The sequence below is a fragment of the Gadus morhua genome, chromosome 12 (assembly GCF_902167405.1).
Source record: "Gadus morhua chromosome 12, gadMor3.0, whole genome shotgun sequence".
Classification (NCBI taxonomy): domain Eukaryota; kingdom Metazoa; phylum Chordata; class Actinopteri; order Gadiformes; family Gadidae; genus Gadus; species Gadus morhua.
In genome coordinates, this window is record NC_044059.1 from 6,537,810 (window position 1) to 6,681,988 (window position 144,179).

The 144,179-nt window shown below is 43.2% G+C and overlaps 9 protein-coding genes and 1 long non-coding RNA gene across 15 annotated transcripts in view; 4 read left to right on the top strand and 6 right to left on the bottom strand.

Annotated features, from left to right (window-relative positions):
- The window catches only part of p3h2 (prolyl 3-hydroxylase 2), a 50,018-nt gene extending 19,951 nt beyond the window's left edge, over positions 1-30,067 (bottom strand). Inside the window, exon 1 of the mRNA XM_030372412.1 lies at positions 29,401-30,067. Within this exon, the coding sequence (XP_030228272.1) occupies positions 29,401-29,817 (417 nt within the window). The 5' untranslated portion in view covers positions 29,818-30,067. The remainder of the gene's footprint in view (positions 1-29,400) is intronic.
- A 2,618-nt stretch (positions 30,068-32,685) lies between these two features.
- Positions 32,686-35,839, bottom strand: LOC115556299 (E3 SUMO-protein ligase KIAA1586-like). 2 transcript variants are annotated; one of them, XM_030373486.1, is made up of 3 exons: positions 35,244-35,839; positions 34,965-35,060; positions 32,686-34,882 (listed from the first exon to the last, which is right to left on the bottom strand). In XM_030373486.1, the coding sequence occupies exons 1-3, from the start codon at positions 35,476-35,478 to the stop codon at positions 32,988-32,990; spliced, it is 2,226 nt and encodes a 741-aa protein (XP_030229346.1). In that variant the 5' UTR covers positions 35,479-35,839; the 3' UTR covers positions 32,686-32,987. The 2 variants fall into 2 exon arrangements, with proteins under 2 accessions (XP_030229346.1, XP_030229347.1); XM_030373487.1 differs by having other exon boundaries at positions 34,965-35,839.
- Positions 35,840-36,728: 889 nt separating this feature from the next.
- On the bottom strand, positions 36,729-39,086 carry LOC115556359 (claudin-1). 2 transcript variants are annotated; one of them, XM_030373565.1, is made up of 4 exons: positions 38,624-39,086; positions 38,196-38,354; positions 37,589-37,667; positions 36,729-37,435 (listed from the first exon to the last, which is right to left on the bottom strand). In XM_030373565.1, exons 1-4 carry the CDS (start codon positions 38,829-38,831, stop codon positions 37,273-37,275), a joined length of 609 nt encoding a protein of 202 aa, XP_030229425.1. In that variant the 5' UTR covers positions 38,832-39,086; the 3' UTR covers positions 36,729-37,272. The 2 variants fall into 2 exon arrangements, with proteins under 2 accessions (XP_030229425.1, XP_030229424.1); XM_030373564.1 differs by having other exon boundaries at positions 36,729-37,432; positions 38,196-38,360.
- A 3,931-nt stretch (positions 39,087-43,017) lies between these two features.
- LOC115555586 (uncharacterized) lies at positions 43,018-44,495 on the top strand. Its single transcript, XR_003978887.1, has 2 exons — positions 43,018-43,395; positions 43,703-44,495. It is a non-coding gene; the product is annotated as an uncharacterized LOC115555586 (long non-coding RNA).
- A 1,430-nt stretch (positions 44,496-45,925) lies between these two features.
- Positions 45,926-63,212, bottom strand: ccdc50a (coiled-coil domain containing 50a). Of its 3 annotated transcripts, none has more exons than XM_030372526.1 (12): positions 62,850-63,212; positions 60,803-60,865; positions 58,133-58,262; positions 56,236-56,326; positions 54,776-54,878; positions 50,979-51,830; positions 50,314-50,465; positions 49,830-49,874; positions 49,441-49,572; positions 49,150-49,271; positions 48,776-48,891; positions 45,926-48,062 (listed from the first exon to the last, which is right to left on the bottom strand). In XM_030372526.1, the coding sequence occupies exons 1-12, from the start codon at positions 62,896-62,898 to the stop codon at positions 48,010-48,012; spliced, it is 1,908 nt and encodes a 635-aa protein (XP_030228386.1). In that variant the 5' UTR covers positions 62,899-63,212; the 3' UTR covers positions 45,926-48,009. The 3 variants fall into 3 exon arrangements, with proteins under 3 accessions (XP_030228386.1, XP_030228387.1, XP_030228388.1); XM_030372527.1 differs by having other exon boundaries at positions 45,926-48,357; XM_030372528.1 differs by having other exon boundaries at positions 47,862-48,062; positions 51,039-51,830.
- A 4,198-nt stretch (positions 63,213-67,410) lies between these two features.
- Positions 67,411-77,290, top strand: LOC115555839 (uncharacterized). The gene is made up of 5 exons (XM_030372882.1): positions 67,411-67,653; positions 67,989-69,933; positions 72,975-72,991; positions 73,487-73,500; positions 74,392-77,290. The coding sequence occupies exons 2-5, from the start codon at positions 67,994-67,996 to the stop codon at positions 76,108-76,110; spliced, it is 3,690 nt and encodes a 1,229-aa protein (XP_030228742.1). The 5' UTR covers positions 67,411-67,653; positions 67,989-67,993; the 3' UTR covers positions 76,111-77,290.
- A 2,886-nt stretch (positions 77,291-80,176) lies between these two features.
- LOC115556078 (E3 ubiquitin-protein ligase TRIM39) lies at positions 80,177-102,831 on the bottom strand. Of its 2 annotated transcripts, none has more exons than XM_030373200.1 (2): positions 101,451-102,831; positions 80,177-80,998 (listed from the first exon to the last, which is right to left on the bottom strand). In XM_030373200.1, exons 1-2 carry the CDS (start codon positions 102,613-102,615, stop codon positions 80,523-80,525), a joined length of 1,641 nt encoding a protein of 546 aa, XP_030229060.1. In that variant the 5' UTR covers positions 102,616-102,831; the 3' UTR covers positions 80,177-80,522. The 2 variants fall into 2 exon arrangements, with proteins under 2 accessions (XP_030229060.1, XP_030229061.1); XM_030373201.1 differs by lacking the exon at positions 101,451-102,831 and adding an exon at positions 82,228-82,432 and having other exon boundaries at positions 80,177-82,135.
- LOC115556079 (E3 ubiquitin-protein ligase TRIM41) lies at positions 96,683-98,863 on the bottom strand. Its single transcript, XM_030373202.1, has 2 exons — positions 98,736-98,863; positions 96,683-98,636 (listed from the first exon to the last, which is right to left on the bottom strand). The coding sequence occupies exon 2, from the start codon at positions 98,632-98,634 to the stop codon at positions 97,006-97,008; it is 1,629 nt and encodes a 542-aa protein (XP_030229062.1). The 5' UTR covers positions 98,635-98,636; positions 98,736-98,863; the 3' UTR covers positions 96,683-97,005.
- Positions 102,832-106,710: 3,879 nt separating the features above from the next.
- Positions 106,711-117,416, top strand: LOC115555840 (slit homolog 1 protein-like). The gene is given in 8 exon segments (XM_030372883.1): positions 106,711-106,846; positions 107,122-107,227; positions 110,657-110,994; positions 110,996-111,259; positions 111,261-112,178; positions 113,581-113,740; positions 114,113-115,878; positions 116,020-117,416. Coding segments are annotated over 7 exon segments (4,353 nt in total). The 5' UTR covers positions 106,711-106,846; positions 107,122-107,124; the 3' UTR covers positions 116,824-117,416.
- Positions 117,417-142,215: 24,799 nt separating this feature from the next.
- The window catches only part of pex5la (peroxisomal biogenesis factor 5-like a), a 65,082-nt gene continuing 63,118 nt past the window's right edge, over positions 142,216-144,179 (top strand). The window contains exon 1 of the mRNA XM_030373484.1: positions 142,216-142,672. Coding sequence (XP_030229344.1) covers positions 142,652-142,672 — 21 coding nt within the window. The 5' untranslated portion in view covers positions 142,216-142,651. The remainder of the gene's footprint in view (positions 142,673-144,179) is intronic.

Genomic DNA, 144,179 nt, shown 5'->3' on the forward strand with positions numbered 1-144,179 from the left:
CTCTCCAGGGAGGAAGGCCTATTGACCTATCACTGGATTTCCAGAGCAGGGGGAGGAGGCTGTGAGAGAAGCTTGTTTCCTACCCCTCGGGGGAGGGTCTTGAGGAGAAAGTGTGGGGTCATCCCCTACAAGCCTTCCCAGCACAAACACAGCTGCAGCTGGCCAGCGTCACATCTATTGTCCCGTCACTGGATGGAGCTCTGATCCACATATGATTAAGGGGGAAGAGGAAGTATTGTGGTTTTCACCATTTGGAAATATTAACATAAAGGCCAAAGCATGAGGTTGTGTAAAGACAGACTAATAATGCTTATGATTTCTTTTTGAGGTGAGCAAAAGGTATATTAACGCACATACAAGAAAAACACATTCACATTCCGTGTACTTTGTTTTGTTAAAACAATAGGATTTTATTCCTTGTTTCTGTGGCACTATGAGGCAAAATAAGCTCTCTTTGCTGTGGGTATTCACAGTAACACAGGTGTCCCATGGGTATTGAGCAGAATATAGATTGTCATCCAACATATAAAGATATACACTCTCGAGAAATTGTCAAACCCAAGGCAGAGCGGAAAAAGCCAGGACCCTTAGATTGGCTTGGTGAATGGTTTTTACTGGACTGACAACAGGTTTACGTTGAACAGTTGCTGGCTTCACAAAGTAATACATCATCTATGGAGATCGTATTATTCCAGCACTTGGCATTCGAGTAAAAAAAAATCGTCTGAAAACCTCTGCCAAGTCCAAACACACCCACTTAAACATTAAAAACATATGCTCTTAAACCTGACAAGGGGAAAGTCAGGGCACCCCCTTGGGCAACAGAGAGAGAAATCCATCATTTTTTTAAGATAGTTCCTGGGCTACGCGTCATGGCGTAATGGAAACAAAGCACCATGCACTATTAAATCACACGTTCTTCAATGACCACCGTCTCTGGATGATGCAGAGAGAGTTTTTCAACTTATTGAAAAACGGACTCACACTCTGATAGTGAGACCTCTCTTCTCATCCATCGTGGGACACTTTCTGGCATCCCGATTTCCTCTTTGTCTAAAGGCCAGTATTTGTATTGTTCCCATGGAGTCAGTGTGACAAAACGTATGCTCTGGTGTAGCGTGGTCCCTGATGCAGCTGTCAAAAAAACGACCCCCGCTATTCTTTTTGCCAGAAAACAGATTATACCAATTCCCCAAAAAGTGGTTGAGTAAAAGCTTTAGAGACATGTTTGCAAACAAATCGTCAGTACTCGCTTGGAGAAGCACTGCACCAGGGCGCTGCTGCTAAAAGCCACTCATTGAGCGCATTTAGTAGCCTCATGTAAAACCTGAGGACCGGGTACATTTTTCCTCTGCCGTGAGAGTCTTTGAAAGGAGCACCTGTAGAGATGAATGACTCCCACTCTCTTAAGACCTACCCATGTAAAAGCTGGATGGACACCTCTGCCATTCAATGTTCTTGATGTGGGCTACAAGCCTTGCCAAACATAATGAACGCCTCTCGCTCTCACACAAGGCTCAAAGCCTCTCTCTCTCTCTCTCTCTATCTCTCTCTCTCTCTCTCTCTCTCTCTCTCTCAGCAGGATAGATGTTTTAAACCTCACCTCATCACTTACAAAAATATCTCAACATAAACAGCATATTGTACGGCTCTCGGTCCTTCTGATTGGATCGTTCCGTGTCAGCTCCCGGCGTAAGACGTTCCTATAGGCTGATGTCAAGTGCTGCCGTACATTGGATGCATGCAGACGCGGTGGTATGGTGTGACTCATGGCACGTGATCCTACACCCTAAATAGTGCCGTGGACAGATGAATAGACGCCCTTTCTTTGGTTTTGCCACAAACCCCTAGCGTCATCAAATAATAATTACAGAGGAGCTAGCAGCATTCCATGGGGAGCGGTCGAACCTGCGAACCGCAGCTTCTAAATACAGACTATTTGAGCCACGTTTTCTGACACTTTGCAGGGGATGGAAACCGTTGGTGATCTAGATCACCATCATGCATCAGTGATCACGCTACACAGTAGTCCAGTAGCATGGATTTTCAAACACACTGGGGCTGTAGGCCTAATAGCCTGTCAAGTTGATGGAGCATTTGAAAGGTTATCCTAGAAGACCCTATGGCAGCACGACTAGCTAATCGCAGTTACATGTTCTTGGCTGCTTCTGACTGTTCTCTTTCATGGCCATTTGGGTGGCCTTTTTCATTCACAAACAACAGCAACTCAATGCCTCCAATGCATTCTGGTAACAACATTGTTCATCGCGGATGGCAGATTTGATGGGAGCCCACGCACACCGCACACACATGCGCGCACGCACACACACACACACACACACCCATACACGATAAAGGACATACTATCTCTGTTGGTTAGGACACACTTGGAAGGAGTAATACTGTAATCAACCTTTCTATCAGGGGGCATCCTGCTTGCTCAGACATAACATGATGTAGAGGTCTAGGTCCATATCCGGCTCCGCAAAGGACAACTTTTTCTTATTCATATGGTCTACTATGGAAAAAGCAAATCTTCACCTCAGCTGAACTGGAAGGTTGATTGGCTTAGTGAAGGTATTACTCTCTCAAACAAAAAGGCCACTCGTCCTCACTATCAATTCAATTTGTTAAAGACAATGTTTATTTTCTCTTAAAAACCATTAAAGTACCATGACAGCCTTGTTCAGTCTACACTCAGACCGTGTTATTTGCTTATATTCAGAAAGCCATCCTCGTGACCTTGGCACATGAGCGTTCCAGCCACCTGTTTAGATGGAACCAAGTCTGTTTCTACTTATTCTGCATGCGGGTTAATGAAACAAATATTTACCATTCGGTAAACACAAAAGTTTGTTTTCGAAGTGCGAAGATGGAGAGATCTCTGTAGCCGATCCAAAATGGTGTGAACTGTTTAGCCACGATACAAGCCATTTTGATATGGCAGCAAATCGTGCCTGTTAAGAAGGGGGAACACTAAGCAACACATCGCCACTGCCCTAGACTGAACATAATGTAGCAGAGAATGGAAGTGCAGAAGTAGCAACAACAAGGGTTGGAGGTACAGCAACAGAATCCCAGGTTCTGTAGCTGGGTCTCTGGGAACAGTTTTGTTCCTAGCATTAGGCCTACATTATATTACACACACATAAACACACACACACACACACACACACGTGCAGAGTATTAAATGTTCCATGATTTATTAAAAAATCAACAAATGAATCACGCATCATTTCTATCATTCGGGATGTCCTTGGCAGCCTTCAAATTGCTCTAGATCATTATTGGCCTGCACTTTGACAGAGAAGCGTTGTTTAACATAGCAGGAACAAAAGCCACACCATTTCCCAATGTTGGAATGGCGTCAATAACAAGAAAATGGTTTTGCCTGGCACTCAGTGGATCATACACCCTCTAGTCTAGAGTTATGTGTTCAAGCTGATGTCTTCACTGCCACTCTAGGGGTTTGAGGTGGTGAAATGAATAGCCCTCTGTTCCTTAAATTGTAGGAAACAACATTTATTTTAATAGTGCGTGACCTTCCGTACATAGTACACACAAAAACACAAAATCTCTTTAACATATTTTCGCACATCTTGAAAACACATCTATCCGTTCATTGGTGAAACAATCCTCAACTTTAACGACAACATATCACAACTGTGAATGACGGAAGTCTTTCCTCATCTCATAGAGATAACACAATGGCCTGAAGTTCCCTGCTCTATATTCAGGTTATCTTCCGCTATTGCCTGGTTATGGCAGCCTTCTCATGCCACATCTCACTCAGGCCGGCAGAACCAGCCATGACCTGCACTTCCTCAAGCACGTTAAATCCACCGAGCGCGAGAGGCAAGTAAAACACCACCAGTCAAGCCCTTTGAGGAGCGATGTGTGAGTGATGCAATGGGTTGGCGCGATTAGGATACTCTCTCATTGTGCCTGTCTAACCCCCCCCCCCCCCCTCTCCACCCCCTCCGAGCCCCGAGCCTTTCCATCACACCTCTCCCTTCCCCTCTCTCATCTGCCCGTTCCCGCTGACAGCTCCGCACACTGGGCTCTTTCTGCGTGTCCTCGCCCCACCCTGGGCCAGTAGCACATGTTCCCCGGATAAGGTCATGTCTGAGGAATGCCGGAAAAAGAGCTCGCCACTGTCGCTGGGTTTAAAAGCCCCTCTTTCACTTGGACAGGCTGCGTGGGGAGGAGGCCAGGAGGAAGGGCCTGGGGGGCAGACAGGCTGCGAACGCCAAGCCTTCACCTCCTCCTTCTCCTTTTTCACAGCCCGTCGCCCTTCATCTCCACTACAGAGCGGCCGGACACGCCGCACGCGGAAAAGGAAAACAGAGGCTGAAGAATCTGGCCACTGTGATGAGTGGCGTCGGCAGCAGAGCAGAGTGGCCTTCCGTCAGTCTAGTGTGTGTGTGTGTGTGTGTGTGTGTGTGTGTGTGTGTGTGTGTGTGTGTGTGTGTGTGTGTGTGTGTGTGTGTGTGTGTGCGCCCTGGCTGTGTGGTCTGAGTGAAGGGGAGACTACTGGCTTTGATTATTGGAATGAATGCCTCAGTACGTACGGTTTCATAGTGGCCTGAACTCACCGACCAAAAATGGGGAACAGACTGTGAAACTCATTACTTGTCTAAACACAATTTATGACTATCGGAGGCTTATCTGGATCCGGCGTAATCCGGTCCAATGAATGAACGAATCGGACGTTCGGAGGGATATGTGCGACTGGTTCCAACTGGTTGCTGCTCTGGGGCTGACATCACCAGACAGCAGAAGAAGGGAGTCGCTCCTTCTTCACCGAGCATCACTGAGAGAAGCGAAGACTTGTGGGTGCTTATGATGATGGTTTTCTTCTTCTCATGTATCGGCTACCGTATGATTACCCTGACGACCAGCTCTCTGCTGAGACGCCTGTCCCGCTCGGCTTTGCCTCACCGGGAGCACGCCCGTTACCACGGCGACCTCAGAACACAAGGTGTGTGTGTGTGTGTGTGTGGGTGTGGGTGTGGGTGTGTTTGTTCATCTGGGGCAGCAGCAGCGCACACATGTATGGGAGCAGGTCAGGGCTCTTCCTCCCTCCCTCCTTACCTCCCTCCCTCCTTCCCTCGATCCCTGATATAAATATAGAAGTGACACACCCGCCTCTCTCTTCTGAATACGGGCCATGATGAGCAACATGTCACTCACTTTATCCTCCAACGCTATTTCTTTCCACTCACACACAAAGGGTCTTTTTGTAAACATAAATCCCCCAACAATATGAAACGGATGTGAACAAAACTTGATGCATGCCCTGGCTGCCAAGGCTGCCCAAGTAGTCCTGACGAATTTATTTTGGGTGGGTTAAAATAATCAATCATCATGAGCTCAACGAACAAGGATTGCTGGCTCTTTCCAATTGAATGAAGGCGGAAGGAAATGCTCCCACCTGACATCCCTTCAAACCCCCTCCCCCGCCATAAACAAGAGGATACCCGCGTGCAAACCCGATTACAAGAGATGACGCATTCGGTGGGAAACTTTGAACGGACTTGGAGCACGGGGGTCAGGGATCGCCCCCTCTCTCCCTCTCCCTTGGTCCTCTGGTTCTGGGGGTTTTCCCACAGAACAGCGAGGGCCTTTGGGTGGGTGTGGGAGTGATGGAGGTGGACGGAGGACGCAAGACAGACGTGAAACACAATGACATAAACTCTGACACACAACCACACACACACACTCAGAAGGATAAAGACACACACACCGACACAATCTCTGACACAACCTCACTCACTCCCAGTAGGATAAAGACACACACATGGAAATGGACGAACACAAATCTTCCAAACACACCCGAGTAGGAAACTGGGAGCGAACTACCAGACGCCTGGGACCATAATCGATCTAACGTTTCGCTTCGTTTTTTTGCGTGTGTGCACATGTATGCCGGATGGAGAGAGTGGGGAGACTTTGTGTAGGTTTAGGTGTTAGTTCCCAAAGAACAACATTGTCCTTGAGGATAGAACTAAGATTAGAGGCTCTCAGCATGTGTGCGTGTGTGTATGAAGGTATGTGTGTGTAGATGTGTGTGTGTGTGTCTAACAGAGAAACACTGTGTTATAGATGCCCTTTCCAGACAATACCAGCATTCATCCGTCCACCCAGTTTTCAAACACTCCCTGCTTCTGATTCCCCCCAAGAAATAGCAAAAAGGTAAAGGGTGCGTCTCAACATATCAATCTGGAATTTTGAATGTTGAGAGGCTTTCAGAAAGGCCATGGATTTTCTCTATAGCGATAGCGTTCAGTGGAGTGGCTTAGCTGAACAGGATCAATCTAGGACAAACACACACATATACACACCCACACACACACGCACGCACGCACACGCGCACGCGCACGCGCACACACACACGCGATAACAGAAGATAAGTCTTTTGCTGGGTTCTCTGAAGGGGCTGTCAAGGGGGTCGGGTAGAATATTCTGTACTAATGCTAGTGCTAATGCTGGAGTGAGAGAGAGACACACACACACACACACACACACACACACACACACACACACACACACACACACACACACACACACACACACACACACACACACACAGACCGAGGGAGACGGAGAGACACACAGAGACATAGAGACACACAGACAGATGGAGAGAGAGTGTAAGCATGTGTTTCTGGGGGGGTTGTTTTTGCTGGAGGTCCTGGAGTGGTTGGACTGAGCAGCAGACAGTAGCCTGGCAGACAGGGCTGCTGGCAGGAGAGCTGCTCCCCCCACTTTCCAAACAGAGAGTCTGGGGGAACTTAAAGAGACATCTCCCTCTCCCCTATCTCCCCCCCCCCCCCCCCCCGTCGCCCCCCTCTCTTGTTTTTCTGTCCATCCTGGGACGATCTGTCCCTGGCCTTCTGCTTTCAGTCTGTTTTCACTCTAATCCATCCTTCCTTCCTTGTCTACTTAGCCCCCTCTAGTCCACGCCTCCTCCAACTCAGGATCTCTGGGGCTCTCCGAGAGAGAGGATGCAACCAGATCCCTGGGTCACTCCCAGCGGGGGAGGGGTCATTGGCAGGAGATGCCTTCTCTTCCTGGTAACCTGATATAACCTCCTCTTTGTCGATTTTATATTTTTTTGAATGATTATTAATGATTATTATTATTGGTGATTTAGTAGAGCCATTATCCAATCCAAATGCCACTTCATCCGCCAAGATGTATGCATCTTGCTCATGGACACAGCAGGCTTTCCTCATGGGAATCTAACCCAGAAAAAAGTTGTTGGGTTTGATTCCCATGAGGAAAGCCTGTGGTAGGTATCCACTGCTACTACGACACCATGATCTCTCTGATTGACCAAAATGTGGGTTTCTCCCTCCCACTTCTGTTCTACGTGGACGGTGTCAAAAGCAGGCAGGCTGAGTTGTTTGTGAGTGCCCTCAGTTCCCCACTGGCTGCCAAGTGCATGAAGAAACACAAGCAGAGTTGCAGAATGTAAACCACATCATTGACCCCAGATAAAGAAATATGTGACGGCGAATGGGGGGGTGCGGGGGGGGGTTGGAGCAGATATAAGCACGATAAAACATTTGAGGTGGGAGAAATGTACAACGCGTGGTCACCAGCTGGAACCACTTCTGTGATTATAAACACACATAAGCGGAGAATAATATTTGAATCATGTAATGTTTTATCTGACTCCACTGCTCCAAAAAGCACACGCCTGCACACACCCACACACCCACACACACACACACACACACACACACACACACACACACACACACACACACACACACACACACACACACACACAAACAGATCAAGTTGTATCACTCACCACTAATAGTTTTTCATACCTTTTTCATACACACATTAGGCAAATCAAAGAATAGAAGTGTACTGCTTCAAGGTAAAGGTCAGGGGTCAATGTTCAAGCAGCTGGTTATAAACAGACTCGTGAGCCCCCCCGCCAAGGGTACCATTCCTGCAGCCCCATGGCCCACCATCCAGTGAGGGGCTGTCACTCGGCTACATTTCCTCTGGCTGCTCACACACACGCGTCATGCGAGCGGGTGTGTGGACACAACTGGGAGAAGACTCAGAGAGCTGTCTTGCTCTCCCACATTCTGCATTGACTGGGGCTGGATGCATTTGTTGTAAAACGTAAGAGACCACAAGTTTGTGTGTGTGTGTGTGTGTGTGTGTGTGTGTGTGTGTGTGTGTGTGTGTGTGTGTGTGTGTGTGTGTGTGTGTGTGTGTGTGTGTGTGTGTGTGTGTGTGTGTGTGTGTGTATAGATGTGTACGTGTGTGTGTGTGTGTGTGTGTGTGTGTGTGTACGTGTGTGTGTGTGTGTGTGTGTGTGGATGGAATTGTATGTGTGCGTGTACGGACTTATCGTGCGTGCGTGCTGAATTACTAATATCGATCACCAACTAAAGCATGGAGGGAAGAAAGCGTAAGGGATCTTTCCTTCACACGGGCCTCTAGAGGTGATTTAACCCCCTCCCTGAAGCCCTGCCCCCCGCAGGGTTGCTGTCACATAGCACAGAACTAGCATACCTGACACACAGCGTGCTAAATGGAATTTAGGCCAAATCACACACACACACAGGACGCGGGACAGACGGGACACACACAGACACAAACCCTGACACGCGCACTGACACACACCCACACACACTCTCCCAGAAGGATGAAGACACACACACACTGACACAAACTCGGACACACACACACACACACACTGGCACACAACCACACACACTCCCAGAAGGATAAAGACACACACATGGAAATGGACAAACACACACCTTCCAAAGCCCCCCCCCCCCCCGAGTAGGAAAAATGAGAGCGAACTACCAGACAGACGCCTGAGACCATAATCGATCTAACGTTACGCTTTGGTTTTTGCGTGTGTGCGCGTGTATATCCGCATACGTGCACTTGGTATCGCTTAGTAATTTTTCTTAAAGGAACTTTAAGCATTTGTATTTATTTGGGTGTTGTCCGGTTGCTCTGGCTTGTTTTGTTCTGATGTCAACCCCTGTTTGGATATTCCCCAGCAGGGTCAGCAGATGTTCCCTGCCAGAAGGAGAAGCCAAAACATAGGCATTGTTGTGTGAGTTCTGGGGGAGCGAAGGAGCTCCACGAGGCGCTTCTAAGGGGAATCCAAAAAGAGTAGAATCAATGGAAACCTTCTAAGGAGGGTGTTTCTAGGACCGTGCACTATGGGGCGGGTTCTAAGAAGTAGTTTTGAAGAGAAAAGTTTCAAGTGATACGCTGGGAGAAGTAGTTTCAAATGATTAGCTGCCAAGGAGAGGGTTCCAAGTATATTCTATGTACTAGGTTCAAAGTAGCAGTAGAAAGGATCACATTTGAAGGGGTTTGGCCTGGGGTACTTTCTAAGGAACAAACTAATTTTCCCTTAATCCCATGCCTACTTTCGGCTGTCAAGCTTTCCTTTCTACTCAACCAGTTAACACTTGCTAAGGTCAGGCACTTCTTAATGATCCGTTCTTTCGATGCCATTGGCTGGTTGGAGAGAGAGCTAAGGGTCAAGGGTCACAGGGGTCCTGTTGTATCTTCCTGGTGCCTATGGGGGTGAGCCGACCCTTGACTGGCTCAGTGGAGACCAGCATTCCTGACATTCCTCAGCAGTGACAGAAGGGCCAGAAAGGGTTAGGAGGGAGAGAGGGAGCGAGAGCACAGGTAGAGACACACTCTTTCTATTCCAGGAACTCCAAAGAGGTTAGGATTCATGTCCTTCAAGGTCACGGAAGTAACAAATGAGAAATTGCTTCTTCATTTCAGCAACAACACCATCAACAACACCAATCAATACGAGAACCTTAACTGGAAAGAGATGACTGAAATCAGAAAGTAGATTCTGAACAACAGTTTCGTTTTTTTTTACCTCAACTGAATAGATCAGCTGTTGGACACTGCTCAGCTGTGGTCTTCAATCCGTTTTGTCTTCTACCAACAGGTCTACCTTTGCTCTTCCGGGTGGTTTACTTTTAACAACGCTAGGTTTTTACAATCCAGCTGAGGCGCTAGTAATGTAGCGACAGATGCTATAACGGGCTTCCTCAGGGCCAGGTTAGCGGTCAGCAAAGAGATACGTACGGCAGCTTTTTTTGTTGAATAAATGCAAGTGCCAGCGTAGAGACCCGTGGCGTAGCTAGGGCGGTGGTTAAGTGCAGAATAAACATCATTTGTGTGAGGGGTAGGTGGTAAGAGGGAGAAAGGGCCTGGATGGCAGCGCTCTGTAATCAACCTCGGCCTGTGGTTATGTCGGACACGGGTGGAACAATCAAGAGAGGGCTGCACTGTATCATTTAAGTACCCTGGCTCGTGCGTCTTTTGTTGCTACAGCTTTGTAGGCTTGTCGCCCAAATGCGGAGAGATGAAAAAACGCATTTTGTGGGTGAGAGCTTTGAAGGTTTCCAATGCAAACCATGATAAAATGCTGACTCATTATGTGAATAATAACTGTTAAAATAAATCCATGTTGATTTCTATACTCAAGACTGAAAAATAAATGGATATGCTATGCAGTTTCATCCTAAAAACAGCCAATGTTGGAGGTGACCAGACTGTTGAACCTTGTCTCAGAAGGTTTCCATGTATAAACCTGGAAATAAATGAATATGCTATGGATAAGGATTTCCATTCTTAGAAATACCATGTGGCTCAACTAAGGGGACGCCATTAACATCGGCAGTATAAGGGGTTTGATTCCCATTGGGACCTCCCATGATATGAATGGTTATGAAGCACTTTGGATAACCACAACCAAATGGCATAAATACAAACGTACATTTTCGCTCTCTGTTCATTGTTGTACATACATAGTTCCTTCAGAGAGCCAACCACCCATCCTCTGTGGGGCGGTATAGGGGTCAAGGGAAGTGTGGATCAATCAAGCTCTTATGTAGCTATGCAAACCCCAGCATAGGGCCAGCATTAACGGGTAGACCTCCATCGCATGTGGGTAAGGGAGAGCACAGGCTTCCTGTTCCCCAGGGCTGGTACCACAACCTCAGAGGAGCTTAGCTCGTGCAAGCCACTATAAGGACCAAAGTAGCCAGCGTGTTTCAATCTCAAGTTTCGAAGGTATTTCAGAAAGACTTGTGAGATCAAGGCTAAAGGGGGTGAAAGCGCGAGCCAGATGTTGGTGATCTGTTTACATTTTCCATTTCCTGTTGTAGCAAATCCTTGGTGGCCACACACCGAGGCCTGCTCACGATGGTGTGCTGTAAATATAAGCTGGGGAGTGAGACAAGGCTCAATTGCACTTGAAGTCTGAAAAAGGAGTGCAACACTGAACATGGCCTTGAAAAGAGTTGAATAATGTGTACAAAGAGTGGGGTGACCCAGGTCTTCAGTGGTTAGAGTGATAATTGGTTCCAACCAAGATTGGAGGCAAAATAAACAGATTGTTTCAAATGATTTGTGGCAATATTGCTTTTTTATGTCCTTTATTCGTTATGTGCCTGATTTAAGAGGACCTTATTTTACACCGCTATGGAACTCTGTCAACAAGGGGTTGAAGAAACCTTGTTCTCACTTGAAATGTAGTTCGGGCACTAAAAGTTCCAGGTAATATTGGTGGAAATAAGGGTTTGGAGGCCTGGAACAACAGCAGGTCGGTAATGAAGACATTTAATCCGAAAACTAATGAGTGGAGTGCCTGTTTTGCTGCCTGACTGACTTGCTGCCTGACTGAGGGGCTTGATGGCTTGCTGACTTGGCTCCATCTGGACTTGAGTGGCCTCTGGTTGACACCTGAGGTCAACGCTGGCCTTGACAATGAATGACTTTCTGGGACAAATGCCTCCATAAAAGCCGACTGCACACATGTTTAGGCGATAGAAAATCCCACCTGGAACCAACTCGGCTCTGGAAGGCCTTAGACAGGTCTGACAAATCGTAATGGAAACTCCTGTTTAATTTTATAAAAATTAATTTGAAGTACCTTTCCTAGTTAATTTACAAGCCAATGGAAGTTCAGTGTAAACTTAAGAAGGGAGATTTAAAAAGGTCAGAAAAAAGGTGTGCGTTTGTAATGAATGGACACCAAGGGAGGACGATGTTGCAAGCGACAGGTAATCTGTCTTACTGTACCCTCTCTGTATCTGTATCACCTGCAAGTGCTCACATGTTTAGGCCTCGGCCAGGTAGCTTCGGGCTAAAGGCCGATTTAGGGTCGTTTTAGACGCAGAGACGTAAGCACGTAATTTACACAAGGGACTTGTTTTAGACAAGTTTTGATTTACGGTTCCTTAAGGATTGCGCGTGTTGCAAGGGGATTCTCCGCCAGAACAGTAGGGGGAGCAACGAACGAATCTGTGGGCGTGGAAGTGGAAATCGCTGTAGAATGTGAGACTCCTGAAAGGATGTGGTTAGCTGGCCAATCACAGTCTTTGCGAGCTGCGTAGGGCCGTAGTGTTTTAGTCGCATAGTCAGGAATTTTGGCCGACGCACTTAAGCACGTAAGGGGGGATATTTTACCGCGCAAGGGGGGGTTATGTATCTTACGTGCTTACGCGTTACGTCTAAAACAGAGCATATATCGGCCTTAAGGGTGTGTCCATATTATGACCATTCAAAGTTCCTATTTGTGTTTCAGAAATCTTGAGTTTCAGAGGTGAGAGCCTCCCTAAAGAAAGCATAAAGTACAGATCCAGAAGGATCGTCACAGAGTCAGATACAGCTCAACAGTTGGTGTAGAAGTCTCCACTCTGACTGACTGAGATGCAGTTTCATCCCCTGCCAGTGTCAGTTCAAAAACAGCCAGTTTTGGATGTCACCGGACTGTTAAACCTTATCAGAAGGTTTCCTTGTATGTCTTAACAGAAACAAGCTAAGATGGATGTGAGAGCGTCTAGACGCTGGCCTATCAGAAGCAGGGTTCTACCAGGAAGTGGCTTGGCATTCCAGGGAAAACGGAAGGCCTGGATTGACACATCTGTTTAATATAAAATTACAGCTTTTTGTTTATTTAAGAAAAAAAAACTCAAGTGAAAGTCAAAGCTCTATTTAGGCATTTGTTTAGTTTATTCCCGAAACAGACCTCTACTTGAAAATATATCCTAAAACATAATTTATATCGAAAGAATACAGACAAATCTGTTAGAACTTCATAATTCACCATTCATCATTGAGAACTAAATATGTAAACAGTTCCCTTAAAGAAGATGTGTAGGTCTCCAATTTTTTCAACATAGTGCAGAACAGCTAAATAGTCAAAGTCAAGTCCTGCTTTGCGCAGGACTTGCAAGCCCCATTTAAAGCACTATGCAAACATTGTCTTTTTCTCCTGACAAGGACTTTAAAAGGAGCCCTCCTGGGAGTAGCTTTGTGCTAATAAATCAGGACGGGATCTGCTTCCAGCATTTGCAGCTTACATTGAAGCAGTAATGAATCTGCTACAGTGATCTTAACCCCCTTTCCAAGTAACCGCTTTGATTTCGATTTTTCATGTGCCTCAGGCATATGCATTTTTTTTTTTAAATTGGCTTGGCTTTTTTAAATTCTACCATAAAATTCAGATATGTCAAGTTTCTCCAACAAATTCTTATACAATGCATGTCATCGTCTAACGTTGAGACCCGTGCCATAGTTGTTTGGGTTGTTCTGGCCATGCATTCTAACCAAAACTGTCTGGAACATGTTGACCACACCAGCCAGCAGGAGACACCTAGGTGTCAGTGTCCTGCCTCACCTGGCCGTCCAGACCCCTGGGTTAAAACCCTTTCGACTCGGTGCTACTTCCTATTTGGCGGTGTGAGAATGCAACCTAAGAGAGGCCGTTCATTGTGAGAGACAGAGAGTGGGAAGGAGTGCGAGAGAGAAAGAGAGAGACATTGCGACGACCACGAACAACACGAACATCTTAGTCATGAGTCTGCAGTTTCAGACACACCTGCGTCTGGGTCAATAAAGACACTCTGGAGACTGGCGGGGGAAACAACTTCATCTCCTCTGGAAACACTCGACCCACAGTAAAAAGTTAGTCAAGTCTCGCTCTGTCGCTATAAATAGACATAGCAGCCTTGTGTGTGTGTGTGTGTGTGTGTGTGTGTGTGTGTGTGTGTGTGTGTGTGTGTGTGTGTGTGTGTGTGTGTGTGTGTGTGAGTTTGTCATTCGTTTACCGATCTGCTATGATTCAATTATATCTTTAAAATACATATATTAGTCCTGAAATATTTACATTTGGTCAATTCGAAATAAACTATGAAAATGTTACCTTATTTTATGTGTTTATGTCAACATATATGTAACAGGGGACTGTAGCGCACCTTTCAAAGGGTATGCCTTGAGGCAACTATAGGGATAATAAGATAATAAGGTTCATACAGAACCAATCAGTTCTGACGGAGACAACTAAATTAGAAGGCAGAATAAAACCTAAACTACAGGCAGGTCAGAGTTCATCCAACCCAGCAGCTTGATAAAAGGGCCCTTGAGGCGCTGGTGACTTCACTTTCCATTTATTTTTATTACCTTCTACTCAAAAGTTCACACACACGTAAATTACGCTTTTATGCATTCCGTGACATGAGGCAGTCCTCGCAGAGTGTGGCTAACTGTCATCAGCAGATTTAATTAACTAGGCCCGAAGGTGGCGGTGAGGTGTGAACTGGGATTTACACTGCATTTCAGTGACTCTCTTCAGTGTGTGTGTGTGGGTTTGTGTGTGTGTGTGTGTGTGTGTGTGTGTGTGTGTGTGTGTGTGTGTGTGTGTGTGTGTGTGTGTGTGTGTGTGTGTGTGTGTGTGTGTGTGTGTGTGTGTGTGTGTGTGTGTGTGTGTGTGTGTGTGCGTGCGTGCGTGCGTGCGTGCGTGCGTGTGTGTGTGTGTGTGTGTGTGCTGATAAATGACCATGAGGTCACTCGGCAAGCGTTTGAGTCTAAACTAATCCCTGGAAACCACTTCTTCTGCAGACCACAGAGGAGACCAAGATGTTAACAATGAAGTAGTGCAAAAACTATTTAGACATATTCAAATGGGAAGCTTAGGAAAATGCCAAGATACTCTAAGAAGTGACATGATTGTTGGACATGTTTATTTATTAGGGATTATTTATTTATTTTGAACTGGTAAAGGAAAAAGTGGGTGCTATTGTTTCCATGAGTTTTCTTTTCACTCCGCTGCAGAGGCTAGGGGCAAATTACATCATGAGATTTCATAAAATCCATAAATCATCCGGCTAAACAACAACACTCGTGCGTGGAGGAATTCTCTGCCATCTCTCACTGTCTTTGGATACAGTAGAACTAAAAAACGCTATAGAGAGTTGAGTGAAAAATTGTATTTCTTCCCTGGGCCTTGGTGTTAGATTTGGTCGGCTCTCACACTCCAAGAGAATTACACCACATGATTTGTGAGCTATCACTTAAATAAACAGTCACTCCCAATGAAAAAATATACTTCCTTAACTACAAAGTAATTGTCTTTTTCTTTTTCTTTTTGAATTATACGTTGGGATACTTTCGGGATTGTCCACAGCCAATTTAATTAAAGTCCTATGCCCCATGGGCTTGTCCCTTCCAAGTGCTCCATGAATTCATGCTCACTAAAACGAAGCTACGTAAGAGTAGCCATGTCACTGGCTAGTGATGGTGTTTCCCCCCCCCCCCTCCAATCCCTTGACCAATGAGTATTTAAAAACGTAGTCGTTGGACAGTTGAAAACTCCCAGCAGGAAATGCTTAATTCATTCAATCCCCTAAAAAGGCTTCCCCCCTGTCTGCTTTTCCTAGACCTGAGTCATAGGACAGCCAGCTGCTACAGTTGGGTGGAATGACTAAATAGTGTTTGGCCCGCCTGGTAGTTACGTTTCCCTTTCCTACACGCCTAGCGTCTGTGAAGGATGTTAAAAGTATAAGGTTGGCATAGTGTTATGTGTCTTTCTTATTCTTTCTCATTATGGTTCACAGAGGCAGGCTTTTGCTCGGGTCCACAGCACGCATCCATCCCCGCGAGTAATTATGTCATTACATGAGTTACAAGGAGTCGAGAGGTCTCAAGCAACAGGATGGCTCTGTGGTTTTGCATTTTGCTTTGGGACAACAATGGGAAATAATGTAAAGTATGTTCAGGCATCTGTCCGCCATGAACTGCTACACTTAAAAACAGATGCTCAATGCTAGACTTAAAGAAGCTGTAACTGCCAGATTTGGGTATTACACCACATCAAAAAAAGAAAAAAATGTATACAATGTGATTGAGATGCTGTTGTGCAAGGAACTTTTTATTGCGGCGATAAAAGTGGCCTCATTAATCAGACATAAGTAAAACAGAATCAAAGAGAAATGGTCCAGACAGAAGAGCTATACTGTGCCTTTAAAACACAGTTCAAAAAGCTAAATGTACACCCACCTCCCAATAAGGGAGAAAACACCTAGCGATCTCTCAAGGGTGAGCAACAAGCCATCATGCTTCCAATTTCCAGTTTTGTGGAAATCTTTTCTATGTCAAGCATCACCGTTTAGACCAGCTGTCTCCAAATCTCTGGAGGGTTCCCTGCAGTGCGATCGCGATCAGCTCGCTGTATCAAACGAGAGCGTTCTCCCTGGTAGAGGAAGGGCGGTAACCAGCATATGATGTCAAGAAGGGAAGAATGAAAAGAAAAAAACAGAAACGCCTCTTGTGACTCCCCAAAATGGACCTCACCTCCAGCCGGATCATAGGGACACCTGTGGAGGAAGGTATCCATGTTTCTTCCGAAGCCTGAGTCATCCGTCTTCCTGCATCTGCTCACCAGAGACAGTCATGTGACACGGTACGACCACGCAGCATCAGACCACCGAATACCGCTTCCATTCCCTTGGTTAAAGCGTTGGTGAAGCCACGCTCAACACATTTTGGATGACAGACCTTTGTTTTGTTTTTGTTCCACGGTCTAGTCGGTCACTGCCATTGTTGCCAGAAGATTGAATAATTACAGCAACAAAACGTGTTTCACATTCCCTGGAAAGTTTGTTGGAAAACTGTTTTAGGGATTTGGGGGTTGGTGTGACCCACTGAGGGGGGACATAAGCTTGAAGCATTAAAGTCTCAGTACTAGACATTGTGTTTGTTTGTAGATGAAAATAACACGCAACCAGGGAACATACTTCCTTGGGAAGGAGGGGTAATTCCTAACCAGCCTCTTTAATAACAGGTCTGTGGAGTGACAGTCAGATCTTCAGCTTTCACAAGCTAATCCACGTGGCCTGTTACGCCATTTCTACCAAGCCTCCCTGGAAGGCCACAGGGGCAGTCAAGAACAAATGTTTCTTTGAATTTGGGGTTTCCAAATGAGAGTTGATGAGCACAGAGTTGAGCTCACTGTGGGGGGGGGGGGTTCCTAGGATATCCTCAAAATTCCTTCAAACCTCCCCTAATTCTAACCCAAATCTCAAACAGTTGACAGAACGAGCGAATTCGCCGCCCTAAGCAGATTACGCAGCACAGCGGTAATTGTGCCGCCATCGAATTCAACTGAAGCGCAACTTCTCAGGTTATAGCAGTGTTTTCGGACCTTCATATCTACCCCCCCAGCTCCCAGCGTCCCTCTATAAGCCACCCCCCTCCTTCCCTTCTCACGGAAAGCAGTGTTGTTTTTCCAGAAGAAAATCCACCTAGCTTCCACCGAGTGCTGGTATACCTTGGGGCCCAGCGGAGCGGGTGAACCAAAGGTAAGGGCCATTAGGGTACGGGAGGACATTCCCGGAGAGGGGGCTGGGGGAGGGGGCATGATTGAAAACACATAGGCCAGAGGGCTTTCTCCCCACACCTTAGTCAATATCACAGGAAGGTTGTGGACATTGGGCGGTGTGAGGGGTTGGTGCTCATTTACCCAGCCTACAGCAAAACAGCTATTGCAGCAAGAACTGTCTTAGGAGAACTGTGAACAGTACTGAACAGATCGAGAGGGAAAGATATGACTTCAAATTGGAGGGTTAGATTGAAATTCATTTTTTGGGGTATTTAGTGCACCTGAAAGGGTACGGTGCATAAAAAATATGTCAACAGACAACATACAAGTTCAAGATAACAAACAAGTGCATTTTAAGAACATGTAGAGTGTCAAAGCCTGGTCGAATCTAAGTCATGAAGGTAATAGAAGTCTTTGACATTTATTTTATTTTGGCCGACGAAACACTGTTTAAAAAGTGTATGCATGTTATCGTTATTTCATGCCATGTTGATCCGTGTCTTCAAATGTTATCATTTAACCTAAATCCTCTGATTTCAGACCCTGCATCCATCCACAGAATCCCCTGAGGCCTCCTGAAGTCGGCCAGGGCCTGCTGCCGCTGATCCTGGACCTGAAGCCGTCCGCGCCGGCCCTCCCCATTAGGAAGGGCCTCAGGTATGCATGCCGCACCACATTCAGCCTGACGTAAGCTCTGCGCTGTAAACCTTCACCGCACGGGTGAAATAAAAACCACATCCAGGCTATGCTGTCCAAGCCATGACAGAGCTCATGGAAAACACGGAACAAGGAGAGCGATTGTATGTGCGGAGACATGAGAACACACTTCGCCGGAGACCACATATCACCCCTGTGCGGGAAAAACAAGAAGAAAGTGGTGGTTATTGTTGGCTGGGATGAGGCGGTGCTGCTGCCGTTGCTGCTGCTGCTGCTGTTGGGTAGCGGACCACACACACCACACACGGGCTGCGGGGCGACCAGCGTGGAACACAGAGGGTTCAAGGTGGACCACATTTGTACGTTCCTATTGAAAACTGCTTACGTTGGCGTATTTGGAACATATCCTTTGCAACATATTCCTCTAATAATATATATTATTTGAGGAATCATGGAAAGACATAGGGTATCAGAATGATAAAGTTCAGTGGGGAAATATGTCCGATAGAGCATGTGTAAAAAAACGTCCCAACTACAGAGGACACCGGCCTCATAAACCGAACCAACCCCAGTAAATCATACCATGTTGATGTTGTGAAGTAGTCTCTTGGCAAGGAACAGGTCATAATCGCACACCTTGTGTTCCCCACAATTGCGCTGATGTCATTAAAAACCATCTTGAGGCGATGTGTTGCAATGCAGAGGCCAACCCAGTGCATTGTTAAAATGAGCCATGAACCTAATTAACTAGACGGATCTCTCCCTATTTATTTCATTTCCTGCCAAATGGCAAACATCTCGCCTCCCAGAGCACATGTCTTGCACATATGAAATAACTCCAGAGCCTATAATTAACTTAAACCACTTTAACTAACATGCATTGGTTTACTTAGAGCCGTAAAACCGACCGAGTTTAACTAGACTTCACTAGAGTTGTGGGGGTTTGCCAGTAAACCTGCATCAAAGAAAACATTGAACCCCAGCGGATATCTAAGATGTCATAACTGTAAAGGACAGTAGCCCCCCTTTGTAAAACTTACACCAATCAACGGAGCCATCGGATGCTCAACAATGTTTAAACTGCGCTCGAAGACATTCTCTCCACCTGAATTTCTTCATTGTGAAACTGCCTGGCCAGTCAAGTGCCATGTTAAGCAATACCAGGGTTTGCAGTATAAGTCAGATCAACGTTGAAGACATCCCATTTAAAAGGTCAGCAGAAGCTCTCCAGAGAAATCAACAACCCAAAGCCCAGGCATTAGGTGCAAATAATTGAGGAATCGGTTATAAAAGCTTTGGTAGTTCATACCCAGGTTCTCTCTATATACAACAAGACATTAAGGAGATAAAACTCGACAGGAGCCATCACAATACTGTGGGCATTTCCCATTCATTGAGCAATCGTAGCCATGGGCTACGTCAGAGTCTCGTATTCCCGAACACAACTGGAGCCAGCAAGTCTACATTCCTTAGGATGGACCATAGGGTGGGGGGGTGGGGGGCTGGGGGGGTCTCCTCCGACTGAAAACATAGCACGGTCATCCCAGTGTTGAATGGAAACCGAACCCGATCGTAAACTCTTATCTTGAAACAGGATGTCAAGTGAAGATGACCAGAACCAACCATCCAGCCTCCCATTCAGCCAGCCACCCATCCATCTAACGTAGTTGGTTTCAAAAACTGTCAGCAGAGTTGCTCAGACATTTTTACACCAGATTTCCTTTTTGTTTGAATTGGCACCCATGTGTTTTATGTGGGAATTTCAAAAATTATAATTTTTTTGTTCTCCATTCAAAAACATAATGTTGAATGTTAAAGTGTTGTTAGGCACGCTTTGTTTGAAAACTGAATGGTCTTGAATGTTTGCATGAAGCAGAATAAAATAAAATAAAAACTTTACTTTGGTATGGCTTGTTGTATTTTCTTCCTGTTTAAATACATTCTAAAAATAACTAAATATATGCCATACTTTTTATTCCAAAGCAATACTATGATGGCAAACACTGGCACCTCCTCCCACTGGGCCAAGTGGGAAGAGGCCATTGTCTGTACGAATAAATAGTTGCAGAGTTGATAACAAAATCTGCAAGACATTATAGGAAATATGGCCTTGATTTATGTCTAAAATGGTTTTATATGCATACTATCTATGATTTGGTAAATGTTCCCCAAATGAACATCAACAATGCTTTGAAATATCGACCATTATTGCCTTTGGGAATGCTCCCAGATTTTCTCATCATATAATCCATCCCAGAACAACAGGATTTGAGAAACTCCAATGGTTCGACAAGGGGTAAAAAACACAAAGTGTTTCATGAACAGCAAAAAACAACATGATTTATCCTCTCTACACAGCCCTAAAATGTGTTATGATAGAGAATTGAGAAAGCACTCATGCCTAAACCGTTAGTCGCTTATGAGGCACTTCAGGAATAGTAGAGTTAAAAGGATGTTCTATTTTATTTTATTTTTAACCAGTCAAAGCTTACTGATAAACGGACATTTAACAAGCCAGGTGCACCTTTTCACTATTCAGTAAGCAAGCCAGCCCAAAACGTGCACCTTAAATCAACCTTATTGTTTTATATAACTTCCAGCATTCCAGGCTATGAGATAAGCTGGAAGTGGATTCTCATCATCACCACCACCGGCACTGCCATTATAAAAACAAACTTATAATACAACTGTTAAGATATAAAAGTAGAAAAACGTCAAACAGATATTTTCAACTACGATTGAAAACAGGTGCACCTAAGGTACTTTCAGGCGGAGAACTGCTGAAGGGAGAATAACGTTTTCAAGCACAGGTCCTCAGATTATCCTGCTGTTGTTGGCTGAGTTTAACAGTCTGATTATTTATTAAGTGGAGCCAGAATGCTTGAAGTCCCTTGTCCATCATCGCCCCACTAGAGCCAAACAGCTGTCACTTACTCCCAGAACGGGCCACATTCATTCATTATCATAAGCAAAAGAAACTTACTGAAAAAGCCAAAAGAGAAGGAAAACATTGTAACTTAAAAAAAAAAGTTAAATGCTTTGCTTCCGTTATATAATTGCATTTCCAAATAAAATTGCAAAGGGATGTTATAGGGTCCTTTAGGATTTTAGCTAGTAATTCATAATAAAATGATCCATCTGGGTCATCAATGTGATATAATGTTGGAAAGTTTAGCTCCCCTGCTTAGATTTGATGAGGCAGTAAATAACATGTAAGAAAAGTGTGGCAAGATCACAGGTATCCAAAAATGGTATAGTCAAAACCCCATAGTCAAAACAAAGTGCACAGACACGCCTGACTTTCACTTTCAGCAGAAAACAAAAACCGCTGGTTAACACAGTAATTAGCTATGACTGGCAGGGGTTGGGCTCCCAATCTGAACCAGATGTTGAAGTGGTGAGGTCATAGTTGCCTGAAGGTCAGGTCACGGTCGCGAGGAGGACCGCGTTCTCCTCGTGACTCCGGATATTACGGCACCAGGATCACAGCATGGGTGAATCACTGCCTCTTCCCAGGTACTTCACAGGGTTGCAGACCCCCCAGAGTTGACGTCACTGATACATAAATCAAAAAGCACTGGGTTTTGGGAGGGGGAGAGGGGGGGAGGGACTTGGAAACCCGGGCAAAACACATTCCTGAGATGAACACAGCTCTTTGGCAATGATACGACAAACACACCAGTGGGGAGAGAGCGAGAGAGAGACACTGTGTTGGAAGGGTTCCCTCTCTACAGTGCCAGGCGTCCAACCTAATGAGGCGATCTTGGGCGGAGATCAGGCTGGGTTCACTGAACCTTAATGTTGTCTTTCCACAGGATATAAACATGTAGAGAAGAATCATATCTATCAGCATTAGACAGGCAATTAAGAGGTTTTTCGGTTTATGTGCTTTAACTGGTTTTTTATTTATTTATTTATATATTTGGAATTCCATACTTCTCTCAAGGCAATGTGAACATTTAAAACATACGCCCATAAAGATCGATGCAAACAAAAATTGTCGACAGCAACCGAGCCTGGGTAAACAATTAACACTTCTGATTTAATTTCACAGAAAATAACAGGGTGCCAAGCAGCTAGGAGATCTCCCGTTACATAGAAACAAAGTTTCTAGGTTATATACTTGAATATTCATTAAGGGCAAAGATTGATCTTTACAATGATTTATACTTTTCTTTAACAATTTGACTCTCATGCCACACTAGCTATGCAGCTTTTCATTGAAGTCCAATCATTTGTTCAAAGTTCCACAGACCATAATGATTTATAGGGCGGATGCCTGGGTTTATATTATATAGACACACTCCCTGAAATTATTATTAACTATTGTTGAACAAAAACCATAGCTATGCAGTGAACACAAAGAAATGGCTTCAGTGAATACATTACATTGTGCACGTTGAACATATGGACACACTTGCTTGATAGGTGCCACTTCCAGCATTAAGTGCCTTGGATCTGTGTATGGCCCTGAATGACTCTCTTCTCACATCGAACATCAAAGAGCCAGTAACTCAGGACCACCACAACACTTCAATCCACTTAAATTAACAGATTTTAATCTTGTATTGAATCTTTGTTCAACCAAATGGAGGGAGCTAGGATTGTGTACAGCTTCAAGCTGTAAACAGGATCAATGGGGGTCACATTGAATATATTCTCATTGGACATAGACGAACAATGAGATCCATTCCCCCTCAACTTCCCCTCAGCATTCATCTATGTCAATAAACAAAACAACACATTTTGGAACAAAATGTATGAATCAGGTTCAGAGCACTCACACCTAGGCCTACACATTGTAAACCAGGTTGGTTTTTCAGCAAACCTGAAGTCTCATTGAACATGCAAGAACCACTGACTCAGCTCCACCTTAAGACCTTCATTTATAAACTGTATTTCAAATAACATAAATCGAATCGTAAAAACAAAACTGAGCAATCAAGCTAAGGGCGTTCACACCTCCATACTGTAAACAAGATCCGTACGGGTTCACATTGGGTCTACGCACAGAGTCTTTACATAACACTGCTCTCTTTCATCACTGCACCATCTAACCTGAGCTGAGATTAGGCTCTGGGCAGGGACCCAGATCTGTGTTGTTGATTGAATCTAAGTGGTAATGGGAGACATGTGGACCACGCTGCCTGACCTCTGCTACAACTACTCTTCTCCTGTTGGACTGCATCCACGACGCTATTATCATGACGCTCCATCCATCCAGCCCAACAGGAAGCGTTACCCTATTGCCAAAAATACTTTTGGTACATTTTACACTGGGTACTGTGATGTGTTTGGGGGTCCTGTTTGGTCGATTTTGATCTGTGGATGTGGTTATTTTTATAGATATAACAGGGCTGGGAATACAAAAATGCTTTGCTGATGTTTATTGTAATATGCTACAAGACCCCCCCACTGGCCAGTACATTTCAAAGTAAGCGTAAAAAAAAAAGAGGCTTTTTCGAAAACAGATGGCTGGCTTCCTGTGAAACAAACCATTGTTTCTCTATAGTTTATTCTCCAAAAAATCTCTCCATTTCCTGAAATTATTCGAAGAGATCTGAGGAACAACTATGTGCAGAACTACACATTTATTTTATTTGTCATAATAAAACCTCATTATTAGAAACGTAGCATGGGATGCAGTATTTTATTGAACATTCCGTATAAAATAATGGTTACCTCAAACTTTTCTTTTGATCTCTACAGGTGCTGACTTAAACAGCACATCATCTAAGCACCACTCTCAAGAAACTTGATCCCTAAAGTAGACAAAATTCTCATGTTAAAATAATCTCAAACACACTTTTTAAATTCTGAATTACGGATAAAGGAAAAACTTAAAAAAGGTACACATATAGAATGTAGTACTGCCGTTCACCAACATCAGCTGCGCACAAGGAATGGCAGACAGACTGAGTAAACACATAGTTTGAGTCATTAATGACGTTGAACAGATGCCTGGCCATCTTGCAAATTTGGCAACAGTTGGTTCCTCACTCAGACACCCGGGAGAATGCCATATTTTTGGCCAGAACATTGGCCCCGAACACTGACAAAAAGAAAGCACACGCATAGCACTGAATCTGAAGCAGCAATAACAGCTTCCCACTCATATGACAAAACATCTCCCCCTTCTTCCCCTCTCTCATTCTCCCCCTTCTTTCTCCCTCCCTCCCACCTCGCGGGCTTGGAGGAACCAGAAAGCCACTCCAATATCGTCCTTCTTGTTAGCAGGAATATTGCAGTCATCATTGTATAAAGAAATACGAAAGCCCTCAACTAATCCGTCACACTTAATCAGTGAGAGATTGTAATCAGAAGATATGGGACCACATTCTTGCCAGCTGTCCTGTTCTGAAGTTAGCCAATGTGTCGGAGACGGCCAGCTCATTTTAAAAAGCCTGACAAGGGCCAAGCGGATCCCTCATGCACAACGAGCTCGGTCATAGCTCAGCACACAAAAACAACTCCCCCTTCGGGTTAATAAAGGAAAGAACATTTAGGCCAAATCCCATTTCTACCCCTTACCCCTTACCCTTACCCCTTCAAAACAAGGGGGAGGGGTAAGGGGTAGAAATGGGATTGGGCCTAAGGGTGGGATGAGCCACATTCCTAGGATGCAGTTATTGGCTCGAATGCAGTCACAGGGAAGGAAGTAGGGAGAAGAGAAGTGCAACAATGTCCAGATGTCCACTCGCCACACACCGTGCCCTGCCAAGCTGCCGGGCCGGCAGGTGGCTGTACTGTACTGCAGGTGCACTGGGAAATCAATCAATCAACAGTTTGTCTTTTTTTTTTTGTCTCTGGCTGCGGTTATTTAGCCAGTGTAATAAGGCCCCTCGATGAGGTCAAAAACCTCCTGAAATGTCTTCCTTGTTAAACAAAGACGAGAGCCAACATTTTTTTCCAGTGCATAAGCAATGAGAGCATCTCCCTTTTGTTTAAATAACGCAATGACAGAAATCAGTCGGCCCCTGTCTGAACTCATCCTTCATAAAACGTGGAGATGACATCACCAGCATCTGTTGGTCCCATCGATCTCACACACATACCCAGTCACAAAAGGACATACACAGACACACAATAAAAACACAAGCCTATGCTACAGCAGTTGCAGCAAAAAAGAACAATCATCATAAAAATGTTGATTGAAATTTTTACTATTATACTAAAAGTTTCTTCCGTCCAACATTCCTATTTCAGTCAAAGTTAGAGAGGATCCCTAAAAGCAGAAACAGATATTGTCTTTCCTCTCCTCTGTCTGCACGATGATGTGATGGAATCAGATTGAATCAGCGTGACTGCAGGCTGAGGAGGGACACATTGAGTCACAGCAGCAGACCGGGTATACTAGAAAGCTATGCAATTACGGCACACACAAACACACACACACGCGCACACACACACACACACACGCACACACACACGCAAAAACACACACACACACGCACACACATGCACACTTACCCATCCACTCCAAACGATTTGTCTTGTGATGAAAACGCTTGAGCTATTTGATTTAAGAAAGAAGAATTTGTACCAGTTTATTTTTATTGATGAGCGGGAGTTTTACACAACTCTTCAACCAAACAAGCGCCATCTGCTAGAGATCAGGAGGATGAGATTTACCCAGAGAACCTAGCCGGTATGAGTGTCATTGAAAGCTCCAATAAACAACATCCACATTAGTCCATATTTTTTAAAGTTTTTGCTAACTAAAGGCCAAAATTGGGCTACTTGTGGTTGAATAACTTCAATACCACGATAAAGACCCCATTTTCTTATTGTAGGTATTTTTCAGATATATTGTTTGTAGCACAAACAAAGGTTTTTCACAAACCTTTGCTTGTGCTAACTTCTGGTATAAGGCTATAATACCTAGTTATCACCCATGCCTGAACTGTCGTTAAAATGCCAAGTATTTTGACTTATAACATTGCTCTAATGTCTACTATACTGCCGTCCTCCACGCTTGTTTACATCGATTGCTTAGCACTGTCGTAACAAAGCTCTACCCCAGCCAACTCAACAAACCCTCCCCCTTTTTGAACAACTATGCCCTGCACTCAACGCATCACGCAGACGTTCGAAAAAACAAACTTATAATTGGACAGGGCCTTTAAACCAAAACCCCTGTATCACAGTTCCAAAGCTTGCTCCTGGGCAAATGTCAGACGTTTGTGATCTGGTCCAACCGGTGTCCACATGGCGTGGGTCTTCTTCACTCATGCCTGTACAATCCCCCCTCAGAGCGCAAGAGGGGTGAGGCCTGCCAGGCCAGGTAGGGATGTAGCCAGGGGAGATGGCTATGGAAGGACATGAGGGAGCTCTGTGGGCCTTGGGGCATGTCCCGGCCAGGGGTCTTTGATGCCTCTGTGGTCAAGGCCAGCGGAGCCAGAACTCTGAGCCAATGGACAGAGTGCACAGGGGGAGGCTAGTGCTGGGCTTATTGAAAGAGAGCCCTAAAGGACGTAGTGATAGGCTAATGAGCGCATTAGAGGGCTGGATAGCTCTAGGGCAGATAGGGCAGATAGCTCTGGGCAGATAGCTCTAGAAGGCTAACACTGGGCAAATGGACAGAGAGCACTAGAGGGCTGGGCTAATAGACAGTGAGCACTAGAAGGCTAGCGGTGGGGACAAGTAGTTAAGGGCTAGTGGTGGGGCCAGCACTAGTGGGCTAGCGGTCAGGCCAGGCCTCCACACTAGAGGGCTAGCGGTCGGGCCTGGCCCCAGCACTAGAGGGCTAGCTGCTGGGCCAGGCCCCAGCCCTAGAGGGCTAGCGGTCGGGCCTGGCCCCAGCCCTAGAGGGCTAGCGGTCGGGCCAGGCCCCAGCCCTAGAGGGCTAGCGGTCGGGCCTGGCCCCAGCACTAGGGGGCTAGCGGTGGGGCCAGGCCTCCGCACTAGAGGGCTAGCTGTCAGGCCAGGCCCCAGCACTAGAGGGCTAGCGGTGGGGCCAGGCCTCCGCACTAGGGGGCTAGCGGTGGGGCCAGGCCCCAGCACTAGGGGGCTAGCGGTCGGGCCAGGCCCCAGCACTAGGGGGCTAGCCAGGCCCAACGTCTACAAGACCCTCCCTTTAATAGCTGCACAAGGTGGCGTGTCTCTCTTTTTTTAGTAAAGCAAACAGGCCACAACAGGAAAGCTAAATATTGAGAAAGGCTAAATGTTTTGGGAAATTAAGGGGACATACGCACTGCAGCTTGAGTGAGGGGTGTGTGTGTGTGTGTGTGTGTGTGTGCGTGCGTGCGTGCGTGCGTGCGTGCGTGCGTGCGTGCGTGCGTGCGTGCTGCCAGAACCAACAGGAGCATTATGCCAGGGGCTTTCAAGAAGAGGGTGTGTGAGGGTGGAATGTTAAGGTTTGGGAGGAATCATACGAACCAAATCAAAACCCCACATCACCAAAACACACGTGTATGTGCCTGAATACAAAACACACAAACTAAAATATAATACGTTAAAAAAAATAATATACATAATTCTTTACCTTTTTTAACCTCTCAACGTGTATGTCAGTCACGATGATGGCAGCTTGCCAAGGAAACATCTGGCACGAGACAAGCGGAGCCGCTTGCCTTCTCGTACGAGTGTAAAAACAGCACGTGCTAGTCTACCTCCAAGCACATGGTCTTTAAATCAGGGCATTTTTTTTAATCGCCATGGCAACGTATCCACTCAAGTCTAGACAGCGCCGTGCCTTGGTGACGGCATCAATCCGCAAACCTTTGATTATTCCTGCTGACTCATAAAACTGAATCAGCCGCTTCTCGCCGACTGACAAAAGGAGAACGACACGGCCCACTAACTGCAAGAAGGAACCCCTACATCTGAGCAGTGGAAGCCATGTGTCAGCGCCCCAGCATTTGCAGTCAGTCCATATTAGGAGGGCCTGGAAGTGGCCTGCCTTACAGATTTGTATGAGGAAACCGGAAACACAGATGCCCCCAGCTAGGCAGGACCGTCCGGTGGTCTGAATCCCAGCCCGAAACGTTGTGTGGGTTGAATCCTTAATGTCTGCAGTCGACGTGTAACCTTGCTTGAGTAAAATGCCTAACCCCATCCTTCTTCAAAATAATTTCCCTGCAAGTAGTGAAAATATAGATCTTTCTATAATAATGTAATAATCTATAATAGTAACAGAGAGTGTGACGAAAAGGGAAATGACTCAACAACACTACAGCTGGTGAACAACTTGTGAACAGATTAAAATCTCAATCCCCTTCGAAAGATTTACCAGTAGTTGTTAGCCCTTTTTGTTTTGTATCCACCATGGTTCCACAGGTCAAACCTAAAGAGCCGCAGGAGGTTAGAAGCCGAAAGACGTAGATTGAGATGAGAGTTTATACCAGAATGGTGGTGAAACATAACCTAACATTGTCAATCTGGATAGGGCAGAATGGAGAGAGGGATGCGTGGGACAAGTGTCCCCTGGGGGTTCTTGTTGAGGGAGTGTTTAGTATGTGGAGAGCCATTTGTTCCCTCCTCCTCAAGCCTATTATCTGCTGCCTTGCTCCCACACCCAGGCCTCCAGCTACATCCTAACAGAGAGAGGATCGAAGGACGATCCCCACAGGATCCATCTGGATCCATAGTTCACGATGAAAGCCATATTGAATGGTGTCACCTTTGAGCAATGTACTGTAGTTCAATGTAGTCTGTAAACAACGGAAAATAAGCGTATATCGCCTGAATGGCTTATTTGTTCGAGCAGATGGCTGCCTTTACCTGGTATGCTTGTATTGTTGTTACAAGTGTGGAATACGACATGGATGAATGGGAGAATTTCTATAGCGAAACATTAATTTATTTAACAATTAATTTGATCAAACACAATTAAATATCCGTTAGGCATATGTGTGTCAATGGGATATTAGCCAATCGGTTTAATTAGGCTAACAGTGAATGCTGTTCACCATTACATCACCAGCCAGTCTCCTCGGAAAGTTATTCCAAAAAGAGCATCACATTTCAAACACCGCAAAAGTGATGGCGATGGTAGACATGCAAACTTTCCTATTTTTAAACGTGCATACTGTAGCCTATGTATACATACATACCTTCTGATAAGCGAGTTGAAGATAGTTGTAAGGGATGCGCCTGTTGAAATCCTGAATGACATCTTCGCTTACTTTATGCATAGATTGGGTTCCAATCTTCTCTTCGATACACGTGTTGATACACGCGGACCTGTGAAGGACGACTTCAAAGAATTGCAACTCCCGGAATGGAGCATCGAATGGATGCTGGTCCTGGCACCTTAGCCGACATCGTACTTGAGCGCTAGTAACTTCTGCGTAACTGCTGAGCGCTCCTTCCATGTACCGCACCGCGTTCGTATAATCACCTTCTGTAAATGACCGGACGGCATTTTCATATAATAGATCGTAAGGCTTTAGAATAGCAGCTGAAGAAGTCAATAAAAGTGCTAAGAGGGCCAGTGACAAGGCACGGCCAAATGAGAAGTTTACATCCATGGTCCGCGGCGGAGGAGCCCTGTTGTGACACAACGACCTGTCCCGGCGATGTGGATGGGATGCACAGGAGCGACTCGGAAACGCCGCAGAGTTTGACCGTCAGTCACAACTCAGATAGTGAGATCCTGTACAGTCCATTGGAGATGTTACGATGGGTCATCTGGGATGTTTTCAGGACGGCATCGGACGCAGGGCGGAAATTGTATTTCTTTGACTGAGGGACACGCATTTTGTAAGGACTCTTTCTGGCTCCGCTAACTCCTCCCCTTGGAAGAATGGACCAATAAAACAAATAGAGCTTTCTGCTCCAGAACCGCTCTGGACCGGACGAGCTGGAGGTGAATGTAAAGCTCAATGGGTCAGCTTCGTTTGACTGAACTTGGCGGCAAACTTAAATAGGCATACAATTAAACTACCTAATAACACAGTAAGGTACATTACACCTAATTGAATGTGTCATTCGGCTTTATTACCTTGTTTCATAAACTGGTAGGTCAAGTGTTATGCGTGACAATTAAGGGTAAAGATCCACTTTGCAGCTGGATTCTTTATTCTACATAGCCAAATTAAACAGTGCAGGTTTTTGTGAAAAACAAAACAAAATAGAAAAAAGGGGAGGGGGGGTGATCTCCTTTTGGGACACCTTATGAAAAGATATGTAGGCCTATGTCAGTGTTATTTCTAGAATGACTGGTATTTTTCCTGATAGTGCATGTGAAACGGTGGCTGTGGCTCAGAAGTCAACGCAAGACAATGACACCCCCTTGAGGTAAGTTTGTGCAATTAGCGGGTTCTGAACTAAAGATAAGGGGTGATATTATGCCACCAGGTGTAAATGTGGTTAGCCATAGAACGACTGCATATCACACTTAAGGGCTGATTATCGTCCCACATTTACGCACAACGCAAGGACCACGCAGACGCATCGACGCAGTCCTGAACTTGTTTTGTATTAGTATTTGGGTGGTTAACCTTTTAGGGTGGTCGGAATCCAGTCAAATATGCCTAAGAAAAAGAACGGAAATAAAAAATAAGGGAACGGGGGGGGGGTTCTAGGGCCTAATTGACCTATTTACAATATACTATTACTATTGCGCCTGATTGTCAAAATATTATTTAAGAGATTAAATGAAAAGACATCTTAAATAGTTGTGGACTCTTATTTTAAACGTTCTTTAGCAGGCCAGGGCCATGAGAGGGCGCTACCGCCATGGCAATGGTGTACGTTGGGGACGTTCAACTATAGGAATTGAGCACTCAAGTTGGTCGAGTCCATAGATGTACGTACTACGTGGACGGGTTGAGCTGTGTAACAGATGGGAAGAGCGATCATTTGGCGCTATCCATTTGTATGGTACGCCCGCCCGCTATGGCAGTGTCCCAGACGGAAGTGATGTTTCGTATGAAGTTAACTGTAAAGGAGTCTGGATCTAGACGTAGGCTACTGCCGAGGTCACACGACGTCATGCTGTTACCAAAATACCGACGTCCGTCAGCTAGGCTACAGTATAATGGTTAGGCGATATCAACTCCCATTCATTTGGACTAGTTCCTTCTTCCTTTTTATTTACAGATATTTGAATTTAATTTGAGAAGCATTATTTGTTGTTAGCTACATTGTTGTCTAAAAGTTTTACATTACAAACGTACATTTAGGAACTGTTGCTCAACATTGTATCCCTCTTGTCGGGTCAGGAAAGCGGTTGCACAGGATTGTGGGATCTCTTGAGCGACGAAGGAAAACTGCCTATAGTCGGAGGCACCTCAGAAGGCAGCATTTTTGTAAAACTTCAATTCAGATCCTCTATGCTTCACTGCCTCTAAATAGCTATAACTGAATTTGAGTAATTTCTCTCCATTAACAAAAGACAAACTATTTGTTAGCTTCTACCACCTCACTGACACCTGGTTTGTCTTTATAAAACGAGGTAGAGATATAACAGAAAATGCTATTAATTCATAAATGTTGTTATCAAAACCTGTTCTTCATCCTTTAAGGGCAGCACTGGTTAAGATCAGGGTGGAGAGAGACATGGTGACCTTAGATTGATGGATTGACTGGTTTAAGAGTGGCTCAATGTGTGACTAAATTGTGGCAGTTTTACCATACCATAGATCTCTGTTTCGTGGCATCGGTGACGGATGGGTGTGAGAAACAATGTCAGTTTGAAAGGTCTATTGGTATAGGATAATTGACTCTTTTATTATTTGAACTTCAAGATAATAACTAGGCTTGAAATTGCTCCAGCTACAGATTAAACTACACTGACAGGAAGTTGATTTAAACAAACCATTAGTCTACAACAGCATAATGTGACTTAGAGAAACAAATTTATATCCGGTTGTTTCTCTTGGGGAGAACTGGGTGGGGGACAGGAGTTCCTAACAAACACAAGTGAAATACATTACCGCCAGGCACGTATAGCCTGTATGCAGTGGTGTAGTGGTCCCTGGAGAAGTGGGTATACTCTAAATGTTTGCCCTTTTTTTTAACGCAGCCCAGAAAAACACCCTTTTTTAGACTCTACTACTCTTTTTAGTTTACTTACATTGGCACATAATTTCTGCTGCTTGATCTCAGGGAGGAAGGATTATGAAATGACTAAACAAATACAGGCCCACAGACTAGTGAGAGTCAACTATTCCTTATTCCTGGAATGACACTTATTCTCTCACATGGCAAATCAGTAATTTCTTTTGTAAACGGTGTCTTTGAACAGCTGATTCGCAACACATAGCATGGGCCAGAGTGTGCCACTATATTATGAAATTAACATGACTTGATCAGGAGCAGTTTGTAGGTATTACTGGTCACACAGGCAGCCAGCATGAATGTAAAATATAGATGAGGCAAACATGGTGTTTCAGTAATTTTTTGAACATTTATTTAAATAACATACTACTTTTGACAATGCATCCTTATTCATATTTCACCTTAGATTAAACATTAGATTATTTCTCTTCCACAACAATCATCTCGTTAGATATGTACAATATCAATATATACATAAATATCATATGATGATTGAACATCATCTTTCAAATTATTCAACAAAACAATATGTAACAAAACAACAATATTTAGTTTACAAAGAAAAAATATAAATGCATTTACAACACATCAATAGTGATATGCTCTCTGAGCCCAGTACTGGGTTTCTAACCATGATCTACAGTATATTCCAGACAGACCTGCTTTCTGCAGGAGTTTTCACACTGCACTGTCTAGAACGCACAGAAGAGGCAGCACGATGGCTCTTCAACCAGGTCCTTGTATACTTTCTAGGATCAAACTTGGAAGTAGGCGGGCCGTTGATATTAATCATCATCAAGTTTGATATGTTTGAGATCAGTAGGACAGCCCTTTTGTCTGAGCTTATATTGTTCATAAGGCTAAAGTTCCTCTCACACTCTGCTGTACTGACAGGGAATGTTTTCATACAGTTCATGAGTGGTTTTAGATCCTTGGGCTCACTAGTGGGCTGTTCCAGTAGGTCCCGCATCCCATTCAGTGCTTGGTCTGTGCACAGGTTAAATCGCTTGCACAGTCGCTTAATTTGTTCTTCACCATGGCGGATGCTGGGCTTTGATGGCCATTTACTCTGATCAAGGATGCTGAGGTCCTTGATGGTCTCATCCTCAAAAGACAAGCGTTTCTCCAGATTGTTCACAAGGCTTTGTAAGAACTGGCCTGGATTGATAGACCTCAGCTTTGCCATTGTTTTCAGTGTTGTAGACCGATACTCCCCAGTCTTTTTTGCTTCTAAAGCCTCACTATATTTCTCACCTGGACTCTCTTTGAATGACTGGATCACTCTGATTGAGCGTTTCAGCAGATGCTCAGCTCTGAGCAGAGTTATCGAACGAGACTGAAGCTCCTGTGACAGGAGACTTAGTTCATGGAGTGTGTCATACATGAGCCCAAGGTCACAAATAAATTCTGGACTTTGAACACGGTCTAGTAAACCTCTGTACATTTGCCTGTCTTTGGTGGACCTTGTCTCATCACAGCAAGCATTTTTAAAGTGCTGCACAAGAGCTCCCAGGGATGTCCAAACAGCACGAACAGTCCGAAAGCTACTGGCCACCCAGCGTACATCCAAGATTCTGCCAATGCGAAGAAGTTGTGAGCCTACTTCAGCTGCTGCATTTTTGAGTTCACGCTCATTTTTGTTTGACATACTATACACAGAATATAGCTTCTGGATAAAAGTTTTGAAATGATTGACAGAGTTTACCTCATCAACTGCATCAGACACAGCGAGTTCAAGTCTATGGTTCATGCAGTGCCATACAAAAAGCTTCGGGAATCTCGAGGTCAGCCTGGTTGCTACTCCTGACTTCTTTCCTAACATGACACTGGCTCCATCAGATACAAATGTTACCCAGTTTTCATGTAGCCACTCTTCTGTAAAGCCAGCATTAGTTAAACAGGTGAGTAACGCCTGTTCTATGCCATCTGCTCTCTGATTTTCCAGTTCAACAAGTTCAATGAATATGAACTCAGGGCTTTCTTCTTGAATTGATGCTTTAATTGAAACTGTCATGACAGCTTTGTGACTTAAAGAAGATGCCTCGTCAATTAGGACAGCCAACTTACTGGATGATGCTATAATGTTACTGACAATTTTGCTCTGCATCTCACTGGCAACATGTTGTATTATTTGTGTTGCACTGTAACGTGAATGAAGTATTGTGCCCATTTTTAGACCATTCAGTTCCTGCAGCTCGATGAGGCTCTCATGGTCAGAAAAGGGTCGGTTTTTTTTGGCAATATGGTAGGCTGTTCGAAACACGGCTTCAGTTTCCTTCATGTAGGACTCAGTCATAACCTCCATTGCATTCTCAATGGCAGCTTTGTCCTGTTGCTCTGCCACGTTCACTGCCTGAGTGTGGGCCTTGGACAAAGCATGTTTCCTCACCTTATTTCTCAAGACAGACAGACTTGTTGTTCTACTTCCCTGGCCAGACACTTGAATTTCAAAGTTCATCCATTCTCTTGAGAGTGATACACCTTGCTCCTTGTTGATCCCAATGGAGTTCACACTGCTACAGACCAGACATCCTGTGAAGCATAAACACACACAATATTTCTCTGTGTCCACTATTTCAGAAGTTACCCAAACGAGCAATCTACCTAAACTTACCCATTTTTTTGTTTTTGGATCCCAACCAGGGGTTCTTGCATTTAAAATCTTCTTTTTGTTTGGCAGTCCACAAGTCTGGCCAGTCATTATTAATGTCTACAGAAAAACAACAAAAATTATTGAATTACAGGTAATAAAATAACTAAAGTGATTGAATAACGGGCTACAAGGGAAACAATGACCAAAACCCATTTGAAAGTGTAAAGTTGCATAATCCCTTTCGTTTTATTTATTACCCCCCCCCCCCCCCCCAACAAAAAAAGGCCCACGCCCACCTACCGTAGTTGACGTCTTCATCCGAAGTTGTACCGGCATCTTTGGCTGTGGGCGGAGAGGCAGCATCTCCTTCACTGACAGCCTCCTCTCCGACGGGGGCGGGGGGCAGAGCGGGCGTCGACGGTAACTGTACCGGTGTACGATCGCTAACATTAACTGTTGAGCTGCTGGCTAATATTGATTCGCGAGGACGTTTGAAATTGTCAAATGAAATTTTTGTTTGGATAGCTCGCTTCATTTTACCGGATTATTATAGAAAACCATTTAAAGTAAACTTGTAAAAGTATACTAGCTATGTAAATTTGTCTTTTGCGATATTTACTATATTACTACGGCATGACCCGCCTTTCTCTCCCTCCGATTGGCTCATTCGTCGTCATGCCTACAGTTAAACAAACTAATCAGTACAGCGAGCCGATAAGTGGCAGAGTAGCGCGTGGGTCATGGCTTCACCGGGGAAAAGTGGGCGATTTCGCTTTCAGATACTACTGAATGGTGCGCATCTGGGGGGGTTTAGAAGTGGGTATACGCAATGCTGACTGAAAAATAAGTGGGTATACGCCGTATACCCGCGTATACCCTGGACTACACCACTGCCTGTATGGCTTCACTGGAGTGGTTTTGAAAACAAGGCGTTTGGTTGCTTAGAGTTTGGCATAATGCAGGTCAGTCTTTTGAATACACACACCACCTGCATACTGCAACAGTTTGGCAGAGGTGAAGAAAAGTGAAACAATGAAATATAATTATCTAAGCAGGCACACCGGTGGTTGACAAGAAAAAAAAATGGATGCCTTCTACCACTTTACCTTTCATTTGAATCCAACTCCAAACCCTTTCCCCTTCCTGGACGTATATGCACGGGAAGGGCTTTATAGGCCCTGTGGGAGGTGGCTGCGTGGCCTCACCATCCGCTTGGGGAAAAAAACTATAATTTCCCAGAAGTCTCTGTCCAAGCTACCTCTTGTTTAGCGAGGATGATGTCATTTCCTACTGATTGCGTTAGCAGGGGAGAAATGTCAAGGTCATCAATTTTGACAGCCAAGAAGAAAACGAGACAAAACAGCAACTAAAGAAACAACAAAACCAACCATAAGAATGAGGATGACGGTGGAGAAAACTTTTGTTTTTTATGAAAACCTTAAACACATTTGGCATTCTCTGCCCAGCAAGCCCTCTCCAAGTCAAATAGGAAGTGTAATAAAATGCTCTTATCTTATTGAAACAGCTTTACACTAAACCCAGGGTGGACTCGGTAACCACAACATAGATACAAACGTCTCTGAGTAATTAGTTCTCCTATGGAATACTGTGATTAAATAACAAGATCTATAAACATTTGAACTGCCGCATTTACTCAGCTTGTTGAAAAAGGAAGGAAAGCTTGCTCATTCTCAGGAAAATCCTCATTAAACCCTGATTTTTATCTGCCAGATTTGCTCTGCTCGCTAATTTAGCATCAACAAAGATAGACATAGACACGTAGGCCAAAGTAGACCAAATGTTGAGTTTATTCTTTAAAAAAGTTCAAAATATACTATTATTCTATACAAATCTGGAAAAATACATTGTTTAAAAAAATACAAACCAAAATAACTCATGTATGGCAGATAAACGGACCTTTCTCTGATAAAATAAACTTAAAAAAAACAACATATAACCACTACAACATATCTTAGTGCATTTTGTACTTTATCCTTCATTTTTTCTTTGCCATAATTATATAATTTGTACTTTGTACTTATAATTTGGCAAATAATGTACATCTGCCTAATCAGCACCTATTGCACTCATAGCCATTCCTAGACAGATGGATCCTTCATATGTTCCTTCTTAAAGTTTCTACCCTTTCTACTATAGGGTCAGTGGGTGCTGAGTCTGTAATAGTATTTAAGGACTACCACTCAACCACCCTGACAGTTTACACTTCATTGTCCAAAACAGAAAGAAAAACTGACCTTTCAAACAATTAAATACAACAAAGCTTGCTACAATCCTTAAGGTTGGCCCTAGCCGAGTATGACCTTTAACATTAAACATATTCAGCACCGCCTGCCGCTGATTGGCGTATCATAGCCGGGGACAAGGACGACCTCGTCCCAAAGCACCTCCGACAGTTGAGGAACGCCCCCCCCACCAGGCTGAGGATGGACCCCACCCAGCTGACAAAAGCTGCATTGCCAAACTCATATCTGTGACGGGGCAGAGAAGGATCACACACTCCGGTTAGGCAGAAGGCCACAGAGACAGATGCACCGCCGACAGACATGAAGGTGCCACTATGAGATGCATGCGTTTTTTTGAATGCGTGGGCATGTGCATGTGTATGCGTGTGTTTTGGTCATCACCTGTCTAGGTGATGGGCATTTTTGTAGGCCTCAATGAGTAATCCAACATACCAGGAGGTCACAACCAGAGCCAATAAACCTTAATTTGGAAAAGGAGGGAAAAAACCTGACATGTTATATATCTACCAATATACTTGATACATACTAGTTCATTGAAATATCTAAATTTGGAAAAAAGTCTGTCTAGTAGTGACTGAAATGTGTACCAACTGAATGGCCAATGGACTCATGTACTGTATATGTTTTACATTGTCCATCTCCGTACATAAACCCACCAACTACAAAAAACAAACAACTACAACTTAATATGTCATACTGTGTGGTAAGACTGGACTCAAAAGTATAAGATTATCACAAGCTTGTTCTTAGTTTTTTGGAAGCTGTTGTGAGATTGTCTTCGAGGGAGAAGAACTGCTGTGTTGCTCAGGACTTGTCGACACTATATAGAGCACTGGTGTTATTGAATGGTGGTTTGGCCCTTGCCACAGGTTTAAACAAAGGAGCTATAGCCAATTAATGTCTAAAAATGTTCCATAAAAAGTATATCGTTTCAATTGATCATTTAAATTCTGAAAGCTTAAAAAAATCCATCATGACTTCAACCTACCAGAGATCATGAACATGACTCCTCCAGACAATGCCATGAAGCGTTTGGTCTCTTCCCTGTCCTCCATAAAGCGAGTACACTTCATTCCCCAAATGGACACCAAAACTGCCAGACTTGAGAGACAGATGCTGCTTATCAACACTGCCCTGGTGACCTGGATACCCCCTGTAGACACAAACGATCCCGTTACTTGATCATTTCCTACTGCGATAACTGCTTCTCACTCATGTAGCAACGAGTCTTCCAATAAGTCCAGTTGGATTTCTTGCGCCTTTTTAAAGCTTTTTTTGTGTAGACTGTTAAAAATTTGCATTTTACACCACTGTTGCTATATAGCCTATGTTAAACAATATAGCTACAATGCACAATGCACGTAACTGTGTTTCAATTTAATCTCCGAATGAGGAAATTGAATGAAAAAACCTTACATGGCAGTTCTAAAAAGGAATCGCGGGCCTTGCAGCTCATCCGTGAGCTGGACGCCCTGCACGTCTCCCACAGCCCCCCGTAGATCTCCGCCTGTTCCTCGCTGCTCTCGAATGTGGTCCACTCTACCATGCAAGTGGCGGTGACGATGGCTGCCAGACCCACCACTGCGAGCAAGAACCCAAAAAGTTGTATTCCCGAGCTTGCCATTACCCACCAGCAGCAGCAGCAATGAAAGACTACCAGAAGATTCGAAAAATGAATGAAAAGTAAATAACGTTAAAGCAAGAGAAAAAAAATGAATGAAAAAATAAATAACGCGATGAAAAATAATTAAAATAATTAAAATAAATGTAGTCCCGTATGTTTTTTGTTGTATAGTTGTTTAAGTCAGTAATAACTATCTGAAACTCGACCATAAATTCACTCAAGCCTTTGCTCCGTTACAGACTTCTAGAGTGCGCTCCGAGCAGCCCTCCTATTTAATGTCGGAGGTTGACTCATGGGTGGTCTTGGTTGGTCTCTCCACCTGTTATCGGATATGATATGGTATAAATTAGGTAGGAAGTGGGCACCTACGTATTATTAATCCATCGTACTTCAGCAATTCATTAGATGCCTTTGGAAATAAATATGGGCAATTTTTAGGCCTAGTTACTATTTATAATATTTTAGATATAAGAAAAACAAAGGTTAAAAAACATAGAATACAGAAAGAATTTGCTATATGATGTTTATTCTTATGTAGCTTTTTTAACCTAATCTTGACAATTAACAACCTCGTTCATGTTTATTTATTTATATTATTCATTGTTAATTTTTTCCGCGCAATTAGAGCAGGTTATTTCGCCATTTTTGGTCATAGGGATGCCAATTTGTAAACATGCAGCGTTTGTCTTTTAGATTGCATCAGTTTTCCACAATCTTAGCGAATAAACCTGAGGACAAAAATGTTGCTTCCACTTAAAGTACCAGCGGCTCCAATCTCTGTCCATTAGTCATTTTCCACTTTAGTCCCAACTCAGGCTGTATCTTAGTCATGCCAACATGTTTTTCAAATAAAAAAGAAACAGAAATATGACCTAGGAAGTTTGTATTAACCTATGGAAGGAAACTTCAATTTGCGTGAAAAACAGGCATACATATGTAAAACATATTGTTTTCTGACTAATTTCTGACCACGCCCTGATATCCCCACAAGGGAAGCATAATATGAACACTTAAGCAATGACTGGACATCCAAATTGAGGCAGTCCACTCCCAAATACACACTGACTGATTCATATCTTGGTAGAATGGCCCTTGTAATTACAGCAATTACAAGAGTAGTTTGAGTATCGCCAGTATAAGGATGCTACTGCTGCAATTGTGTGTGTTTATTTTAATCTAGTCTAAAGCATATAGGCCTTATTATATCAGTGTATTATTATTATTATTATTATTATTATTATTAGTAGTAGTAGTGCTAGTGCTAGTAGTAGCAGTAGTCTTAGGCAATAGTATTAGTAGAAGTAGTAGCCTAGGTATTAATAAATGGTTAACTTAGTATGCACATATTATGCTTTGCCGAAAAGCTGACCACATACTCTATGTTTCTGTAGTAATATAAATAAATGTATTTAATGACGCAGATACAGTTAGCATTAAATACAAATGCATGTTCTTATTACAATTTAAGACATCCATCCTTCCAATCAGCTTATTCCTTGTCAGATGCACTTCCACATGCACACTCGCACACACACACACACGCACACACGCACGCACGCACGCACGCACGCACGCACGCACGCACGCACACACACACACACACACACACACACACACACACACACACACACACACACACACTCACAATCACACTCACAAACTGCATAGCATACAGAGCACGCTGGACCGATTCAGTAGCCTACAGAAGATTTTAGGACTAAAGACTGCAGTGCAATTAATTATATTGGTTGTGAAAACAGAGCAACTGTATTTTATTCATACTGTAATTTGAAACTGAACAAAAAAAAGATGTTGGATGATATTCCAAAGAATTCCCCTTTTTCAAATGGTTTTGCTTTCCCTTCAGCCTGCCTCTGACCCTTTGTTTTATTCTGTGGGCAGCAGTCCAACTTACTGTCTTCCATATAAAAAAGTAATGTTTTCAGCCACAAAAGGAGGAAGTGAATATCAAGGAGACCTTATGCATCTGCTGCGCAAATGGAGGTACCGTCAGGAATTCAATCTCAAAGGAAACAACTTAAGGTGAAATTGACCGCTATCTTATACAATGAGCACAGCTGTGCTATCGTCACACACGATGGATAGCTCTTATGCATGAGGAGCATCATGGGAACGTTCACGGATATCCTGAGAAGCTCTACCGGGGGCTCATTTTTGTTTAAATATTTAACAGTTACCATTTTAGAGGAATCAAAGTTTCAATGACACAAGATAATAAAATAAATTATTAAAATATTAATTTATTGTTGATGTTGTCCAGACTCAACTTTAAATCCAATTAAGTTTGAAGAAGTATTTTTGGGCCATGGGATATTCCATGAAAAGTGTGTGTTTGTTTTTGTATGTGTGTGCGGAGGAGGGAGGGGGCACGGGGGACAGGGGGGATGGGGGCACGGTTGTTCCAGCAGCACACCGTCCACACTTTCGGTTCTTTGGAGAAAGTGGGCCTCTTTTTGCCACTTTTAGCAACACAGACAGACAGACACACATGTATACACACTCAATCGGTCACACACACACACACACACGCACACGCACACGCACACACACATACACACACACATACACACACACAATAGAAGCAACACAATGGATGGCATCAGCAAATCCCTAATGCTGAAGTCAGTGCTGGGCAGGTTTCATCAAGGGATCCTGTATTATTTCTGTATGTTATTCCCACCGAAATGCTGTGAAATGGGGTGAGGATAAAATCAAGCAAAGCAGTGATAAACTTTACACTCCTCAGAAGTTGCCAGTGTATATTTCTTGAAGGTGCAGGAACACAAGTACTATAGAAACCTCCTATGGAGAAGTGAGCGTTTGTTTGGTATTGTACTTTTTAGTAGGGCTACTAACTTATTGCTTTTCAGGCATCTCGTAGCAGCAATGAAGACGCTCAGTTATCCCATAGCATCACAACAGAAACTAATTTACAGTGAGTGATGGACTCTCTTTGCTGTTGGAAATAAATACAAGGAGCAAAATACTGCTACCAGTAGGCCTACCTGTGTGATAAAATAACATGTAGGCTACACATATAGCAAACAGACGGTGATTGTCTAATTTAATATTTCGTAAATTGGCTAAATTTATATTCATTTCAATCACAGCCTGCATTCAACCACAGGGTAGTGCTTCTTTGATTGATTAATGACGGAATAAACGAAATATGTAGGCCTACGAGTTGGCTATTGATAAATGATAGGAACGGCATGAGACCCCAATCGGTGTGAACTAGTAATTACAGAGAATGTGACGAAAAAAGGAAACGACTCAACAACACTACATCTGGTTAACAACTTGTGAACAGATTCAAATCTCAATCCCCTGGAAAGATTTACGCGTAGGCCTCTACGTCTTAACGCTGGCGCTTGGCCACCATTGACGTGGGTGGCCACGGTTGCAACTATGCCTATAATACACAATCGAAATTAAAGTAGGATTATGTGCGTAGTCCGTCTCTGATTGGTCGATGCTGCGTGTTTAGACACAACACCCAGGGATCGCCCTGGCATGAGTTACAGTTTGGAGGCTTTAATGCTGCACCGAACCAGTCCGATGTCATTCCTGCATCAGGCAGAGCACACAACGCCCCGCGGCACAACGGCCTGCTGCCTATTTTTACACCAAGCGATGGGAAATGCTTGATGTTAATCAACAGCATTTCCAGCCATTATAATGTTTTACTCGCTTGCTTTTTTATGCATAAATAAGGAGCATCTGTGAGGTCTGACGGAGGGAGTAAGCTGTGTAGCCAGGTTATGTTTGACAGCTTCTGGACGTAGGCCTATGTCGAGCTTTTATGCTACGCCACACCACACAAAGAATAGACAATTACCGTTTCCAAAATTCCTTTAGTAACTCCTACTTCAACTGTTAAACTACGTAGACCTACAAATATTATCAAGGCAAATCTGACCCCAATTACTATGACTTTATCTCTAGTCTTTTTAAACGTGTAAAAATGTGCAGGTCTACACCTGTGCAGCGTACACAGGCCTATACCATCTATTGAACTCCAACACTTGGGTAGGGTAATTAGCACTTGCTTCAAATGCGCTCCCGTTGTGACTACCGGTTTTTCCTGAAGATGTGCCCCGGGCGCATCAGAGCGAAAGAGTCCAAATGCAACAGGTTGGAAGAGCATTTGTGTGCTGCTGGGAGTCGTGTAGGGAGCGCTTCTCGGGTGATATGCTTCAGTGGGCGAGCTTTCCGTTTGATCAACTGTTACTGTATGATCTAAACCAGGATCGAGGGTGATCTGCTTTTTAAGAATCCATTTTTCTCTTCAATCTCTTGACACCTTTTTCATGTTATAATGTAGTGTAAGAGAGGGAGGGAGAGGGGAAACAAAGAGAGCTCTCCTGATGGGCGTGTGTCTCCTCCGTGTCTCAACACGGTGTGTTACGAGTAAAGAAACCACCACACTCACCTTTATCGACTAGATTACAGACGGAACTCTATTATGTCCTAATCTGTAAGTGACTCGCAATCAATGAAATCCATTCAAAGCCGAAGCATTTGACCGCGTTTACAGCACCAGGTGAGTTAAAAAAAAAAGGGACACTACTTTTCCTTTTTAGAGCTTTTAATGTTAACTATAGGCTATTCTGCATTAACCTGTGCATGAACAAATGCTGAACGAACATCAATCCAAATCCTTGGATTGAAACATAGTCAATTAAAGTTGTGTATCTCTATTGCTTCACCTGCTTGCACCTGTTCATCTGACCTATTTCCATCTGCTCCTTCACGTGTGATTGAAGGACATGAAGAAATAATGTACAATTTCAAATCTTTTTGAATCCTTGTTTCTGTTTAACACTGGCCATTTCTCTACATCTCAATAGGATCTGGACCTTTCTGCTACTCCTCCACCACCATTATCACAGTGGACCTGACTTCCTTTCTGACTTTATTGTTGCCCATACAGCTGGAAACTTTGCCTGCAAATTTAAGAGTTCATGAATTTCAGTCATTGTTTCTGGTAGTGTGTGCAACAACTCAAGCTCCCAAAGAGTTGCACCCGATGGGTGTCCACTCAACTCAACTCAAAACCATGGAAGTTTACCCCCTGGTGTTATTAAGCGTGAACCGAGTTAGGCCTATGAGATGGCTCATTCGACTTGGTACTAATGATGAAACCCATAGCTACACTTAACAAATATCATATGGTAGATCTTCACTTTGTATGTTACGCTATAATGCAAAACCAGTCCCACACCCACTATAGATGGTGATTGTCATGACATGTTGTTGGCGAGTCCATTGTGTCTGAAGAGGATCCTTCTCCACTGGATCTTCCCACTGACACAGTGAATATTGTTGTTACTTTTGCCTGTGTACTTGTCACAAGAGCGGCGGAAGGTATAACAAGTGGCGGTGATGGTGGTGGTGGTGATATTGTCGCATGCAGGGTACTGCCAGTACTATGTCAGGTATGCTGGTTAACCAGTTCAACGCTCTCCTTCTGCTTCTACTGGGAAGAAGGCTAGTATTGGGGTGTGACCTTAAGTCCATCATAGCAATGGGTTATTAAATATGTATAAACAAACAGTGCATTGAATGGCATGGGATTTATCTGCAATTGGATTCTTTCGAGATAATCTGAACATGCATTAAAGCATTGTCATATTGATTGTATACCTGGTTGTTATACATGTGTTAGTGCTCATGTTGGTTTTTTGAAAAGGGGACCGTTTCATTGATGGGCTTCAGTGCAAGGTCATTTTATATTGGGTTGATATAAGTTAGAGTGGGAAAGGTAGTATAATAGATCACAAAAGGGCAGAGATATGTCTGAAAACAGGCTGAGGCCAGCTTCCAATTCAAAACGGGGTAACAGTATCCCTAATCTTAATCAATATTGATAGCATGACACATATCACTCGTCAACAAGATCCAAAACCGTATTTTCGTTTGAATTTCCTTCAACATCTATATAAGTCAGAGCAAGGGTTCCACTCTTGTATTGTACTGTTTCAGTCAGCAGATGAACAGGGAACTTAGAAAAGCATGCTTGACCTTGTTTGACCACAAGTCCTCCTCCGGACCGGCGGGTTGGGCTGAGCGGGGAAAGGGACGAGGGGATAGGGCGCAGGGATCAGTGGAAGGATAGATACTGGCCAAAAGCTTGAAAATGGTGGCATTGATGTAGTCGTTACAACACCGGTAGGCTATATGCAAACAGCTAGAGGCCTGCTTAAACAGGTTTTGCTTAGTATTTTGTACAGTCATTGCCGGGATGTTCAACGGTGAGAGGTGGGAATATGGTTGAGCATTAATTACCAAGACACCGCCTTGCTTCTATGATTAAAAATATCAAGCTCCTGAGATACAGTGAGCCGTAACCTAACTTTATGGTAAGGACACTTAATGTGAATTGTATGTCAAATTAAGTTGATAAATTAACTTCTTTTTTTTTAAATGCACATTGACTCAAAAAAGATTTGATCTTTGATCTGAAGAGTTCCATTAATCATTGAGTTCAGCTTCCTAAATGCTGCAAGCAAATTAACTAAATTAAGGTAAGATCCATATAAAAACATAGTGTTGACAACAGAGGAATGTAGAGGGTATTAATAGCCGTATAAAACGATGATAGTTGCAGTCATTCCTGACTCTGACCAACTGGCCAACTTGCAGAATGCAAATAAAAGCCACATTAGTGTGGATTCCCTGTGAATGGGACTATTCCACATTAAGGCATACAGTAAGGTGTAAGTCTACCATTGAAAAGGAAGAGAAGGCTAGCTCACTGCCGGCCAGTTAATGGCCCTGGGGGCAAAGTGTAAACTAGTTCAACAAGTAGGCCTACACTTGGTATCGTCATGATGATTATTTGGCAATGTGCCGACAGGAGTGGTAACTAGTGGAGGATATTTACTGCGATAAACAAACAGTTCTCATTTTTTCTGTTTAGCTTGTTTGTTAATGTTTACAAATAGTAATCGTTTTGAGGCGCTCTCAAAATAAACTGTACCACTGCTCTGAATTTAGTTTCATTACTAAACCAAAGACACCACCTGTCGTTATTACTTTATTAATGCCTAAAAGCCATGTGGGACGAAAGCTTAAATTTAAAAACAGGATTTATTCAATCAACCCCCCCAAAAAAATCCAGTTACAGTAAGTGCTTACACAACGAAGTTGAATTATCATAGGTAGATTGCATACATGCCCTAGATGAAAACAAAGAAAATTAGAACCTGATACTGACATTTTGGTTTGGATTGCAATCAAAGCCAAAATTGTGATCAATGCAATTATCGCCATCGTACAATCATTTCAACTTATAGAAAGCTTTTGAAATTTCGCTTCTACCAACGCGTCCACATGATGTCGCCATTTCAAAAAACTGGAGCGTCGCTTTGACCTGTTTTTCAGCCTAATTTCTGCAGCCAATCAAGTGCTCAGAATTCTACTTCGTGTTCAAAAGAAAACACAAAAAATATAATGGCACAGCTTCCCTTCTTGTCAGCATATATAACTTTATAGATTAATTAAAAAAGAACCAATGCAATCTACTTGCAATAAAAAACAAAAAACAATGCGATCTAGTAATTTCTTCGTCTTCAAAAACGCAAATATACACTAAGATCAAAACAATAAAAATATAAATCAATCTCTGAGCCAAAAAGATCACAGAATTAGTCCCTTGACAGCTGGTCCAAATTGTTTGATTTAGCTCATACAAGTGTTGCCCGTCTTTATTCAATATGAACATAATAAAAAAATAACTGGCTGTGGCACCCTGATAATACATAGCAAAATAATCCCCTTTATATCCGATCATCCTCCTCTCTCGGTGTGTGTGTGTGTGTGTGTGTGTGTGTGTGTGTGTGTGTGTGTGTGTGTGTGTGTGTGTGTGTGTGTGTGTGTGTGTGTGTGTGTGTGTGTGTGTGTGTGTGTGTGTGTGTGTGTGTGCGTGTGTGCGTGCGTGTGTGCGTGTGTGCGCGCGCGCGCGCTCTTCTCTGGAAATGTTTGCTCTTACTGGGGACAGGAAGTCTTGCTAGTGTTTGAGCAGAGGAGACCATAAAAGGGCTGGAAGTCAGACAGAGGGGAAGGGCATTGGCCGGAGAACACAAGGGAGACCGAGTCATTTCAGATCAGCAAAATAAGAGAAAATACCATAATAAAACAATTAAAAAACAAAAAACAAGTACTAATGTCAAGATGAAAAGGATTGGGGATAGAATCCTGACGCCTCGGCAATTGGGAGGAGAATAACAAAAAGGCATGAGTGAAACGTTATGTACACTTAAATAAACAACAAAACAACAAATGATTCAGTTTCACAAAGTGAGCAGAACTGGGACTCTACATGTTTGACACAGACACATTATGTACATGCACTTCATTATGCTGTTCCCCGCAGGCTGCAAAGAGGACAGACGACTGGCTTTCATTTGGACAACACTCGCTCAATAACAAATACTGGATTAAAAAAGGGGCAGAAGGTAATATATAATATATCGTATACTGTATTGTTAAATTAGTTAGCGCTTATTCCCAAATTCACACGAGTGCCACCTGCAGACAGCAGTGGGGGAGCCAGCTCAGAGAGAAACGCATGTGCACACAGTACACCGCACCGATCAGTAACCGCACAGTAAGCATGCACTTGGAAACACAGAGCCACACGCAAGAGCGCCCTCGGCGCGCTCTCCACCAGTAGTACCCGTTCCCTTCATCAAAGGGCAAGAGAGTTAGAAAACAGTGACAGTGAGACCACTCACGGCCGACACCGCACGCGCTACAAGTCTGCAGAACCCCACCAGACAGACTCCTTGTGTCTGGACCCAGCATTTCGATACGGTTGTTTTGTACTTTGTCGTTCCACACCTATGAAGATAAAGAGAATTGAGAACACTTCCGTTCAAAAAAAATAAAATAACACGAGTCGTGTGCAGCATGAGACTACGTCGAACAGCCCGGACTCCCGGCATGATGATATAAAAGGACAAGAGTTGCGAAGTCCAGCATTGAGAAGCGGTAGCCATCTTGGTTTTAAGACACTAGCAGCCGTGATGGAGCATGGAGCATGGAGCCACATCCCACGGGGCTATCCGGCGGAGGCGAATGAAGCCCTTGTGATGCAGACGTTTGACAAAGAGGACGGAACAGCAATGGACGACGGTCCCTCAGCGGAGAATCATCAGAGTTCAGGTCCCAGGGCCCGCTCCTTTGGCCTAGCTCGGTGCTCGGCAACTTAAAAAGGAATTACAGTACAATTTTATAAATTTTAAAGCCAAAAAAAGGAAAAAATACCAGCGGCCCTCTCAAGACACTTGGTTTCTCTCAACTTTAGGGAGGTTCAAAAATATATATTTCATTTTGGCAACTCAGTGATTGTCCCAAACCTCTCAGTCGATCACAGCACAGATCCTTGAGTACAAACATATTAAATAATAATACAAACAAGGGTATGAGGAGAATGGTATGAAATCAAAATAAGGACAGCTGGCCAGTACAGGGAGCTTGAGTCACTGTCTGTAATAGCCACCTGGAGGAGGGAGACAAGGACATCGATCAGCAAAAAAAAAAAAATCACACAGACAACTAAATCTATCCAGCCAACCATACACTCCAACCCACATCTATGTCCAACCTGTGGAGGTCCGTCCAACATAGGACCCGGCGGTCCTAAGCATTGTTAACATTATAGCACAAAACATATTCATCTCCATTTCTCTTTATAACCCTATTACCCTTTTCATTCTTCAAACATACCATTGATCAAATTAGACAAGACAAGATACGTCTTCATTGTACATATACATACCTACTATACTATTTTGGTATTCATGAGATAAAAAAAAGATGGAAAGCCACTGAAACCGTAATATCGACACAGTAAGCAAGTGAGTGCAGTTTCACATAGCGCCTTTCTAGAACCAAAGTGCTTGGCGGTGAGAACTTGCCTTTGTAGGCCGCCTCTGGCCTGGTGTTGCCCCGGGGGGGGAAGGGGTTGTCGGAGTAGCCGTAGGGGGGGCCGGGGTTCACGTTCTCGTAGTTTGGGGTGCGGGGTTGAGGGGGTCTGAACGGACCAGAGAGAGAGAGCAAGAGAGGCAGAATGGGAGATTAACAGAGGAAAAGGGAAGCGACGATGGTATCATGTCCATGGATATCATTAGGTCCTGTATTTCGGTGGGACAGAGCACTACTAAAGGCTTTTAGTAGTTCCACGTTGATGCAACGCAAGGGGGTTTACGGATCCATTACGAAGCGACACAGCAGAAAAGGCTGTGATTGAACCATAACTGAGCCTTTAGTGCCGAGACAACGACGCGGGTACCTGGTGGGCTTGTTGTGGTTCCTCTGCCTGTGGTGCTCCAACTCTTCCCGTGTTCTGGGCCCTCCGTGGTCGTCGCGGGGCCGGCCCGCGTCCCGCGGACGGACCACGTCCTCGGCGTGAGGCTGTGGGGAAACCGCAGCGGAAACTTGAGTGGGAACGGCGGCTCTCATGTCCAGAGACACCGAGCCCCGATCGCGAAAACCCCCCCCCCCCCCCCCCCCCGAAAATGGAAAATCACAAGACAAAGCCAAAACAAAGACACTGAGGAGCTGGAGGAGGGGGGTGTCTCACCCTGAGGCCTGCCTCCTGTCTCTTCTTGTCCTGCGCCATCCTGTCCATCATCATCCTCTCCTTCTCCTTCTCCCGCTCCTTAATTTTCTTGTACTCCTTCTTCTCCTGCTCCGCCAGAAGCCGAGCGATTTCCTGCCGCAGCAAATCCAAACGAGTTAAAAACAAAACAAACATATGATGAAACTCTCACACACAGTTTTGATGTTTCGGTGGACATGCGTCTTCACCAATGGGGGGGGCATCCAAATGCTCAACAGAAGCAACAGAAAATGTTGTGGAAATGAGTCAGATTGTAATTGGCTGAGGACAGGATATGAAAGACGTAGGGCGTGGGTAGGGGAAAGCATTGTGAGCCAAGAGTGAGAGTTTCCAGAAAACTGTCCACGCACCTCATCCTGAGCGACTTGGGCAGCGTGCTTGTCTTTATTGCTCGCCTGAAGAGAGAAAAAAAAAGAAAAAAAAAAAAGATTGAAAAACAAAGTCAGACTTTCCATCCAGAAGTAAAACAAGCGTATTCTGGCAGGGGCGGTCTGAGATCGAACGCTTTCGAACAGACTTCCTCCACTGCTCTTTAGACTAAAGGAAACAGCTCAGCCGCGCTGCAATGCTCCTCAATCCACGAGGGAATACAGGCATCAGAACTACAGCGGATGTTGAAAACGACAATTATTACAATAACTACGACAAAGTGGGGTGGCTACATGTTTACAAAACTATTTTTGCTTCACTGGAACCGAATAGAAACAAACAAACTAGCCGACGTTACCGCCTATGCTTTGTATGCGTATAACGTACGTGCTGGTCAACCCCTGTCTTCCTTCTGAATGATTGTCCTAAAAGAGGTTAGGATAGGATAGGACCCCCAGTCCTCACCAAGATCTCCTCCTCCTGCAGCCTCCGCGCCACCTCCATGTCGATGACCTCCTGGTCGCGGAGGTCCAGGCGCGTCAGGCCCTGGGTGGCGTCGCTCAGGCCGTACTCTTGGCCCGCGATGACGGTGCCGCCGGCGCGATGCACGATGCGACCTGCAGGGGGCAGCAGAACACACAGGTTACGACCCGGGGGAGTGCTGGTTCATCTGCCCTAAACAAAACAGAATCAATCATCAGGATTTTATCATAGATTTGTTTTTTTCTCTCATTGGTGGCTAGGATGGCCTTGATTGATGGCTGCATTTGATTAATTATCGGACATGATTTGTGCAGTCATTTTGCTTATTTGTTGCAAGTAGTCCAGCGATTGAGACCGATCAATTAAACCCGCAGTAAAATCACACCAGACCCACCGCAACGACAACATAATTCAAGCAACTGGAAAGAATTAAATGATGACGATCACAATGAATAATCCAAACAATACAACAACAATTAAATTGAGAACACAAAAGAGACAAAGCCAATCGAGTAGCAGAGCAAGAGGGAGACAAATGCATCTTGATTAGTTGTTGTGAAGGTAGGCAGGAATCGAACCCTCCACCGGAAGCTCCATAGCCCAGCAAGAGAAGAACACACCACACACCACACACACCACACACACACCGGCGACCGCACCCCCTGCCGCGTCCAGAGGAGCCGGTTGGGGGGAGCTCCGGGCTGTACCTGGTTCTCCGGGAGGGTGCGTGTGACAGCGTTCCCTGCCGGGACCCTCCCTGCTCCGAGGCCCGTCGCCGCTCCAGTGCTCCTCGAACACCGCGTCAGGGTCCGAGGGCACGCGCTGCCGGCCCCCGGCTCCCCTGCCCCTCCGATCCCCCCCCCCATCGTCACCACCACCAACCACCCCCTCCACCTCTTCATCGCCCCATGACGTCCTGTCCTTCCTCGGGATCCCCTCCTCCTCTAGAACCCGCTCCCGGCTCGGTGTTCTGGCCCGCCGTCTGTCCGTGTCTCTCTGTCTGTCCGGCTCCCTGTGGTGGTCCCCGGCCGGCCCCCGGGCCCTGGGTCGCTCGGGGCCCCGCCGGGGGTCTCTCTCCCTGTCCCTGTCCCTCACTCTCTCCCTCTCCCTGTTCCGCTGTCTCTCGTGGTCCCTCTCCCGGTCCCGGTCCCAGTCCCGGTCCAGGTCAATGGGGGGGGGCCTGGGCGGCCTCTCCTTCCTCCGCACCACCCTCTCCGCCTCCTCCCCCCTCGGGCCGCGGGCCCGGCCTGCCTCGGGCCCCGGGTGGTCCCCTGGTGGCCTATCCCCGTGGCGGCCTCTAGGGGGCAGCGAGTGCTCGGGGTGGGCGTCGCCCTCCGCCGCCAGGTAGTGCTTGGGGTTTTGGGAGCGGCTGTAGGGGGACGCGGGGTCCTCGCGGAAACGCTCTTCCCGGGGGCGACCCGAGGCGGGGGGCTCGTCGAAGCGGCCCGGGGAGCCACTGTGCGACCTGGGGGCGGGATGGCCCTTTTTGTCTGGGCGCCCTTCGTGCCGGTGAGCAAGGCACAGACCGTGGAGAGAGGGCGATGTTAAGGGATTGAGGATGATGATGATGATGATGATGATGAAGAGGATAGATGGGATGATGACCCATGATGCATTGGTGGATGAGAGCGGGGAGAGACGGGAACAACACACAGGAGACATAGATGAGCCAGGCCCGCCGACGGGTTAGTATTAGGAATGGGTTAGTCACAGCACCTGGATGAGGGGTTGCACTACACCAAGCAGCTGATGGAGAGAGCATCAGCTGAGTTTGCCTCAGACCAGTGATGTGATGAACACCCTGTTAATAGATGGGGGGTAAAGTAAACAGTACTTGTTTGTGGTAATGGGAGAGAGCACTGAGTTGTTGATGTGACTAGCTACAGATAAGAGAGCCAGGGCAGGGACAGTGATGAGAAGAATGAGCTTTCTACATATAAATTGTGAAACCTTTGCGGGTAATAATAATTTGCATGGAAATGCATTTAAAAATCAATATTAAATGACAAAAAAACAAGGTCAAACAAGATGGACAGTCTGATTCAAGATGATCCAGTGCTGCTCTTGGTTCTTTGCGTGTCAACAACAGAGGCGAGAACAGCCTGCAGGGAGTGAAACAGTCACTCAGAACACTCCACAGTCGCGTCAACCGAAAGGAATGCCAGTTATCCACAGGCACAAAGTGTCCAAACCTAGAGCCCGTAACAATGCTGAACCAGACGCAACCCTGTCGTCATTTATACTTTTGAAAACGGCAGGTAGGTAAACAATGGGGCGGGTGAAACCCTTTCCCATTGGCCGACTAGCCAACAGGTAGCAACCTGAGCCCGACAGCCCCGTAAACCCCTCCCACTCGGACTTTGGTAACAAGAGGTCCGGTTTTCAACACACGGAAACAAGCGGCCTCCATCCGTCCCCAACGTCTTCTGTTTTTAAACACCCTGTTTACGCTCGCTCTGGCGCTCTGTTTGTCTCCAGTGAGCGCCGGCTGCGGCACCATGCTGCTCTGTATGCCATTGATCTGTTGGATTGAGACAAACACGTCGTCCAGCTAGCCCGCCATTTCCTAGCCAAACAAAAGGCCCGGAGGTAATGCTGGGCGAGATAAAAGCGGGGGATAGGGGAGGGGGGGGGTTAAATGCGCAGGACCCGTTTAGAGCATAAATAGGACATGAAAGGACAGTTAAACATGCAGCCCCCTTTGCGATTACCCCTGTCCATTTATAGACACACAAGGGGGGGTTGGGATTGCATTGACGTGAAATTGTTACCAGAGAGCCAAAAGAGCCCCATTCTATACATTTGCTTACTCTCAGTCTGACAAGCAGACGTGACCAAAAAGAAAAATATATATCTAAAGATCGAAAAAAGCTTCCAAAGATATTTGCATTTCTAGTTAATGCAGTAAATGTAAAGGACAAAATAACAAATATTCAAACATGAATGTTGTAATCTCCCGTTTCATTTCAGCACTACCAACGACACAGAGGTCGGAACGCTCAACCTGAAAACCTGCCGGGGACACCCTGGCATTCGTTGGCCTCATGGAGCCCTCGACTGCCTCCCACTGTGTACACATCGCCATGTCCGACTGCAACTACTGTAAACATTCCCCGACAAACGGACAGAAGGGGGATGGGTAAAAGAGAGGGACTGATATTTGACTCTGTGGGAAAGTGATGTGATCGCTAGATAGTTGTTCAACAACAAACAGGAAGTGTGAACCTAGGCAGAGGAAAAAGTTGCACCCGGACAATAGCATCTAGGATTCCTACCACTTGTGAATCATCTGGGCAGGATAGGACAGATATCTAACTTGAAGCGCCGTTATACCCAAAACCTAGCTTACGGATGGAGTTCCAAACCAAGCGTTTCGTGTGTGTGTGTGTGTGTGTGTGTGTGTGTGTGTGTGTGTGTGTGTGTGTGTGTGTGTGTGTGTGTGTGTGTGTGTGTGTGTGTGTGTGTGTGTGTGTGTGTGTGTGTGTGTGTGTGTGTGTGTGTGTGTGTGTGTGTGTGTGTGTGTGTGTTCCCCTCTACAGTGCTCATGTTGTGGACAAGGCACCACGGTTTCTACAGTACAGAAATACCAAACGTGTTTCCTCTGCCTCTCATTTGAAGAAGTGAAAGTCGGGACTGTAGACAAGCTGGTATGCCTACAGGACCAGACCCGACCCTTCATGTGATCTAAAGTCGGTTCGGCAGCTGCTGCCAGGTGGACAGGAAAGGACACGACGTTCTCGAGACACGCGAGGCTAACACACAATCAAACACACAATCACACACTTCCTCTGAGCTCTTTGGTTGTTGACAAGCGGCCGACTACACAAGCAGCCGTATGCCTGGTTAGGTCGGGCCAACACGAGACCCACAGCAAACCGAGAACGTTTGTTGCAGGAGCCGACTCCAGCGGTCCTCGTTCAAGCGGACACCAAAAGGAAGCGCTACAGTTGCTGGTTTCCATGACAGCCGGTGGTTCATGTGCATTGCATGACTCAGGCGACAGAGTCTTGCAGGGACTCTTGGCTCAAGCATCTACCGGCATGCCAGCATAACATGTGCCGTCATATTTAATAGTAAGGCTCAAGATACACCCCATCATGTCATCCCCAGGTGACTGAATGTCACCTGGGGACACTGAGATATCAGCTGGATATATTTCCGGAGCCTAAGAATAGCTGTGTTACAAAGTGTTCTTTTGTCCAGCCGCCTTAGAAGGCCAAGGGATGTAGATCAAGATGAGACACGACTGCTCTCGGTAAACCGCGTGCTCAGGACAGCACTCTTAAATCTTAGCTTCAGGTTGGCAACGCGTCACAGGCGCTGCGAAACGCTAAAACTCACGCCCTTAAAACCATCACTTGTCACCCTGGTAGAGAATAGAATCCGCTTTCCAGAGGCTCCACACAACACACACACACTTCTCAATCATGGCCGCGCCTCCCACCTCCTTCATCCTCGAAGTACTCCTCCTCAAAGTTAGCCTCCAGCTTCTTCTGTCTCTTCCTCTCCTCCTTCATCTCCTTCTCCTGCATTTTACGCGCGATGGCCTGGAAATACACAAACAGACCAAACATTTCAAGACTGGAAAATCCAGAATGCTACAACAAAGCAGTTTCTCTCGTGAATGTTCTCCTTTTGCACGTGAAGTGTGTGTGTGTGTTTGTATGGAGGTAGATTTGTGTCTTTATTATGCAATCAAAAATAATAGGTTTGAGAACAAAACTTTCCACACTGCAATCAAAAAATAGATTTGAGAGCAAAACTATCGACACTGCAATCAAAAAATGTTTTATTGCAAGATAAATGAATGTGATAAAAAAAATATTAATGGGAATCCAAAAGTTTTGTTTGCAAACCCAAAAGTTTTGTTTGCGAATCCAAAAGTTTTGTTTGCGAATCCAAAAGTTTTGTTTGCGAATCCAAAAGCTTTGTTTGCGAATCCTAAAGTTTAGCTTGCGAATCCAAAAGCTTTGCTTGCTGTTGAGCTGAATCTCGTGGGCGGGACCTACACCGAAAGATGTAAGACACGTCTCTATTGGCCAGTCTCGATCGGAGTGACAGCTTGGCAACATCCGAAAAGCCGCTGCCCCCCGACCGCCTCCAGAAGCAGATTGTCGGCCTGACGGACAGGGTGTTCGTTTGTGCCTCTCAATCCGCGGCGGCGGTCAACAACATCGCCCTGCTCTCCTCTGCCATGGTCTCCTTGTCGGCTTACAGGGAGGCCTACGGGATATTCAGGGCGCGCAAGCGCGCGCACGGGACAAGCTCATACGGCGTAGCCTACATGAAATAGAACTTCCTCTCTCGTTACTAACTGTGGATGTTGCCAACCTGACACTCCGATCGAGACTGGCCAATAGAGACGTGACTTACATCTTTCGGCGTAGGTCCCGCCCCCCCAGATTCAGCTCAACAGCAAGCAAAGCTTTTGGATTCGCAAGCAAAACTTTAGGATTCGCAAGCAAAGCTTTTTGATTCGCAAACAAAACTTTTGGATTCCCATTAATATTTTTTTTATCACATTAATTTATCTTGCAATAAAACATTTTTTGATTGCAGTGTGGAAGGTTTTGCTCTCAAACCTACTTTTTGATTGCAGTGTGGAAAGTTTTGCTCTCAAACCTATTATTTTTGATTGCATAATAAAGACACAAATCTACCTCCATATGTTTGTGTCTGATTATGGGTCGGCGAGTGTGTTTTTGTGAGTGTCGAGGGCGGCATACCAGACTGCCACTTCTCCAATTAAGGGGGACACAAAGGAGGAGACTAATCAAACGCCAAAGTGCATTAGACCGGCTGACCTCACCCATGGAAGTCAGTATCAGGGTGTGATGGACTATTACCCTTCTGCCTGGATGGGCAGTATCGTGGGAGTGTATGTGAATGTGCATGTGTACATACCATGTCCTTTTCTTCCTGAAGTATCTGCTGCTCAGCCTGTCGGACGAGTTCCTCCTGAATCCCCTGTGCGATCTCATTATCTTGGCGTTCTCTAGGCGTGCGTGTGTGTGTGCGATTGGAAGTGGATGCAGGAAAAAGAGAGAAAACCACACAATCATTAATAAGTTAAAGAAAACTGTTCATGTCGATTCACCTCATTATTCTAAGGTCGCAGTCCCCTCATTGACTCGACTTTATTCTAAATAAATTAGTCTGCGGAAAGCAGTACACAGATAGACACTACAAAACTCTTCATTCACAATTAGCGTACTTTCAATTTAAATTGAGCATCTACCATATTATAATTACCATTATAATAATGAAAGCTTCTGTTTAACCTAGCCAAAACTTCACTCAGTGTTGCAGTCGTTTCTTTTTTCCAAAAATATTTAATAACAATTAAGTCACTCTCAAGCCATCTTCATCCAGGTCAAGCTGTGGACACGGTGGATTAAACTTCCTGGGAGTCAAACACCCTAGCCACTACGCTACGCTAGGCTGCTGCTCTTAGATCTACTTTCACCTTTTCTCCAGAAACCCTGCAGGGTGAGCTGCATAACTGCTTGGACATGCATCTCTGTGGACGGATCCTACAGATGCAGGCAATGTGGCAACTGCATAGCTGTAGCATAGCATTACCTTGTCAACACACCACAAAGTCCACATCGCAGTCAAGCACAAGTTACAAAGGGTCAAGTTGGTCAAGTTTGGAGTGGACTGCTTCTAAATTTCTAGGATTGCATGTTTTATAGAACATGAATACCACAGAGATAATATTGGGGATTAGCAATGGAACGGTTCAAGTAGAAAGTATAAACAGTACGATTTGCTAGCCACGGTTCGTGACATGCATGTATTGTTCGGGTTTAAAAAGGGTTTTGCACTGTAATGACGGTAGCCATTGAAAGTGTGATGTGTCAGTCTCGGATGATGTCTGATGCTATCAAGGCAGCGCTCAAGGCTAACATCTTCATTTGATGGTACAGTAACAAATTAGGTTGCAACCAATTTTTCACTGCAGTATTGCATGTCCTTTGTCACATACTATCCATTTGTGTACATTCATTTTAAAAGCTTTATATGTTTTCGCTTTTCCTACTAACCAACTATTCGCACTCCTCATCCTAGAGCTATATATATAATATAATAACAGGCTGCTAAGGTAATAAACACCAATTACTATATTTTTAAACATTGATCTATATCTATTTTGTGAACCGTTCCACCATATTGTGGATAGAACCCAGAACTCTTAGGGAAGAGAGCCAAACAGTCACTATACTACTATCACTATATTAGAGCCCAAACACATAATGCTATCATTGGTTCTATGTCAGTGTGGGCGTCTGGGGCTAGAGAAAGCAGAACAGGTGACATCACAAGCTCCCAGCATGCCCAGTGTGTCCTGTCCAACATGATGGAAGAGCATCTGTTCTCATCCCTGGGAGTGCTGGCTTACGTGTGTGTGTGTGTGTGTGTGTGTGTGTGTGTGTGTGTGTGTGTGTGTGTGTGTGTGTGTGTGTGTGTGTGTGTGTGTGTGTGTGTGTGTGTGTGTGTGTGTGTGTGTGTGTGTGTGTGTGTACTACTGTCACATAACTAATTAGTCACAGCCACATATTTAACAAAACATAGAGCGAAGAGAGGACTGTTGTTTCCAAACGCTCCGTATATCGTCTTTCATAGCAGGTGCTGTCGAGTCCCAGGGAGACCCGAATAGTGGAATGTATACCTCAGCAATCGCACACATCATACTGACTGTCAGCTCATACAACTGGTATATCGGTTATGTTGGGGAAGGCTTGGAGACCAAGTTGTTCACCCGTCTGCGTGCGAGAGGGAAAGGGAGGCAGGGACTCACAGGTCCCGGAACTGTCTCTTGCTCTGGGCCTTGGCCCTCATGTCCTCCTCCTCTTGCAGCAGCTTGGCCACCTTCAGGTCGTGCTGAGCCAGGCGACTCTTGTGGACGTTGGACGCCAGGTGGCTCTCGACTGCGGACACAAACGCACCGGCGTTAAAACAACACTGAAGCAAATACCTAAATGGTTAATAATGATATTGACTCAATCAGGCAGGTTCAACAGAGGCTCCCAACGCCGCCATGGCTCCGTGGACACAAACATCCCTGGATGAGCTCATGCAAAAAACAAGAGTTACGCCGACACACTCAACACTTGTTTATTCTCGCTCCTGAATGGAGCTCTTGTTCTGGGGTCTTGGTTCAGCTTTTGGAGGAGAGAAGGGAATAACAACGCTTGCTCGCACACCCTTCATCCCGCTGCCGTCAAAACAACAACAACACCGAACCCGGTGTGAGTCACTCCAGAAACGGATGGGCCCGGCCAACAGGAGCTCCAAGGCTGTGTGACGGAACGTGCCAAGCCCCTGAGGGATGATAAATCCTGGCTTGGTGACGCACACCATGACCCGGCTCTTGGTATGCATGGAGGCTGGAGCATCACTCACTCTGCAGTATCCACTCCACCTGCCTATCGATCACCTCTCTGGGGGGGGGGGGGGGGGGGGGGGCAGCTAACGTCCCACAATTTACCCAATGGAGGAACCATTAAGACCCCGTGCGGTGACTGGACGGATGGAAACAGGAAGCAGTGAGATACGGCAGTGGCTATATTTAGCGTCTCCCCAATAGGTTGTCATTGATTTTTTTTCCTTCATTTTTTGTGTGTCTTCGATGTTGATCAATCAATAGTAAATGATGACTTCCAAAGAAGAAAAAAAAACTAAAACTAAAAGATGACGGTGATGGTGACGTCAAGGCGACACGCAGACTATCATTTATCCAACCATTCCCCCCCCCCCCCCCAAAAACAAAAGGGCCTCCTGGCGCTCAGAAATGGAAGATAAAATGATATCATGACATATTTTTTCACTGGAGACCTTGAAGAGGATTGGTACAATTCTGATATGGCTGGCTCCAACTATAGAGACAACAAACATTGGGCAAGCTTTTGGTGACCTTGCTCAACAGTGGTGGGAGCCTGCTCCCACTGACATCAAGACAGCATAAACCCTATCCATTTTCCCCTGCAGGATGAAAACTCATCTGTTCTGACTGTAACTTGGCAGTCGGAACAGATTACAAAATAAAAAATATGTTAACTAAATAAACATTGTATTTCTTGTTTAATAAATGCATCCTTTTAAGCAGTTGGCCCTTTTGATGAATGGATTGTATTCTCTCACTCTTTGGGTTGTATCAACGGTTGAATGCACGTATTGTAAGTCGCTTTGGACAAAAGCGTCATCTAAATTAATCAACTATACAAATAAATGTAGAGTCAATAGTCCAGACATGGTTGAAATCTCTGTTTTCCCATCTTGTATGGCAGGAGAGGAGAAGAGCAAGCCGTTTGAATCACTCCACCCCATCCCCTTGCCCCTAGCCAAGGTCAGTGGCCAACCAAGCCGATCCAACACTCAAGCTGGATCAGTAAGTAACGAGTCAGTGGGGGATGTTATTAACATGCCACGGATCACTATGGCAGCAATCGACCCATTAAAAAGGCTTAAGGACAAACAAGGCAAAACACTCTACTCTGCACACTGGCCTTGGGCACATGGGATCCAACCATAAAGGAAGACTAAACATCCACAAACATACCCAAAACATCCCCCCAAACAAGAGAAGTTAGGACAAAATCAGGGCCTATTCTTGGGAAGTGTGGTGGCTCATCATTTCCCCACACATTCCACAATCAGTCGGCCAATTCTGATGATTCAGACCAAAACATCCATGATAAAGACTGATCATGTCAAGTCTTGAGGTTGGGCACATTAACCACACTGTTGGCTCGTTGAATAGACCCATTTGCATGCATCTGATCTCAAAAGCTGTTTGGACAGTATTTGAGACACGTTTTAAATGCAAAGATAAGCTTATCTCAGCAGATAGTGATCAACTCAAGCAAACAGTGATCTCTCAGGGTAGTCCGTTGTTGATGTAACGATGACTTGTTGACCTCATGACGTTGCCTAACCTCTGACGAGCGTTGGGCTCCACCCTTCCAAGGCACCCGTGATCTACAGCTATGGCAGACATGCACTAATGTGATCCAGAACCCTGTGGCTCAGTCGTTCTATCCAACCAACCCATCCCGCTCTCCCTCTTGTCATTCATGGTTTCCTAAGGTATTAATGTTAGATGCAAGTTAGATGTGCAATAGAAAAATAGCTAAAGAGTATTTTGCCCAAATCTAATGGGATGGAAGGAAATACATCGATATCATTAAGGATCCACGTTTTGTGTTAAAGCATCTTGAAGTAGGGAAATGCAAATCTTCCGCCTAGTCCGCACTGCATATTTTGAGACGCTGACAAGAGATGTTCGAGTATGCTCAAAGTATACTACTCTATGAAAGGCACAAGAAAGGTAGATGTCAGTCAGTGGAAGGGTCTGCTCCCTATTTAGGAATAGGGGAGTGAGAAGGGTATTGGAGTTAATCCCTGAGCAGCGTTGTGGATTACCACTGGTATTAAACAGATGAGAATTGAAAACAGTAAAGCAACTTACTCTCTTGCTCCTGGAGGTTATGGGCCAGGCAATGGTCTTCCAGCACTGCAAAGTCACGACACACTAGAGAGAGAGAGAGAGAGAGAGAGAGAGAGAGAGAGAGAGAGAGAGAGGCCCAGTTATTCCAGAATCATTCAAGCTAACTGGATGTGTTCTTCAGTAAATAAAACTGAAACAATAAACATAAAACAAAAGAGGATTCTAAAATGGTCCCAGGATGTGTAAAGGGGACTTCTCTCCATCTCTCCTCTCAACATGGGTATGAGTCTCTGGAGGAGTTGACATGCCTACCAAACTATTCTTCACAATAAAATCAACTTTTCTCTTGTTGAAAAAGTATCAATATGATGCTGGTGTTCAGACCGTTTCTTCGTTACAGCGTAGTTTGCCAATCTACTAAGCAAGCTTTATGATGTGGGACTCAAATCGAAACGCTTGGTTGGGTGTTTTTTGCATACTGAAAACAATATGGGGACAGAGAAAGCACGGTGCTCAGGCCTAAGCTCAGCCACCGGAAGATCGAGGCTAGAAATGTCTCAGTGGCTGAACGGTTCCACCTTGTATATGACACCACACTGAATCTGACCACATCTCTTTCCGTCTGCACTCTGTCTTTTGCAGAGCGAGTCTTATGCATCACCTATGAATGCATCCATGGTGAAAAGACTTAAGAAAAAAAACGTAAAGACAATAGATTAAACTGCAACATACAAGTCCCAGACACGATGAAATACCTTCTACTGCAACAGCTTTCAGATTGGAATACCAACATTTAGAACCCCCAACCCCACACACACACACACACACACACACACACACACACACACACACACACACACACACACACACACACACACACACACACACACACACACACACACACACACACATCCTATTACAGTGATTACTTTGTCCATATCCCTGATTATTAACCAAGAATGGATGGCCACTGCACAGAAGATAGTGGACCCAACACACCGTTAAGCATTAGTGACAAACACATAGGCTTTCTTGGCTGAGCTTTAGCTCCATTGAGTATTGTAAGGGTCTCTCCTTTTATGCAAAATCGAAGGAGAAGGTAGATAAGCTTGTCCGTAGACCGTGTGGCAGGCACGGCAGGACTGAACGTGTTAGGTGAGTGGGTCATGACTTGAATCGACAGATGCATGGGTAAGGGGAGGGGCAGACCCCAACAGACAATTTAGATGGTATTTGATTAGCATTCTCCATGTTTCAACCATATGCCTAATCTCTTTAGCCAACAAAGCAAATGGTCTGGCATGATTAATACTATTGTGTACGCATGACTTAGTAATCGGAAGACAGTTTGTCCTTCAACCACATTTATACGTAATACTAAATAGCTGGTTGAACTTTTTGTGTATGGACATACTTGTTTGAACAATCTGATAATTTGTATTCACTTCTATATCCAACCCAAACAACAATATAATATTATAACACCCTAGTTGTACATTATATTAACTTATGTCTAGGTATCGTTGACTATATTACAGAGAATACGGTATCCGTCGGATCAAAATACTACACAGATATCACAGCTGTTGTAAACAATCACGCTAGCCTCAGGTATCATAAAATTAAATGTGAAAGAAAACAGGGCACTAAACCGTGGTTTCTTCAATCAGTTCCCACGCAAAGCAGGGCTTATTGTCCCGTGGTCGTCCAATGATTATGAACATTATCATAATATCCAACGAAACCCCGTCTTTCACCAATCGCTAACATAGCCCACTGAGCTACCTCCATTACAATGCAGCAGGTGTCATCTTTATGTCGACTATCAAATCAAACATGACGAGCTAACATAACTAGTACAGATACAACCTTTACATTTCACAGGCTAGTTCTACCAATCCCACACCGGTCGGCAAAGACAGGTTACAGATACCAAACACCTGCCTCGTCCATGGTGTTACCTTTATAATGTGCGCTTTTTGGCTAACGTTAGCCAGCCACACCACCGTGTATACCAACACTAAACGCATGTTCATGGAGTGATATTAATCTAACGAGCGGGAATTACCATCTTTTACTGGAGGCAGTTTTTTCTGGTCGATGCTAAATTCAGCCATGTTGTCAGCAATGTGTCAAAGGGTTTACGCTGAATGACACTTCCGCGTTCTTCCGAAGGTTAACAACACCGGCGGCCCCTGATTGATTGACCGGCGGCGGCCTCTGCTCGAACACACGGTGAAGAATGACGAGGAGCCGGACAGCCACCCGTTATGGAGGTTCGATAACTAACGCGTGTCACGTAGCTGGTACTAGTTAGCAATGCTGCTTCATTACTATAGCTAGCAGATCAGGGTATTCTGCGAGCATCCCTCCCACCGATGACTGACCCTCCCCTCTTCGTTGCCTCAGAAAATGCAGCTGGCTGCAGCTGCGGCTTGTGGCAGCACGACTAGGTCCCCACAGTGTGCACCTACCTAGGTCATTGCAAAGGGTTTGCAGAAGCCTCTTTCTAGTATGGATGATTTTGCTATGATGGAAAGATATTAGCTCTGCAATTGTGTGTATTATTTTGTGTGATTCATTTTTCTGCGCACGTTAACTCACTAAACTGACGCGCACACAAATTAACATTCTTATGTAATGGCCCCCTCTAGTGAAACGTGTGTAGAATTGCAGACTTCGCTGAAAGATTAACTAATGATAGGCCTACTGCATATTTACAAAAAAATAAATGTATGCCTCTCTTTGTTGAACTTATTGGCAAAATCAGCAATGCTGCCTGAACATCGATAGTGTCCTATAGTAGGAGGGGGGTGAATAATAATGATAATTATTTTAATAATTATTTTACTCCTCCTTCAATTCTACAAGTTGTCCTTAAACAACATAAAAACAGAAAAAGGTTTTTTTTATAAAATAATGTTGCTATAATATGTGGATACATGGTCTATATGTCGGTTGTGTGTAATTGAAGTGGCTCACTTTTGGAAGTTGTATGCATTGTCAACTGGGAGGCCGTTTACAGTGTGGTCGTATAAAGAATCAATGGCTGATGCTATTCCATTCATTCTTTTTGGCTTTTGCAAGTATTTCAAAGCTATGGACCCGCGCCAAATTGAATGAGAGCCAGGCTCATTCATTAGCGGTGTGAGATGGGAACTCTGGGTTAGATTGTGTAGATTTGTGTAGGGATGTTTGCAAGGTATAAGTTTCGTACTTAGACGCGTCAAATAATAAAGATTTCATCAGTTCAAAAACAGTCCAAGAGCAAAGACTGCAGACCTAAATCCAGCTATTGTGCACTCAAGAAACAACAAAATCAATTCATTTTCCGAGCACCTCCATTCTCCACAGATTCTCCACTTGCTATTTAAGGAACTAATTCATGTAAAAGAAAATGCTTGCAATGGCGAAGTGTGTTGGTTTGGGCCCCTTGTAAACCAGACTGTGATTGATTGGGTCTGCACTCTGTTTGATTTGTTCCTGTCAAGGTGATGTAGGTTACTGCCCTTGTCTACAGCGTCATGCCCTCATATTTCACCTGGACGCTGCACGGTCCACTCAAATTGGTTGCCTATTGACGGCACCAAATAGTGACTAGGTATTGATTTAGTATACCGGGGTGGGACTGGCCCCTCCTCCGAGGGCTCCGAACCCTCCTCCACCCCACCTCAAGAATGCATAAATACATTTTGTGGCAACAGACTCGATAGATATTGGACCGCCAGCCTCTTTCTTCAATCAGAGTTCAGAACGAAAGGCGTCACCTAGTTTGGACCATACACTGAGGTGCAATGGATAGAGTGTGCTCTGCCAACTATTGCTTAGGAGTGCTGGGCATTCTGCTGCTGCAAGGGCTACTGAGTGTGGAGGGAAGGAGCATTCTCAACACTGGTGAGTGACCGTTGTCTTGGTGGTTTTCTTTAAAAAAAGAATCTAAGAAAAATGATGATGTGATGCTTATTCCTCCTTGCCTGCGTTTAAAATGTAGTCACCTGTTAAGCATCTGTTGTCTGTGTTCCTTTTATTTCACATTCATTCTTATGTGGTTCTTTTCTGCCATGTATGTTTTTTTTGTGGATCTTTAGGAAACAATATTTATTATCCAAAAGAAGAGCCAGACGCTCAACGCCAGATTCTAGCACTATTACTGAATAAAAGCCTGGTGCCAATCGAAAGGAATGACATTCCAGGTGGGACATTCAGTAGAAAAAGTACATCTGTGACTAGTGTTCAATGATTTTGACTGATCAGTTTATAACTAAATTAAGAATTTTTAATTGACATTTATCTTCTAAATGTGCAGGTCTTGAGCTGGTGAATAAGTTATCTCAACTAGAAAAGGTAAGAATGTTTGGCTTGACATCAAAACTTTTAAATGTTGTTACATTGTCACACTTGACAACCAGAAACAATTGGAATGGAAAAAAATAATATCACATACATTACAGAGCAGGTCTCAAACAATATCATATATGTGACATCACCTGTAATGTGTTGTATGCATTGAACGAACACATCAGACATCAGAACTTCTTTGTTATATGCACGCGTCACATTAAATGGGACATTGCAAGAGGCATTCAAACAAGAGGCAAATAAATGAATGGGTTCAGGACTAAAGAAGTGGACAACTAAATCAGTGAGTGACCCGTTGTTTCAGCTAAGAGAGGACCTGGATCTAGAGAGGAAGATCACCGCAGATGTCATGGCTGAAGTCAAATCCCTACCGGGGAAACGCGGCGAACGTAAGTGTCCCTTTCTTGCATGCTCCCTCTCTCTTTTGGACTCTCTCCCTCTATCTGTTCCCTCTCTGGCGATCTCCCTCTCTCTGTTCTCTCTCTGGCGATCTCCCTCTCGTTGTCGACCTGTCCTTGCACTCTCTTCTTCTTCTCTACTCTGTCTCCATCTTCACCGTCACATCTTCCATCACATCTCTCCCCCTCTAACATATCTCCCTCTCTCCATCCCTTGCTATCCCTTTCTCTTCTGCACATTTTTAGTGTGCCTTGCATTGTCGTAAATGATTAGATATGTTTTGTATAGTAATATATAATATATTATAGTAATATATTCCATGGGAGACAGAGCTTTCTGTCACGCCGCTCCCTGTCTTTGGAATGCTCTCCCTGACCACCTGAGAGCACCACTGACCCTGGACACTTTTAAAAAAGGCCTAAAAACCTACCTTTTTAAAAAAAGCCTTTCATTAGTTGTTTCCTTTGGAGAGACGTTCTCTCTCCAAATTTTAACTTTTACTTTTCATTTTTTTCTTATGTAGCACTTTGAGATTGTTTGCTCAATATAAAGTGCATTACAAATAAAATTCATCATTATTATTTATTATTATAGTACTGCATTATAACACATTACTGCACTGACCCATTCCCCCAATTCCCTTGTGTGTATACTGTTGTCACTTAACGTGCTACAACGGGTGTCTCTGTCTCTCTCTACAGCCTGTTTCTGGAAGTACTGTGTTTGAGGGCGGCGGTGGAGACGGAGCAGGCCCTCTGTGCCCAGGGACATTCACCCAGGAGCTGAAGGGTAGCGAGTCTACAGTGGGTTAGTGGGTGGGTGGTTGGGGAGGCGGAGGAGAAGGCTGCACTTGGGCATTTACTTCACTCCTTTATACTCTTTCTTCATTTGTTCAGTTTATTCAGGATGCATTTTAGGGAGCATGGATATGGGAGAGGGGGGCATTACCTCAGTAGTTACAGACCTGGTTGGGATTTCATGCTGCAAAATATATCTTAACCTTAAGACTCATGTAACTATTAAAAGAAACATCCATGGCAATACTACACATCAATCAACTCCTCAATATCACATGATAATGTATTAACACTGGATCGCAGTTTTTGATGATTCTTTTGTTCATAAAACACCTGTAAATAACACTATAATGACTGGAACTACTTGATTGCCAGAAATGGCAAATACTTGACCGATGAGACGACTTTGGGGGGCTTTATATGCCCCTTACCTTGTCATTCTGTCACCCTCTTGTGGCATCGTTTGATATTGCATTTTATTTTTTGCACTTAAAGACACTTTCAAAGAGTAATGTAGGTTAATATGCCTATCATCCACTTGGAGTAATAACCTACTGTTTTATTCTAGTAACTAAATAAAAATGAATTGTGTGAATATGTTACATGACTCTGAATTGCAATTTGTCAACCTCGACTGCAAATGAACAGAAACAGTAGGCCTAACTGAATTCTCTATACATGAAGGCTTCATATTTAATCAATCTATTTATACTTGGGCTTGTATTGAATAGGGCTTCTTGGTAATGAAATGGTAAAATGCAGCCAACAGCACACTTTCCTGGTCGCTTTAAATAGTGAGTCCGAGAGACTCCAAGTCGGTTTCTACACATTAGGCCTACCACAGCTGATAAGGCACTATCTCGCCCCTACAGCAGGGAGGAAAGGGAAATGTTTATGGCAACACCAGCAATGACACATAGCTCAGAAATAGCATGGAAGGTGGAGCATAAAGTTGGGAAAGATGGAATCTGTACAGACATGTACGTGAAGGCTAACGTGCACAGCAACCACAGAAACTCACACAAATAGGCCTAGAATCAAACAATATTTATTTCTTCAACCATTAAAGCACAAAAGGTCTGTGTAATTATTGCAGTTTGAGTAATGACATTTTTATTCACTTTTTACAGTATTTTATCTCACATATTTCCTTCTGTTGACGGCAGTTCAAGCCCGCATGAAGTGTGGTCTGTGCAGCCGGACAAGATAAGTCCAAAGGAAATGAACATGCAGTATATCTGCCACTCATACTGTGTTAGTAATACCCAACACATTCATAAAACAAAGCTGTTCGAAGAGTAGCCTACCTTGTGCTGGGTGAGTCAAATTTTTAGTTTATTTTCAATATTATTTTTGCATGTTTTTTGACAATGAACTTTTGTACAAACGATTAGATAACCTTTGACTGGGTTAATAATAGGCTATTAATCGATTGATTGAAATTCACATACATTAAATAAAAACGGTCAATATAAACTGTAGAACAAATATAATATAATTCTCGAAACACTTTATACAGATTGTATAACTATATTATAACCCTAACCCTTATTTCTATTTGTAAACAACAGTTATACATTGCAAGACATGTTCTTCACTTCAAATGGCAAACATTCTTAACACAATTTTATGCCTGTTTCATGATCTCACAGGTACCATGCTGGGTATTATTGTCCTATTGCTCTTGCCATACTTGGCCCGCAGCTGCCCTGTCCATTGTGAGTGTTATTTAGACGTGGCCGTCCGGTGTGTTGGCCCCAAGATCACGGACGTGCCAGGACAGATGCCTTCCAACATGACCCTGCTGCAGCTCAACGTCACCAACATCAACGTCCTGAACAAATGGAGCCTCCAAAACATGAGCCTCTTGTTGCGTTTCAGCCTGATTCAAGGCCCTCTCCATACCATCCACCCCCTGGCCTTTTACACCACCCCGCAGCTCAGGTCCATCAAACTCTCCCTCAACAAACTCGTGGCCCTCCCCGGCAAGGTGTTCAGTCCACTGGCTGACCTGGAGCAGCTCCTCCTCGACGCCAACCGACTGGAATCGATCCCTTCGGAGATGCTCAGAGGACTGACTAGACTGCAGCATCTGGAACTGAGCAGCAACCAGATCTCCCGTCTGGACCCGGGGGTTTTCGATGGACTGAGCAGCCTCACTTTCCTGAACCTCGGTGGGAACCTTATCAGCGCCCTCGCCCCTGGGACCTTCCGTTCGCTGACCGCCCTGCGCCGGCTCATGCTCTACACCAACCGGCTGGAGGTGCTGGGGGACGACGCCCTCTTTGGTCACCTCCCCGAGCTCGTCGATCTGAAAATCCACAACAACCACATCACACGCCTCGCGCCCAAGGTGTTTTGGTCCCTGGGGAAGCTCTCCTCACTCACTTTATCAGGCAACCAGCTCCAGGAGATCCCAGAGAAGAGCTTCTACCACATGCCACAACTAGTAAAACTAACCCTCTGGACTAATCCGCTGCGGTCCCTCCCGGCACGTTTGATGGGCCACACACCTTTCATGCAGGAGTTTTATCTGTTCAGCACTGCACTCGCCACCGTTCCAGGGAATCTGTTTGCAAACATGACCGGCCTTCTGCGCCTTAACCTCCATCTCAACTCACAGCTGCAGGTGCTACCGGCTGAGCTGTTTCACGACCTTCCCAAGCTTAAAAAACTCTCGATTAGGGGCAATGATCTCCGCACCCTACACCCAGACCAGTTCTCCAACCTCGCCTCGCTGTCCGTTCTGAACCTCAATGACAACAAGCTCAGGTCCTTGCCCAGTACCATCTTTCAGAATCTGAAGGTGGTGTCTGCAATTGATCTGAAAAAGAATGATCTGCAGACCCTCCCGGGAGAGATTTTCCACTCCAATGGAGTCTTAGCGAAACTCTCTCTGACAGACAATCGGTGGCACTGCGACTGCCAGATAGAAGGTCTGGCCTACTGGCTCAGAGCCAATAAACAGGTGCTTGATGACAAGGCTGTGATGTGTCAGAGCCCCTTGTACCAAATGCTTCGACCACTTTGGTCTCTGGGTGAGAGGGACTTTTATGCATGCATTCCTCTAGCAGTCGGTTACTTTCCTAGACAGAGAGGGAGTCAGACTAAGATATCGACCTCTCGTCAATCTCCAGCACTGACGACCTACCAACCGAGTACTTCACAGTCTACGACGTTCCCATTGGCCAGCTCCACCCCCGCCTCAACGGCTTGGCCTCCTCGGATAACAACCACAGCGTCCACCACCGCGTCCACCACCGCCGCCGCCACCACCGCCACCAGCATCTCCCCTGAAGCATCATCAGCTCCTCCCAGCATTCCAAGCATTTCCATGGAACACCACTCTCGTCCTTTCTATGATAGGCTGGTGCTTGAGCAAGGGCCTGAGTTCGTGCACCACCACCACCATCAGGGCTGGGTCTCTGTGTGGACTCTTCCTTTGGACGCGGCCCATCTTGGGCTCCACATGACAAGCCACATCCTGCTGATGGTCACTGGGGCACTGCTAATCTTTGCTTCCATGTGCGGGATGTACCGCTTGGAGAAGGTCATGCGAGAGCTATGGGTGGAGGACAAAGATGGCCGACGTGCACTGTGAATAATGATTGAGGGTAAACACGCACGCCAGCTTCTTAAGAGGTCCCTTAGTGAACAGTGTGAAGAAATATGCTAGAAGATGTAAATATTTCGGCAGCATTTCAATAAAATTACGTTGAATATCTGTTACTGTTTAATCCATTTATCGCCATTAAAAAGGCATACACGTAAGCTTTAGTATATGTACTGCAATATAATGTTTTGCCTTTAGTTATTCTTCTTATTCTAGTTATTTCGTTATTCGTTTTATTTTTCGTAGAGATCAAGTGACGTGTAACAATAACCTGCCGTTCATTTTTCAAATAATGATAATACAAAACATTATGATTAATAATAAAGGATGTTCTTTCCAAATGAATCATCTAAGATAGAAGAGCAGTGGAATCCACAGAGCAGGAAGCCCAAAGGTTGAAAAAGAATGTCGTTTCTGAGAACAATACAATTCTGGATAGAGGCTGTGTCCCTGACTCCCTATTATTCCAAAAATCCTCCCGCTCCAACCCACACCACAGCACTGTGTTTAAAGTCCACTTAAAAGGAGCAAACACTTCTCTATGTATATTTAGAGATCCAATTTTTTACAATGTTTTGAATTATACGTATCCGTGTTGTATTTATGATGGCTGGAGTTGCAAAACAGTAAACCGTTTTCAAATGTTTTTTTAAAAGATTAATAAAAAAATTATTACTACACGGAGGGAAGATATCTAAAATCATAATATCTTAAGGCACATATAAACACATTGCAACACATTACACACACACACATTTACACACACACACACACACACACACACACACACACACACACACACACACACACACACACACACACACACACACACACACACACACACACACACACACACACACACACACACACACACACACGGGTTACGGGTTGTTTTGACCAACAACCCGTAAACAAAACACAATGAACTGTTGAATGGTACCCAAGTTCATCACTATGGCAACGAGTAATGAATAAACCTTTTCAGCACTCTAATCACACACAACAGTGGGCAGAAACTGTGGTGAGTAAGAAATGGGGACACGATAGAATGAGCGAGTTACCGGAAACAGGGCACAGCGCTGACCACACAGAGGATCCTCCTGAGAGTTATATTATTTCTTGCAATGTAAACACTGAAAGGTTAAGTGTTTAAAATGCATTAATTGTTATTTTTGTATTGTAATTACATGATGTGAATAAAACAAAGCATCCAATTAGACAGAATGCGGTCAACATCAATTTGGGCCAGTATCATCCAATTCAAAGTTCTAAATAGATTGCATAATGGTGTAAAGGAGTAGGACTGTGTGTAAATAAATATATATTCAACCTGCATAGGCTTTTGACTGCTGTAGTTTAACATTCAACGTTCATCAATAACAATAGCCTACATCTCTGGTATCCATTGTCAGAACTGAGGGTTTTCCAAGCCTCCAATATTTGAGGTAGTATTGTAGAACCTCTTCTCTTACACGGTGGAGCACACGCTAGAAATACCATCCTCCTCATCCCATAAAAGTCGACTGATCCCACCAAACTATTTTCCAAGTAACCAACACCAGACCTGTGATGTTGAAGGCGTATAGCTGCTACATCTGATACTTTTTAGTACTATTTAAACATTTAGCAGATGTTTTTATCCCAAGCGATTGGCAGCTGATTATTATTATTGTGCATGTCATTAACAAACAGATGAGGGCTAGGGTTCTTGCCCTGGGATGCCTACAGCTAGACTTCGGACATAGGGATTCGAGACCCTACACCCTAACCACTAGACTACCCTGCCTCCTATAGAAATCAGCCGCCTCTTCAATGAGAAATTAGGGATTTTCATACGCAGGATGTTTAAAAACAACTTAAAGTGCTGTATCCTGCTGTATCTAACTGCAAGCTAGCGTGCGTCTCCTCCAGCCCCATGACACACCAGCATGGTTTTGAATATCATGCAACACCACTGGAGCAGAGGTTGTCATCAGAGAGAACATCTATGATCATATGCATCTGTAATCTGACAACACGTTGCAATGTATGTTTGGAATTCTTCTTCTTTGTGGATTTCTTTGGTTTGTGTGCTTAAAACATGCAAAACAAAATAAGTACTGTATACTTTATAATAATTCTTATAATAATTATTACTGTATTATATTGTATATAACAATATACAATTGTGTTGCGGTTGAGGTCTGGGTAGAGAAGCACGCCTATATGAACATTCACTCCACCCTCGCTATCTTTACCTCAAGCAGAGTGGGGGTTGTTCTCTAGTGAAACGCTTTAAACGACATATGGATGCACTCAAAAAGCAGCTGTCATTTCACAATACAGCCACATTTTCTCACGTTCTGGCAACTTTTCAAAATCAAACCGGAGCAGGCAGAGGTACGTGAGCGCACATGATGATCATACATTTTGTTTACTCAATAGGCCTACTTTTTTTCTTTATTGTTTTTTTTTCAAGCTGTTTTACAAAATTGGACATGGTTCCCTAATGACAATTTTCTAACAGTTCTAACCCAAAGCCATCCCCCATTCTCATCGATAACTGCAATTACACACACTCTTTCTCACACACACTCACACACATGCCATTTCCCAAAAAGACAAAAATGCCCAGTCATTTCCTCTTTAAACGAAACAAATCTAGTTCATTCAGAGTTGCAGAAGGGTGGGAGGGGGAACCCCCTTACGCAACACTAAACCGCATCCCCCCCCCCCCCAACTAAAAAGGGCCCCTGCAGTAAAGTTTGTATGCTAGAGGAGTGGGGTGCAGCTCAGTGTAGACCTCAGCCTGAGAACGTTTGGCAGAGACCTTGCACATTCCATGGGGCTTATGGGTAAAAAAAAAAGAGTGACGAGAAAAACAAAGTGATGATGAGGAGCAGGACAATTTCACTGAATCAGGATGTGACTCATTGAAAAACCAGAGCTGGAACTGGTGATTCAACTAGGTGATGAGGAGAACAAAACAGATAAAACAGGATAAAAGATAACAGGGATTCAACCCATTTTCTCTTTGTGTTCTCAGACAAGGCAGTCGCAGAGGTAGGTACCGCAACGCTTGATTACCAGCCTGAACACAGCTGCTCTGAATTGACCATGCCATGAATCGTGTATGCTCTGCTTTATTTGTGTTTTCTGTCTTTTTTTTAATCAATGCCGATAATGAAGTAGAATAGTAATGGGATGGGAAGAATGTCCATTTTGAGTTGATCTTTGAATTGGCCAAATTCATCATTTATGTGTGTGCAATTGTTTTGCAAATGTATTCTGCATTTCCCATTCTGCATCTCCCATTCTCCATACCAGTCCAAATCAGAGGGCTTATCTGCCTTTTAGTTTTTTTTTTTGAGTTTGCGTTTTCTAAGAGTTACATTAATGTTGTTCATTATTTTACATCAGAGTGGCCAAAATTGAGTGAGGGAGGGAGGGAGGGAGGGAGGGATACAAAGGCAATTAATGGTGGATTGTAAATTTTTCCGCCATTACATCGTTCTTACTTGATGATTAGCAGCCCGTTCCTGTCCCTGTCTGTCCCAGTCCAGTCCAGGCACGTACACTAGTGCTTTAGCGACTGAATTGTTAGAAAGGAACAGTCAGTGCTCATTTGATCTGTTAAATGATTGTTTTATGTAATTACAATATCAATGTAATTACTGTTATTTTTTTAGGGGAAAGCTGAAATTTAGCAGGTTAACTTGTATTTTGTCACCAGCCACACACACAAACGCACACAGACACACACACACACACACACACACACACACACACACACACACACACACACACACACACACACACACACACACACACACACACACACACACACACACAATCCCCAAGCTGACAGATATGGAGAGTTCTGCTCTGAGTGAGAAAGTAACTTATAACCTGCCTAATGTTAGGAAATATGTTTCACCATGAGGAAACCTGAGAATGACCTTAAAGATTCTGACCATTGCAGTTGGGCAATAAAGGTTGAAGTGAAGCAATACAGATTCTGGGAGTTGCAGATAGGCAACATTCATCATCTTGTTATACTATAAGTAGTAGTAGTAATAGTAGTATAAGTAGTTGTCATAGGTGTAGTGAACATATTTTTCTAGAATAATTATGAAGGAACACTAAAGGAATACAATCAATAATATATTGTAGCGGTTGAAGATTGTTTTAAATACAAGAATACAACTTGTGCTTTACCTGATGACAGAATGAAAGATGACTATAGAACCCATGTGTACCTCCAGGTTCAATGATTAACACTCAGCCTATTATATCTATATACCTGTGCAGGCAGTTTCTTTGTCAGAGGCAGTGATGGAAATAAATATTGTGTTATCCCAGGAAAAGGACATTCTTAGTGCAGTGTTATATTTGTCATGATCTTGTGTTAACCTTGTATTCAGTGAAAGGCCTAATGAATCTTTGTCTTCCTCCCTTCCTAGGGAACAATGGGCCTCTCGGTTGTTCTTCACCTCCTGCTGCTCCTCAGTACCCTCACCGCTGGCCTCTCTGCATGTCCTGAGGGCTGCCAATGCACTGCCAAAATCACCTGCTCCGAATTGTCAACCTTCCCCACTGCAGTGCCTCCATCCACCATGGCTCTCGTCATCACCAACTCCAGTCTCCCGTCCCTTCGAGGGGGAGACTTTGCGGGCTTCGCCGATTCCCTTCGCGCCATCGCAGTGAAAGACTCTGTGTTGGGAGCAGTGCAACCCGGTACGTTTGATTCCACCGTCAACCTGGAGGCCTTAGTTTTCACCGATACCGACTTACAAGATCTCCCCGAGGCCTTGTTCCAATACCTCCCGCGTTTACAATCTCTGATCTTAAATGGCAACCGGCTCCTGGAGCTCCATCCGAGCTGGTTCGCCTCCCTGTCGGCTCTGGCGGCTCTTGACCTTAGCGGGAACCAGCTTTCTTCCATTCCCAAGGAGACATTTCGACCGCTGGCTCACCTGAAGTTCCTCATGCTAAGCGGGAACAATATCAGTGAGATTTCCGGGAAGAACCTGCAAGGCCTTAGTCAGCTGAAAAGCTTACGCCTGAACAAAAACGCCCTGCGGGAGATTCCCGCCGGCTTCCTGGACGACCTCGCCAGCCTGGAAGAGTTGTCCCTGCAGGACAATCTGCTCACTCACCTTCCACGTGACATGTTCTCCAAAACACCCAACCTCAAAAAGCTCTTTCTGTCCCACAACCAGCTCACCACCCTTTCAGAGGGGCTCTTTCTGAACCTGCCACATTTGTCCCACATCTCCTTGTACGAAAACCACCTGGAAACTCTGGGCCCCGGCGTGTTCGGACCCATGCCGTTGAATCAGCTGTGGCTCTACGACAACAAGTTGAGCCGCCTTGAAGCCGACACCTTCAGCAACCTGACCCAACTGCATCTGCTGGTCCTTAGCCGCAACCAGATTAGCCACGTGTCCCCTGGGGCGTTCAGCGGCCTGGAGCAACTGGGCGAGGTGTCCCTGCACACCAACCGCCTCACAACGTTGGAGGCTGGCACTTTCCAAGGTCTGCCCGGTTTGGTCAACATTTCGTTGGAGCACAACACCATCAGCTCCCTCCCTGCGGGGTTCCTCCGGGGAATCGGACATCTTGGTCAGGTGGACCTGCACAATAACTCCCTCTACAACCTGCCCCTGGAGGTCCTGGATGACTTGAGGGTGGCGGACGAGGTGCTCCTGCATCACAACCCTTGGACATGCGACCAGGACATTGTGCCACTCAGGGACTGGTTGAGGAGGTACCCGTCGAAAGCAAATCACAGCCTTGTCGTGTGTAACACACCCTTCAAACTTAGCGGTGAGAAGATCGATGGGCTCGTGGATGAGGACCTGCTTGTTCGGAGGCCTACCGATGGGCCTGCAACAGAAAAAAGTACAAAGGCTGAAACTCTTTCCCAGGAGAAAAGCACAGCCACCGCTGCAACGGTCGAAACCCCGATCACCTCAGGGAACGGGATGAACTCGACTGATGGACCAGGGAAGGAAGTGCAAGGGCTTGTGTCCAGGAAACGCACCGTCATAATAATCGCGGTTGTGTGCACTGTTGTAATCTGCAGTCTCATCGCCTGCCTGGTGTGTTACAGGAGGAGCAAAAAGAGAGACAGCCGCAATCTGGGGCAAAGAAATAAGTCCAACATGTACTCGCTGTAGACTAGACCACCCGAGATCGTCTACCACGACATATGAGAGCCAAGGGAGTCAATCCATCTGCTGAGTACAGCAGTGAAGGATCATTAGCAGCGTGGTCACCTAGGAAATTGTAGGTGCCAGAGTTTTCAGGCTGTGATAACCCTAATTGACTACGTCTTCTTAGTGGCATTGATGTACTTGCAGCTGAGCGCAGGGTCAGATGAAATAGTCAACTTGAAGACATAGTCAATGTTAACACTTCTTGTGTTAAGGTAAATTCCTGTCAGCTGATATAATAAACTTGAGTTTAAATGCTTTCTAAACTGTAATTAAAAATAAAAAATTAAGCAAATTGCATTAATCATAATAAAATCAATTTTTATTTGATGGCAAATGCTTCAATATTTTCATACGAGATTAGAATCATGCATTTTGCGGAATAAAAGTCCTTGTTCTAATGTAATTCTTTTTTAAATGATCTTGAATATGTTAATACATTTAATTGGTATGATTAACAGCCTCTTTTGCAATATAATTTTCCTGTTCTTTTTTTTTTTTTTTTTTTTTACTGTATATTGGTTGTCAGGCCTATGATCCATTCTCAGGAATGCATCACAGTTTACCCCACCCTTTCACATGTGTTCAACAGGGCAACTTTATGTGAATAATACAAATTCCAGTCAGACGTTTTGTTTATCATATAAACTGTTCCAACAAACATTTACCTAAAAAGTTTGGGTATCAGTTCGTATCAGTTCAGTGTTCATAACAGAGTAAGTGCACTGCAACTCTCCGTCAGAGACTGAATTCCAAAAGAGTTCTCGTACCAGGCAGGGCTCGCTGCCCTGCCTTGTTGATGTGTGGAGGGGTGAGCAATGGAGCATGCTCTGCTCAGTAAACTCCGGGCAGTGCCCTGGTTGTGTACTGTATGCATAGTACGACATCGTCAGACCTCAGCCTTCCATCTCATATCAGGCAATACAACTTCAGATCTGGTGTCACCAAAATGATGACGATGGCTGCCTGAATATCTTGATATCGATACCGAAACGATACCCACTGCAAAGAACCTAAAACATCAGAAGCCATTTGTGTTCAGTTTACTTTATTTGCCTACTGTAGTGTGCAGGCTAATAATTCTGGTTTTGAGATCATCATAGACATTATTTTTATGCTCAATAAAATTGGAGTTCATGGCTGATAAGTGCTTTATTTTTGTTTGCTTACTTACATGTAGGTCTATTTTTGAATGAATTTATGAATTTATGAATTTATGAAAGATTTTGAATATTGAAAATGTTATGACATTGATCATTTGATGATTGTAAATAATAAGATCAAGGTCAGAAAGTAATTAGGAAACATAGCAAGATTTTGAAAGATTATTAGACAAAGCCTATACTTAGTGGGTATAAAACGATATCTGTCTGAATAAGTATGAAATATATCGAAAAGCACCACAGTCATAATCTTTTTTGATGACGCATGTTGTGGTTTGGAAGTTTCGGGCATTTCGATACATTCAGGAATGAGTAATCTCTTCGTTTGCCAGCAGAGGGAACCAGATATTTAACTCTGGTTAATTCAGCTTCTCGTTTTTTAAATCTTAAACATAAATCATTTAAGATTATTATTCTATATAATCAAAATTAACCTTCAAACCAAATAGCTTTGGACTTACAGACTACAATACAAACACTCTGTATGATTTGTAAGTCTTTGTGTAGCAGGATGTTAAGACTTCTTCCCTCTTTCCTGCCTAGAGCTCTCTGTGGCAGGAGTCTAGCCTCGTTTGATGCAATTTCTGTGTTTAATGAGCTGTGCTTGATAGTGATTATTGCATTATTTTTTTATTCTAAGAAACGGTTGCTAAGCCCAGCAGTTATTTGATAACTTTTGATTGAAATATCTATATTGGAACAGAATAACTGATTCATGTTTTTGTTATGTCAACACTTATTTTGCAGAATTTACCTTAGCCATGTCAACAGTTTAATGTGGATTACTAAAAAAAGTAATCTTGATTATATTAATTATGTTTCATACAATCACTCAAAGCCACAAACTCACAAACAAATAGAGAAGGATGTCCATATTGTGTTCATAAGCATAGGCCTAGGCCTAAAAGTTATTGAAACGTTTCGAATGATAGTGATAACGAGAGTAAGATGGAGCTGCAGAGGTAATTGGAAAAGGTGACGCATAGCACCTGGTAAAAAAAGGCCAGAGGAAAAAACAAGGGTGGAACACCTTCAGCCAGTACAGACCTATTGCATTTCAGAACAAAAATAGCTGCTGCAAAGTACATTTGAGGTCTGCTTTGTGGTTGGCTGACCTGTCATCTACCTCTAATGACAAAGAGGGGCCTTTCTATTGAATATGGTGTGTGTGTGTCTGTGTCTGTCTGTGTCTGTGTGTGCGTGATTCTGTGTGTGCGTTTGTGGGGGGGCGGGGGGACATGTGAGAGATGGCTGACTAATTCTGCTGAGGATGAATGGTTTTCATAGAAAATAGGCAAATCACTGGATATTTACTTCCTCTGTTTAGGGAAAATAGGCCTACATTAGAGCCATACAGTATTATATCCTTAACCCATCCATAATATTGGTCGATAATAGGTTCAAATTGTGTGAGGCAGCAAGAAGTCCGTCTTGCTTTAAATTCAATATTCAATATCAATATTCATGCTAAAACTAGTAGATTATGACTCTGAATAAAGCTTTTGCAATTAGAGTTTTTTGGAAGGTTATAAAGTAACAGGCGTTTCAGGGGTATAGTTCTCGTCTGCTCCATTGGAGCCCTGAGACGGGCAAGGATATATAGGAAAACCAGCAAAACAGCTAATTTGTCAGTTTCTCTCATGGAGACAATAAACAATGTATATCGATTAAAGAGGCCATGCCGAGATAACGCTGGAAAGTTAAGACAAAGCACTTGGATTCCAGCCATATATAAGCGGGAAGTCGTTGGATTTCTGTGTGGAAACCCAATTATACGCATGTTTCCGTGGGCATTTCCCAGGTCTTTAGGCCATTGGAGCAAGCTTAAAGAGACAGTCAGGACCAACAATTTGCATTACCTTGGGTTGAAATGTGAACAGGAAAACTGAATCTATTGATATTTACCATACATTTGTGTAGTATTTTTATTTAGTTTCAGTGTTTCCATTTCAGCTCAGTTTTTTCTGCCAGCTTGGTTAGAGTTAACGTTTAAGTTAAAACATTGTCTTTTATATGCCAGTATTAATTGATTTCCGTTTGTTGACTACATTCACATTGACACACCCTCCCTCTCTGATGCACTGACATGAAGAAGCACACAGACCCTGTATGGTGTGGCTGGTGTCCGGTCTCTCTTGGCCCTGGGGTCAGCCTCTGGCTCTGGGCAGGGCAGGAGGTTTGGATCTGCTGGTTCCTGCTCCTTCTCTCCCAGCGGAGGCCCCGACGGAGCCACCTGAGCCCCCTCTCTGACCACCAGCTGCCCCCTCCAGGCAGAGCTCCAGAGCGGCTCGCTCCATCTCTACCAGCAAATACCTGTTCCCCCTACATACACACACACACACACACACACACACACACACACACACACACACACACACATGCACACAAACACACACACAGCTGCATTGTCTTTGGACGCACGCACACACCAACCCGGTGTCACGCGATTTCGTGCTCATGCGCAGGATCTATTGAATCGTGTCCCAGAGCACGAGCTACATAGAATGAAATGTAAAGCCATGCATTTTGAATAGGAGCGTTTCTCAGACGAGAGAGAGAGAGAGAGAGAGAGAGAGAGAGAGAGAGAGAGAGAGAGAGAGAGAGAGAGAGAGAGAGAGAGAGAGAGAGAGAGAGAGAGAGAGAGAGATTGACAGCTTAAAAAATACACAGAAAGATTACTAGAAAGCACTGCAACAGTGTGTGTGTGTGTGTGTTTTCCTTCAAATCATGGCTACTTAAGTCAAAGTTCTTGAAATATTTGAATAAACAAATCTAAATAGGATCTATATAATGTGAACAAACATAATTTACCTTCTGGCCTGAAAAGATATATTCCACTGAAAGTGTAATGATGCCATTTCTCAGCATTTGCATTAATTGGGTATTTATTCATGATTCCGAAATATAAAACTATGCAATTTACAGTGATGTAAATATTATGATAAAAAAACGAAATACTACAAAGTTGTTCTACATAACTGAAACATTAATAATATTATAATAAAAAAAGGGAAGAAAACTCACACAATATAGTGGATGATAACAATTTATAATGGGCTACATTTATGATGGTCTGGGTTATTTTCATCCTTTTTAAATGACAACACTAGAACATTTAGGCAGTTCTCTCAGATCTATAATAGCAGATATTCTTATTCAGGAAATATTCTTATTTGTTGTGGTTGTTTGTTTATTTCAATATCAAACAGTATCTTAGTCGGTTTGATTGACAGGTGAGATGATCAGGGGGGCAGAGTTTCTACCAAAGAGAATTGAATAAAGACAAAGGATTGGATAGAGAGGCTCTCTAAAGGTGCAGCCAGTAGCAGAGTAGATATGAACCCTGGCTTCCACATCAAAGAAGGAGACCAGACCCTCATCATAATCAACAAATACCCCCATCTTCTTGGGCTTAGCTCTCAGAGGAAGACGGACATCAGGATCATCATGAAATACCAACTCATCCTTTTTGAATAATATCATCCAGCAGCCACTCTTAGGGGTCAATGAGATGGGATTCTTTCTATTGATTGACACTCTGGCCACTCCTAAACGCCATACAGCCTTGTCCTTAACCTGGACCTCAAAGTAAAATCTCCCTGAGGAGAAGCTCTGCCTCGAGAGAACACATTGATACCATGTAAATCTCTTAGGGTTGTCTGGGAGTTTCTTCCCTTCATCTCCATCATGTACTTGTTTCCCATCCTCAGACACGGTGAGCAGGGGATGAGCTGTGTCAGGATCCAGAGTCACAGCAACTTCATACTGCTGGACCCTCTTCAATTCAGCGGGACTACTCAACTTCTTCATCTCCATGTTCAGTGTCTCCTCCAGCTGATCCAGAGATCTCCTCAAGGTCCCTACGTATGACGGAGGACGGACCTCCACCGTCGTCCAGTCCCTGGTGGGTGGGGGATCCTTCAGGGATCTGAAGGCCTGGAGGAAGTGGAGGTGGTCTTTAGTTTGTGAGAGCGGCTTCACCTCTGAACTTCTATTGGTCAAAACCTCGATTTCCTGCTCCAGCTCTTTGATGAGGTCTTCAGCTTGTTTCTCAGTGGATTTCAGTTTCTCTTTAACCATTTGGTTGAAATCATCACGGCACTTCTCAACATGGCGTATGAGAGCGGCGAGGACCTGCAAACCATCAGCTAGCTCCCTGTCTGCGTCTTTTTTACCATTTCTTACTCTGCCTTTGATCTCCATAATCTTTAGTTTTCTCTCCTGGATCATCTCCTCTATCTTTGCCAGCTGGGCCATCTTCACTTCATATTCCTCCTTTAGAGGTACAACAGGATGGGACCTGTGGTCACCCTCTGTGCAGAACTGACACACAAACACCTGTTCAGTCCTGCAGAAGAGCTCCAGAAGTCGTTCATGTTTCTTACACATCCTTTCTTCCAGACGGTCCATTGGCTCGACCAGCTGATGTTTCTTCAGGCCTGTGACTCTCTGATGTGGCTCCAGGTGGGTGTGGCAGTAAGAGGTAAAACACTCTAGGCAGGACTTGACGGCCTTCAGCTGGGTCCCAGTACAGATGTCACAGGGAACTTCTCCTGGTTCAACACAAGGCTGGTCTTTTACTCGTACAGACGTTTTAAACTGAGCGGCCATCTCTGATATGAAGGTATTGACCCGTACATCAGGTCTAGTGCGGAAGAGCTCGTTGCAAACAGGACATTTGTACTTGACTTGTCCATCCCAGAACTTTGTAATACAGATTCTGCAGAAGTTGTGTCCACATGGGGTGAAAACGGGGCTGCTGAACACATCCAGACAGATGGAACATAAAAAGTCATCTTCAGACCAGGAAGTAGCAGAGGCCATTCCTAGACAGAGACAACAAGGTTTATGTATTCCATTATTTTTCTTATTACATAATATAGGAGCAGTTTTAACTAAGATTTGCTGTATAACTCACCGTGTTGTAGTTTCTGTCTGTCAGACTATTTGTTCCAAAATGTATTTTATTTTCCTTCTGAAAGAGAGAACTGCTTTCCGGTGGAGTTACTTTCGTTTCTATGAACCTTAAGTTTCGTTTCTTTATCATGACTCTCCTTAGACTGGGTAGCCCCGCCCATTCTGCCGGCGATTTGAGTTCGCCCTGGACAAGGGGATTCTTCGAAAAGTCAAATCTCCTAACCTTTATGCCTCCTTTCCTTAACCTTTGTGGAAAACATCATCGGGTCAAGGAGAGATGAAAAGGTGCTTCCTTTCGAACATGGGAAAAGGCAGCACTGTTTAAAATGAATTCGACTTCACTCTTCCTAACCAACGTCATTGCGCGAGGGCGGGTATTGCTGACCTCTAGCGTCTCTAGTGTAAAACTACAATTTTCCGAAGATTGACTAAAACAAGCGCTCTTCGATCCATTTTATGTGCTTACTAACCAGCTATAAATGAATTCATTTGTATTCAAATAATTATGTTTCTTGACTTGGTATCCATTATATCAATTGTATTTTTTTCTCTTCTATTCTTCTGCTTCTCTTATTTACCGCGTCTCTCATGCGTCTTCGCATAAAGGATTCCGTAAAGGATTATGGGATACCACTATCTCCTTTCCTTTCGCAAAGGAAGCTCGAGGTAACCTATGCTAATGGATGGTTAAAGGAAGCATCGAGGCTCCTTTCCTAAGCATTTTTAGAATTCAAACCAACTTTCCTCCAAGCAGTCCCGGGTCATTAAAGGAAATTTCCAATGCCAAAAAGAGAATTCGTAGAGGCCCAAGGTTCTGGAGAAGAGCAATACATTTCTTTCTGCTTCCGATACGTTTTTACGGGGGCAAATCACCAAGCCGGGTTTTCCCCTTCGCACGCTATTGGCTGGTTTAACACAATGACGACAGGGAAGCGACGGCAAGCAGCCAATCACGTACCGAGTCAGTTGAACTATGCCCGTTGATCACGCCTCTGGTGCTGAAAAAAATGACAGCAATAGCCAGACTACCCCGTTATAGGACTGAACCCACGTCAGTCCTGTAACTAAAAACACTTGCAGAACTAGAATGAGCTTTATTTGAATATGAGAGGCAATTCGTTGGGACACATATTCAACAGGGCCGGCGGTAGCAAGGGGCAAGGGTGGGCTCAGCCCACCCAAATGTGCACCCTGCCCAACCAATCAAAATTGAAGAAAATGTTTTTTTCGTTTTTTTTTAATTTTTTTAGTGAAAGTCCAGACCCACATCGGACGGACCTGTTTGTTCGCTGTCCAAGAAAATGTCAAATAATATTCAGCCAATTAATTAGTACTATAGAATATACCATAACTATGCATTGCTTCTAATTGGGTGGGCAGGACAGCCTGCCTGCAAGGTACCTACCCACACAGTTACCCAACTAAGTTACACCCACAGTTTCTTTAAATTTGAATTTTTACGTTTTGCAATTTTACTACTTTTGTCTGGAAACTTCCTTAACATCAGTATTTCTGCCAGCAGAATTGGATTTTCGATTCAGAGATACTGTGACATTTCATCAAGTTCTGAGGTGTCTTCCTGAAGTTGTTTTGCAATTTATTCTTTAGGTTATATTTAATTTATATTAAGAATTTGAAAAATAAATATGTAGCTTTTCATAGAAGGTGGCAGATGGTTGTAACACTGATGTGGAAAGCTGCTGGTGGCAGTGCTATCATGGTAAACGCCCCCATACAGCAGTGATGTGTCTAAAAAATTACATTACAGTAAATGTGCCAAAAAGCAGGCACGGAGATCTTGCAAGGGCAAAAGAAAATTGTGCCACCTATTATTTCTATCTGCCCACCCTAATCTTACTGGCTAGAACCGGCCCTGATATTCAACATTCCTTGTTGTTTGACAGGTTTTGGTCTTTATTCAACTTAATAAAGCCCTGTCCGATGAATGCCTGACAGAAATGTCTGGGATAAGATTAGCCAATATAGAATGGTGTCACTGTATGAGGAATGAGTGTCACTGTATGAGGAATGAGTATCCGAGTCTTGGATAAAATGCAATATTCCTATTCTCTCCCTCGCAGGAGAAGGAGGAGGAGAAGGGAAAAATGAACATAGCTGGTAGCAACTTTGTATTTTTGCAGATGTAGGCCTAGTAACAGTATCATTAAAATCGACTAACTTAGATCAAGTCACCCAGTAGATGGCGATATTCGGGGACACCCACACAGTGTAAGATAGACACAAGCTCCAAAACAGCATGTTATAATGGTTGTTATCTAATATTGAGTTGACACTTGTAGTTATATAATCTCCCAAACTTTAACATCTTAACCAGCTGAGTCATGTGACTCTGGGTAGGGAAGACGAACCAGACCAACAACTTCACTATCCAGAGACAACAGACAGAATCACAGTCTGTGTGTACACGCTGCTGTGTATTGTTGCAGAACAACGCAAGTCAAACAAAAGTTAGACTCAAAACGTCAGGGGGCGATGAGAATGGAAAGGCGATGGCGGAGGACTGAGCTGAGCAGGACAGTGGACGAGGGAGATGATCAGGCAGGTGAACAGGCAGAACAAGGTCACAGGAGAAACCAACCTGAGTGACCCGAGTCAAGGAGCCGGGGCTATGGATCTAACTGCGGTGGTAGAAACGACAATCTGGTGATGAGTGAGTGAAGAACCGGGGTCGGTTTGATGCAGCTGATGACAGAGAAAGAGAGAGAGAGAGAGAGAGAGAGAGAGAGAGAGAGAGAGAGAGAGAGAGAGAGAGAGAGAGAGAGAGAGAGAGAGAGAGAGAGAGAGAGAGAGAGAGAGAGAGAGAGAGAGAGAGAGAGAGAGAGAGAGAGAGAGAGAGAGAGAGAGAGACACACAGACACACACAGAGTTGTATAATATCTGTGACCAATAGAAAGCTGAGGAGATCCCTGCCAATGTCCAGGATCAGTGGACCCAGCCTGGCTACCCAGAGAAGCCAGGCTGTGTCCATTCTGTCCCCAGGAGTCCACTTCCTACTGCAATGTATGAGATTCAAGGAACTAAGGGATCAATACTTTATTAAATCATACACATCCAGAATTCATTCAGCCTCTCTGCTGTCAGAAACTGCCGTGTGGCGTGAAGGACAGAGGCGTAGCACTGCCTGCTAGATCCATGGATGATGCAAGAGACTCAACTGGACTGCCAACTCATTTAGTATTCAGGATGTATTCATTGTCATGGTGCTTATTTTATATGATCATTCATGTATTTGTAGCCATGTGTTGTGGTTTTGTTATGTTTGTTTGTTTGTTTGGTTTGGCATTAGTGTTTCATTATTTATGCCAATACTAATTTATATAAATTTTATTGAATTGCGAAAGAAAGAAAATGTGACGTTCTTAGAGATTAACAAAGAGGAGGAGAGATACAGAAAGACAGATGGAGAGAGAGACCAAACTTTGAGAGAGAGACAACGAAAGATAAAGAGAGAGAGAGACAGTGGTGAATATGGTGGACCAGGAGAACAGAGAGATATGAACTTTAATTCACTGCATGGATGGATGACACAGGCCCAAAGCTGTTGAGATAAAGACAAACATCGATGACTGTCTGCTGCACTTTAGGAGAGAGGGAGGGAGGGAGAGGGAGAGAGAGAGAGAGAGAGAGAGAGAGAGAGAGAGAGAGAGAGAGAGAGAGAGAGAGAGAGAGAGAGAGAGAGAGAGAGAGAGAGAGAGAGAGAGAGAGAGAGAGAGAGAGAGAGAGAGAGAGAGAGAGAGAGAGATAATAATAATTTACAATGGGAATAGTCAGGGTTATTTTCATCCTTGTTAAATTGCAACAGTACAACATGATTGCATTTCTCTCAGATCTAACATAGCAGAGATTGTTATTCAGGAAATATTATTACATATAGTGATGGTTTGTTTCAGTTAATATCAAACAGTGTCTTACTATGTTTGATTGACAGGTGGGAGGATCAGGGGGGCAGAGTTTCTACCTCCTTCATGTAAACATAAACCGAGGAGTGGATAGAGAGGCTCACTAAAGGTGCAGCCAGTAGCAGAGGTTAAATCAGGCTCAATCTTTAAAAGACTAAACACTGAGAGCCGGTGCAAAACGAGAGACATTGTGGTGATTTAATGTTGATTTGCCACATTAACTTTGATTAAGTGAAATACAAAAACAATTGACTTGACCCGACTTTGCCTGGGACTGGTATTTCCTCTACAGTCTTTTTAGAAAAAAGCCCCTCCCTGTGTGCCCAGGTTAGATGTACAATTATGGTTGTTATGGTTATGGTTGCTGAGTCATGTGACTCTGGGTAGGGCAGATGAACCAGACCAACAAGTTAACCATCCAGAGACAACACACAGATCACCGGTGCAGAGAAAACACTGATGGATTTCAGCACAGCCGTCCGCAAAGGCAACTGCACCAAAGTGGTTCCCAGTACTAAACGCTGCTGTGTATTGTTGCAGAACAACGCAAGACCGACGAAAGTTCGACTCAAAACGTCAAGGGGCGATGAGAATGGAAAGACGATGGCGGGGGACGAAGCTGAGCTGAGCAGGACAGTGGATGAGGGAGATGAGCAGGCAGGTGGACAGGCAGGTAGAACAAGGTCACAGGAGAAATCCCTGCCATCGTCCAGGCTCAGTGGACACAGCCTGGCCATAGCGCAAGGCCGTCACAGACAGACCTGGCTACCCAGAGAAGAGCGGCTGGGTCCATTCTGTCCCCAGGAGAGGGAGACAGAAGCCCACTTCCTACTGCAATGTATGAGATACAAGCAACCAAGAGGTCAATGCTTTATTAAATCATACAAATACAGAATTCTTTCAACTTCCCTGCTGTCCGAAACTTCTGTGTGGCGTGAAGGACAGAGGAGTAGCACTGCCTGCTGAATCTCTTACTGCAAGAGATTCAACTGGACTGCCAGCTAATTTGGTGTTCAGAATGAATTCATTGTCAATGGTGCTTATTTATATGATCATTCATGTATTTGTTGTGGTTTTGTTATGTTTGTCAAATGGTCCGTCAATGGTGTTTCATTATTTAGGCCAATAAATAAAAAATAAAATGAATTTAATTTATTTTATTTTAGAAAGAGAGAGATGAAGGTAGAGACAGATGAAGGGATAGAGATGAAGAAAAGTGGAGGGGGAGAATGAAAGAAGATGAGGCGTGAAGGAGAGATTAACAAAGACGACGAGAGATACAGAAAGACAGATGGAGAGAGAGACCGAACTGTGAGAACAAGGATTTTTTTTTTTTATCCGCATCCAACTCTGGGTATTTTCAGATAAGCAGCCACCTGAAGAATCCATTTATATGATAAAAGTGTAAACAAGAACATAATTTCTATACATATCACATCCAAATAAATATATATATGTATACATTTATTTCATTAGTTGCAACCTTTCACACAAGCGTGGCTTGGCTTTTTCCATTTCCACAAGTTATGAAACATCTCCAGCTCCGATTGGATCCCCAACACAACACCTGGGTTGGACGTCTGCGAGTTCATAGGGAAAAGCAACCCTGCAGCACTGACCTGCCAGCTGTTTCAGAGCCATGCAGAAGTTCACGTACACAGCGAGCAGCGAGCCATCCCCTACAGCCATCACTCCCAGCTCCCTGCCATCTCTCTGCCTGGCCATCTGTGCCCTGGGCCTGTTTCTCCACAGTCTCACGGAAATACGTGACGCTGTCACGTCATTTCATCCATTCATTCGTGATCTGGGACACGTAATTTCAATTTTCGGGTCAAAAAGCACAGATTTCTAACAGTATGACAGCTTTTGGCCACCCGTTTCTACTTTCACCTTTGATTCTGAGAAATTGTGACAATTCACGGATATATTTAATGCAGGTGCGCTGCTCTTCAGTCAAACCGCGACAGAAAAAAAGGTAGCTGCTTCATCTCTTCTTTTTAGAATGAGTTTGAAATTTGTGCTTTTGGCACGAAAAAATTTAATTACGTGTCCCAGATTACAAACGAATAGATTAAATGACGTGACGTGACAGTGTCACGTATTTCCTTGAGACTGGGTTGCCACATCCCCATGAACAATCTAATGAGAATAGATCCTGCAATCAAATATTGATGCTCCCTGGCTGAATTAATCCACAAGAAAGTGGGACTATGATTTCTTCCCCCCACTCCCCAAGAGCTGTATAAGTCACGATACTTTTCATATTTTGATGAATCTATCGATTTATTTTTTATTGAATTCAGAAAAGTGATGAAAGATTTAATTGGGTATTTATTCATGACTCCGAAATATATCAACTATACAACTTATAGTAATGTAAAGATCAATGTAAACGATATCCTCCTAAATTGTTCTACATAACAAACAATTCATGTAGTAAAATAGAAATAAAACACACTTTGAAGGTAGTGGAATATAAAAATGTACAATGGGCTATATTTTACATAGTTATTTCCATCCTTGGTAAATAACAACCCTATACAAAATGTATGCAGTTCTTTCAGGTCTAACACAGAACATTATTCAGAAAATATCATTAATTCTTGTTTGTTCATTTTAATATCAAACAGTGTCTTAGTCGGTTTGATTGACAGGTGAGAGGATCAGGGAGCGAGAGTTTCCACCATTCGTTCCAAGTGAACCTGGACTGAGGAGTGGATAGAGACGCCCCCTAAAGGTGCATTTAGTAGCAGAGTAGATAATAACCCTTGCTTTCACATCATAGAAGGAGACCAAACCCTCATTCAAATCAACAAACACCCCCACCTTCTCGAGCCCGGCTCTCAGAGGGAGACGGACATCAGGGTCACCATTAAATACAAACACATTCTTGTGTAATGATATCACCCAGTAGCTATTACTAGTGGTGAATGGGATGGGCCATACCGTCTTTATTTTTCTTTCTATGTACTGTCCGGCCACACCTAAACGCCATGAAGACTTGCCTTTAACCTGGACCTCAAAGTAAGATTTCCCTGAATAGAAGCTCTGCCTCGAGAGAACAAGTGGATAACATGAAAATCTCTTAGGGATTTCTGGGAGTGTCTTCTCTACACCACCATCATGTACTTGTTTCCCATCCTCAGACACGGTGAGCCGGGGATGAGCTGTATCAGGATCCAGAGTCACATCTTTTTCATACTGTTGGACCCTCTTCAGCTCAGCAGGACCCCACAGCTTCCTTATCTCCATGTTCAGTGTCTCCTCCAGCTGATCCAGAGAGCTCTTCAAGGTCCCTACGTATGACGGAGGACTGACCTTCACCCTCCTCCAGTCCCTGGTGGTTGGAGGATCTTTCAGGGATCTGAAGGCCTGGAGGAAGTGGAGGTGGTCTTTAGTCTGTGAGAGCGGCTTCACCTCTGCGCTTCTATTGGTCAGATCCTCGATTTCCTGCTCCAGCTCTTTGATGAGGTCTTCAGCTTGTTTCTCTGTGGATTTCAGATTCTTTTTAACCATTTGGTCGAAATCGTCCTGCCACTTTTCAATGCAGCGCATAAGAGCGGTGAGGGCCTGCAAACCACCGGCTAGCTCTCCGTCTGCGTCTTTCTTGCTCAATTCTACTGTGTCGTTGATCTCCTTAATCTTTAGTTTTCTCTCCTGGATCATCTCCTCTATCTTTGCCAGCTGGGCCATCTTCACTTCATATTCCTCCTTTAGAGGTACAACAGGATGGGACCTGTGGTCACCCTCTGTGCAGAACTGACACACACACTCCTGTTCAGTCCTGCAGAAGAGCTCCAGAAGTCGCTCATGTTTCTTACACATCCTTTCTTCCAGTCGGTCCATAGGCTCGACCAGCTGATGTTTCTTCAGGCCTGTGACTCTCTGATGTGGCTCCAGGTGGGTGTGGCAGTAAGAGGTAAAACACTCTAGGCAGGACTTGACGGCCTTCAGCTGGGTCCCAATACAGACGTCACAGGGAACTTCTCCTGGTTCAACACAAGGCTGCTCTTTTACTCGTACAGACGTTTTAAACTGAGCTGCCAGCTCTGATATGAAGGTATTGACCCGTACATCAGGTCTAGTGTGGAAGAGCTCGTTGCAAACAGGACATTTGTACTGGACTTGTTCATCCCAGAACTTTGTAATACAGATTCTGCAGAAGTTGTGTCCACATGGGGTGAAAACGGGGCTGCTGAACACATCCAGACAGATGGAACATAAAAAGTTATCTTCAGACCAGGAAGTAGCAGAGGCCATTCCTAGACAGAGACAACAAGGTTTATGTATTCCATTATTTTTCTTATTACATAATATAGGAGCAGTTTTAACTAAGATTTGCTGTATAACTCACCGTGTTGTAGTTTCTGTCTGTCAGACTATTTGTTCCAAAATGTATTTTATTTTCCTTCTGAAAGAGAGAACTGCTTTCCGGTGGAGTTACTTTCGTTTCTATGAACCTTAAGTTTCGTTTCTTTATCATGACTCTCCTTAGACTGGGTAGCCCCGCCCATTCTGCCGGCGATTTGAGTTCGCCCTGGACAAGGGGATTCTTCGAAAAGTCAAATCTCCTAACCTTTATGCCTCCTTTCCTTAACCTTTGTGGAAAACATCATCGGGTCAAGGAGAGATGAAAAGGTGCTTCCTTTCGAACATGGGAAAAGGCAGCACTGTTTAAAATGAATTCGACTTCACTCTTCCTAACCAACGTCATTGCGCGAGGGCGGGTATTGCTGACCTCTAGCGTCTCTAGTGTAAAACTACAATTTTCCGAAGATTGACTAAAACAAGCGCTCTTCGATCCATTTTATGTGCTTACTAACCAGCTATAAATGAATTCATTTGTATTCAAATAATTATGTTTCTTGACTTGGTATCCATTATATCAATTGTATTTTTTTCTCTTCTATTCTTCTGCTTCTCTTATTTACCGCGTCTCTCATGCGTCTTCGCATAAAGGATTCCGTAAAGGATTATGGGATACCACTATCTCCTTTCCTTTCGCAAAGGAAGCTCGAGGTAACCTATGCTAATGGATGGTTAAAGGAAGCATCGAGGCTCCTTTCCTAAGCATTTTTAGAATTCAAACCAACTTTCCTCCAAGCAGTCCCGGGTCATTAAAGGAAATTTCCAATGCCAAAAAGAGAATTCGTAGAGGCCCAAGGTTCTGGAGAAGAGCAATACATTTCTTTCTGCTTCCGATACGTTTTTACGGGGGCAAATCACCAAGCCGGGTTTTCCCCTTCGCACGCTATTGGCTGGTTTAACACAATGACGACAGGGAAGCGACGGCAAGCAGCCAATCACGTACCGAGTCAGTTGAACTATGCCCGTTGATCACGCCTCTGGTGCTGAAAAAAATGACAGCAATAGCCAGACTACCCCGTTATAGGACTGAACCCACGTCAGTCCTGTAACTAAAAACACTTGCAGAACTAGAATGAGCTTTATTTGAATATGAGAGGCAATTCGTTGGGACACATATTCAACAGGGCCGGCGGTAGCAAGGGGCAAGGGTGGGCTCAGCCCACCCAAATGTGCACCCTGCCCAACCAATCAAAATTGAAGAAAATGTTTTTTTCGTTTTTTTTTAATTTTTTTAGTGAAAGTCCAGACCCACATCGGACGGACCTGTTTGTTCGCTGTCCAAGAAAATGTCAAATAATATTCAGCCAATTAATTAGTACTATAGAATATACCATAACTATGCATTGCTTCTAATTGGGTGGGCAGGACAGCCTGCCTGCAAGGTACCTACCCACACAGTTACCCAACTAAGTTACACCCACAGTTTCTTTAAATTTGAATTTTTACGTTTTGCAATTTTACTACTTTTGTCTGGAAACTTCCTTAACATCAGTATTTCTGCCAGCAGAATTGGATTTTCGATTCAGAGATACTGTGACATTTCATCAAGTTCTGAGGTGTCTTCCTGAAGTTGTTTTGCAATTTATTCTTTAGGTTATATTTAATTTATATTAAGAATTTGAAAAATAAATATGTAGCTTTTCATAGAAGGTGGCAGATGGTTGTAACACTGATGTGGAAAGCTGCTGGTGGCAGTGCTATCATGGTAAACGCCCCCATACAGCAGTGATGTGTCTAAAAAATTACATTACAGTAAATGTGCCAAAAAGCAGGCACGGAGATCTTGCAAGGGCAAAAGAAAATTGTGCCACCTATTATTTCTATCTGCCCACCCTAATCTTACTGGCTAGAACCGGCCCTGATATTCAACATTCCTTGTTGTTTGACAGGTTTTGGTCTTTATTCAACTTAATAAAGCCCTGTCCGATGAATGCCTGACAGAAATGTCTGGGATAAGATTAGCCAATATAGAATGGTGTCACTGTATGAGGAATGAGTGTCACTGTATGAGGAATGAGTATCCGAGTCTTGGATAAAATGCAATATTCCTATTCTCTCCCTCGCAGGAGAAGGAGGAGGAGAAGGGAAAAATGAACATAGCTGGTAGCAACTTTGTATTTTTGCAGATGTAGGCCTAGTAACAGTATCATTAAAATCGACTAACTTAGATCAAGTCACCCAGTAGATGGCGATATTCGGGGACACCCACACAGTGTAAGATAGACACAAGCTCCAAAACAGCATGTTATAATGGTTGTTATCTAATATTGAGTTGACACTTGTAGTTATATAATCTCCCAAACTTTAACATCTTAACCAGCTGAGTCATGTGACTCTGGGTAGGGAAGACGAACCAGACCAACAACTTCACTATCCAGAGACAACAGACAGAATCACAGTCTGTGTGTACACGCTGCTGTGTATTGTTGCAGAACAACGCAAGTCAAACAAAAGTTAGACTCAAAACGTCAGGGGGCGATGAGAATGGAAAGGCGATGGCGGAGGACTGAGCTGAGCAGGACAGTGGACGAGGGAGATGATCAGGCAGGTGAACAGGCAGAACAAGGTCACAGGAGAAACCAACCTGAGTGACCCGAGTCAAGGAGCCGGGGCTATGGATCTAACTGCGGTGGTAGAAACGACAATCTGGTGATGAGTGAGTGAAGAACCGGGGTCGGTTTGATGCAGCTGATGACAGAGAGAGAGAGAGAGAGAGAGAGAGAGAGAGAGAGAGAGAGAGAGAGAGAGAGAGAGAGAGAGAGAGAGAGAGAGAGAGAGAGAGAGAGAGAGAGAGAGAGAGAGAGAGAGAGAGAGAGAGAGAGACACACACACACACACACACACACACACAGAGTTGTATAATATCTGTGACCAATAGAAAGCTGAGGAGATCCCTGCCAATGTCCAGGATCAGTGGACCCAGCCTGGCTACCCAGAGAAGCCAGGCTGTGTCCATTCTGTCCCCAGGAGTCCACTTCCTACTGCAATGTATGAGATTCAAGGAACTAAGGGATCAATACTTTATTAAATCATACACATCCAGAATTCATTCAGCCTCTCTGCTGTCAGAAACTGCCGTGTGGCGTGAAGGACAGAGGCGTAGCACTGCCTGCTAGATCCATGGATGATGCAAGAGACTCAACTGGACTGCCAACTCATTTAGTATTCAGGATGTATTCATTGTCATGGTGCTTATTTTATATGATCATTCATGTATTTGTAGCCATGTGTTGTGGTTTTGTTATGTTTGTTTGTTTGTTTGGTTTGGCATTAGTGTTTCATTATTTATGCCAATACTAATTTATATAAATTTTATTGAATTGCGAAAGAAAGAAAATGTGACGTTCTTAGAGATTAACAAAGAGGAGGAGAGATACAGAAAGACAGATGGAGAGAGAGACCAAACTTTGAGAGAGAGACAACGAAAGATAAAGAGAGAGAGAGACAGTGGTGAATATGGTGGACCAGGAGAACAGAGAGATATGAACTTTAATTCACTGCATGGATGGATGACACAGGCCCAAAGCTGTTGAGATAAAGACAAACATCGATGACTGTCTGCTGCACTTTAGGAGAGAGGGAGGGAGGGAGAGGGAGAGAGAGAGAGAGAGAGAGAGAGAGAGAGAGAGAGAGAGAGAGAGAGAGAGAGAGAGAGAGAGAGAGAGAGAGAGAGAGAGAGAGAGAGAGAGAGAGAGAGAGATAATAATAATTTACAATGGGAATAGTCAGGGTTATTTTCATCCTTGTTAAATTGCAACAGTACAACATGATTGCATTTCTCTCAGATCTAACATAGCAGAGATTGTTATTCAGGAAATATTATTACATATAGTGATGGTTTGTTTCAGTTAATATCAAACAGTGTCTTACTATGTTTGATTGACAGGTGGGAGGATCAGGGGGGCAGAGTTTCTACCTCCTTCATGTAAACATAAACCGAGGAGTGGATAGAGAGGCTCACTAAAGGTGCAGCCAGTAGCAGAGGTTAAATCAGGCTCAATCTTTAAAAGACTAAACACTGAGAGCCGGTGCAAAACGAGAGACATTGTGGTGATTTAATGTTGATTTGCCACATTAACTTTGATTAAGTGAAATACAAAAACAATTGACTTGACCCGACTTTGCCTGGGACTGGTATTTCCTCTACAGTCTTTTTAGAAAAAAGCCCCTCCCTGTGTGCCCAGGTTAGATGTACAATTATGGTTGTTATGGTTATGGTTGCTGAGTCATGTGACTCTGGGTAGGGCAGATGAACCAGACCAACAAGTTAACCATCCAGAGACAACACACAGATCACCGGTGCAGAGAAAACACTGATGGATTTCAGCACAGCCGTCCGCAAAGGCAACTGCACCAAAGTGGTTCCCAGTACTAAACGCTGCTGTGTATTGTTGCAGAACAACGCAAGACCGACGAAAGTTCGACTCAAAACGTCAAGGGGCGATGAGAATGGAAAGACGATGGCGGGGGACGAAGCTGAGCTGAGCAGGACAGTGGATGAGGGAGATGAGCAGGCAGGTGGACAGGCAGGTAGAACAAGGTCACAGGAGAAATCCCTGCCATCGTCCAGGCTCAGTGGACACAGCCTGGCCATAGCGCAAGGCCGTCACAGACAGACCTGGCTACCCAGAGAAGAGCGGCTGGGTCCATTCTGTCCCCAGGAGAGGGAGACAGAAGCCCACTTCCTACTGCAATGTATGAGATACAAGCAACCAAGAGGTCAATGCTTTATTAAATCATACAAATACAGAATTCTTTCAACTTCCCTGCTGTCCGAAACTTCTGTGTGGCGTGAAGGACAGAGGAGTAGCACTGCCTGCTGAATCTCTTACTGCAAGAGATTCAACTGGACTGCCAGCTAATTTGGTGTTCAGAATGAATTCATTGTCAATGGTGCTTATTTATATGATCATTCATGTATTTGTTGTGGTTTTGTTATGTTTGTCAAATGGTCCGTCAATGGTGTTTCATTATTTAGGCCAATAAATAAAAAATAAAATGAATTTAATTTATTTTATTTTAGAAAGAGAGAGATGAAGGTAGAGACAGATGAAGGGATAGAGATGAAGAAAAGTGGAGGGGGAGAATGAAAGAAGATGAGGCGTGAAGGAGAGATTAACAAAGACGACGAGAGATACAGAAAGACAGATGGAGAGAGAGACCGAACTGTGAGAACAAGGATTTTTTTTTTTTATCCGCATCCAACTCTGGGTATTTTCAGATAAGCAGCCACCTGAAGAATCCATTTATATGATAAAAGTGTAAACAAGAACATAATTTCTATACATATCACATCCAAATAAATATATATATGTATACATTTATTTCATTAGTTGCAACCTTTCACACAAGCGTGGCTTGGCTTTTTCCATTTCCACAAGTTATGAAACATCTCCAGCTCCGATTGGATCCCCAACACAACACCTGGGTTGGACGTCTGCGAGTTCATAGGGAAAAGCAACCCTGCAGCACTGACCTGCCAGCTGTTTCAGAGCCATGCAGAAGTTCACGTACACAGCGAGCAGCGTGCCATCCCCTACAGCCATCACTCCCAGCTCCCTGCCATCTCTCTGCCTGGCCATCTGCGCCGCGGGCCTGCTTCTCCACAGTCTCACGGAAATACGTGACGCTGTCACGTCATTTCATCCATTCATTCGTGATCTGGGACACGTCATTTCAATTTTCGGGTCAAAAAGCACAGATTTCTAACAGTATGACAGCTTTTGGCCACCCGTTTCTACTTTCACCTTTGATTCTGAGAAATTGTGACAATTCACGGATATATTTAATGCAGGTGCGCTGCTCTGTTGGCAAACCGCGACAGAAAAAAAGGTAGCTGCTTCATCTCTTCTTTTTAGAATGAGTTTGAAATTTGTGCTTTTGGCAAGAAAAAATTAAATTACGTGTCCCAGATTACAAACGAATAGATTAAATGACGTGACGTGACAGTGTCACGTATTTCCTTGAGACTGGGTTGCCACATCCCCATGAACAATCTAATGAGAATAGATCCTGCAATCAAATATTGATGCTCCCTGGCTGAATTAATCCACAAGAAAGTGGGACTATGATTTCTTCCCCCCACTCCCCAAGAGCTGTATAAGTCACGATACTTTTCATATTTTGATGAATCTATCGATTTATTTTTTATTGAATTCAGAAAAGTGATGAAAGATTTAATTGGGTATTTATTCATGACTCCGAAATATATCAACTATACAACTTATAGTAATGTAAAGATCAATGTAAACGATATCCTCCTAAATTGTTCTACATAACAAACAATTCATGTAGTAAAATAGAAATAAAACACACATTGAAGGTAGTGGAATATAAAAATTTACAATGGGCTATATTTTGCATAGTTATTTCCATCCTTGGTAAATAACAACCCTATACAAAATGTATGCAGTTCTTTCAGGTCTAACACAGAACATTATTCAGAAAATATCATTAATTCTTGTTTGTTCATTTTAATATCAAACAGTGTCTTAGTCGGTTTGATTGACAGGCGAGAGGATCATGGAGCGATAGTTTCCACCATTCGTTCCAAGTGAACCTGGACTGAGGAGTGGATAGAGACGCCCCCTAAAGGTGCATTTAGTAGCAGAGTAGATAATAACCCTTGCTTTCACATCATAGAAGGAGACCAAACGCTCATTCAAATCAACAAACACCCCCACCTTCTCGAGCCCGGCTCTCAGAGGGAGACGGACATCAGGGTCACCATTAAATACAAACACATTCTTGTGTAATGATATCACCCAGTAGCTATTACTAGTGGTGAATGGGATGGGCCATACCGTCTTTATTTTTCTTTCTATGTACTGTCCGGCCACACCTAAACGCCATGAAGACTTGCCTTTAACCTGGACCTCAAAGTAAGATTTCCCTGAATAGAAGCTCTGCCTCGAGAGAACAAGTGGATAACATGAAAATCTCTTGGGGATTTCTGGGAGTGTCTTCTCTACACCACCATCATGTACTTGTTTCCCATCCTCAGACACGATGAGCAGGGGATGAGCTGTATCAGGATCCAGAGTCACATCTTTTTCATACTGTTGGACCCTCTTCAGCTCAGCAGGACCCCACAGCTTCCTTATCTCCATGTTCAGTGTCTCCTCCAGCTGATCCAGAGAGCTCTTCAAGGTCTCTACGTATAATGACGGAGGACTGACCTTCACCCTCCTCCAGTCCCTGGTGGTTGGAGGATCTTTCAGGGATCTGAAGGCCTGGAGGAAGTGGAGGTGGTCTTTAGTTTGTGAGAGCGGCTTCACCTCTGCGCTTCTATTGGTCAGATCCTCGATTTCCTGCTCCAGCTCTTTGATGAGGTCTTCTGCTTGTTTCTCTGTGGTTTTCAGATTCTTTTTAACCATTTGGTCGAAATCGTCCTGCCACTTTTCAATGCAGCGCATAAGAGCGGTGAGGGCCTGCAAACCACCGGCTAGCTCTCCGTCTGCGTCTTTCTTGCTCAATTCTACTGTGTCGTTGATCTCCTTAATCTTTAGTTTTCTCTCCTGGATCATCTCCTCTATCTTTGCCAGCTGGGCCATCTTCACTTCATATTCCTCCTTTAGAGGTACAACAGGATGGGACCTGTGGTCACCCTCTGTGCAGAACTGACAGACACACTCCTGTTCAGTCCTGCAGAAGAGCTCCAGAAGTCGCTCATGTTTCTTACACATCCTTTCTTCTAGACAGTCCATTGGCTCGACCAGTCGATGTTTCTTCAGGCCTCTGACTCTCTGATGTGGCTCCAGGTGGGTGTGGCAGTAAGAGGTAAAACACTCTAGGCAGGACTTGACGGCCTTCAGCTGGGTCCCAGTACAGACGTCACAGGGAACTTCTCCTGGTTCAACACAAGGCTTCTCTTTTAATCCTACAGACGTTTTAAACTGAGCAGCCAGCTCTGATATGAAGGTATTGACCCGTACATCAGGTCTAGTGTGGAAGAGCTCGTTGCAAACAGGACATTTGTACTGGACTTGTTCATCCCAGAACTTTGTAATACAGATTCTGCAGAAGTTGTGTCCACATGGGGTGAAAACGGGGCTGCTGAACACATCCAGACAGATGGAACATAAAAAGTTATCTTCAGACCAGGAAGTAGCAGAGGCCATTCCTAGACACGTACAACAAGGTTTATGAATACCATTATTTTTCTTATTACATAACAGGAAGAGAGGTTTTAACTTCTCTCAAAGGTTTGCTGTATAATTACCTTGTTGTTGTTTCTGTCTGTCAGACTATTTGTTCCAAAATCCGATTTTTTTTCCTCCTGAAAGAAAGAACTGCTTCCCGTCGATCGACTTTGGTTTCTATGAACCTTGACATTTGTTTCCTCAATATGACGTCCTCTCCTCTCCTCCTCCTACACCTGGCTCCTCCCTTAACACCTGACTCCTCCCCTAAGACCTGGCTCAGTCACTTACCTGACGTTTCAGCTTTCACACTGAGTTCACTCATTAATGTGAGTTGAAAAAGAGCCGGAGCAAAACGTGAGACATTGAGGTGATTTAGTGTTGATTTGCGTCGGCATCTAGGATTAACCTGCTGTCCATGGACCCGGGCCTCCGGAACTTCCCGAATACATTTTATCCAGCACCGATCCGATAATAGTAAAAATAGATAATTGCGCAATTTATTCGCGTGTAGGCCGTGTGTGTGTGTGTGTGTGTGTGTGTGTGTGTGTGTGTGTGTGTGTGTGTGTGTGTGTGTGTGTGTGTTTGTGTGTGTGTGTGTGTGTGTGTGTGTGTGTGTGTGTGTGTGTGTGTGTGTGTGTGTGTGTGTGTGTGTGTGTGTGTGTAAATGAGATCTGAGGGGTGTTCCATAAAGCCGGTTTTATCACATAACCGGGTAAGAAAAAAAATACAGAGAGAGAGAGAGAGAGAGAGAGAGAGAGAGAGAGAGAGAGAGAGAGAGAGAGAGAGAGAGAGAGAGAGAGAGAGGGAGAGAGAGAGAGAGAGAGAGAGAGAGAGAGAGAGAGAGAGAGAGAGAGAGAGAGAGAGAGAGAGAGAGGGAGAGAGAGAGAGAGAGAGAGTGCAGTCATACTGCAGCCTATACCGTAAGTAGCGCCCAATGGTGGCGCTATTTAAAAAAAATATGACCTAGCCTTATTTCTCCTTATCTGATTGACCTGGAGTCAAAGTTATTTCATCATATTAATCTCTAAAATCAGATGCATCTTCTTCACCCTGGTCTTCTGCACTAAAAATGTTTACTTTTCCCAAAATTTCATATAAAAAGAAAAACGTCCACAGTGTCAATCCATTTTGCCTATATGAACATTTTGTTACTTTGTATTTTGTGCTTGGAGTTTTCTTGATGTTATGTGCTTATCAATAGATATTTTCACCATGTGAATGAGGCTTTATGCAGTTCCGGAATGTTTGTGGCTCAATGGAATAATGCCTTGTACTGGTGATACTGAGGTTCAGTGTTCGAAACACGATTAGAGTATTATGAACAAGCTGAACATGACATTCTGTCATTACCACTCATTTAAGAAACACAACATTGAACGGTACCTGAAATTCATCAGGCAATCAACATTCCGGCTCATTAGTTTCAAAGAATCTGACTGCCATGACATAGTGTAAGGGGAACTTCTTCGTTAACCATTTTTCCTTCATAATGAACTCTGTCATATTCATATTTCTTCCGTTAGTGTTTTTGAGAACAAATGTTTAATATCCCAGAATTTCAAAGAATTTTCAGGTATTTTCTTTTAAGAAAGCCCTTAATTAATTTGAGAGAGGTTTGCCTGGAGTTTTCTGGATGTTGTGTGCTTATCAATAGACATTTTGAGCATGTAAATGAGGCTACTTTTCAGGTTTGTCAGTGGCTCCATGGGATAATGCCATGTACTGGTGATCCGTAGTTTGAGAGTTTGAATCCCGATTAGACAATTATGAACATCACATTCGGTCATTGCTCCGCAGCCAAGTCACCTGAACGCTGAGGCACAGTATGGCATTAAGGGGGACATCAGCATCTTTCCTTCATAATTATATGTCATATTTATATATCTTCCATTAGTGTGTTATTGACTTTCAATTTTGATCGGACCCCGTTAATCACCGCTTGCGGTTATATTTTATTATTGAATTCAGATGAGTGATCAAACATTTAATTGGGTATTTATTCATGCCTCCGGAATATATAAACTATACAACTTATAGTGTAGTATGTAAAGATGATTATTATTATGATAAACAATATCCTCCGAAGTTGTTCTAATAAACAAACAATTCATGCAGTAAAATGAAAATAAGACACACATTGAAGGTAGTGGAATATAATAATTTATAATGGGCTATATTTAAAATAGTTATTGGTAACAACCGTATACAACATTTATGTATAGTTCTTTCAGATCTAACATAGCACATTATTCAGGAAATATCATTAATTCTTGTTTGTTAATTTTAACATCAAACAATGTCTTAGTCTGTTTGATTGACAGGTGAGAGGATCAGGGGCTCAGGGTTTCCACCAAACGCTACAAGTGAACATGGACTGAGTAGCGGAAAGAGATTTCCACGAAAGTTGTAGCCAGTAGCAGAGTAGATAATAATCCTTGCTTCCACATCATAGAAGGAGACCAGACCCTCAGCATGATCAACAAACACCCCCACCTTCTGAAGCTTAGCTCTGAGAGGGAGATGAACATTACGGACATCATTAAATACAAACTCATTATTGTTTGATGATATCATCCAGTAGCCATTTTTGGGGGTGAATGGGTTGGAGAATATTCCCGCCTTTACTTTTCTGTCAATGTTATCTCTGGCCACTCCTAAACGCCAATACGTGCCTTTAACCTGGACCTCAAAGTAAAATTTCGGTGAATAGAAGCAATGCCTCGAGAAAACTAGTGGATAACATGAAAATCTCCTAGGGTTTACTGAGAGTGTCTGCACTCGACCTCTATTATGTACTTGTTTCCCATCCTCAGACACGGTGAGCAGGGGATGAGCTGTGTCAGGATCCAGAGTCACAGCAACTTCATACTGCTGGACCCTCTTCAATTCAGCGGGACTACTCAACTTCTTCATCTCCATGTTCAGTGTCTCCTCCAGCTGATCCAGAGAGCTCTTCAAGGTCTCTACGTATGACGGAGGACTGACCTTCACCGTCGTCCAGTCCCTGGTGGGTGGGGGATCCTTCAGGGATCTGAAGGCCTGGAGGAAGTGGAGGTGGTCTTTGGTCTGCGAGAGCGGCTTCACCTCTGCGCTTCTATTGGTCAGATCCTCGATTTCCTGCTCCAGCTCTCTGATGAGGTCTTCTGCTTGCTTCTCTGTGGATTTCAGTTTCTCTTTAACCATTTGGTCGAAATCATCACGGCACTTCTGAACACAGCATATCAGAGCAGTGTAGACCTGCAAACCACTGGCTAACTCTCTGTCTGCGTCTTTCTTGCTCAGTTCTACTGTGTCGTTGGTCTCCTTAATCTTTAGTTTTCTCTCCTGGATCATCTCCTCTATCTTTGCCAGCTGGGCCATCTTCACTTCATATTCCTCCTTTAGAGGTACAACAGGATGGGACCTGTGGTCACCCTCTGTGCAGAACTGACACACACACTCCTGTTCAGTCCTGCAGAAGAGCTCCAGAAGTCGCTCATGTTTCTTACACATCCTTTCTTCCAGTCGGTCCATAGGCTCGACCAGCTGATGTTTCTTCAGGCCTCTGACTCTCTGATGTGGCTCCAGGTGGGTGTGGCAGTAAGAGGTAAAACACTCTAGGCAGGACTTGACGGCCTTCAGCTGGGTCCCAATACAGACGTCACAGGGAACTTCTCCTGGTTCAACACAAGGCTGCTCTTTTACTCGTACAGACGTTCTAAACTGAGCAGTCACCTCTGATATGAAGGTATTGACCCGTACATCAGGTCTAGTGTGGAAAACCTCGTTGCAAACAGGACATTTGTACTGGACTTGTTCATCCCAGAACTTTGTAACACAGGCTCTGCAGAAGTTGTGTCCACATGGTGTGGTAACTGGGCTGCTGAAAACATCCAGACAGATGGGACATGAAAAGTTCTCTTCAGACCAGGAAGTAGCAGACGCCATTCCTAGACACAGAAAACAAAGTTTATGCATTGAGCAACTCCATGATTTTGCTCATTACATAACGGGCAGAGGTTTTAACTTCTCTCAAAGTTGTGCTGTATTACTCACCTTGTTGTTGTTTCTGTCTGTCAGACTATTTGTTCCAAAATGTGTTTTATTTTCCTCCTGAAAGAGACTTCTCCTGAAAGAGAGAACTGCTTTCCCGTCGAATGACTTTGGTTTCTATGAACCTTAAGTTTCGTTTCCTTCGTCTAACACCTGGCTCCTCCCCTAACTCCGCCCCTACGGACACAGAGTTCCCTGACTTCTCAGCTTTCACAATCGGACTGACCCGAAACACACACACACACACACACACACACACACACACACACACACACACACACACACACACACACACACACACACACACACACACACACACACACACACACACACACACACACACACACACACACATATAACAACCCCCCGCGCCCACCGGCACCCCTCTTTGAGATATGCTTGATTATCATGACAGCTGGGTCCATAATACAATCTGTACAGCAGCATTAAACACTAGAAACATTCAAAAGCCATTGTCTTTAGGCAGATCGGTAGCGGTGGGGTCTTCTCCGGACTAAATCCACCCCATGGGGGAACAACGTCCACCCCCCACCTCTCATGGAGTTCCCCCTGATTGTTCTTTCATTTAATTTCAAACTGTATTGTTTTTCATTCATCCCTACCACCAAAGTAGGCAGGGTCATCGCTAGAAACCTTTCGCAGGATTCACGGAAGACTTGGTTAAAGAACTTCCTGTGTGTGTGTGTACTTGTATACAGTCCAGCATATGCTGGACTCCTTGTCGCGCGTTGTCCAGGTTGGTCACCATAGTGACCATGGGCAGGGTGTTCTCCAGGCCGCCGGACGCGGCCACGCGCCACATCTGGCCCACGCGCTACTCCGCGCTGCCGCCGAGAGACAGACGTGCCTCCGACTCGTTGTCCAAGAAGTCCTCGATGGTCTAACACAGCAAGGCCAGGCCCTTGAGAGACCAGCACTGGTTATGATACTGTAGAGAGACCAGCACACACTGGTTACAATGTAGTACTGAAGAGAGAGACCAGCACGCACTGGTTATTATATAGCACTGAAGAGAGAGACCAGCACGCACTGATATGATACTGTAGAGCAGGGGTTCTCAAAGTTTTGACAGCTGAGGGCCAATTTAGGAACCCAAAATTTGACTGAGGGCCGCCAAAGGAAAAAAAATTAGCCGGGAAACGCTGTCATCATCTCAGTAGTGAAAAAAAACATTGCACCGTGGACCTCTGGGAGTGAGGTCAAGTGAGGTCTAAATCACAAAACTGAGGTTCATCCTTTCAAAGTAATGTACAGTCGGATTAAAACTAACAAATAACAGGATTTAATGAAAGCTAGAGAGAGACGAATTTTCTCTTTATATTTATTAGGGGCACAGGCCTACAGGGGCCTGTGCCCCTTTAGGCATGTCCCTGGCTGCCCCCCCTGTGGGCCCCCCCCCCGTGATGACCAAATAAAATAACTATGATTTTACTGATTTTACGGAAGTAATTTGACGCAACGTTCTACACAGGTAACTTAGAGCGGCTAACCCAAACACTGTGCTGCTGCTTCTCGGTGAATGAGAGCTCAGCGACTATACTCACTGCAACCCTTCATGTAAGCACAGCCTCTTGGGAACACAGTTTCTCCACACTGAAACTGATAAAATAAATAGGAAATGGCACATTGTTTTGCACTTCGTTATCACCCTGGAGTACAAAACAAATGTTTATACGATTTTGATGATTTAGTATCCCCTAGAGAGGGACCAACATACACTGGTTATAATATAGTCCCGAAGAGAGAGACCAACACACACTGGTTATGATACAGTACTGTGGAAAGTGACCAGCAAACACTGGTTATGATGCTGTAGAGAGACCAGCATACACTGTTTATAACACTGTAGAGAGACCAGCAAACACTGTTTATGATACTGTACTGTGGAGAGCGACCAGCACACACTGGTTATAACAAAGTACTGGAGAGATACCAGCTACAGTACTGTAGAGAGACCAGCACACACTGGTTATAACACTACTGTAGAAAGAGACCATTGCTGTCCGTGCACGGCAGTATGCATGTCGTAAAGGTGCACCACGGCGCGCACCCAACAATGCGTTGATCGTGGTTTGTTTAATAGACAAACGATTCTAGTAATGGTAGTTAGTTATGTAGAAAGAAACATGGGGATTCAACGGACATCTCAAAATAAAGTAGCCTAGTCCTTCTAGATAGTCCTTCTGGCAAGAGAATAAACATTTACAAACATAACCAGACTGTTTACCACCTCAAGTGAATTAACCTATCCTATCCCCAGTCAGATCCATACAAATACATAAATATACATATATATATATATATATATATATATATATATATATATATATATATATATATATATATATATATATATATATATATATATATATATATAAAAATTATATATATATAAGGTCTGTCGCACTAGTATTCATTTAACTCTACTAACTTGAATTATTGGAACTGTAGATGTTTGGGGATAAGCAGCACAGCAGTCATGAAGCTATTGCTATAATAAACTGGGTGTTTTGTTTATTTAGGTAAAGCTTTATGAAAATTGCATGCACAATAGAGCATAAAACAAAAAAAATCCTTTTCCCTCTTGGCTAAGCCCCAGATGTAAATGAAAGCTAGAAACGCCCCTGATGATAACGAGAGTAAGATAGAGCTGCAGAGGTAATTGGAAAAGGTGACACATAGCACCTGGAAAAAAAGGCCAGAAAAAAAAGAATGGTGACCCTGGAACACCTTCAGCCAGTACAGACCGACCTAATGCATTTCAGACCAAAAATAGCTGCTTCAAAGTGCATTTGAGGTCTGCTTTGTATGGTTGGCGGACCTCATGTACCTCTAATGACAAAGAGGGGCCTTTCTATTGAATATGGTGTGTGTGCGTGTGTATGTCCGTTTCTTTGTGTGTCTGTGTGTGCATGTGTCTGCGTGTGAGTGTGTGTGTGTGTGTGTGTGTGTGTGTGTGTGTGTGTGTGTGTGTGTGTGTGTGTGTGTGTGTGTGTGTGTGTGTGTGTGTGTGTGTGTGTGTGTGTGTGTGTTTGGGGTGCGGGGGGGGGGGGGGGGGGGGTACATGTGACAGATTGCTGACTAATTCTGATGAGGTTGAATGGTTTTCAACTGGGCCAGCCAATGGACATTTTCTTCCTCTGTTTAGGGAAAATAGGCCTACGTTAAGGAAATACAGTATTATATCCTTAATCCATCGATCCATAATATTGGCCCATAATAGGTTCAAATTGTGTGACAAAGCAAAGACGTCCGTCTTGCTTTAAATTCAATATTCAATATCAATTTTCATGCTAAAACTAGAAGATTATGACTCTGAATAAACCTTTACAATTAGTGTATCTCTAGCCTTTTTTGGAAGGTTATAAAGTAACTGTCCTAGAGAGATTTTAATTATGTAATTCTTAAGAAATAAAGAGCAGTGTAAGAAAATCTGAGGCGATCATACAAATGATAATTTGACAAGTGATATTATTGATCAAGTATCATTTCATTTGACACCACTTATATCCTGTTTTGTTGTGCAGAAGGACCTTTCCACGATCTTAGAATAGAATCTGAGTCCGTTTCATGCTTTTTGCTTATCTCACTTCCCAGCCTATATTCCACATAACCGCTACAATGGTTTTAATTCGAAATGCTGCCCTCTGGTGCCAGTAAGTAGAATATATTTAAGTGGACACCCCACTCACATGAATAATAATTATAATTGTGAATTTCATTCGAAAATGTTTTTTTTAAATACTATATGGATTGATTTGGTTTCTTCTAATATATAATTATCAGTTCATTTTTTTTTAATCGACATTGCATTAACAAATTAAATATCATGAGACATGAACTTTGCTTTGATCATTATTTGTTAAAAAATAAAAGGTAAACAAGTGTGAGTTGTTAAGTTATGTCAGCATACCTCAGAGGGACAGTAAATATGGGTCCTTTCAAGGATTTTCCCTCCCTTTGCTTATCAGTTTGAGTGCAGAGGTTACGAAGGCCACGCCTTGCATGGGCACTCCACACTCTTCATGAACTGTTGGCCTGCATAGATATAGTAGATACAGATAGTCTTCGCAAGTTTTCTTCACCATTTCATTAAAGCCCACTATTTCACTTGAACGGCCCATTACATTTTCAGGTAAGGAATAATTATATTATGTATCATTTTATAAAAAGTATATTACATTTATATATATATATATATATATATATATATATATATATATATATATATTGTAAATATTTTATTTGATATGATATGAATGTGACATGTTTCTGAGAAACAGAATTGACCTTGTACTGCAAAAGTTTGCGAAAGTGTATCTCTATCAAAACATCCAACAGAATGTTTATCTTCTCCTATCTCCATTTAAACATTCGTTTTACATGAAAGTTCTGGTCCCTTTTCTTTAGGCAATGAACATGTCTAAGAGAACTCCATTTCCGGGGGCCTTTTTCCCAAAAGGACTCTTCTTCCTCCTCTCCCTGTCTCTGTTGATTCTGTATTCCTCGGATGCAGATGGATACCAAATGGCTTTCCCCTCCTCCACCACAGAAATCCCACATACCCTGATGCCTCGGGTCACAGAGGTCTTCTTTGTGGAAAGTAAAATCCCTACCATCCCAAAAGGAGCATTTGTGGCCAATCCTCAGCTTGAAAAGGTGGAGTTCTTATCCACGCCCACAGTGTCCGTGGAGGCCGGGGCCTTTGAGGGTTTGGACAGCCTCAAGGACCTTGAGATCGTCGGCACTCTGCTCACGTCCATCCCAGTGGGAGTCTTCGCCGAAGTCCCACACTTGGAGTCGCTGGTGCTGAAGTCCAACCAGCTCGGTGGTCTTCAGAGAGGTCTGTTTGACGGCCTAATAAAACTGACACAGCTCCAGCTCCACATGAATAGTATCCAATCCATAGAGGACGGCACCTTCGATGAGCTCAAGAGCCTAGAGAGCCTGCATTTAGCCAAAAACAACCTGACGTCTATCTCCCCCAGCCTCTTCTCACAACTCAACGCGCTGCAGACGTTACGGCTCTACGAAAACCAACTCACCTCTGTCCCAGAAGAGGTCTTCCTTCCTTTACCCAATCTGGTGGAAATTGCATTACAGGGAAATCAAATAACTCAACTAGCACCAAGACTTTTTCCACATAAAGACAAATTAAGGAAACTATCCTTGGACAACAATCTTCTCACTGCTTTACCACCAGAGTATTTCACTGGCTTCAGTCTGCTCAAAACACTGACACTGCATGCAAATCAACTGACTGGTCTGCCAGCGCTTTTGTTCGGAGGCACGCCAAAATTAACCGAGGTGAGGCTCCATCAAAACAACCTAAGCAGTCTTCCTAGTGGAGTATTCAGCCCCCTGACTAACTTAAAGGAATTAGATCTGTCCAAAAACCATTTTGAAACTTTATCTTCAGAATATTTTGACGGCATTGCAAAGCTTAAAAAGCTATATTTATCAAACAACAAACTCAGAACATTGAATGCAAACGTATTTGAAAAGGTAACATCGGTAACGATCCTTAAGCTATCAGGCAATATGCTGGAGAACCTTCCGGAAGATATTTTTGAACCTTTGAAAGCCCTGATAAGAGTGGACCTCAATGATAATCCCTGGCGTTGTGATTGCAATTTCATTTATTTATACCAATGGATGAAAGACAACTCTAAAGTGCTAACTCACACTCCTCCTGTGGTGTGTACGTTTCCAAATGATTTAAGTGGAAGGGAGGTGATTTCACTAACAGAGGATCAACTTGTGTGCCCCACCCTGGCTCCAACCACCACTCCTTTACATACCACTACCATGCCAACCACCGCCCCATCTACCACTACCATGCCAACCACCGCCCCATCTACCACTACCATGCCAACCACCGCCCCATCTACCACTACCATGCCAACCACCGCCCCATCTACCACTACCATGCCAACCACCGTCCCCACTACAACCACCATGTCACCGTGTGTGTGTGTATGTGTTTGGGGGGGGTTACATGTGACAGATTGCTGACTAATTCTGATGAGGATGAATGGTTTTCAACCGGGCCAACCAATGGACATTTTCTTCCTCTGTTTAGGGAAAATAGGCCTACATTAAGGAAATACAGTATTATATCCTTAATCCATCGATCCATAATATTGGCCCATAATAGGTTCAAATTGTGTGACAAAGCAAAGACGTCCGTCTTGCTTTAAATTCAATATTCAATATCAATTTTCATGCTAAAACTAGAAGATTATGACTCTCAATAAACCTTTACTAAACCATGTAAATCCCTACATGGTTTAGGCCCAAAATATTTAACTGATATGCTTCCACTACATCAGCCTTCTAGACCACTAAGATCCTCTGAGACCAATCTGTTAATTATCCCCAGAGTAAACACTAAACATGGGAAAGCAGGATTTAGTTACTATGCAACAAATAGCTGGAATAAACTCCCAGAGTATTTAAGACTTGCCCCAACTCTGAGCACCTTTAAAACAAGACTGAAGACTTTTATGTTTGCTGTAGCTTTCTGCTAAAATCTTAAATACATTGCACTTTCTAAAAAGCTTTTTTAACTTTGCCTTTATTTTCTATTTTAATACTAAAATGCCTTTTTCTATTTTACCCATTTCTTTGCCTATGTTTTTCTTTTACTTATCTATTATTTTATTTTATTGTATGACAATGTTTATATGTGAAGCACTTTGAGTCTGCCTTGTGTATGAAAAGTGCTATATAAATAAAGTTGCCTTGCCTTGCCTTGCCTTTACAATTAGTGTATCTGTAGCCTTTTTTGGAAGGTTATAAAGTAACTGTCCTAGAGAGATTTTAATTATGTAATTCTTAAGAAATAAAGAGCAGTGTAAGAAAATCTGAGGCGATCATACAAATGATAATTTGACAAGTGATATTATTGGCCAAGTGTCATTTCATTTGACACCACTTATATCCTGTTTTGTTGTGCAGAAGGACCTTTCCACGATCTTAGAATAGAATCTGAGTCCGTTTCATGCTTTTTGCTTATCTCACTTCCCAGCCTATATTCCACATAACCGCTACAATGGTTTTAATTCGAAATGCTGCCCTCTGGTGCCAGTAAGTAGAATATATTTAAGTGGACACCCCACTCACATGAATAATAATTATAATTGTGAATTTCATTCAAAAATGTTTTTTTTAAATACTATATGGATTGATTTGGTTTCTTCTAATATATAATTATCAGTTAATTTTTTTTTAATCTACATTGCATTAACAAATTAAATATCATGAGACATGAACTTTGCTTTGATCATGATTTGTTAAAAATAAAAGGTAAACGAGTGTGAGTTGTTAAGTTTTGTCAGCATACCTCAGAGGGACAGTAAATATGGGTCCTTACAAGTATTTTCCCTCCCTTTGCTTATCAGTTTGAGGGCAGACGTTACGAAGGCCACGCCTTGCATGGGCACTCCACACTGTTCATGAACTGCTGGCCTGCATAGATATAGTAGATAGAATGGTCTTCTTCACCATTTCAGTTTCTTCACCATTTCATTAAAGCCCACTATTTCACTTGAACGGCCCATTACATTTTCAGGTAAGGATTAATTATATTATGTATAATTTTATAAAAAGTATATATATGAAATTTCTACATATATATATTGTAAATATTTTATTTGATATGATATGAATGTGACGTGTTCCTGAGAAACAGAATTGACCTTGTACTGCAAAAGTTTGCGAAAGTGTATCTTTATCAAAACATCCAACAGAATGTTTATCTTCTCCTATCTCCATTTAAACATTTGTTTTACATGATCTTTTCTCTATTTTCAAAAAGTACTGTTCCCTTTTCTTTAGACAATGAACATGTCTAAGAGAACTCCATTTCCGGGGGCCTTTTTCCCAAAAGGACACTTCTTCCTCCTCTCCCTGTCTCTGTTGATTCTGTATTCCTCGGATGCAGATGGAAACCCAGCGGCGGCAACCAAAGAACACCAAATGACTTTCCCCTCCTCCACCACAGAAATCCCACATACCCTGATGCCTCGGGTCACAGAGGTCTTCTTTGTGGAAAGTAAAATCCCTACCATCCCAAAAGGAGCATTTGTGGCCAATCCTCAGCTTGAAAAGGTGGAGTTCTTAAACACGCCCACAGTGTCCGTGGAGGCCAGGGCCTTTGAGGGTTTGGACAGCCTCAAGGACCTTGAGATCGTCGGCACTCTGCTCACGTCCATCGCAGCGGGAGTCTTCGCCGAAGTCCCACACTTGGAGTCGCTGGTGCTGAAGTCCAACCAGCTTCGGTGGTCTTCAGAGAGGTCTGTTTGACGGCCTAATAAAACTGACACAGCTCCAGCTCCACATGAATAGTATCCAATCCATAGAGGACGGCACCTTCGATGAGCTCAAGAGCCTAGAGAGCCTGCATTTAGCCAAAAACAACCTGACGTCTATCTCCCCCAGCCTCTTCTCACAACTCGACGCACTGCAGACGTTACGGCTCTACGAAAACCAACTCACCTCTGTCCCAGAAGAGGTCTTCCTTCCTTTACCCAATCTGCTGGAAATTGGCATTACAGGGAAATCAAATAACTCAACTAGCACCAAGACTTTTTCCACATAAAGACAAATTAAGGAAACTATCCTTGGACAACAATCTTCTCACTGCTTTACCACCAGAGTATTTCACTGGCTTCAGTCTGCTCAAAACACTGACACTGCATGCAAATCAACTGACTGGTCTGCCAGCGCTTTTGTTCGGAGGCACGCCAAAATTAACCGAGGTGAGGCTCCATCAAAACAACCTAAGCAGTCTTCCTAGTGGAGTATTCAGCCCCCTGACTAACTTAAAGGAATTAGATCTGTCCAAAAACCATTTTGAAACTTTATCTTCGGAATATTTTGACGGCATTGCAAAGCTTAAAAAGCTATATTTATCAAACAACAAACTCAGAACATTGAATGCAAACGTATTTGAAAAGGTAACATCGGTAACGATCCTTAAGCTATCAGGCAATATGCTGGAGAACCTTCCGGAAGATATTTTTGAACCTTTGAAAGCCCTGATAAGAGTGGACCTCAATGATAATCCCTGGCGTTGTGATTGCAATTTCATTTATTTATACCAATGGATGAAAGACAACTCTAAAGTGCTAACTCACACTCCTCCTGTGGTGTGTACGTTTCCAAATGATTTAAGTGGAAGGGAGGTGATTTCACTAACAGAGGATCAACTTGTGTGCCCCACCCTGGCTCCAACCACCACTCCTTTACATACCACTACCATGCCAACCACCGCCCCATCTACCACTACCATGCCAACCACCGCCCCATCTACCACTACCATGCCAACCACCGCCCCATCTACCACTACCATGCCAACCACCGCCCCATCTACCACTACCATGCCAACCACCGTCCCCACTACAACCACCATGTCACCGTGTGTGTGTGTATGTGTTTGGGGGGGGTTACATGTGACAGATTGCTGACTAATTCTGATGAGGATGAATGGTTTTCAACCGGGCCAACCAATGGACATTTTCTTCCTCTGTTTAGGGAAAATAGGCCTACATTAAGGAAATACAGTATTATATCCTTAATCCATCGATCCATAATATTGGCCCATAATAGGTTCAAATTGTGTGACAAAGCAAAGACGTCCGTCTTGCTTTAAATTCAATATTCAATATCAATTTTCATGCTAAAACTAGAAGATTATGACTCTCAATAAACCTTTACTAAACCATGTAAATCCCTACATGGTTTAGGCCCAAAATATTTAACTGATATGCTTCCACTACATCAGCCTTCTAGACCACTAAGATCCTCTGAGACCAATCTGTTAATTATCCCCAGAGTAAACACTAAACATGGGAAAGCAGGATTTAGTTACTATGCAACAAATAGCTGGAATAAACTCCCAGAGTATTTAAGACTTGCCCCAACTCTGAGCACCTTTAAAACAAGACTGAAGACTTTTATGTTTGCTGTAGCTTTCTGCTAAAATCTTAAATACATTGCACTTTCTAAAAAGCTTTTTTAACTTTGCCTTTATTTTCTATTTTAATACTAAAATGCCTTTTTCTATTTTACCCATTTCTTTGCCTATGTTTTTCTTTTACTTATCTATTATTTTATTTTATTGTATGACAATGTTTATATGTGAAGCACTTTGAGTCTGCCTTGTGTATGAAAAGTGCTATATAAATAAAGTTGCCTTGCCTTGCCTTGCCTTTACAATTAGTGTATCTGTAGCCTTTTTTGGAAGGTTATAAAGTAACTGTCCTAGAGAGATTTTAATTATGTAATTCTTAAGAAATAAAGAGCAGTGTAAGAAAATCTGAGGCGATCATACAAATGATAATTTGACAAGTGATATTATTGGCCAAGTGTCATTTCATTTGACACCACTTATATCCTGTTTTGTTGTGCAGAAGGACCTTTCCACGATCTTAGAATAGAATCTGAGTCCGTTTCATGCTTTTTGCTTATCTCACTTCCCAGCCTATATTCCACATAACCGCTACAATGGTTTTAATTCGAAATGCTGCCCTCTGGTGCCAGTAAGTAGAATATATTTAAGTGGACACCCCACTCACATGAATAATAATTATAATTGTGAATTTCATTCAAAAATGTTTTTTTTAAATACTATATGGATTGATTTGGTTTCTTCTAATATATAATTATCAGTTAATTTTTTTTTAATCTACATTGCATTAACAAATTAAATATCATGAGACATGAACTTTGCTTTGATCATGATTTGTTAAAAATAAAAGGTAAACGAGTGTGAGTTGTTAAGTTTTGTCAGCATACCTCAGAGGGACAGTAAATATGGGTCCTTACAAGTATTTTCCCTCCCTTTGCTTATCAGTTTGAGGGCAGACGTTACGAAGGCCACGCCTTGCATGGGCACTCCACACTGTTCATGAACTGCTGGCCTGCATAGATATAGTAGATAGAATGGTCTTCTTCACCATTTCAGTTTTCTTCACCATTTCATTAAAGCCCACTATTTCACTTGAACGGCCCATTACATTTTCAGGTAAGGATTAATTATATTATGTATAATTTTATAAAAAGTATATATATGAAATTTCTACATATATATATTGTAAATATTTTATTTGATATGATATGAATGTGACGTGTTCCTGAGAAACAGAATTGACCTTGTACTGCAAAAGTTTGCGAAAGTGTATCTTTATCAAAACATCCAACAGAATGTTTATCTTCTCCTATCTCCATTTAAACATTTGTTTTACATGATCTTTTCTCTATTTTCAAAAAGTACTGTTCCCTTTTCTTTAGACAATGAACATGTCTAAGAGAACTCCATTTCCGGGGGCCTTTTTCCCAAAAGGACACTTCTTCCTCCTCTCCCTGTCTCTGTTGATTCTGTATTCCTCGGATGCAGATGGAAACCCAGCGGCGGCAACCAAAGAACACCAAATGACTTTCCCCTCCTCCACCACAGAAATCCCACATACCCTGATGCCTCGGGTCACAGAGGTCTTCTTTGTGGAAAGTAAAATCCCTACCATCCCAAAAGGAGCATTTGTGGCCAATCCTCAGCTTGAAAAGGTGGAGTTCTTAAACACGCCCACAGTGTCCGTGGAGGCCGGGGCCTTTGAGGGTTTGGACAGCCTCAAGGACCTTGAGATCGTCGGCACTCTGCTCACGTCCATCGCAGCGGGAGTCTTCGCCGAAGTCCCACACTTGGAGTCGCTGGTGCTGAAGTCCAACCAGCTTGGTGGTCTTCAGAGAGGTCTGTTTGACGGCCTGATAAAACTGACCCAGCTCCAGCTCCACATGAATAGTATCCAATCCATAGAGGACGGCACCTTCGATGAGCTCAAGAGCCTAAAGAGCCTGCATTTAGCCAAAAACAACCTGACGTCTATCTCCCCCAGCCTCTTCTCACAACTCGACGCACTGCAGACATTACGGCTCTACGAAAACCAACTCACCTCTGTCCCGGAAGAGGTCTTCCTTCCTTTACCCAATCTGCTGGAAATTGGATTACAGAGAAATCAAATAACTCAACTAGCACCAAGACTTTTTCCACATAAAGACAAATTAAGGAAACTATACTTGGACAACAATCTTCTCACTGATTTACCACCAGAGTATTTCACTGGCTTCAGTCTGCTCAAAACACTGACACTGCATGCAAATCAACTGACTGGTCTACCAGCGCTTTTGTTCGGAGGCACGCCAAAATTAACCGAGGTGAGGCTCCATCAAAACAACCTAAGCAGTCTTCCTAGTGGAGTATTCAGCCCCCTGACTAACTTAAAGGAATTAGATCTGTCCAAAAACCATTTTGAAACTTTATCTTCGGAATATTTTGACGGCATTGCAAAGCTTAAAAAGCTATATTTATCAAACAACAAACTCAGAACATTGAATGCAAACGTATTTGAAAAGGTAACATCGGTAACGATCCTTAAGCTATCAGGCAATATGCTGGAGAACCTTCCGGAAGATATTTTTGAACCTTTGAAAGCCCTGATAAGAGTGGACCTCAATGATAATCCCTGGCGTTGTGATTGCAATTTCATTTATTTATACCAATGGATGAAAGACAACTCTAAAGTGCTAACTCACACTCCTCCTGTGGTGTGTACGTTTCCAAATGATTTAAGTGGAAGGGAGGTGATTTCACTAACAGAGGATCAACTTGTGTGCCCCACCCTGGCTCCAACCACCACTCCTTTACATACCACTACCATGGCAACCACCGCCCCATCTACCACTACCATGGCAACCACCGCCCCATCTACCACTACCATGGCAACCACCACCCCATCTACCACTACCATGCCAACCACCGCCCCATCTACCACTACCATGCCAACCACCGTCCCCACTACAACCACCACCAGCCCCACTACTACCATCCCAACTACCACCCCCACTACAACCACCACCGCCCCCACTACAACCACCACCGCCCCGCCTACTACCTTCCCAAACACCACCACCCCGCCTACTACCATCCCAACCACCACCACCCCCACTACAACCACCACCACCCCGCCTACTACCATCCCAACCACCACCACCCCCACTACAACCTTCCCAACCACCACCCAAATGACAACTACCACAAGCACCCCAACTACAACCACCACCCCCACCACTACCCCAACCACCATCCTAGCCACAACAACCATCCCAGCCACCACCCCCACTACAACCACCACCACCCCCACTACAACCACCACCACCCCCACTACAAACACCACCACCCCCACTACAACCACCACCGCCCCCACTACAACCACCACCACCCCCACTACAACCACCACCACCCCCACTACAACCACCACCGCCCCCACAACGACTGCCATCCCAACCACAGTAACCATCCCAACCACCACCCCCACTACAACCATCCCAACCACCACCCCTACCACCACCACCACCACCACCCCTACCACCACTACCACCACCACCACCACCCCCACCCCAACCACCACAACCGCAACGACTACCACCCCAACCGCCGCCGCGACAGCCACCCCCGTGCCCGCCACCGCCCCAACGACACCTACGCCCACTACAAACGCCCTAACCACCGCTCCCCCTACCGCCCTCATCACGTCAAGAACAACAACAGCAGCGCTTGCAACAATAATGACAACCTGGCCAACTCTTTTAACTACAACAGCACCAGCGAAAACGACCTGTGCAATAGCCAGCACTACCACAACAACGCAACCTACTACCACGTCACCCTCGACAACCACAATTACAACTCTTAGCACTCCATCACCCGGCGCTACCATGGCAACAACCCCACCAACACCGAGGCACACCCCGGTAGTCTTCTTCACTTGCCCCATGGAGCCCGGACACCAACCCCCACCGCTCCGCCACTATCAGCCGAGCTGCCGGCGCAGGAGCAAGGTGGAGCAGTGCAAGGCCAGGTTCACCCTGTACACCACCCTGCTGGTGCTGGAGGTCATCTGCACGCTGGTGCTGGGAAAGTTAGTTTGGTCTCTGTACAGTCTGCTGCAGGAGAGGGAGGGGACGGACGACAGGGTCGACCTCACCCGCTTCTCCTACCGGAAGGAATTCGTCCGGAGGCCACTCCCCGAGGCAGAGACCGTCAGGCTTTGAGGTGTCTGGGGTTTGCGTGCGCGCTTTGCTTCGTCGGCTTCCGACGTTTTTTCTCAACGTAAAACAATCTTCGCTCGAAAATCCTGTGTACGAAATGATATCAGTTTTTTTTTTTTTTTTGGTATTTGCTTGTGGATTATTTATTGTGGATTACTGGAAGTTGAAGTAGGGTAGCATTGTTTTATTATTATGATGCCAGGAATAGGTAATTTCCCTGTTTGCCAGAAGAGGGAACCAGAAATACATGAAGCAGAAAGCAAGGTGGATAATTAACTAATGTGAAATGTAAAACAAAAGCTTTTCTCTGTAAATTATAGTTATTAACTATGCACATTGTTGATTGTATATAAGTGTGTATACTCCAAATCGACCTGGTTCAGAGCTGCCAGCCTGATGGACATGCTTGCTTGGGAAAGACAGACTGTCAGACAAACAGTGTGTGGTACGTGCACCTAACCTACGCTTAACCATCTGTGTGTAGAGGGACGACGTTCATACTTTCTCTTAATCCCCTGTTTCTGGCTCACTGTTCTGAGTGGCAGGAGTCCAGTCTAGATTGATGCCAGTTTTGTGGATTAAAGTGACAACGTGTTCGACATGTATTATTATTACAAAAGTATCTAGATTTATCTGTAGGACATGCTGCTGGCTAGCATGGTGACCCACATGATCGGGTGACTTCACATTCTGTTTCGATACAGGTGTCAGTTAACAATCAGCTAACCAATCATGTGACCTCATCAGTTCAGGGGATACACAGAGTAAGAAAGAATGGCAAAACATTTTTCCGCTTTCCATTGTCTATACTAATGTTAACGTGACCGCTTGTTTCTTTGGGAGCCGCTATGTTTTTTGTCATAATCTACGACAATCTCTGATTGGTCCGTTTTCATCTATGACACAGTCCCTAATTGACCCAGGTGACATTGTCATTCCTAGAATTCGTTGTGGCCGGCTGAAAGTCCACACTGAGAGGTGTGGCAAAAAGGTGAGGTCACGTGATCAGGATGGTCTCCGGCGGCTAGCTAAGGGCCCTATAGTCTTATACATGCTTTTTTTTTTTTTTTACTCCAGGCCAGAGATACATGTTGTGTTTATTTAACGTGTAGTTACTCAAGGGAGCGAGCTTTCCCTTGTGTAGAGGACTTTTAAAAGAAATGAAAGCGTGATTTTATGACGACGAAAAGGTCTGATCGAATATTGTGCAATTAAAAATGTCACAGCAAAAATATTGGGAGATCAGTTTCATATCCACCGTAAATACAAGGCTTATGAATGAAAAAAAATTACGAAGGCCAAAACTAAATAGATGTTCTCAATTATTTTAGTATATTTTAGTTTGTTTTGTCAACCACACACAACAGATTTAGTTTTTTTTAAGCTTTTTTATCTATGATGACTATGACAAAACCATTTAGGAAGAACTAATACTACTACTACAGGCACCTTACACAGTACGGGTCAGTGCAGGCCACCATATTTGTTGGAAAGGGAAGGGGGGGGTGGGGGGGGGCGGGGGGGAGCTTCAGTTGGTTGAACATTTTGCCAAAAGCATTTTAGTAAAAGTAAAACTATCTGCAACAAAACACATAGTCTTTGACAGAACGTCAGAAAAGTTTTTTTTTATTTCTTCTTCTGTTGATATTTTTTAATTTATGGACGTTTTTGTGTCTACGCCTATTTTGCATTTTATACATTTTTCCTTAATCTCGTTGTAACAGTTTGGGGTTTTTCAGCTTTGAAACAAACCAGCTTGAAGGCATTTTCAGTGTCGGATGACACCACTGCAATTTGATTACAAACTTGATTATGATAATTATGTTTAAAACACAATCATCATAGCCACAAACTCAGCATGAACTAGAGTAACTATTCAAGTAGCCTACATTTACTTAATTACATTCACTTAAAAAAAAGTACAAAATTAGCAAAAGAGCTTATGATAGAGACTTCATGTCATGCAGTAGTACGGATAAAATGAATGGTTTTCAGAGAAATTGGGCCAAGCACTGGACCTGAATTTTGGTTCAACTACGTTTCTTCCAACATCAAAAATAGGTCTTCATTAGGGATATTATATAGGTTCAAAGAAAAGGAGGGGAGGCAATCTGTAATAAAATACAGAAAAACTACAAAAGTCGGCCTTACTCAAAATGGTAAATGGACTGCATTTATATCGCCCTTTTCGCAGTGGCCACTCAAAGTGCTTTGTAATTATTGCCTAACATTCACCCATTCATACACAAATTGACACACCGACGGAGGTGTCAACCATGCGAGACGACAGCCAGCTTGTCTGGAGCACTTAGGGTTTGGTGTCATGCTTAGGCACACGTTGACACCCAGCTAGGATGAGCCGGCAACCTTCCAGCAACCTTCCGGTTGCAAGTCAACCCACTATCTTCTGAGCTTCTGCCGCCTAGGTTGTATGAAATATATTGTAGATGATCTCTCTCTCTGAATTAAGCCTCAACAGATCAACTATATCTGTATCATACAATAAAATATACTCTGATTTTGTTTAAGTTATATGCGTTGGCGTTTCAGTGGTTCATTTCTCGTCTGCCACATGGGAGTTTCTTTCTGATAAACCTGTAACAGCTGTTTGTTGAATTTCTTTCTTTGGGACAATAAAGAATGCATGATACAAAGCTTCAAATAGCTTAGTTAAGACCAAGCACTTGGATGCTTGGTCATACCTGGTGAGGTGAGGTGATCTGCAATCTTGAAGTTTCATGAACATAAATTCCTGCAAAGTCACCGAATGAAGTACCACAATGGGGATTGATCTAGGACACACTGCTGGAACCCCTGGTATTTGCACTATGATGATTGTTACAAACTGGGTATGTGTGATGACCTCATTTGGATCTATGGTAACCATCTATAGGGGATGTGACGTGTATTCCAAAGGTGTCCCTAACATAAATCTTGGAGATTCCACTTTAAAGTGGCCAAAAGGGTAAAAATCACGAAAGTATAGAAAAAAGTGTCTGGTTGTTGTTGTAGCTGTAAGCCACAATCATCTGAAACGCGAGGATGTATTCGTGTGTGAACGCTCCGTTGGTTCTGTCGTGTCTGGGGTCGTTTGGCTTTGACAAGTAAGCTGACAGCCTCAGACGTCCTTCCCTGGCCCTGTGGACCCGCCCCTGCCCTACAGCCTGCAGAATCTCCTGCTGCATCAGCGCTCTCGCACACACACACATACACACCCTCTGATGCACAAGCACTCGTGTGTCCGGCCTCTCTTGGCCCTGGGGTCAGCCTCTGGCTCTGGGCAGGGCAGGAGGTTTGGATCTGCTGGTTCCTGCTCCGTCTCTCCCAGCGGAGGCCCCGACGGAGCCACCTGAGCCCCCTCTCTGACCACCAGCTGCCCCCTCCAGGCAGAGCTCCAGAGCGGCTCGCTCCATCTCTACCAGCAAATACCTGTTCCCCCTACAGACGCACACACACACACACACACACACACACACATACAGCTGCAATGTCTTTGGGCACACACAGAAACGGATGACAGGAGGAAACACAGCACAAAACAACATTCAGTGTATCTGTATACATATTTATTATTAGTTATTTATATTTATATATATGTATATAATACCACAAAACTTACATTGACCCCTGCAAAATTGCACTTTGGTTGAATAACCGTTTTTTTTATTTGTGATAATTGTGGATTTTTTTTTTTTAATTGTTTCTGTATTGAGCTAATGCTGCGGCCGTAATACGTGAAAAAGGGGTGCAATGTAATCCTTTGGGGCAATTATGCCCTGTCAATGAAGGTCCTGTAAAGTGCTTATTTTTTTTTAACCAATGACTCTGATTAGATTCAAACATTATTGAAGGGTTCCCTAGAGAGAAAAAAAAAAACGTGTCTGTTGGGTAGGGTGTCCAACCTAGCTCTATGAGAAAAGGAGAGGTGTTGTGTTGGAGAGCAGAAAGCATAGCTTTGTTTTAACGATTTGGGGGCAGGGGAGTTGAGATCATAATGACAAAAGGGAAAAACCTGCAACTTCGCAACAATGAGGTCTCAGAGTGAGACGTTGTTTGACACAGCAACAAACCGACCGGATCAAGCGAAAGGTAAAGAAACTAAATACATTTTTCTGTAGGTAGCCTTTCCATGATGTTGAATTAGATCCGGCATCTGTGAGCAGTCAAAAAGAGGCATTTTAGAGGGGGTTAATTGATGGGGCGTACTCGTCCCCAAAGGATCTCATTGCAGCCTGTTTTGGCGTATTAAGGCTTTAGCCTTCTCACTGGACTGAATTGGAAAATTCAGTCCAATACTGGACTGAATTGGAAAATAGGGCACAGGTTATAAATTGTCCTTTAAAAATAACGTATTGATGTTTTATGATCTGCATAAAAGTTTAGATAAAGTTCTAGTAGGACTTCATTTCCACCGGCAGTTAGCTGTCACAATTTAACAACTGTAGAGATTGTAAGCCTGCTATTATTAATTTAAAATATAATAAATAAAGATTGAGAGCAGCCTCAAGGGGCTGGCAAGAGGGAAAATCAGAGGCGCTCTTCTGAATGATAATTACGATGACTGCTGCCAAAACAAGAGGTCATATTGGCCCAGAGCCAGGATGTCTACAAAGGAAAGGGATAAATTTGGTTGCTCCGAAAAAAGGATTAGTCTATTTTTACTCTCTCCCTTTCCTTACCCTAGTCTAATTTTAGATGAGAATGATTCTTGTTGGCAACAAGCACACATCCAATCAGTCCACCAAATGGCTTGACCTGTCGTCACAAAAGTTAAGAAAGAGTTTATATTGAAATGGAAACTCTCAGGGTATGCACAAAAACACTCACAGAAAGAAAAATCCTATTTTCTTTCAAAATCCTTGGTTTAATTACAAATAGGGCACTTTTGGTCAATGTACATTTGCAGTCATATCAGGGACTTTGTGAATGAAAAAAAGCAGAAACCATATCCCAACAACAGGGATTTTGTCATTAACCTAATGAGGCATTTCACCTTTGCTGGTTTGGCCCTCCTCAGTTCTGAGCCTTAAGATACACTACCCAGAGAGGTCCCCATCATCTGCCCTTGGGTTTCAATGCTAACATCCCAGGACTTTGCCCATAATTGGCCATTAGCAAGTATGTGCATACAACTGCACTTTTCTACCATTTCCTGCCCTGCAGGGATATTCTTATACTGGTGGTAAAAAGAAAAGGGAATAGAGTTTGTGGATAATTAGTGCGGAAAGTCATCTTTTTGACTGACAACTCATCACAGCCTTTTACTTTTTCCACGAGAGAAATATGTCACATAGTGCTGGACTCCACACGACGACTCTGCTATGGTTCATTATATAGCCCTACTATGCTATGCTTATACTTTACTACTCAATATGTAATGCTATCTAGTTTCATAGGTGTAAGATATTCAGGCATTTAACCAATACAAGATATTGTCATTATGGAATTTGGGTACTTTTCAGTGCCTCAAACTTTCTAGCCGTATTAAATTGATTCATGATTAATAGTACCAACATAACCGTTATCAAATAAGCACAACAAATTGTCTGTTTCATTAGAGAAATTAATTAATAACCAAAACAAAGATGACAAACAAAATATGTTTATACATTGTATGGATGAAATACCCATGCTATTTATTCATGCTCATTACCGATGACTATGACATATTGCAAAGCTCATTCCGTCTGAGAGAGGTTTTAAATCATGCCAGAACAAACTCAGAGTACACACATCATTTAAGATGTGAGCCACGAAGCGAGGCAATGTTTGTGTGGAACTGGAAAATATATCACCTCAATAACAACGGTGATGTGCACCCATTTGTCATACTGATTGTCCTAAACAGGACGCTGATTCAGGAGATATAGGTACAAGAACGACATCACACACAGACAAGACTTTAGTTTCTGGGTCTTTGAATCTGTATTGCTGTCTTACCGTATTCACATTCTTTAAAGTGAATGATTTACATTTGGATATGAGCACCGCCATTTTGTCAAATAATATGGGATGCCACTAAAGTCCTTCGGAGAATCGACCTGAAAATTAAACATTGCCATGGATAGAAATTACATATAAAAGTACTAGAATTAGTAGCCCCACAAAAAATAGCATGCTTCTCAATTCACAGTTTCAGCTTACCAGACACCAACCGCGTTGAAAGGTGCGCTTGCTTGGGTCAAGCCACTTGTGTGTTTAGGCTCATTAAGCTTAACTTCTTCATTTTGTGTGTTTTTTTATTTTTATTTTTTTTGTTTCAGCAGATTCCCTGTGTGTCAGTGTTGTGAAAAAAATACTTTTCTCATCAATGCTCTGGTGTCATCTTCTAGGATATTGTACCTACATAACCTGCTCATTCACATTCATTTTGATCGAGAAAGCATATCCTCTACACTTCAGTCATCCCTATATGGTGTCCTGTGGTGCCAAAAAAAAGTAGGTTGTAAAATTGAAAACGAAACACAAACAAAAAAGTGGAAATGTTCAATAACTGCAGGGGTGAGCAAGCGAGGGCTGAAACAGAAACACAATATCTTCAGTGCATACAGTAGGTTATTTGTAAAAACGTCTAGTGTAGTGTAATGTTATTAAAGCTTTTCCCCCAAATCCTGACACCAGTTTCTCCACTACCTTCCTGAGGCTAGAGCAGAGGAACTGTCTGGTTCAATATGGCAGGGGAGTAATTATTGATTGCTTGCAGGTGCCTTAGCTCCAGGCCCTGCCTTATAGGGTACGTTCCATCATTTTTTCCTACTTACTCCTCCTTCCTATAGTCGCTATAGAAAAACTATGGAAACACAGAGTGATCCAGTGTGCTTTTCCTCCATCTCTAGAGAGATCAGATCAGTCCCTCCAGCCGCTTCCACAGTGTGCTGTGGGTCCTTAAGCTACTTACCCTGTTATTGGTTTCCAGGGGTTGGATTTCTGAGTTAAGTCCTGTTAAGTCTGACGCTAACTGTATAATTTACAACCTTGTGGCTTTAATAATGTTGGCCACTTTTGGCAAAGTTATGATAAAAAACCAAATAACATTGTTTGATTTTGTTTATCTGAAACTACAGATGAAGTCACGTAGCTAGCAAAATTAAGATTACATAATATAATCGCCCATGGACATCCACAATAAACTTTGTCAACGCTCAGTAATAATGGAATGGGACAAAAGAATACCTTGGGAATGGTATACTGTTAACCGGTACAAACCCAGTGACACACAAACACACACGCATACGCACACAAACACACACACCGGCACACAAACTCACCCGAGTCCTTCCTCATTACGTCCGTCGGTGTCCTGGAGCGAGAGTGCTCTGACATCTAGGTGCAGGTGTCAGCCGTGTTAGTGAAGCCAGGGAGGGACTTGTGTATCCACGTGACCTCGTGCCTACAATTTAGTAGCAATATAAATGGAAATTAGCTCCTTCAATGCTGGGGAAAGGGTTCGGAAACAATTACACTGCCAGGATAAGTAAGCGTGGTAAAAGCGTCTTCTGATGTACTGTATTACCCTGTATCTCATTATACCAAGAGAGGGAATGTGCCTTTAGTGTTTGTTTTATCTACTGACGTTTCCCCTATCTACTGACGTTTCCCCCGCATGCGCGCACACACACACACACACACACACACACACACACACACACACACGCACGCACGCACGCACGCACGCACACACACACACACACACACACACACACACACACACACACACACACACACACACACACACACACACACACAAGCACACACACACACACACACACACACACACACACACACACACACACACACACATGCACAGACATGCTCACCCAAACATACACGTGTCCACATACACACACACACAGGCACGCACACACACACACCCATAGTCTATTACAACCTTATCGGAGCTGCGCTAATCATGCATATTCTCTTGTACTGATGAAGCGCCTCGCACTAGATATTAATTTAATGGCACTGTTCTCATCTCTTGGTCACCAAAGCAGAGCAACTGAGCAGGGCGATTTACATCTCAGTGAAGGTCAATGGCAATTGTTAAGGGAAGGATGGGTCCCGGCATGCAGTGACCTCAATATTTATTTGCAATAGCTTTTGATGTTTATATGGTCAGCTATCAGGTCACAGGTCTGCTTACTCTAGCCCTTGGCTGCCTTGCGTGTGTACGTTTCCCTGACATATCAGTACATGACCTCTGACAGACATTGAAGATTTGACCGTAGAGGGCAATAACACACCCTACCAACAGGGGGAGACAGAGAGGCCTCTGAGGTAGAATTGATTTTGTGGTGACAATTTCCAATATTTCTTTATGCATCATGCCAAAGAGTAATTCGTTATATATATATATATATAGGGATTGTATCAATTTTAGCTTTTCTATCAATACATTTACGTGGTTAACAGAGCATGCAATTAAAAGCAATTACAACAATTTTGCAGACGCATAAATAACAACCCACATTTTGAATGCCATTCAAAAAAAAGCAAGTAAGAATGTGTTTTCCATCATTGTTGTGGATGTGTAATTGCATAGCTGAGCAGGTGCCCTGTGATGGCACCAAGTCAGAGGGGAACGGTCAGTCTATAAATAAGCCTGCGTCTTAAGCCTGTCTGGACCTGTCACATCGAACCTGAAGTGTGGTTGTCAGATTTTACAATGAAACACAACCAAATATAGAATTCAAATGTATCCTCAGTCAAACACTGAATAACACTGTTATTATCATGGGTATTTCCAAAGGAAGATAAATTAGCCAAGAAGATTAAGTTAATCTTTATACCAAATAAAGTATATAATATACATGCTATATATATCATTTCTTCATGTGCAGAAAGTGTTGTGTTCTTACTAGGATCAATGCATCATTCTTGGTCACCAGGTCATCAAATGCATGCAGGCATGTATTGTATGCCAGCCTAATATCTAATAGAATATGAAATATGACTTAAAGTACCGGTACACCACATCTAATCTGCTCAGAAATCATAAATCAATGCATTGTGTTTGTAACATTAATTAGGTACTCTTGTTTTAACTCAGAGTGCATTATCAGATTAGTTTATGTTAACCATATTGATATACTGCCCAGTGTGTTAGAGACTGATTAATTTTGATTATACTGTGGTTATATCAATAGGCTGGATTTGTTATAAATCCAGCTCGGTTGATTCATGAACCAAGGGTTTAGTTTAGAAAACATTGTTTATTTATTTCCTATGATCATATGTTTTACTCATATGTTTTTTCATTAAATGAAAGTGAATATTTTATGAGAGTCCAAAGTGTCCGAACTCCTTTCAAATATTAACACACATACTGTTTGTATAAATGAATAAATAGCATGGATAAAGTTTAATTCCCATAAATTCTTGTTGCAGTAAAAAAGTGTATGGTGGTCATGCAATACACCTCTAAATACCACTTAAGCAATTGGCCAGGTAAGACCTTGCCACTAATGTGTCAAATACACCAAACTGTCCCATTTCTGAACTGACATCAAATGACCCATTATCTTGTTGATTGTTAAATGTACAATCTCAAAATCTTCCTAACAGAATACTTTCTTTGTGTAACATTGTTTTATTAGAGGTCGCAGTTAACAAAACATGATTTACCTCAATATTTTATTGATTCAGGGTAATGTGAAAATAAGCATGAAGCACACAATAGGAACAACTGAGAGTTGTTCAGGTTCAGTTAAATTAAATTAATCAGTTAATCAGTCAACCAGCATTATGAACAAAATAACTCTTACATCAACTTATCGATATCATTGTTGTTCCACAGTCTCATCCTTACTTATGGCTTAGGATGGGCGTAGCAACCAGTGAATAAACGTTTTTCACCAAAAACATTTCAAAAGTGTTCTATCTAGTGTTCACTTCCACCACAAATACTCCACCTCATCCATCCATTCGTTGTGTCAAACCGAATGTCAGACAACAGATTGCCTTGTCTGACATTGTCTGCCTCTCTGGTGTTCCTGTGGAACCGAAAAGAAACACAGCAAAGGTTGCCTTATCGCTAATGGTCGGACTCGAGACCAATCCGGCCAAACTGCTCTGGAGCAGCAGCTGGCTCCCTTGGGTTCTGCTGGGGCTGAACAGAGAACGTCTGGGAAACCCCTTGAGGAGGATGGCATTCATGTTCCTGGTGGATGAATGAAAGAGGGGGGAAGAGGGGGGAGAGCAGTTGAGGCGAAATAAAACACTATCTATCTGCATACAATAGCAAACACCTTCTGTTGGGGGAACGGCCCATTGTCTTGGCTGGCTCACAGGAGCCAGGCACTGAATGAATAGATTCTGGCCGTACCATCGAGGCTTTAGCACGGACCAGCCAGCGAGTTGGAAGGAAAGAGATCATTTCTTGTGAAAGCACGGACACTGCTGCGTTTGGCAACTCTTCGGCATGGTATTCTGTTTTTGTGGCGTGAACTAAATCTTTTACATAGAGAATGTTACATCTGTTGAGTTCTGGCTGAAAACAAAATGATGTACACTTTAAATCATCTAGCTAGCACTTTTCCACTTCCAGGTACTTGGAAGAGGCCTGTTTACGGACACGAGGGAAGATCTCCTAAAAAAAAGGACTTTCACTTTTAATCAAAGATTTTGAACACAGGTTTTCTCAATTATAGACTTCTGAATGTGTGTATTTTTAAACAAAATGTCCACCCCAATGAACTATGGTGCAGGAAAGGTCAGTAAAGGGAACATTTAAATTAATATTTTAATAAATGTGTCCTTGTGTAAATGTGAATTCAGGACATTCTCCACCAGATAATAAGTAGGTGATACCATCTTCCCTTTTGCCTTAAATTTTTTATCTCTTGCTGTATCGATTTGTTTCTCAGGAAAAGATTGCTCTCTGCAAGTCGGGCAAAATGCAGTTACATATAGCTTATAAAATACACAATGTCCTGGGTTAAAGTCAACTGGTATTTTAATGCTCTACTCCTGTTCTGTGGACCTCAGCAACTATTGCATGTGGTACCATGTAACATGTAAACATTAGAGGAGGCCTTAATGTCTCCAACTAGATATGATTTATTCATAACGTCTTTTTCATTCTGGTCTCCTAGCCACAAATCATTCCTGTCGTCCAAGATTACGATCTTCTTATAATGAAACTGATTTTTTTTCATGTATTTACAATTTGAACAGAGCCTAACAGAGTGGTTAATGTAATAATAAATGACTTTGGTGAGTGAGAAAATCCTTGAGACGGCTTAATCCCTCGGGAGGTTAAAGCAGGACACTGTACCGGTGACAAAGAATACTGACAAAAGCTGACAAGAGCTATGAATTGTTATGTCCAAGCACGCAAAGGAGTTTAAGAGGCAAAATGCAAATGGAGGAGTTTTTATACGTTTTTCCACTGCGTTGGTTTCTAAAGCCCAGATACATCTTTCATGAAGCAGGTCTTTGACATTGGCTGTCCCCACGAGAGTCATTTAATCAGTGGCCCAAAGTTTTTTACTAGTAAAACTTGCAAAAAATAGCTCAGAGAGAGATGGAGAGGGATGTGTGTGTATGAACGTATCGATGTGTGCACGTGTGCGTTTGTTTGTGGGTGTGTGTGTGTGTGTGTGTGTGTGTGTGTGTGTGTGTGTGTGTGTGTGTGTGTGTGTGTGTGTGTGTGTGTGTGTGTGGGGGGGGGGGGGGGGGGGGGTGATCGATGCTTGGGTCAGACTCCGTGAAGAGAAGAGTAGGACAGAGAGGAATGATCTGTCCCTCTCCTACACAACTGGTACTCAAATGTTTTCCTCAAACAACAATGACCTTAAACATCACAATAATGCTATAAAGGCAACTTTTTCACAGAGTTAATCATTGTAGTAGCTCTGTATTTATAAATAACAGGTCTGACACATTGAAAGAGAATCAAAAGAAAACGCAAAGCACCAATACTGGTTTAGAATGAGGAGATAATGCTAGTTGTTCTAAACCAATTATAATTTGATAACCATTGGGTTAGGACATCCTAAAAATACAGAAAGAAGATTTTCAAGGTAATCAGGTTCTGCAGTACATTGTCTTGTGTACTAAAAAATTACTTAACTGTAGCTGTAAATGTCTCACTGCAATATAACAATCAAGTTATTTTCCTGATTTATTGCATTGATCCATAATTCTCAGCCTTAAATCATATGTCCAAATCACATAATAACCATATGGTTGCAAAAGTCATCAAACTTCAGCCAAACTTCGCCCCGGTTGTAAATGATTCATGTGCAATAAATCAGCTATAATAGCCATTCACACAATATGGGATCTAATGACCCATTTACACAAATGACCATTTAAAGGATCTCAGCCTCATATGCTTGTGTATGTGTGTGGGTGTGTGTGGTGTGTGGTTTGTGGTGTGTGGTGTGGTGTATGGTGTGGTGTATGGTGTGTGTGTGTGTGTGTGTGTGTGTGTGTGTGTGTGTGTGTGTGTGTGTGTGTGTGTGTGTGTGTGTGTGTGTGTGTGTGTGTGTGTGTGTGTGTGTGTGTGTGTGTGTGTGTGTGTGTGTGTGTAGAGAGAGGGCCACAGTTAATGAGGTCCAACAAGGATCGACAGGAAATAGAGATGAATGGTGGCAGGCCTGTGTGTGTGTGTGTGTTCGTGTGTGTGTGTGTGTGTGTGTGTGTGTGTGTGTGTGTGTGTGTGTGTGTGTGTGTGTGTGTGTGTGTGTGTGTGCGTGCGTGCGTGCGTGCGTGCGTGCGTGCGTGCGTGCGTGTGTGTGTGTGTGTGTGTGTGTGTGTGCATGTATATGTGCATGTGCCAAATTAAGAGGGTCAAGAGGGTCATTAGGAGGGTTCTTGCGTGTGCATCTCCTCTCTGAGAGTATGTGTGTGTAGGAGTTAAAGATGGCGTCGACTGCGTACAGCCTCCTCACACATCATTAAGTGTGCAGCAGCAGCCTCCGTGTCCGTCCACTCCACGGCCTCCTCTGTGTCTCATCTGTATCGCTGATTGATTGGCAGCCCTTCTGCTCTGTGTCAGGCCTTTCGGACCACGCTGATCCTCATATTCGTTACCATTAGCTCCGAGATTAACCTCATTCACACCAGGGGCGTGTACAGGACACGAGGTTGGAGTGGAACACAAGAACAGACACAGACACAGACACAGACATAGACACAGACAAACGCACACACACACACACACCTCATTTATTTGCAGGGATATGAACCATGTTCATGATCCCACACACATACTGTGTGTGTGTGTGTGTGTGTGTGTGTGTGTGTGTGTGTGTGTGTGTGTGTGTGTGTGTGTGTGTGTGTGTGTGTGTGTGTGTGTGTGTGTGTGTGTGTGTGTGTGTCTGTGAACATGGTTCTTATCCCTGGAAATATGATGTAATATTGAGCTGTTTTCTAAGAGGAATAAAACACTAACTTATTGTATCTCTAGCAACTACACATATGTACCGTTGATGTGTTTGTCAGGTGAGATACACAATCTTTCCTAATGGAATGTCCTTAAAGGTTGTTTATTAAACCTTTTTCATTTCTCTTCATAAAAAGGAGGATATGTGGTCTTGTAGATTACTTAAAAAGACTCATACACTAGATTTGTACATATGCTAGATACACATTCAATTTACAAGAAGCCTTGTAGACTACACACAAACACACGCACACGCACACACACACACACACACACCACACGCACACACACACACACACACACACACACACACACACACACACACACACACACACACATACACACACACACACAACACAAACAATCTCTGATCAGGTGTGCAGCAGTTTAACAAGGTAGTAGGGTGGGGAAGGGTTAAGTCATTATCTGTACTATTGGGAATGGTATGTCCATCCAAATTGCTGTTGTTGATGTTTCCACACATTCTGTGCCACTGGCCTTCCAGTGAGGGCTTCTCTGTCCTTGGCTGGCTGCGAAATCTTAGGTTAACACAACAAGAAAATGAATTACGATGCAACGATGTCACCTTGTACCGAAGCGCTTTTCAATCATGATTTTTGTTGAGGTTGAATTGGAAAGCAACGGACCACCATCAAATATGGGCTGTTTTGGGCGGTTGCATGCGGTTTTGTTCAGTGAGCCTCAACTGTCAAATATGTGCACCCTAACTATGACAATAAGAGTTTTTTAAAGGCTATGCTATGAACAGTACAAGGATCCTTTTCAGGAGGCTGTTTCAGTAAAAAAGAGTAAGATCTTTAGATCTTTCATTTTGAGAAATCCCTATACCTTCAATATAAATGATAAATTATCCAAATGATCCATGATCATGGATCATTATGGGCAACCATATCTCTGTTTTAGTATGTTGCGGTGATCGTGACTGGACACCCCAGCTTGCTCACTGGCCGGCAGCCCATCACCATGACAACACACTTATTTATATTTTTCGAAATGATATAGCTCGTAATCCTACTGTGTATACCAATGACGGCGAATCATTGAACTGCTTTCCCTTCCTGGAAGGAGGGATTTCCCCCCCTGTGTTCGTTCTCAAGATCTCTTCCTGTTTATTAAGGAGTTTTTTTGGTGCCCTTTGGGGGCTGATTAGATGGTGTCATAAATAAATGGCGTGTAAAGCCCTTTGAAAGTGTAACTGTGATTAAGGGCTATACAAATAAGATTTACTTGACTTAATTAACTTGAATTATCCTAAACCTTTCCAAGGATATCTCAGTACATCAAATATACTTTAGTTTGTGATTATCTATGACCATCCTTAATACTGTTTGTGTGTGTGTGTGTGTGTGTGTGTGTGTGTGTGTGTGTGTGTGTGTGTGTGTGTGTGTGTGTGTGTGTGTGTGTGTGTGTGTGTGTGTGTGTGTGTGTGTGTGTGTGTGTGTGTGCGTGTGTGTATGAGCACATGTATATGTGCTCATACACACACTATAATGTTATTTGCTTGAAAACATAAAAGCTTCAATGGATAAAGGAAATGTTGTTGGGGCAGTGTTCCTAGACCTAACAAAGGCCTTTGACACGGTAAACCACAGTACTCTAATGAACAAGTTAAAATCGTTCAAAATGTCATCAGAAGCTCTGCAGTGGTTTGCATCTTACCTGGAGGGGAGAGAGCAATGTGTCAGGGTCAATGGGGTCAGGTCCCATCTGCGTGCCAACAGCATGGGTGTGCCGCAAGGGTCTGTACTTGGTCCACTGTTGTTTTCTATGTATATCAATGACCTACCAAACTGCTGTCCGGGGTCCAACTGTCAAATGTATGCTGATGACACTGTTATCCATGTGTCCAGTAAAACACCCAGCTTAGCAGGTGAGCACCTGACACAAGCATTACTCAGCATTTCAAAATGGCTTGAGCTGTCTCAGTTGACCATTAATGTGAAGAAAACCGTCTCTATGTGCTTCTCCATCCGTAATAGGCCTATCACCGATGTTTTCGAGGTACGGATCAAAAATGAATTAATTGAATCAGTAAATGAAGTAAAATATCTGGGAATCATCCTGGATCAGAATTTAAAATTTGTTACGCAAATTAAGTATGTTGCAAAAAAGGTAAAACTAAATCTAAACTGTTTCCGTTTCATAAGAAGGGACTTGTCATGTCAAATGGCCAAATTATTTATGCACGCTATGATATTTTCTCATTTGTCATACTGTATCACATCATGGTCACAAGCTTCTTCTACTGCATTAAAACCTATCTTTTCAATATACAAAAAGACAATAAAAGTCATGGACCGGAAACCCATGAGATGGCATCACTGCGGCAATCTACAAAAAACACAACCTTTTCACCTTTGATAACTTTATTAATTTTAGTATTCTTCAATTGTTTTTCAAGTGTGTAAATAACCATGTGTCACCACTGTTGTCTGAATTGGCCATCAGACGTCAGAACTCTCGTCGGGCAAATACACGAGCCTCCATCAATGGTGATTGTCTTGTTCCCGTGAACAGGACATCTTTCGGTCAGTCTGTCTTCTCTGCAAAGGGGGCAAAACTATGGAACCTCTTGCCCACTATAAACTAGAGACTAACAGCAACACTTTTAACAGAGAACTTAAACAACGGCTCAAATCAAATCAACAATGCTCACACAAATAATTTACAACTGGTTTATTGTTTGCTCATGCTGCCTTTGTTTTTCTCTACGTACCCTATATATATATATTCGACTCATTATATTGCTGCTCTGTACTCTATTGTATACTGCATTTTTACTCTTTTTAATTATCACTATCAGTTTTTTATCAGTATTTGATCTTGTTTCTGTCTTGTTTAGTTTCTTTTGTTGTTTTCAAAAAGCCTCCTGTGGACAGGTGTTGTAAACTAGCATTTATGCTAATACACTGTAAACAATGCATCTGGTTCGTCCAATGACATTGTCATGTCCATGTCCAAATAAAATCTACTATACTATGTACGTCAAATGAGCTAATTACATGACTGCTGTGTGGTGGCAAGGTCACAAGACTAGCCGAGATTGACAGACCGGATTCTGCTCTAGGTGTCTAGGTGAACTGTGTGTTATACCACTGGACAATGGTAGGACTCTTTGCAGTACTTGTTGATATGGCATGATAATATGAGATACCGCATACACTAAGAGGATTGTGGATAGATTATTAAAATATAAATATAGAGATACTTTTGCAAAACAAATCACCTTTAATACAACTGATAATGAACAAAGTCAAACTGTGTGACAGATCCACAGATCAGCAGTTATAGCAGGCTATTTGAATTCTTTGGAGGAATATAACAATATTGATATCTGGATTATATCACGGGACTGTGCACTAGTGAAATCACAAGATCAGATTTCCAAAAGGGAGATGATCAAATTGTTTTTTTCTGCCGGTCACTTTTTGTTGACAATTTGTAAATTTCTTCCATCTTTTGTTTATGATAGGCAGCATATATGGTCCATTGATCCATGTGTTGTAAAACTCATTCCCACACTCCTTATCTTGAGCTTAGGAGGTTCTGGCGACCTACTGCCACATGGTTCCTACATGAAAAATGTATTTCTCCCATCTTCATTGACCCTTCACACGTTTTCATTTATTTAACTCGCACAAACTTCTTATGCTCTCAGACGCCATTATTTCTTCTTCTCTGTAAGTTGTCAAGAGAACAGAGAGTGTGATAGAGTGTGAGAGAGAGATGGAGAGTGAGTGCGAAAGAGAGTGCGAAAGGGAGTGCGAAAGAGAGTGTGAGAGAGAGAGATTGGGAGAGAGCGAGAGAGAGCGAGAGAGAGAGAGCGAGAGCGTGTGCGAGAGAGAGAGGGAGAGAGTGTGAGAGACAGAGAGGGTTGCAGGGATGATAAACTGTCCTTGGTTGTGTTACCAGCACAGGCAGGGTGTCAAGGTAACCTGTTCCTTTGTGAGACAGGTCGTTTATCAACTTCCATCAACATACACAACAGTTTCTAAATAGAAGGCACATAGGACTGCTTCAGGAGTCGCCAGTTGAATAGACTTTTTGGACTTCACAAAGAAATGATTGGACTTTGAAAAACATGAAGCCGATGGGTGAAGAATAATTGAACACATAGTTTATATTTTGACAGATGCATTGAGAGTGACTGAGATTGTAATTTCAATAGCATTAGCCTTACCATCTAGCCTGATATCACCAGACCGATTCGTAAATGTATGTATCAGTCTTCGTCCTCTCAGTTTATTTTCGATTCCAAAGTGGCGTTATCAACGGACATGGACCAAAACATAGATATATATATTATATATATTTATTCTACTTCATTTAAGAATGCTCGATTCTGATTGGCTGGGAGGGGTGCATTAATCCGGCATATTGCCCGCTGACTTGTCGGTTCTACTTGCTGCTGACTGAGCACAGTAGATCAATACGCCGCTTGTATCGTTTTCTATCACATACATTTCAAACATGAGGTCCGTTGTAAAAAATAAACCAAGGAGTGCATGTTTCATCGATCGTCATTAAAGCTGACTTGATACGAATGCAACAACTACGTTGTTAAACTAGTGATCAGTTGCAACCTTGTGTGGTTGCTATAGAAACGCGTTACCTACAGTTGAGCTAACGTTATTCACCGTAGTTCTAAAGGGAACTACTTTTCGAGGGAGATGAACAGAGCATACATTTAATAAGCATGCAATACGAATAAGAAAAAGGCTAATTATTAAAGTATTTGAATTGTTTTATTATGTTGGCCGGCGCGAAGTAGAATAAACGGAATAATCACCTCAAGGCAGGGCAATAAACAGTTTGATATGCCCGGCTCGCGGAAGGTTACCGCCCTCGACTTCGTCTCGGGCAGTAAGCCGTCCACGAGCCGGGCATATCAAACTGTTTATTGCCCGGCCTCTCGGTGATTATTCCTTACATATATTATATATATATCTATGGACCAAAATGCCTCTGGACACAATTGGATGGACCTTCAACCAATCAGATCACATAAGCGTTATCCATGGGCGGCAGCCATCTTGTTTTTTTAGGAAAATGCTTCAAAGCCTTCCCCAATAAAGCGCCCCTCTATACGGTCATGGTATTAACCACGCCCCTATTAGATAAACGGTTGTGATTGGCCCGACCCGGCAAGAAGAATCAGTACTGGTAAGAATCAGCAGGGAACATTCACACTTCTTCAGAATACTCATTGTTTACAGATTATATATATATATTATATATATTTATTCTACTTCATTTAAGAATGCTCGATTCTGATTGGCTGGGAGGGGTGCATTAATCCGGCATATTGCCCGCTGACTTGTCGGTTCTACTTGCTGCTGACTGAGCACAGTAGATCAATACGCTGCTTGTATCGTTTTCTATCACATACATTTCCAACATGAGGTCCATAGTAAAAATAAACCAAGGAGTGCGTGTTTGATCGATCGTCATTAAAGCTGACTTGATACGAATGTAGCAACTAAGTTATTAAACTAGTGATCAGATCCAGCCTTGTGTGGTTGCTATAGAAACGAGTTACCTACAGCTGAGCTACGTTGTTCACCGTAGATCTAAAGGGAACTACTTTTCGAGGGAGATTAACTTAAACAGAGTATACATTTAATAAGCATGCAATACGAATAAGAAAAAGGCTAATTATTAAAGTATTTGAATTGTTTTATTATGTTGGCCGGCGCGAAGTAGAATAAACGGAATAATCACCTCAAGGCAGGGCAATAAACAGTTTGATATGCCCGGCTCGCGGAAGGTTACCGCCCTCGACTTCGTCTCGGGCGGTAAGCCGTCCACGAGCCGGGCATATCAAACTGTTTATTGCCCGGCCTCTCGGTGATTATTCATTACATCTTCAAGGGATAATGTATAGAACGCCGGTCATTATCGAGAAAATAAGGCCCGACAGGGCGAACAGGACACCGACGCGCAGCGGAGGTGTCTAGCTTCGCCATGAAGGGGCTTATTTTTCGATATGACCGTCGAAGTTCCATACATTATCCCGCTTATTACACGGCTACTTCCTAAAAAGAAACAATTTATTTACAATGTACTTGTTGACTCACAACTCAAAACTCACTTGTTCAAACTCGCACACAACGTCTAACTGATCACTGTTTTGATTGTTTTTTTTTTGTTTTTTTTTATTTCTTATTGCTTATGTTTATTTATTTATTTATTTATTTATTTTTTCCACAATGTCTTGCTTTTTAAAAATGTATGATGACTATATGCTCTGTAAGGTGACCTTGGGTGTCTTGAAAGGCGCCTCTAAATTAAATGTATTATTATTATTATTATTATTGTTACCAGCATTCATAGTGTTGATCAGCAGAGAAATAGTCCGCCCAAGACGTTGACGTCGTCGCTTAGCAACCGACAGCGCTTGGGTTGATACATATCCCGCTTATTACATTGACAAGTTACCGGACTACGTGCGGAGTGATACCAAAGGCAAAAAGTCCCTTTGTTTACCTTGACAGCGGTCATTATTCATCCGTTGCCAATGAATTATCCAAAAATAATGACCGCCGGAAGTTGTGAAGTGCTCATGCAAGTGAACGGAACGTTGAAAAGACCTGTGTAATAAAGATATATAATAGTCTGATTATACAGGCAGATTATACAGACTATACGTGTTTATATATTAGTATAATATAATACGTATAGTCTGTAGAATCTGAGGAAGTTTGGCTAGCAATCAAGCGCAGCATATTGACCGTGTACGCCTTTACTTATCTGAGAGAATTTCCTTTGAAACATAAATTATGAATCGAATGGCATGCTCCGATAAACCCACCGTAATGAAGCCGGCGAAAACAACTGGATGCACTTACATATTTAAATAGGCTGTTTCTTTTGTGAACATATCATCTGAGCATTAAACTTTCAGAAGGCGTGATGGTCCAACATTATGCACACATTGCAGGGTGATTGAGCTGAAGATTAGAGCCATATATGGCTGCCATTATAAGGATTTGTGGTGTAGGGAAACCAGAGCTCCCAGGGGTAGACATTGTGTAATTTGATGGGTCCAAGACCTCTTGATGCATTTCTATTTAGGAGTCCCGGCCTTGGGTATAATGTATCATAAGCTGTTTGCAGCATACTATCAAGCCTACTTTTGATGTTAATAAACCTCATGGTCTTCAATTATTCAGCTTTGGCCAAGATACAAATGATTACCTAGTAGGAATAAATGTTTGTTTTGTCCTTGCAAATTGAATACATCACCATCCAATCAGCATACAGTGAATCCAGAATCCAAGAGCTAGTGAAAGATAGTTTACAACACAACAAAGGATAATTAAAGTTGTTCAATGCATGCAATGTGTCGTGTGGTCAAACCCAATGAGTCCATGACAGCACTCTCTAATCAAATGAACACTTTTCTTTGAATACTATGAAGAAAAAAACACATGGTTCTTTATTGTGCGGGGTAGTCTGGTGGCTAAGGTGTACAAGTCCTAGGCAAAAGGTTCCGGGTTTAATCCCCATTGACAGCATTGTACCTGTATACATATTTGATCAACAGCACTAACCCTCTCACCCTTATTGACCTGTATCTGAATTCAGTAAAAGTATGAGTTATTTTGAATTACAGAAAATTACTGCTTAATTACCCAATTACTCAATTACCCACACACTCAATTACTCAAATGAGCGACATAAAGAAAAGTTGTACTGTTAGTATTGTAGATCTTATTTACTATTGTGAAGTATATTCAATATATAGACATATTTGCAAAATAAGATCAGTAACCAGAGCAATTTTCCATTTCCAGAAACCAAATGTATGTATGCGACGCATACAAAAAAATTGCGTATGGTCATCTAAATTTGTTGCAACAAATATCTCTTAACAGGTGTGTTGGTGGACAGCACATCACCGGATTCTGGTGGTGACCATGGGCAAGACCTCGACAATCGATATGACTTCTATCTACATCATCCTCAGTTAAACAAATGGGCTTATGGGTTTCTGAATCATTCTACCGCATTATACAAAAACATATCATTGGGACCTCATCTGGCCTGCAGCCTGAACCTCTGCTGTTGATCTGTTTAATGTCCATTCTGAAAAAAAACATTGCTCAACAAATGGCTTGATTTTGCAGGCTTCTGAGCCAAGAGGAGGAGTGAAAGTATCTTTTTGAATTTGAATTGTTTCCTTGTATGACATGATATTAGATGATGTATGAATTTGATAGCTTTTTGTTCCACGGCAAAAGGATTTGTCGTTTGTCATGAATCGCTGTCAGTTGGACCTTGATGGGACACAGATTTCTCTATTAGAAGAATGCCATGCCAGCCATCAACCAGTTTACCCTTGAATAGCGAGGTGTTTTTGGATATTGGTACACTTTTCACTTATCAGATTAATCTCCAAATAAATTGAAAAAATGTATTACCTTTGTGTATTATATGTCTAGTGTTAGAAGCACAAATATTGTAAATGTTTGTTACACACATCGACACCTGTGACAATGAATTTATTCTAAATTGAATATAAAGGGTTTACAAATGTGTTGGTTCCTTGAATGTTGGTTCCTCCAATATATTTTCATTAAACAAATAGCAATAGTGAAACTGGGAACATATTGATTCCTGAACAATCAATCTTTAGAAATGTCTACTTGCCCCCCCCCACCACCAGAGCCACTACCAATTAGCTCTCGGTGTATGCCGTCAAAGGGATTGGAATATTGCACACATAATTGGTTCAATCAATGTGATGTTGCATTTCACAAACTGAGCTATATTACGTGCACATTTCAAAATGTAGAAGATAATACAGGACAGCACTTCATATTCAGTGGAAGGACATGTTGGCCAGTTATGCAGCAGATGATGCAGCAGATGATGCAAAAATGACGAACATGACAAAAAAAAGGAAACCTGTTATAGACTTATTTAAAACTTGTTATTCTCCTATGAACCCAGTTTCCAGGTAAAAGAAACCCCACAGCCCTTCACTGGAACCACTGAAAGAGAAGAACAACAACCGGTATACTCTCATTCCAGCTGTGAATCCTTTCCCTCTCTGATGGCCGCAGTTCTCCTCAAGCCAAACAAAACCATGAAAACGTCATCAGGCTCTGATCCAGCAACAAAACAAACACACAATGTCCAAACAGCGAAGGAGACACAGAACAGCTATTCTCCTACACCACCACCGCCATCAAATGGATTCACACAATTTGTACGGACTAAATACAATTGCTGACCGTGTTGCCAGGAATAGGGTTATCAAGTGTTAAATTGCCATAACTAGTTGCTGTTCTTGATGAAAGAAAAAAAAAAAAAAGGTAAAATCAAGCTGAAGTGTGAATGGGTATTATTTTCAAAGTAGTAAATCTAAATGTGTGTGTGTGTGTGTGTGTGTGTGTGTGTGTGTGTGTGTGTGTGTGTGTGTGTGTGTGTGTGTGTGTGTGTGTGTGTGTGTGTGTGTGTGTGTGTGTGTGTGTGTGTGTGTGTGTGTGCGTGCGTGCGTGCGTGCGTGCGTGCGTGCGTGCGTGCGTGCGTGCGTGCGTGCGTGTGTGTGTGTGTGTGTGTGTGTGTGATAGACAGTGAGTGAATGTGTAAGGGCTTGTTTGAATTGTGGGAGATTGCCTATAAACCTAGGCAGGTATTTTGAAGAAGGAAAAGGGTCTAATTTAAAAGTCTAATTTAACAAAAAACTCCTCACAATTTCATGACGCATCAAAAACTGGTCCAAAAAAGGGTTTGCATCTTTAAACAGTCAAAAACCAATTTGTCAAGGGAATATTTCATAGAAGCCTATAAATAAAGAAACTCCCCATATATGCAAGACAACATTCATTCTCATCCTATTAATACTATAATACTCATGATAGTCTGACACTGCCTCATTAACAACCACGTACTGTCAGAAGGAGAGGAAGGAGATTTATGACATTATTAGAATTTAAAGGCCTGCCTGTGGATCTATTTTGGGAAAATGGCCACCAGTGATCCAATTACATACGATGACAGTCACTAATGTATCATGTGACACATTGAGGGAGCTTACAGTAGGTCCAAACCAGCCATAGGGTGTGGTACAGCGTCTGCTTACATCACACAACAAGTGAATACATCATTTTGCACTCGTAATTATCTAAACCGTAATTATACAGAATCAAACTCGGAAAGCGTTTCTCCCACTTCATTGATTAAGGGGGGGTATCCCCTTAATTACACGAGTGTCTTCTAAACGACTTAATACTATATTGTTGCATTGTGATTACAGCACAATAAGAAACCTTGGCAAGGATGTGTTGTACAATAATGGAAACCACTTTGAAGTCCAAGATCTTCATACTAGGTTATACAAATACGTTGTAGAGTGTATACAAGCATGCAGCCCACTGTTGCCCACACAATTCTTTGCTGGACTTTAAGTAGGACCCAAGACTTTGTAGCCTGGATTCCATTCAGAAACATTAAAATTAGACTACAGTGATGTCAATATCAATTTTTTTGTACAGCGGAGTGGCAGAACAGACTTTGCAATAATAATCTCATTTAAAGATTAACCTTGTAAAAACGAATAGTCATATTTTAATCCTGGTTTAAAGAAAGGATCTGTCAGCTGATAGAACATAGCTTTAAATAGAGTTAGATATAGAGTTTGAATTAATCAATTCAAGATTCTATTCAGAGATTCTGACAAACTGTGGACCAGAGGAGTACTATTTGAAGCTAAATATAATACAAGCCCACAAGTACATGCATTGTACTTGTGTACTGTATTGTACTATTGCATAGCAACTTTAAAGGTGCAGTCACTAATTCACCTTGTACTTGATGACCTCTAGTGGTAAGGCGGGCGCTTTTCAGAAGGGACTAGCATTACAATTTCAACTCTATCAGATGCATTCTTTTTCATACATTGATGTGATCACAGTCATTTCACATGGGCCACATACAACAGCCAGTCAACATTCACCACAACAACAGCCAGCTGCAGCAAAGACACAATCTGAAAAATCACCGTGTCTCTGAATTGTATAGGAATTACTTAGTACACTCTGAAATCCAATGATAATCATAGAAGAAAGTTAACATATCCAGCACAATTTGACAACATGGGTTTCTTTTAGTGCACTTTGCATAATACCACTTCATATTCTAATTTAGTCTTGCAATTGTTGTTGCATTGTTCTTCCTATTTTTGTTAAGATTAGCAGTTTCTTTGAGTAAACCTGTAATAACAATAAGATCCTAAAGGATAGTGCCCTACCTCTGTTCCACAGCATGGCTCCTCCACAACTTCCTCCAACATTGGCACAATTATTTGAGTGCCTTAACGATGGGTGTCCAATAATGGCTGATTCAAATGTATTAGGAAATCCGTTTGTTTCAGCCCCTGAATGCTGTTGCTCTTTTGGTGATTTCCTGTTACGTTATATGATTGTCCAAATGCTTTTAAATTGAGATCAGGAGATTTGCAAGGCATATCTTTGTCCATTTAATTGTAAATTATTGCATTAAACATTTGTAGCCTATTTACGCAATTGGTGGATGTAGACTATGGTCTTCAATAGTCACAATACATTGGCTTTCAGTGTTGTAGTTCTAAAACAAATATTTAGCCTGGACATATTCCAATAATATAGTACATTATATTAGACTGACATTAGACTTTTTGAAAATGAGTAATTAAAGCAAACGACATCTTGAAGTAATACACTTTTCTTTTCAGTCATAATAAAAAAGGCATGTCTGCCTAAAGCATGCCACATTTATAGAAATTATACCATAATCAGATATCGACCAAAGTATAAAGTCAGCACCTTCTGTTTTCTAGTTTTGGCGATCCAAGGGTGCGGGATGAACTACTGGAAACACGTGAGCTTTGGAGGAGGCACCACGAGCGCCAAGAGGCGGGAACAGCGGTAGGTGATGGGAGAGGCACGCGCCCTATAAGAGCAGGATGAATCCTGGTGAGCGTCACACAGACACAGCAGGCAGGCGGGAGGAGAGCTGATGTTCACCAAGGATGGAGATCTGAAAGTGGTTGTTTTCGGTCCTTTCTTCTTCTTTTTTTTTTTTTTCAACCAAAGCAGCATTTCTTAGAAGCTTTTTTTTCACAGCACACTAAGGGACGAGTACAAGTTCGATATCGCACTCGTCTGTCGTTTTTCCATGACAAACTGGTAATAACTCATGGCAAAAACTGAAACGTTCAGCACCCGAGTCGAGGACAGCTCTAGTCTAATCCTGTCTCATCAACACTAAAAATATCACTATAGGGCGACCTATGAACAAATTCGGTGTGCTTGTTTAAGTAACTATTTTCAGACACCATAAAGCGACAACCGCCAATGTAACGCTGTCTCGCAACCTGGGGAGAAGTCTAGAGATCCGGGGAGGGAGGAATCCGCGAATGACTGTGCTCTCAATATGTACCAGGGACACTTACAGGTAAGAATGACTGTTAGCAACTCTTTACCTCCACTCTGCGACTGGATATGTAAACAATACCCTACACCAGGAAGCTAACATGACGCATACAGTATAGAATTGTATTAAATGGCGAAACACGGAGTTATGCTAAAATGATTTATGTTTACTAAGGGTGACAAAGTAGCCCGCACAACTCCGTACATTCCTGAGCCTACCTATATCTCCAAGTTAGTCATTCACATTTTTATCTAATTCAAAAAGTTGTCCAAATTTCCTTGTGGTATGTCTCGAATAAGTTTTATGTATTGGCAATATGTAAGCATTAGGCATTTCACATTATCATAGGGAATAGTCCCATATGCAGAAAATGCAATGATGAACATTGAATTGCTGATCTAAATTATGCTGTGTGGTCATTTTTTGTATGGTATTTCAATCTGTTTTCTGATTCATTTGTTCTATACTGGGTTTCTCTTTGTTTGCATGAATGTTCTTCTTTGTGAATCTTCTACATCATCTTTGTGCTGACCAAAAGTCAGAGAATTAAATTTTGGATTTAGTATTTGAACTACAGCCTTCACCCTAGCAAGTAACCGTCATGTTTACAGAGAAGTAGAGGGGCAAAATGGAGTTTATTATATCTTAAGCTATCTAACCAAATTAATTCTGGAAAACCGAGGAAAGAACAGTCAATTCAAAGCAAATGAAAATATTGTCTTTAATAGAAATGTGTGAAAAGTGCTGACGTTGGTCAATTGACCTCGAACTCGAAATGTGACAAATTCCCAAACCGTGTTTTTTTATTAACATTATTAACGTTGTTATTGCTCCAGGTTGGACGCACCTTTCTTCTTTTTGATGATAAGTCACAATACACACCATAGCTATTCCAAACAACATTTCCAAAGTTAACAAAAGTATAACAAATTAAAAACCTTGCAAGGCAAGAAAATTTAAACCTTGCATGTTACATAGTTATAAGTATACCAAACATTGTTTCCTTCACTACCGATACCGAGGCTAGTAGTCAGACACTCAACCCTTCTATCCGTATTATGCAATGAAAACAAGAGTCAGTCATCTCAGTAGAATTAAAAACACAGGATTAATAGTTAATGCATTAACTAGCTAGCATCATTGAGAATGCATGAAAAGATCTGGAACAGTTGTAAGTGTCAGTGGTATCTGAGACTCAGGTTTTTGTCAATTAAATGCATAGTGCCTTAACACAAAGCCATCCTTTCAACATAAATAATAGCCATTTGAAACACAGCTTTCTCATTATCCATTCTGTTCTTTAATATGAACAATACAAATTCTGGTGTCATGTTTGGTCTCCTCCATATTTCATTTCATTCCTTAGCAGTTCCGCTACAACTACCCTACATGGAACATGTTAATTATCATCTATCTGTAAACTAATTGTTCCTCCGCGAGATTATCAAAGGTACAAACGATCCCTTCGACGCGTTCTTATGATCCTAATGGGGCAGTGGAAGCCCCCAGCATAACCACAGCTGATGAG

What these genes read in the sequence shown, in the direction of transcription:
- LOC115556079 (XM_030373202.1), bottom strand. Translation starts at nt 98,634, where the DNA reads ATGGCCTCTGCTACTTCCTGGTCTGAAGATAACTTTTTATGTTCCATC.
- LOC115555839 (XM_030372882.1), top strand. Translation starts at nt 67,994, where the DNA reads ATGCTGGGTATTATTGTCCTATTGCTCTTGCCATACTTGGCCCGCAGC.
- LOC115556078 (XM_030373200.1), bottom strand. Translation starts at nt 102,615, where the DNA reads ATGCATAAACTTTGTTTTCTGTGTCTAGGAATGGCGTCTGCTACTTCC. An exon ending in TGAGGATGGGAAACAAGTAC is followed by an intron (nt 80,999 to 101,450) that starts ATAATAGAGGTC and finishes GGAAACAAGTAC; the next exon opens with ATGATGGAGATGAAGGGAAG.
- ccdc50a (XM_030372526.1), bottom strand. Translation starts at nt 62,898, where the DNA reads ATGGCTGAATTTAGCATCGACCAGAAAAAACTGCCTCCAGTAAAAGAT. An exon ending in TAACCTCCAGGAGCAAGAGA is followed by an intron (nt 58,263 to 60,802) that starts GTAAGTTGCTTT and finishes TTGTGTCCGCAG; the next exon opens with TCGAGAGCCACCTGGCGTCC. An exon ending in AAGAGACAGTTCCGGGACCT is followed by an intron (nt 56,327 to 58,132) that starts GTGAGTCCCTGC and finishes ACGCACGCCTAG; the next exon opens with AGAACGCCAAGATAATGAGA.
- LOC115556359 (XM_030373564.1), bottom strand. Translation starts at nt 38,831, where the DNA reads ATGGCAAGCTCGGGAATACAACTTTTTGGGTTCTTGCTCGCAGTGGTG. An exon ending in TTCCTTTTTAGAACTGCCAT is followed by an intron (nt 38,361 to 38,623) that starts GTAAGGTTTTTT and finishes TTGTGTCTACAG; the next exon opens with GGGGTATCCAGGTCACCAGG. An exon ending in AATGCCCATCACCTAGACAG is followed by an intron (nt 37,433 to 37,588) that starts GTGATGACCAAA and finishes GCCCCGTCACAG; the next exon opens with ATATGAGTTTGGCAATGCAG.
- LOC115556299 (XM_030373486.1), bottom strand. Translation starts at nt 35,478, where the DNA reads ATGAAGCGAGCTATCCAAACAAAAATTTCATTTGACAATTTCAAACGT. An exon ending in GGATGAAGACGTCAACTACG is followed by an intron (nt 35,061 to 35,243) that starts GTAGGTGGGCGT and finishes GTTTTTCTGTAG; the next exon opens with ACATTAATAATGACTGGCCA. An exon ending in ATCCAAAAACAAAAAAATGG is followed by an intron (nt 34,883 to 34,964) that starts GTAAGTTTAGGT and finishes TATGCTTCACAG; the next exon opens with GATGTCTGGTCTGTAGCAGT.